Raw genomic sequence first — 144,179 nt, 5'->3', positions numbered from 1 at the left:
GCTTCCTCAGCACCCTCCATGCTAAGAGCATGAGGAGTGTTATCCACCCATGGTTTGCAGGGCAGAAAGGGCACATATTTCACTAAGAAGTTTATTCACGTCCAAGGAAACAACTACTAAAAGTAAAACACCATTTTCCCACTGACACCAGGAGAGTGCGTCATTCCCACACCCAGGTTGCCCACGTACTTACTCATACACATACACATTCATGTCTGTCCTGTGATGTTATTAGATAATAGAAGGATGAAAAAAACAGAGAGCCAGACAAATCCCAGTCTAGCAAAGCAGCAAGTGTTTAACACTCAAGTGATTAAGCCATCAAAATAAAACAGGTGATATGAACAGCCTCCTGCAAGGCACAAGGAAAAGGTTTTGGTGAAAACTATTAATTTCAATCAAAACCCATGTAATTCTTGGGATAAAAACAAACATGAGAGAGTGATCCTACAGCTGAGATATGGGAAATTAAAAAATGAAAAGATATCCTGTAAGTAATCTTCCCTTTTGCCATGTGGCAGCTCGGGAGAGAGCACAGCACGTTGCTTTCCCACACTAGCGAGTAGTGCCTCACACATTTGCTGAACTGGAAGGTCACACAGCACTGCCAGAGAGGCAGCAATCTGTGCTGAGGTGTGCAAGCTTTCAGGGATGGACAGTTTCCATACATCCCATCAGTGACTTTGGGGAGCTGAGGCTGATGCATTCTCATTTTGATAGGATGCATGGCAGCATTCCTTCTCTAGCTGATAAGCTGCACATACCAACATGCTTGGAAGCTCTCCTGAGCTGTCAGTTTGAAGAAAAATGGAAAGTTCATCAATGGTCCAAAAATGCTTTTTGTGGGCCATTGTTGTTTATTTGGGCTGCTCACTCCAGGAGTTATTTTGGAATGTGCTTGCAAAGGGGTTTGAGGTTTTTCAGATGAAAAATGCTGTTTTATATTTATGTTTAAAGTACACTTCTGAGGAAGAAAGAGTAGGATCCTTTGTTTCATACATTTATCCAAGATGCACTTTACTGTTAAATTTTTAGTTTCTTATCCTGCTCTCCTATATCTTTTTGTTTAAGTTTTTGACCTAAAACATATGGAATGGGCCACTGAAGGAGTCTATTTGTCCTTTTCCTACATTTTTCCTACCTTTTCCTACCTCACCTTCTGCTGCTCTTGTGCCCCCTGCCAAATAAATAAAAATGGAAGTTATTTTGTCTTGAGTAAGGGTCCTGGTGACAGGATAATATGATAAAGCCCCAGCCACATACAGAATTGGTTTGGATCAAAAGACTGGAAAACGGCAAAATCAAGATTCCTAATAATTTTTTTAGGTAAAGTAAGTTATTTTAAATACCATGAAAATGTTTGTAACATTTAAAATTATAATGCCATTTACCCAAGAGGTTATACATCCCACTTCTCCAGCAGTAAGGGACCTGTTTAACCCGTGGGCTGCAGTGTTAATTGCAGTTCTCTTAGTAAGTAGTAAGGGAGTCAGTAGACTGTGATTCAATACAAATGTGTGATATTGTGTATCTACAATAAATAAAAGCCTTCTTAACCACTCTACAGCTTCTGATTCCCTGTGAAATAATTTTATCCATAAATAAATTTCATTTACCAGTGGAAACAAGAATTCAAATCTAAAACTCATGAGTTAATATATCTAAGTACTGTAAGTAAAAACATCATAACAGATTTTAGGCTACCAGAACAATGAAAATAGTCTTAAGAATCACTGTTAAGTAATTACAGGAGATTTATGATGAAATCATATCTCTACCGAATGCTTCACATTTCTACTTAAAAGATTAAAACTGAGAAAATGTGAGGGTTAAATCTGCTATACTACAGCTTCTGTAGCATTTCTGGTGCTGTGAAGAAGCAAAATCCCAGACAAAGAAGAAGGAGCACAATACCTCTGTTTTGTCCACTTGACAGACCCAGTATAGAAGGCCTGCACTAATGATGCTTACAGTAGATCCAATGTGTGGGGAGATTCCTCTGCTTCAATGTCTTCTGGAGAAAACACAGAGAAGCAAAATTTAGCAGAGCCCTGAATAAGGTTGTACTTACCTATACGATGGGCAAAAAAAGGTAGACTAAGAAGTAGACAAGAATATTCTTTCCTTCTAAATCCTCCTCCACTTTTAGGCAGAAAATGGTTTGGCCAGAGCAGAGTGTCAGGGTCAGTGTACGCTTTTATTTTGACACAAAACATCATGGCCCATTTAAACTTAGGGGAAAGATACTGCATTCAGATGGATTTTAGCACAGACCACAGAGAGGCTATTCTGTACTTTAAATTAACAAGGACATGCATTCCAAATCATGCTCTGAACGGGATCTGGCTTTGGTGGGGAGGAGAGGTTTGTTGCTCCCACAACGAGGACTTATGAAACATTTTAATAAACAATAAAGCTTTGTCTGAAGAGAAAGCTTTGACATCCAGTGTGCAGAACTCAGATATATGCACAATAGATTCAAACTGAACCACTGTTGTATTCAGAGAAACCATGGCAGACTAGTGGATGAAATCCTTACTTGCACAATTGTGCACTTATTGAAGTGGCCTTTCCCAAAGTACTTTCACAGGGGATTTAACTCCATGCCAGTCATGTTTTTGCCTGTCTTCTATCCTGACGTGAGCATTTTTCACTCTCTGAGTAACAAGGGATCTTGTGTGGGAAAATGTTTTCCCTTTATTCCTTACAAAGAAAAGTCCTTTCACTCTGAAAAATTGTGTTGTTAATTGCATTAATCCCATGTTCTATGTGTGTGCTTATTCCAAGGAATACTCTCAAAATTTTGTGGACCATAGCTTTTCTTTGTTCAGGTTACTGCAAAGCTACCTAGGAAAACATTTAAGATCATAAAACCTATGACTTTTGTTTCTAGTTCTTTTAACACAGGAGAAATCAATTTACGCAACCATAGTTTTACCAGACCGCTGCACAGTTCTAGGCTTTGAATAGCCACATCTGTGGCCATGTATGAGACACATCAGGCTCAAAAAGGCTGCAATGCAGAATCAGAGATTTGGGTACAACAGCATGGGCCTTTGCTTAATGATTCCCATGTGTGAATGTACTACACACTGCTGTCTTAGCACTCCTAGAAAAGAAAGAATTTAGAAGTTCTGTTTTGTATACTTACATGGAGATTGAAGAACATGGAGACTCTCTAACAGTTTGATTCCAGATTGCATTACTCACTAATGGCAACATTTTCATCTTGTTTTCCAAACTATCTCATTGTTTACTTCAAATGAAGTTGCAGGCAAAATTTCCATTGACTTCAGAGGAAGTCGGATGGCGCCAGTGAGGTTCTCATAGCTTTAGAAAGCTATCCAAATTTGTCACTAACTTCAAGAATTTGGTCTGAAAAGTCCTTTTATATGTGGGCTAATTACTGTGGGAATAAATACAGCCACTGTATGTACTGAGATATTTTAGCTTCTCTTCATACTGTAATTATATGAATTATCTTACATCACTAATTAAGTTCAAATGTTCTTTTCTCAACCCCGTCATTAATAAACTGTAAAAAAACTCTCCAGAACAAAACTAAATTAAAAATCCACTGTACAGAACACTTACTAGAATGTAATCTGGTTGGGTTTTTTAACTGCTGGCTTTCAGATGCAGCCTCAGGGACTCCATTTGGGTGGTCAAGTAATTCTGTCTGATGAGTAATAAACAAATAATTCTACACCCAATTCTGTTTTATTCTCACTGAGTGGTAGCTCCTTATGCAAGTAGTTCCACTTCAGTATTTAGGCATGCAGTTAATCCCAGCTATTTATACGGCTAAACACCACTCCCTGAAACAAGGGATACAGTATTATGTGTAAAAAAGCAGATAATTGCCCAATAAAATGCAAAAAATCATATGTTGAAAATATAGACATTATATTCAGGACTCAGACATCAAACTAATTATAATTTTCAGTTAAAGCTTCTCAACACCATATATTTTTTTTCCCAAATTTGAGATGAGCGTTCATGAGATTCACATACCTGTTTTTGAGTAACAGTGATTTTTTTAATAGGTGGAATGTCCCTGCTGTCTTGATCTTTCACACAGACAGTACTAATGTTAACAAGAGCTATTTTGGTGCTAAGAATATTTCCCTGAATGTGAAGCGTTGTTTCATATTATCTTTGAATAGCAGCTGTCAGGTTTTGCAGTTTCAAGGGAAGAAGATTGTTTATTTGAAAAAAAAAAAAGGAAAAAAAAAATACATCACTGTACCTTCTGGGCACCCACACCAAAACTCTTGCATGGAAGACCTAGAACTATTTTCTTTATTAGCAGTTTAACTAAAAACAGGCTTTGGCAGCTAATCTTCTAAACATCTAAACTTCATCAATTACTTTGCTGTTGGAACAAAAATATGCCATTCTTTGGAGAACAATATTCAGGAAGTGACATATGTATGCATACATTTTCATGTATACATACTTTGGCAAAGATTTTTTTAGAAAAGTATCACTACAGCTCAAGTTCCATAAAAAACAGAGCAGTCCAGTCTACGAGTTTTATCTTTTAGTCTTTAGGGGTGAGATTTTGACCCCTGTACTCAAGCTAACAGTCAGAATTCTCAGTGAGGTTTAGTCAGTGTTGGTGAAAGCTGCAGCAGCCAACAGAGGCCCATGTGTCAAAGCACCATGGAAAATAAATTGCTATCATGTTTTTTACCCTGTAACCTGGCTGTGTTATAACTGCAGGTGGAAAACACTGCCAGCCACACTTTGCATTAATATTTGAGCATCATAAAAGGTGCTACACCTGAGGATTGTTTCCAAATTCTTCTGTATTTCATGGCACAGGCAGGCATATGTTTGCACACAGCTGCATGCCTGTGTGCAGTGATACACAGACTCAAAGGCTCCTTCTGCAAATCTCCTTCTATTTGGAACACCTTTATTATTTTTTTTCAGATTTCAGTTCAGTCAAATCAAAGACAGTTTACTTAAGGAAAAAAGATCCTCACTGACACTTCTGGTAAATTAGAGAACAGCATCTTAACCTCAGATTTCACAAACAGCATAAAGAATCTTGATTCAGGCAACTGCCTGTCTTGCTGAACTTCAGAGACTCCATTCTCTGCCTATTCTAAAGCCCTTTAAAAATGAAATTCAGAAAGGCTCATGCAGCTGTGCCTGGAAGAGTTTTGGCTCTGCACTGTAAGGCTGAGTGCTACAATCTTGTCTTGGTTGCTTCAAATCAAGAAATTCCCAGAATAAATCTCAAAAAACTGCCAGCAAGTACAATTTAAAAACAAAATATAAAAAAGCAATGATATAAAAGGGCATGAAGTGTGTTTTACTGTGCCTTAAGGTAACTTTCCATCCGGAAATTTTTTAATGCTCCTCTATGCCTTAGGATGGCAGCAGCTTATGAAAAATATATTATTCATAATTCATAACTATAATCATAAAAAGGTCAAAAATGAAGATTAGAAATGACAATTTTACGTCAAATAGGTGAAAGATAATTCGCGGGACATATATGCATTTGAGTAACTGACACCTCTGCAGCAGCTCTAGAGATGCCATACTTGCCACAGAAAATACACATTAAAGAAATAATGAAGAACCTGTAAAAAGAGAAGATAAAGTAAACCAGTGACTCTCCATTGATTCTGGAAAGGCACTGTCTTTCCATAGCATAATTCTACAGAAAAACACCTTCTTTGTCATCTGACAAACTACCTCAATGGAACATGGGAGAGCACAAGTACCAACTTCTGATACCTGCAAAATAAATTCCCTGGTTTGGCATCTAGCCAACAGCACCTTAAACTCTTGTTCTGAGCCTTTGGTAGTTTAGCTTATCCAGTGTGAGTTTTTTTGTATATTTAGTTGAAGCACAGACTGTAAATTATCTTGGGGAGATTTTTGCTCTGAAGTGTGAACTGGGGATAGGTGTGGGGAAAACCTTTCCTTCTTTAGTGCTCCGTTTTCTTGCTGAATTTACTGGGACCAGCAGAAGTTCAGACACAGTGAGAAAAAGCCTCTGTTATTTATTCCACTTAGAGTGTTGCAACTCTGAATCTTGTTGTCAAAGTGCATTAATTCAAATTAACATGATAAATTGTATGTTTCGTGGTTTGGCTCAAAAAAGCCTTGAAAGTCTATTTTGCCTGTGGATTTCTCAGACACTATTACAGTTTGTTTTCTGCAAAGTAGTCTATAAATAGAACAAGAAGAGGATTGTTGGAGATTAAACAGAAGTATATAATACAAAGGACTAAAATGCTCACATTCTCTCTCACCTCCACTAAGGATTTCTTCTTTGTTTTTTCCCCCCCCAAGAAAGCAGCACTCTGGAGCCAGCACCTACAGCCTGTCTGTAAGTGTAGCTGTTGTTTCTTTGAGGACAGAGAACAGAAAGACTTTTTACCCAGATATAAATATAAATCTCAGTAGAAGGCATGGGTTCCAGCTCACTGTGCCACAAGGCTGGTTTTTGCATTTCATTCATTTCTTTGAAATCATCTGAGCAGATGAGACAAGCAATTTGGACATAGCTGTGGCCTGTGATGAATCCCATTTTTTCAGAGCTCTGAAGGTTTCCTCACAGAGCGTGAGAACCAGGCACACCACTCTTCCGTTCATTTCAGATGGTGCTATTTCTTTTAAAGATGCTACTAACACCTTGGCCATCTATTATTCTTCCTAAAGAAAAAGGTATGAGGTGTGAAATTACCTGAATTTTGATGTCCACACCTTATTATACAGTGCTGCTGTCATCTCTGATGGGAGTGGAGCTATCTTAACCACACAGTTCTATAAAAGACAGGCAACTCTGCTTTAATATCAAGATACAGGAACACAAAGGCACAGCTGTACTAAAGAAAAAATGACATACAGTCAAACCAAATCAGCATAGTTAAACAACTGGTACCATACAGCATTTCCATCTTCTGGAAATTCACTTGAAAATTCCTGTGGAAAATAAAACATCTCATGATATGGGTACTAATGGAACAGAATAAATGAGACAGGGAGAGATGCACAGACCCTTGAACAAGCAGCCTAAAAGCCATAATTAGGCACCTAGCAAGCCAGGTGGTATGTCACAAACAGCAAAGGAACAAGATGCAGCATATTACTAAGGACAGTCCTGCTATGTTGCCTGTCCTGGGAAGTGGAAGTGTACAATGTTAAAAGATCCACGTAACTATAAACAAAGCTTCTTAACACAAGGTGTTATCCTTACCTAGAGATGTCCAAAATCAAAGATGAAGAAAGCATTTGTTCAGCCACTCAGATTATCTGTATACTTGAAAAGGAAGAAAGGTCTGCCATTCTTCAAATAAATAAATAAACATAATGATCCACCACCTAAAATTCTGTCAAAATTTTCAGTATTTTATCCAAAAATGTTTCAAAACAGGTGGTGTTACACCTAAAGATACAAAACACGTGTGATTTTATTTCAATGAGACACAGAAATATAATTAAAGACATTAAAATGAAAATAATTTTGGGAATCCGCTTCCAGAAAAACATCAAAGAGCTTATTACTGTATCTTGAGTTAAGTAAGCATGTTGTCACTCTAACAGACTGGTTTTAATTTGTTCAAACCACTCTGTTGGGATGATTTATTTCTGGCAAACACATTTAAGGGAGTCAATTATCTTTTCTGAAAGGCACAACAGGTTTTCGTTGACTCAACCAGGGTGCAGAATATCAACATATATATTCAATAACTTTGAACAGGCTGTTTAAATTGAGTATTCTAATTAAGCACTTCCAATCCAAATCAGAATCTACCATTTCCAGTTTAAAAAATGCCTTTTAACTTTCTTTTTTTAAGATCTTCTTAGTTCTGAGGGTAATTTATGGGATGAAATTGATGGGATGAAATGAGAGCCTCAGTAACCCCAAAGGACTTCTGCAGTATTCACTGCCCCTTCAGCCACACCAATACAGCCCTTTATGAGAAGGGGGATTTTGCTTTGGTTTTTTTGTGAGGGGGGGTTGTTTTGCTTTGTTCATTTCAGTAATTCAGCTCATTGAGTAGCCCCATATGCTGCTATTCTTGTGCAATGAGGATGAGGTTTCTCAACAGCTTAAACCAACTTTGCCACCAACATCCCTGTCTTTCCCTTGTGATTTCCACCCTGCTGCTGCTGGCACTGACAGTTCCCAGTGGCTCAGAGCTGGTTCAAAGGGCTTAACAGAAGGCTACTAACGATTTCTGTAGCCTGGCACTCTCATGCCAGGAGTAGTACAAGAGAGGTGGGGAGAGACACAGAGAAAAGTGTGCAGAAGGGACCATGGCTGCGCTGACTCAGCTTTTTTTAATTTGTCACAGAAGTTCAACCTGAGGGCATAGTAAATGCCAACATGGAGGATGCAAGGCACCAGGACAGAGGGGGTGACTGGAAACTTCTAAAACCAACCTTTCCAGCAGTGCCAGTGTCTTGAGTAACTTCACAGTAATTGGCATAGATGGAGCCTGCGCTCACAGCATGTCCTGGCACAGCTGGGCCCCCCTCAGTCCCTGTGCTGCTGACTACTGTAGGGGAGGGAGAGGTGGGAAGCAGAGAATCAGCAGATTTAACATAGCTTTCCCTGAAGGAAACATCTACAGGCCATGTTCAGACAGTTTTTAAATTCTTACCCTCTTCCAAGTAAAATGGTTATTAAATACACTGCCTGTTATATCACTTTGCAAGGTGGGTTGCTGCTTGTCTTTTTGCTCTTCCACTCTTTGCATCTTCAGTATTAACAAGATTAATAACTAATAGGTTTTGACAAGCATTAATGGCTAATCCTATTGCTTGGATTCTTTTCTTGGGTGATTTCTCACCGGGATTATTTTTGTGTCTTCTGTGAACAGAACTGCAGACTAGAGTGAATACTTGTAACCCACGTTCCCCAGTAAAGGGTATTCATGTTGAAGGAGAGAAAACACAATCAAGTCTGCAAGGATAATGTCATGTCTGGTTGGTTGAGGAGACCCATGCACTCCCCTTACAGTCATAGCCCTGTTAGAAGTGATGCACAATGAGGTTTCTAAATCCTCTTTTAAGCACTGCATGTAAAAACAGAGATTGCCCCACACACCGGATTTATGCCTTCAAGGGATAGTGATTTGAGCATTTTAGGATTGGAAGGTATTCTCGGAAATTTCCCAGCCATGTCATCAGGGAGAAAATTAACGGTATCACAGAGGGATTCAATTGTGTTCCATATAAATTAAGCTAAAAATATAAGGAAGAGAAAGAAAAAAAAGAAAAAAAGAAAAAAAGAAAAAAAATGGCACTTTTAAATAGTTTGTTTTGGCAAGCATCCTGCTCCGTGCAATTCCATAGAAGCTGACAGAGAGTTTATGGAAGGTTCAACATTTTTATTTCAGTCCTTTTGGCCCATTTCAGAGGACAGTGACCTGTGGGAAACATTATGCATGCTTACTCAGAAAAATATCTGAAATACCGTTGTAGACTCCAGCTGTTCAAATGAGAAGGAAGAATGATTTAACTGCTGGCCATAACCAAGCTTGGATGACAATAGTTAATGTAGGATTCCCATCTCAGTAGACATTTACTTCAGCATCTGCGACATTCAACAATAGAAGGAAATAGTGGAAACCAATAGCAGGATTTCCTTTGAAAATTCACTTTTATTCCTTCTTCCCTTAAATCCCTTTATTCTTGCCTAGTAAAAATTGTATACATAGTAGCAGCTGGAGGGAATGCAAGGTCAGGCCTGAAAATCCATCAGCAGAGAGGTGTGGCACCTGGTCAGTCTGCTGTCTTGCAGGAAGGAAGCCGTAGCCTTCACTCTGAGTCACGAGAAGCAGCCAAGGAGGGGAAACATCCATGCTTAGATGGTGGATGTGGCAGGGTCAAGATCTGGAGGAAAGTTGTGCATAGAAAATGCTATCAAGCAAAGCTGCTCAGTCATCAGTTTACAGCAAACACCAATGTGTATCTGTGTTCAGGACAAGAAATGGAGATCCTGTCTGTGTCTGCCTTGGCAAGTGGTGGAATGTAATAGGAGCAAAGAGAGTCAAAGTTGCACCTGAGGAGCCAGTACTTCACTTTGCTCAGTAGAGAGGATTTTACAGCAGATTAGTTCTAATCTGGCCCAATTGGTCAGAAGGGGTGTAAGCACATGAGGAGCCAGCTGGATCTCTTCTCGTTGAAAGCTCTCCAGTTTGGTCAACAGCGTTATGTTGTCTTGGAGTGAACAAACTGCAAGAAGTGGGCATAACAGGAGACTTGTTTCAGAAGCAGTCTTATAGCAGCTGGTTTTCCTCTGCTTCACTAGTGAATGACTTGTGAGATCAACATCCTGATAACAATCAGAAAGGAGATGGAAAGGAGTTACCAGCAATGATCCTTGGAAGGACAGATCCTATCACTCCCCCTGGAGTCACATCAGGAGGATGACTTCTGGTCAGGAGTTCTGAGATCACAGCAGATCTACTGCTGAGAATACTCACGCAGCTGCAGCATAACACAAGCTCTCCATTACAACCAAAACCACCTGTGTGAGAGACTATATAGTTTAACCACAGGATAAATCTCCCTTGAAAGGCTCTCCTATCCATCACCTTTAAAAGCTTTCTGAAGTTTCTTAACAAAAAATGCTGAAAAAATTTTAGCCAGACAAGAATATCATGTTCAGAGCTGGTGAGCACTCTTTTTGTTCTTTTTCAGAGCAATGTAGTAGCACAAGCATAGTGAACAACTCTTGGTTGCAAAAGGTAGCTGAATGATACTGAATCAGCTCTTGGTTGGCTGCCTGGCTTCCTCTGGGTTAGCAGCAGGCTCACAAGGAAATGCTTTGAAGAGTTCAGAAAGACTACCGAGAAGAAAATGCTTATATGCAATAGCGTCTTCTAAGTACTGTTACACAGTAATAAGCACAAACCTTTGGAATTGCAAGTGATTTATCTTCAGAAGACTACAGGAGAAGCAGTGCTTTTTGGAAGAAATATGAGAAAACAACTTGGCAACACGCACATAGTGCCCATTCTGCTGACACATGCCATACATAAAACAAAAAGGAGAGAGGCTGATCTTCTTATATTCTGACCTGGCTGTTCGACTACATGCTGTACAAAACACAGTCAAAGACACAGAAATGTTACAAAATCCAATGTCAATGTTCTTTCTTGTATATATACAGGAAGAAGAAACCAAGAATTATGGCTGAAACTCCAGCATCAACTCATACAGTCATACTCAAAGACTTCTGTGAAAAGACAGGGATGTTTATATATTTAGGAATATGTGGACCAGTTAAAGATAACAAATCCATCTAAACCTGCATTTCCCTATTGAACAAACTCCTACAGTTAACACGTATTTTTAATTTAATTTTTGACTAATTTTTTCTTCCAGTCAGACTAACAAAGATCAGGGGATTTGCTACTGTCATAATTTCTTCACTGAAATGAACGCATGAAAAGACAAGTTTAACTCTTCATGCATCACACACTGGGGGTAAAAAAATAGGGAAAGAAATAAAACAAGGATCAACTGAATTAATATGAATTTATAGGAAACCACATTGATTTTACTGGAGCTGAGATTACCCACTGGTCCAACAGCAGAGCAGGGAATGAGACTGGGCCTTTCTTTTAGTATTTTCTTTCTATTTTGTTGTGCCAATATCTTGCTATTTGACTCTGTTGCTAGTGTCTAATATGCTTTAACTAGCACGAGATTCATTATCATAAAATTCTTAATTTTAAGAGGACCTATTTATTATTATTGTAATTATTATTTTTGCAAAAATCCATTTTGCATTGTCTATGAAGTTGTATCATGGTTCCCTGGCCCTTCAGAGCTGAATGTGACTAAGGCAATCCATGAATGACCATTCTCATTCATTTTAAACAAGAAATCTTTCTCTGTAATGTCACAGCTCTTGCTTTTGATCATTTCCATAACTGATACTTCTGAAAATTTCCAAAGTATGATTAAAAAACAAACACAGTGAACTTTTGGGTTCAATGGCCACTGAAACACATGTCTTATTGTCTTATCGACTTCAATCTTTAGAACAGAACGTGATGTTCTTGGGTTGAGAGGAAAAGCATGGGGAAACAGCACACTGCATACTGGGGCTGAAGCAGGGGTATGAGCATTAAGCACACACTTCACTGTTAAGTCATCCTCTGCATTCGAAATTTGAGTAATGAAAACTATTTTCTTCTATCAGAGATCAAAGCTTCCATTAAAACTAAGTCGTTTATGTAAAATTAGATAAAATCACAACTCGTAGCCTCAAAGGAAACCTCCAAAGGCACACGTGCATGCACACACACATGTATCAGCACCTTTCAGAATGTTTCTAGCTTGCTGATGTCACAGTATATCTGTGGATATCTCAAATCTGATATGATTGTACTGAAACTGGACACCTCATAAAAGGGCTTAGAATGAGCAAATGGAAACATGTGGCCTAACTCTCCTCTCACACTGATATCCGAGCAAATTAAGACTAACTCTGGATTAGTTTTTGTGACAAGCTGCAGAAGCTGTATGAAAGCTTCTGAGAAACCCAAGGCCTTTGCAAATTTGTGTTTAGCCTGATCAAACATTTCCAATAGGAAAGTAATTTTGGCATTTTTATGAGAAATTATTTTCATTTTGAAACTAAATTTTCTTAACATAAAGAAGAGTTAAATAAATCAAAAGGAAATTTAAAATTTATGGATTATTTTTTGTCCTTTCTGCAAATGGGAAAATCTTACATGAAGTTGTCAGTTCCATTTCTGTGGTGAAAAAAAAAAAAGGCAAATCGTTTTATATATTTAGTTTATGAATTATCGGTTTAATATAGCACACAAGTGAATTCAACATGCGGCAATACAAAAAGTAATAATGCACTGTCCTTCCACGGGTCAATTTTGCTAGAACCCTAAAATCAATGAAAATTTTCAGACTGCTTCATTACAGATCAGTAATGGTCTCCAGAAAAGTTGATCAATTCCTTAAGGATTTCTCACATTTAACAGAGGAAATGACAAGGAGCTTTATAGAAAATTCACACCCCCGAGTCCTGCCTGAAGACAACCAATTCCCATTTGCAGTGAGTACTCTTTTCACTGCTTGAAAAAAAGTAGCAATTCCAATTTAGTTCGTTCCAATTTAGTTCATTCCAATTTGTCTTCACTTTAATTTTCTGTGTCCCTCCTGGAAAGGTTCTAAAGGGTTTTAACATAAACTGTAAATCTAAGTTATACTGACATAAAATTTCTTTCAATAATATGGTAGTGATTGTTTTGTAGCAAATAGAGTTCAGAGAACTCAGCCAGACCACATTGGCCCCAGCTTTGACACTACCTAATATTTCACATCTGGCCAAAAGGGAGTGAAAATGGCAATCCTTGAGCTAGCTCCTTGTGAGTTGGAATGACAATGCCTCTTCTCTACTCCAGAACAGAAGCAGATGCCTCTACTGAAAACTGTGTTAGCTATCAGGGCAGGTTTTGTGATGGGTCCCTCTCTGTGACTGCTTTACTACTTCAAACTCAACTTTTTTATTCAGTGTTGACAACTTTCAGAGCTTTTCAGTCTAAGCCTGATTTGAATTGCTTACAAAAATTAGACCATTGGATATTTAATTTTTTTCCAACCAAGATTTTTAAAAATTTCAAAAGACATGTATGCATTTATGCCCAGTTTGCCTTGTGTAATCCTCAACACTATTATGAATATTTATAAGTATCACTTGACAGTCTAGACTGCATGATGTGGCCAGAGAGCTGATCTAGTCTCCTCTACAGTCAAGAGAAATCTTCCCACTCTTTGAACACTTACTTCTTGATTTCTTTTTTTCTTTGTGAAGTATTTGGAACTTCATTTTCTGTGCTTAGTCTTCATTTTAGACAGAATTTTAAAGGGTTAAATAGCCTCACGAACTGTAACATGGACTTCTGTCTGGGATGTTTTAAAAGCTGCTAGAATAACTCCTTCATTTTCTTAGTTATCTGTCAATCTATCTATCTATCTAGGTGTTGAGGGGAAAGGGTTGAAAGCAGATGATTTGGCAATGGGGTAGAGTTGTCTTCACTCAAGATGACCTTTCAGCTGGGGGGTGCTAAGAATATCCAGTGTGGAAATTTTCATGTATTGTGCTTGCTTTGGGTTGTTTTCTGCATGTCTTGAGAAGTGGAGTTTTGTAGAGGATAACAGAAAGCCGTCAAAGACTTAAAAGGCCTTCTCCCTGGACAGGCTTGGAGGAAGAGAAATAAGGAGCTGGGAGTTATAGAAAGCACAGCACTGTGAAGTCCTGTGCATGCCCCAGGCCCTTGGAGATGCTGAGGGCAGGAACATGCTCCCAGCTTTTTGCCCCTGCTAACATGGACTGAGCTTACCAGTGCATGTGTCCCCTCTTGTTTTTGGAGTCCTCCAGCCAGCAAGGGGATGGAATAAATCTACTCTTTGCACTTCAGCAGTGGGCTTGGTTACTTGCACCTATCAAAGCACACACTAGGTTAGACTGATAGATAACTACCCAGATTAGACAAGTACGTACCTAGGACAGAGGGAGGGAGAGAGTAAAACTACCAGCTCTGCATGGATAGAGTGCATTGATGGCATCATTATTGGATAACTGTTTATCTGGGGCACAGGAAAAACACTTCAAAACCCTCTCTGTCTTTGATGGAAAAGTTGAAGAATGTGCACAGCTTCAAGATGCTACTTGACTCTTACCAGATGAAATGCCTTTTGAATGTTGCTGTCACATAGATAAGCTGCTGGGAAAAAGCAGGAGTGAAGTCATAAGGATGAGTTATGTCGTGCCAGCTCTCATAAGGAGAGAAACATATTGCCAGTTCACCACCATTAACAAGTTCTCAGACCTTTCCTGCATGCTGTGAAGGACTAAGTCATTATGTTGGGGCTGCAGTGCGTTTCCTTCCCAAACCTGAGGCAGGAAAGGGGAGTGCAGGAAACAAAAGAAGAAAGAGAAGTCCAGAGATAGTTCCATTATAACCACATGTGACGCTGCAAAATACTTCCTTTCCTTTCCTCCATAAAAAAACAGCTAAATTAAACTAAGCTATGAAACTGGACAAGAAGTGGTCTTCAGTCCTCCTTGAAGGTGCTCTCTTTTACTCCATGTTCAATTTTTGTCACATGGTTGGCATTACTTATTCTTTCCTTTCCTGCCCAGCAAAACGTTTAAAGTGCCTGACTAGTCAGCCAGGAAAAAAGACACAGAGAAACTGCTAAGTTACCAGAAAACCCTCTTGATTTACTCCCTCTCAGTTTAAAGGGGATTCAATAGATTTATTGCTTAAAAATATAATCTTTTTTTTAAATTGCTTTTCTTTTCCTCCTTTTCCCTGAGCAAAATATTACTGTTCATTTTTTCCTGGAAAGATATCCGCTCTAGTCTAGCAACTGAAGATTAATAAGTCACTGTTATTGCTAAATCAGAGCCACTGGAGGAATGCTTGCACTCCAAGCCTTCATTGACTCCAGGAGGCTTTGTACTGGGACCTCTAGGGAAAATATAATATGAGACTAAACAGGTTTTTCAATAATGACATTTATTCATTCTTCCTAGTGTAATAAGGTACATCCAGAGTTACTCCATATTAACCAAGAATATTTTTAGATTTCCCAATGTATTCTGTGCTGTTAAATGCATAGATAAACAGCTTGAGGATAGAGTTTAATAGTTTTCCCCTCAGTATTAATCATCAAAACACACACACACACACACACACAAAGATATTATTCACGCTTCCACTGAAATAGTTAAATGCTGAAATTTAAAATGGATCTTTTGATAACAGGATTGGGAATATTACCTCTGGGCTAATGCGTACAGTGAAGGAAATTAAAAGAGGCTGCAAAGCAAAAGTAAATTTAGAGCTGGCCCTCACTGAATCAGTGACAAAATTCCTTTAAACTGCAGTAACACAAGAACAAACCCCAGCAGCCTGGACTGACTACAAAGCCAAGGGTGATTTTAAAACTTGAGTAATAAGAAGAAGGAACAGTACAACAATTATTAATACTAAGAAATTATAAATCATGCCTTTTAATATTTAAAAAACTTCTCCAAATACACATTTTAATTTAGGATTTATTGTCTTTAGGATTAGTAGAATTAGGATTAGCAAGGATCTATCTTCTTAGTCTAATTGTGTTGGTTTTCCCTTCACAGTATACATGCAGTGTAAATGCACTCATATTTCTGTATATCTTTACCATGTGTGCCTGCAGAGAGGGAAGGACCATAGTTACATGGGCAGGAAACAGAAAATGTTCCATTTTCCAAGCTTATCCTTGCCTTCAAATCATTACAATGCCAGATTTTATCAGGAACGCTGCTTTAAAAAAATTAAAGAGAATTTCAGTTCCAGATGGAGTCTACAGTGATGTTACAAAGATAATATAAGAAACAGAAAGTGGAAACAGATGTGTCATTTTTAAGGAGATGGATTACATTAGCGTAAAACTCCCCAAATGTTCTGTGAGTTGTGACATCTGCAGCAATATTTTCAAACCTGGGTAGTTCTCTCCCCTTCCCGCTGTGGGTTTCCTGGTTTGGATGGTCTTTTCTTCCTTTGCAACTTCATAGATTGTAAGGGACCATCTAGCCTGACCCTCTCACAGGCTACAGGACTTCTCACAGTTAAGTCCTAAAAAAACTTGCCTTGAATTGCAGCAATAGACAAACTATGACAATACTTGCTAGCCATATGAATGAATTTTTTGTAGATAGAAAAGCAGAAACCAAAGGTCTCAGGAGAGGCATCCTCTGATCCTTCTCACAGGATTGTCACCACTTTCCCTCAGTCATTATCTCCTTTGTTGCATTGCTGCAATGTTTTATACTTTGATGAATAACCTCCCCACACAAAAATAAATTATTCTCTTTCTTTCTGCATCAATCCATCAGACAGGAACCACCTGTCCTCTGACAGCTGCCAGAAATGATTAAAATGTGAACTATCACGATGAGGTTTTAGTCTATGCTATATTACCAATTGCCCTTTTCATATCTTAACCAGAATGCCAAATGAAAAAACACTTCAATGCCGTTGTCTTTATCAACCAAACTCATCTCAATCTATTAAAAACAAGATATTAAAAGCTGTTTGCTGCAAACCTATGTCAATTGATGCTGACACTAGGACCTTCCCTTCATTCTTCATGTAGAAGTTCTTCAGCAGCTTCCCACAAATCCTCCAGCTACTGTGGTCACCCTCTTGTTTCTTTAAAACATTAATACATTATTAATTTTCCCCAGCTCTAGATTAGAATAAATATTTACAGGGAGGCTTATCAAACTAACTTATTTTAAAATATCTACTTTGAACAGTATGCATTTGACATCCTTCTTAAATACTGGATGACATGATTACTCTCAGAGCAGTTCTGCCTCTCTGGGTCATTCAGACAATAATAGCACTTTCTTTTAGCAGTGGAACAATATAGTTGAAACTTTTCTTAATATGTTTTAAAACTTCCCTCTTACACTCTACATGTTCTATCTCTGGGGTGTTTTTTCCCCTTAACAACTGTTGAATAATTCCTACCTTCTTCAAGGTCCTTTCCAACCCAAACCATTGTATGACTACGATTCTGACTTGTACCACTATCAAATTCACCTTTCTTCCATTTTTATATAAATTTTCATTTTTCCTGGGGTTTTTTTTGCATGTTTGTTTCATATCTGTTTCCACTTTCCCTTTGAGCCAGGGTTTCATTTTGTTTTGTTTTGTTTGGGTGGTATTTTTTTTTAAACTAATATGGCCTTCTCTCTCATTTGTGGTTTTTGAAGGGTTTGGTAACATATTCCTAAGCAGCTCCCAATTATCATTCACATTTTTCTGTTTAAAAGCTTTTTCCCAAAAGATTTAGCTCTTAATTGTTTTCAGCTTTATGAAACTACACTTTCAAAGCATTAAGAGAGGGGGAATGTGAAGTTGTTTTTTACATTTTTTGCTAGTTTGAACACTCTTTTGCTTTCATATGCCTAATACAGTTTTGCTGAAGAAGTATGGCTAAACATTAACAATAGCATTAACACTGAGTTTGAAATTCGTTTTTACCTAACAAGGTAGGGTCAGTAGCAGGCTCAGTGTTCCAGAAACATTTTCATATTTAAGAAACAGGTAAAAAGAAATTCCTTTAACTTTTATAATGTTGAAAGTAGTTGTTTAAAGAACCAGTTGTCATGGTCTGTTCTGTTACTTGGTGCTGCAATATTCTTAGAAGAGCAAAGTTAAAAGCAATGTTTGATTCATCATTTGGTACCAGATAAGTAGATAAATATTCTTCCTGCAAGACTGGTCAGATCTTCTCAAGAGATACGCTCACCACTGCACTTCAGATTTTCATCATTCCTCTGAAATGTTCCTCAAGTGTCTTGACTTTTGCTGGATGATTGGTGAAGAGGGATACACGCTTTTCAGTAGAACAACCAACCTCTTTATGGAATTGGGGGGAAGGGGGTTTCAGAGAGCAACAATACAGCAGTTTCCATATTAAAAACCAATAAATTTTATATATTTGAAAGAAAAATACAATTAAAGTCGAGTTTTTGAATGCACTAAGAATTGAACTACATCTATGAGCAGGTGAATAATAGCGTTGTCATCCAGCTGAGTTGGCAGATGCTTCTGTTTGCTCAGAAGAATTACAACTGGGTGAGAATATTTTTTTTAGAACCCATCCAATCCTAAATTTTTAAATTAATTAAATAGTGAAAAGGGTAAAAATAAGAAACACTGACAGAGAATAACATCCTTCTTCGTACTTGTATTCAAAGTTAAATACATTTGAAACTGATATTCATTGCTGACCCACTGAAATAATCTCAGAAGTTTTTCCGCAGTGTTACAAAATTCAATTATGGGATTGTTTAATGATTCAGAGCACAATTTAGATCATTTTTACAATGAGCTCCTTAACTAAATAATCACTATTCTCTTCTTAACAGGATTAAAAGATATGTAGTAATTCACATGAATTACAAGAGCATTAGTGGCAGTAGTCATTTGAAGAGATCCAGTGTGGAATAAGCAGAAGTAATTTGGATGCCAAGATCAATTTCCTCATTATTGTAAGAGAGCTTATCCTTCCGAAACTAATGAATTGAAAGACTGTCAAGATTATACTGCCAAATATTTGTAACAAATGAGTTGGAAGGGATGAGGGGTGGTCATGTATGGGAGATATTCAAAGATATTCAAAGTCTTTAGGTTTAGTGACATATCAAAACTCTTTCCAGACAACTTTTAGGTACGTGGTTTGGATTCTCCCTTTGACATAATCAGCTCCATCTCTCAGTGCTGACATGCTTTTTCTGTGTCTGGTCAGTAGGGAAGTTCCAGAGGGGACCTGGGTATTTGGGGGAGGAAGAGTGTTTTATTTACAGTGTAGGCATGGAGATGTTTATTCTTCAGTGGCAAACACATTGACACATCAGCCATGCTGCTGAATATTCCCAGTTGAGAACTATTTCAAGAATAAGAGCAGACTCTGTCTGGTCAACCACTTCTATTTTGTGTACCAGAAGAAAGGAACAGATTTTTTCAAAGCAGTCAGTCTTTGTTTCACTTATTATGTCCACAAAGTGAATTATTTAAGCAAGTAGTCAGAAAAGTTTTATAACTGATTTGAATGAGGCAAAACAGAATGGAATGATTAGAAATAAAAATACTGTTTTGGCTTAAAGAAAAAAAAATATTTTCAAAGAAGGTGTCATAGACTGAAAAAAAATTTTGATTTAGAGAGTACACTCTCCAAAGTGTATAGCAAGAGTCTGAGAAACAAAAAAACTACATTTAAAAATTACTAAGGCTTTCTCCTAATAGCCAAAAAAATAACGTAAAATAATGTTTACAACTATAGGGACTTTGATTCCATTTATTAAGGAGTTTAAAATCAAAGCAATCTAGTTCCTGAATAAATGTCTGAACACCCGGGTCATAGACTAGTTTTGGGGGTACCCTCAAACTCCTATTACTTTTCCTCATTTCATATTAAAACTCAAGACAATAATTGGAAATAATTACAGGGATGAAATTTGCTTTCCAATCCACAAAGGCAGTGGACCTTATTCACCTTAAAGGTGAATTATGAGGCCGGAAAGTGATTTTTTTTCTGTGCTCCAAAAAATATTCAGATAACTTACATAAAGCAAAACCCCACTGATAAAATGGGTCAGACTTTATCAGGATACTTAGACAAGATCACTAGAGCACTCTTAAAGTTGAAATCTAAGTCTCCCACTCTCTGAAAAAGCACTCTGATCTCTGGCTATTATTTAAAAGACTGCTCAACACACACACCCCAATGTGTTAAGATGAATCCTGTGTGAACATTATGTATTAGGAGCCCCAGAAATCGCACAACTAGAAACAAAACTTTCAAGCTAAGGCAAGAGGAAGTCTAATTTCTTGACCCCAAACCTCATTAAGCAGAAGGCAGGCTACTGACAGGAATTTATTCAAACCAGATGAGCTTCTGGTGCACACTCCAGTCACCATCTCAAGAGACTGAGATTGTCTTTTGCCAGTCCTTTCTGGGAGCTGTTGCACCAGGTATGCTCTCAGGAGCTGCATCCTATTTCTAGCTCTCCATCCTCTACATATGCACCAAAATTGCAACTTTCCTACTACTGCAAATCTTGCTTGCCATGTATTTATCCACAGCTTTGAAGTTATCAAAGCAAATTACGAGTTTCTGCATGCACAGATGTGCTCAGAAAGACCCAGTAAAACCATTCAATACCCTCCCAGGCTTCTGCTGGATTTCCATGCCCCAGGTGCCCATTGGAGTTCCGCCTTATGCTGAGTCTCTCCACAACTGAGGCCAAGAACAATGATTGGTGGTCTTCTCTTCTCTGACACTCACATTATTAACACCAGCTCAGGAATTGTGCTTTACACTGTCCATTTCCTTTTTATAGATATTACTGTTGGTCCCCAGCTGTCTGGTGAATTACCTTTCTTCCTTAGCAGCTGCCTGATAGATGGAGGTGGTAAGAAACTCAGTTTTTCAAATGAGAGGAGTAAAATTATGATCTTAAAAGTATTTTGAGGTTCCAGTCGCTTCCTCAGTATGAAGGAGCAGAAGCATAGACAAGAAAGATGATAGGGGAGGGAAGGGAATGTAGACTTCCAATAATGGAGAGATACAAAGAACAAAAGAATTCATTATTAAACTTCATTGCACTTAAAAAGCAATAAGTTTTTCTTTTACCTTTATCAATGGGTGTTACAGTATTTCTGTTAATGCAAAAAAATTCTTAGCTTCACTGAACAGAAAAACTGTATATGACCATTTAAGTACAGAAATGTCATCCATGATTTTACAAAAGATACAAGCAGAGAATTTCCAGCCTGATCAGGCCACTAAACTTGAAAAGTCACAATAAAAAGGAAAAAAAATACAACCTATTTAAAGAGTTTAATTAGGAGATCCTGCTGGATTGTGTCAGCTTTCCTTCTATTCAGAATTTAATCTGGTGTAAATCTGAAGCTGACATAGATAGAGTAATAATAATTAGGGAAAAATATAGAGCAAAAGCTTCTCATTTAATTCTCATTTATGTATTGTTATGTTACTCAACTGGCTCTCAAACTGGGCAGAGGGAGAGGTTTAAGAGAAGTAGCAACTCATCTGAATGCCAGCAGTTTTCCAGAAGAAAGAGGAAAATTCATTTTCTTTACAAAAACTCAGCTGCTTCAACGTGGCAGAATATGTCTGCGAGAAAAAACATCTATGGTGATTATAGTTAAGAGACTGAAGTTTTGCAATTGAAAAAGGCTCCCTTCTAAATGAATAAGACATATAGGAGATCTCTTTCCTCTACTGGTAATGGGCACAGACAGCGACGCAGTGTCACAGCTGCCCCTCTCCCCATGCCAGTGACAGCAGTGATGCTGCTGATGAAAATGAGATTTCCCTGGGTGCACATAGTGTCCAAAAACCAAATAGAAAGGGACAGTGTCAGTGGGTTTTTTATTAATCACAGGAATGCTGAGGAGATTGTCAGGTAAACGAGGAGGAGACAGACTGTACTGAAGACTGACGGTGATGTCTTGAAATTCTGGAGTCAAAGGCAAAACTTTTCCTGGCTTCTGCAGCGCCAGGAGTACATCCTCTGCGTGTAAAACAGTGAATGCAAAACTTATTAAAAGGAATAAATAATTTTCACCTCAGAAAGAATTCTGTTAGGGAATCATGCCTCCTGATAAACATACCATGGTGATTTAAAAGCAAATCTTTACATTGCCTACTAATGGTGATGTAAATTAAGATTAAAATGACCATGAGAAAGAAGCTTCTGAAATTATTGAATTCTTGATACGGCAGCATGTTGTGACAAGATTCACAAGACTTCTCCCAAGGCTGAATAATTTTGAATAGACTTCAGAGTACAACAGAGGTATATCGGTTCTGGTGTGTCAAGGGAGTTACTTTGAAAACCTCTGTACACACCCAGGCACCAATATGGTCTTCCTAAAATCCAGCACAATTGAATAATGTATCTGTAGCCAGCCTTAGTCATAATACACATAATACTCATCTTATTTTACCTAGTAACAGGAGATATGTTGCTACTGAAATAAAACATTAGGAGCAGCAATAACCCAGAAGAGAATTAGCCTGGATGAGAAGCTTACATCCCAGTTTCCAAAAGCTAAAATCTACGCCAGCTTCTTCCCTCTCTGCTCATTTTCCTCTGCTGAAAAGTGACAGTGATTGATATCTTCTCCCACCCAAAGTATGCTGTGGTTATTTCTCCTTATGGTTAGAATTAAGCTAACAGCCCAGCTCAAACACTCACCCATTTAGATGAAGTATTTATTAGCCATGAATCCTTCTGTTCTTACACCACCTCAAAGTTCTTGTGTACGTCACTGAGGAACACAAAGGGAAGGACTCTGGCATTCAGTTGGAGGCTCCAGCACCAAACCCTCTAACAAGGCGAGCAGGCATGGAACAGCTCTGAAAGCCCAGATGTTTAAACCATATGAAACTGCAGAAGAAAATAAAGAGCAGCTGAATTACAAAGGAGGGGAGGATACAATGTTTGTGTATGGTTAAACTACTGTAAACTTTGAAATCTGTATTATGGAATCCATTAAGAAACCCATAATTTTGATTTAAAAGTAATAGTCATAAGATTCTTACTTCACCATTATTTATGGTATAATGAGAAGGTATGTTACTAGAATCCCGCAAACTAAATAGATGGATTTCATTAAAACTGTCCTGATGAAGACCAAAATTGAAGAAAAAAGGAAATAACAACTTTTATTTGTTGCCAATTTATTTTCATAGGCTGCTTTGCACAGCAGAAACCTAGGAAGATGAAAAGACAGGGAAAACTTTTCCCTCTCTTCCATAACAGGGAGAAACTTTTAAATGGTATTTGAAGGGCGGAAATGACCTACTTCCAGTTGCTTCTATATTAAGAATCTGGCTATGTATCCAAAAGTTGCCTGAAGAATCAAAGCAATGTACAAATTCAAATCAGGATTTATTTGTCAACACACTGGTTAAATAGAAAATTTGTTGCTAAAGAATGTGCTGTAACAATGAGTGCTTGAAAGTCTGCCCCAGTAGGGTCCTTCAGGGACATAACTCCAATGTTCGCCTTGTTTCTCCCCGCACCCTCCTTTCTGTCTCTGCTCTGATGGCTGTCCTGGGGAAGCAGAAATCACAGGAGCATTATGGCTTCATGTCCACCTTTCAGGTCAGCTTTTTACTCCAAAGGACCCACAAACCAAGTCTGCACACAGTGCAACCAGGACTGTTGTGGTATCCATTAGAGGTTCTTTGCAGGGATCCCCTTCCCACTCAATGAAGACACAGGAGTTCACCCATCCACCCCTGCCCCAAAACTGCTCCTGCCACAGGATTTTTTCACAAGACAGAGCTCCTCCAGGAAAACAACCATGACCAGAACAAAGTGGCTGTCCTATCTTAATGGATTAAAATGGATTCCATTTTAAATAAGCAACCAGTGAAGGAGACTGGCAGAAGTCTGGAGGGCTCATCTTCTTGCTGATAAACTATCACAGCACCAATATCAGCGCAGGGCATGCGCAGAAAGGCTGCTCTCCTCTTCCTCCTCCCCAAGAACAGTCCTTAGAAGTTTGTTCTTGGGATAGCACAACACAGATGATAGGTCATATAGCACCACTTCTGGAACTGCACCCACCCCCTGCAGGGAGGAAGAGGAATGAATGATCCAGCATTTGCATGTTATTATCTCATGAGGAAACAGGAAGGACACAGGCCACCCAGAACTGTTAACTTTAGTCTTGAGTAATAATAATATAGATATCATATAGTCTATAATTAGTTTTACAGTAATCAAAGGGTGCTGTCCACAAAATCTATTTTTTTCTCTACTTTATAGCTCAAATGGCCACTATCCCCCTACTAGTCTGTGCTGCCACTTTGCTGCACCCTCAGTTGTGTTTCTGGCATGCTACAGTTGGCTCCCCAGGCATGTCACTGCTTTCCCATTTCAGCCCACACTCACTACCTCCCAAGGCAAAGGACTGGAGCTGGATGCAACATTCTAGGTGAGTGCTCAGCCAGCCTCAGGTCAGAGGTGCTAAAGCTCCTCTGGCTTCCCTGGAAATTCTTCTCCTTGATTCTACGCCGTACTTACTTTTCATGACAGATTATATCAGGAGCCCATTAGATACCACTGTGACTTGAGCCTTCTTCTCATCTATTCACTTGTTGCCTATAAACTTTTGGCTTATGCTTCCTAAGTCTGAGCCTTTGCATTGTTATAATATGTGTATCCCCTTCAGATGGCTGGAACGCTCATGGTCATCCACCCTTGCAGTGCTACCCTCCAATCCTTCTACCCACAACAGCATCATTTCCAAGTCTGTGTCACCCACTCATTCTATGAGGGCCCCAGGGTGTTGTGCTGAGCCCCCAAGCCCAGCACAAGCTGAAATCTGCAAACAAATCATATCTCACTGAATACCTGGAAAAATACCTTTTTTTGTCTTCAGCTTTTCCTTATGAAGTTGCATCCCCTGGCATGCACATGTGCTTCTCAGAAGTGTGTACCTCTGAGTGTGCACACACATAATATGAGCATTAAAAGAGCAGGCTTTAAAACTGCTCAGTCATTTTGGTAGTTTTGCACTCTCAGCTATTGAACTAATGGCCTGAGCAGCTGAATTTTGTTTGGGATCACATGTTTTCAGACAGGCTGTAAATTCAAACTATGAAGAAACTTTGTTACTCCCAATTCTTGTTCTTATTCTAATGTTTTGAAATGTTCTTGTTGATTTATTAGGAGTTAAATCATCATTGAAAGAAAATTAGAGCTATTAATTGCTTTTCACTCATTTAATTTTAAATCTACAGACTTTTGGCCATCACTGCCTTACAGTGACACCTTCTGGAAAATCTAGGAGGAGAGGGAAAGCTGCTCATAAAGGAAGAGAGTGTCTAGGGGACAGATGTGAATCAACAGAGATCAGCTTTGGAGCACTCATTCCTGGCAAACTTTCAATGTTCAAATACATATACAGTGCTGTTACAGACACCCTACTGTTCAGCTCTCTCTAAGAAAACAAATCTATTGCTGTGTCATTAATCTGGTCGTGTTTGTTTTCTTCCATAAAATGGTGTAGGGTAGTCATAGTATCACTCTTCTTAGCATCTCATAGAGATAAAAAAAAATAAAACCAGAAGTGGTTATTTTTGCTGGATTAACATTTATTCTGTTTGAAATACTGTCTAAAAATATTGCTATATGCTGAGAGAGACATTTGTGTTAATACTAAGTTGTTAAAGGACAATAGTAGATGCAGTACATGGGTTCAGCTGATTAGGCAACTTGCTTGATCAGGCAAGCAAAAAAGGGGAAAAAACCCTCAAAATTCATTAGAGAAGAACAGCAGAAGATGTGAAAACACAGTTTCCATTTCTAGAGAGCAGTTCAGCTGCTGACAACCTACTGTCATGGCAGAGCTCCCGGTTTCTGGGAGGCTCCCTCAATGTTTAACACACAAAGGAGTTACACCAGCATCAACAGCAGTTCCTGAGACCCCTCGCAATACACTGTCACAAGAGTGGCTCTGTCACGTCTCACCAGACTTACAAAAAAGGAAGGCTTTGAGGCTGACTGCCATTTAAGCAAATGAAAGTTTTACAAGGAAGGTCTGGGATCTGAGGATGGCCATGTTCAGTTCATTAGCAGAGTTACGTTGATGAACAGCTTGTGCAGGAATGGTGTAGGAGTAGAGACTGTTTATTACAAAAAGCTGAAATCTAACTGAAAACAGAGCTGTTAGGCCCCCACAAAGAGTATGGCAGGGTGATTTTCCAAATTCGCAACTATTGACGTCACAAGAACCAACTCCAAAATGTCTCAACATCCTTACTCATGTTGTCACTGATGACCCTTGTGCCATGAGTCTTCATCCATTTGTATAACAGTGCTAGCTGTAAATTTCCAGCTCATTAGTTAGTATATGCAAGCATGAAATCAGCACAGCCATGATGATTTAAAACAGATGAGGGTTGACCTTTAATTTGGACACAGGATCATGTGGGAGAGGAAATTGTATTACATGGGAAGGAGTCATTACCACTGTCAAAATAAAGCATTAGTCAGGTGAGCTCAGCTGTACTCACAGGGGATTGACCCTTGTGCCCAAAGCTACCAGGCTTGGCTGGCACTGACTCAGCCCAGAGCAAAACACACTCTGGGTGCTGCTGTGGCCAAGCTCTCAGCCCTGGGAGATGGGGCAGGCTGGCAGTGTGGTGGGACCTGCCATCCACGCAAGCAGGCTGTACCTGATGGACCTGATAGGGGGACATGCAACATTTTCCACCTCCAAAGAAAGTCAGGCTGCACAATTCATTTGTCTGCTCCCAATGTGGTACCAGCATGTGGCCAAAGCCAGCATTCAAGAAAAAGAATATCGTCCCAGTGCTGCCAACAAGAGAGGACTTCAGTCTTCAGGAGTCTGAGGACTTTACAACAGATATTTTTCCATGGTAGATTAGCCCAATTTTTCATTTCTTTCCAAAGATTTCTGTTATCCTTTGTGCACTGGTAATTCCTTTATCTGATTACATCAGAAAGAGCACTTTACCATTCCCAAAAATAAATTGTATCTAACATCACAAAAAGGAGACTTTGCTACGCAGACACAGTTTCAGAGGAAAAGAGGAGAAAAATCCACTGAGCAATAAAAAAAAGATGTCATATATTCAGGATTGATCACAGATTTGGTTTAAAACCCGTGAAGTTCCCAAACTTGTGATTACCAGCCCTTAGAATTGATTTAGTTAAGTCCTCCAGCTTCCCCCAGATGAGGTCTTTAGGTAGACAAACCCACAGCAGCTGGGGGTTTAGAAAATACCATGTACTACTGTAGGATTTTCAAAAAAGCAAAGAATTAGTCAACTCCGATTATATTTCTATATAAATCTAATCTCTTTTTGTCTGTCTTGTTATTCCAAAGCCTGTGCTCTTTTGTAGCAATCCACTACAAAGGAGGTCACAAAGTTGTGCACAATAGGTGTAGTCTGGAGAGAGCAAGATGGAAGCAAACAAAACATGGACTCACTGGAACTCATGGGAGCAAAAGGGAAAGAAGGAGTAGCAGCAGGTGTGATCTGTGTCTAGTGAAGAGAGTTCACCACAGTGGTGTAAGTGGAAGTGACCTAATGCTGGAATGCAAACTGGTGGCTATCTCAAAGTTTGATTTCTTTTTTTTAAAAGGGGGAGTAAAATTTGTCACAATAAGTTCAGACCACTTTTTGAAGGCTTGCAATAGCTGTCCCTACTGAGGCTCTAGACACACCACTGCAATAGAAGCATGAGAAACTGCAAGAAGAAAAAGCTTTTGAAGGAACAGCTTAAGACAGTGACTATGAGGTTTTCTTTTTCCTCAAGATCTGCTGAATTATAAGTAAAAACTATTCAAGATACAAGGGATGCATGCATTTTTCATTGATAACTATGAGAGTAACATAGCTATAAACAAGAAGTTTATTTCAGCCTGGATGCAAACCACTGGTCTTGAAACCATGAAATGAAAGAGAGAAAGAGAGAAGGAGACTGAGACACAGAAAGAGAGAGCTTGTGTATTTGCAAAAGGACACAATGTGCTGCCTGCTATTGCTGGGTGAAGGACAGGGAGCCTTCTGTACTGTCAATGTAGCTACTATAAACTGCCCCTGAGAAAATATTTAAATGTAAGTTTCTTTTCAATTCAGGAAACAACCTTCAAAAAGAACCCTTTTACTTTAATAGTAATCCATATTAATTTACTACAACAATAACCAGAAATCAGTTTGCCAGTAGATGTTTTGCTTTTACTATAAAGCTTGAAATGGAAACTGTGGCCTTGAAGAAAACTGTAAAATTCCAGTAAATGGGATTAGTCATCCTTTTGTGTGCCCCAGTTCCACGTATCAAATAACAAGCAGTGACACCCTCAGCTACCAACTGGAAGTAAATATACTTCAAAAAGGAAAAAAAAAAAAGCCACAGAGAGGATGAGTAACATTTGACATTTTCATGTACGGAATTTCTGTAAATGTCTTTCTCCCAGAGGAGAAATATCTTCCAAAATATTTAGTTCATTGTGGTATTTCTCTTTGATAGAGTACTGTGAAATCCAGAGCATTGAAATCCTTAATTAAAACATCTTAATATTTAACTCATTGCAACCTGGGATCATTTAAGTCTTTTCAATCAAGATTGGTATAACAAACAGCAAAGGTGAATGGATTTCATTCTTTAAGATTCCTGCAGCTTGTGGAAAACTTCACTGCCTGATCTCTCCCCATCCAATGCCATGAGCCTTTTAATTTCATCTTCAAAAGACTTCCACTGAACAAGCAACTACTTCATTGAGCAAGGAGATCTTTCTCACATTAATACTGTATGTCTAATCACTTTGACTTTGATGGAATATGGTTAATATTTCCCTCCCAGAGGTCCCTTTCCCCAGCAGAAACCTCATATATTCACTTTCTGCTGATCAATGTGTTTTGTCAAAGCCTGATGCATGCTGCTGCTTGCACAAGCAAAGAAACTCCATTGAAAAAGTTGCATATATTAAATTTCTGGCTTAATTGAATATTGTTATTGAGCAAAGCACCCTACTGTTATAAGATTTTAGCATACTGAATGTATCTTAAACAGATTTCCAGTGCAAACATGCTGTCAAGCACATGGTGTAATAGGTATAATTCTTTTGATCCATGGTCAAATTACAGGACAGTAAAAATCCATTTAAAAATTGTAGTTACAAATTTCAGTAATTGACACAAAATGAAAACAACTCTAGCAAACCCAAATCCTTGCAAGACCATACTTTTGTTATTCTAACTTCATGTCATGGATCAGAAATAAAAAGCCCTACATAATGCCTCACTAGCATCAGTTAAATCCTCACAATTAGTGGTATCTCCTCAGCATTGGAAACACCCTAAGTCACTTCTCTCCATCTTGCAAGAAAGCCATGCTCCACAGCAATCCCAGACTTCAGCCTAATAAAGAAGGGTCTTCCGCCAGAAGCTCACCCCTGGATGTCTTCCCTTGTCAACGTTAGCATGAAAGTCAGAATGGGAGAGCTCCATCATCCAGGATACCCATGGTCCATCTCTAAATAGACAGGTGAAGTTCAGACAGTGGAATCTCTTCAGCAGTGGCAGGTTGTCACAACATAGGGTCACATCCCAGTCTTGCCACCCTAGCCAGAGCAGTGTACAGGGTAAGCCAACACAAAACCCACCTGTTTGGTTTCTCTTGGACACCCACAGCAGTAGATATACACCTCAAAATGCTTTGTTTTAAATAATAGTCCCAAAAGGGAAAAGATCTTTTGCTTGCTGCTGTTATAAACATTAGTTTTGCCACATTCCTATTAGAAAGAATGGAAATTTACCCTGCCTTTTGAGAAGAAGGGTATAATTCATACTGCACAACTGGAAAGTTCTTTGCACATTGCATAGAAGCATTTTGTGGGCTTCAGTTTGGGATCTACAGTATTTCAGCGTTTAGTTTTCACAAGTTAATGTCTTACACTTGATAGCAGCTTTTTACAAAAGTTGAATGAAGAAAAGTATAGCACATTTCACTGCATTCACTGGCAGGCCATGGCAAGCAATGCCTGGGGATGAAAGGACAGCTGACACAGGCTGGCCAAGGTAGTTTAGATAGGAGTAGGAAAAGGTTGTGTTCCCCAGGCTCACAGTAATTACAGCAATTAGGGCACAGGGAGCGCACATATGCTGCACAAAGCCCAGCAAGTGGGGCTGCAGGCAGAGCTGGCCTCGATGCCAGCAGAAAATCACAAACGCCCTCAAAATTCTCCTTTTAAGCTACAGCTGGCTGACAACTGTTCAGCAGCTGCAGAGGAAAGGAGGAAAAACAGGGATATTTCACAATTTAACAGTATATAGCTTTGTTACAAATAATTTCAAGGAAAAATGGAAGAAGAAAGCAAACACATTAAACATACTTTCTCCCCCTTGCCCCCACCATTTTAAAAGGAAGTAAGAGAATTGCAGGGAAATGACATGCACATTCAGACACCAAATTTCTGTACCAGCTGAAAGACCAATGATAACAGAACAGCACAGATTACACCCTTAGCTAGATAGGAGAAAGTCTGGAGTTTAACTGCTCTACAAATATCTAACAGAGACCCTTTAAAGTCTACAAAATACACATACAAAAAACCCATAAATTTTTATGTTTAAAGAAAGCAAATGGAAATGAAGAGATGACTCAGGACACCTGAATCAGAGCATGATTACCATGTGAGACACAAGAGCCACCAGTGCATTGCTCTAGGCTCATAGCATCCACTGATGAGATGTATCACCCATTACGCTAAAAAAAGATGCACAAAGGAAGAATGGGCTCTGGGAAAGAATTTCCAGTAAAGCCACACCGGCATGAGTAGCACAGACCACATAGTCTGACACAGCAGACCCACCACAGAATAAAAATTAGTATCAGAGCTACATGGTTCTCCAGGCTGCCTGTTAAAGGGGAGCAATAGGAGACCCCAGAGAGAAAATACATGGAAAACCAGTATAGGAGACCAATAGGAGACCACAGAGGAGAAAATTTGGAGAAGGATGTTGCTGGTTTTCTAAACATATTGATATGGGAGATTTAAACTCGTATGCTAATTATTTTCTCATTAGAAGAGTGCTGTTGCACTATTTGCAGACTAAGTTACTACTCAGCATGTGCACTTTGTCCCCAATCTGTCCCTTAGTAGGAACATATTGACACACACTCCCTCATATGGAATACATTAAATATAAAAGCTGTTTTTGTTTTTATATAACTTCACACACACAGAAAATAATATCCCACAGACTATATATTAATCATGTTTACTGATCTCTGCAGAGTATTAGTACACTTTGAAGTTAGCCTATTGTGCCAAGCCTCTGTCAGCTGAAGCCATAAATTTTCTGCTTTGCTCCTTGTGTAACTTTTCCTTTCTCTCCCCACCCCGGCCCTCAATGAGGCAAGGTTAGATTTGAGCTAGATGCATTTCTATATTAGCCTGCCAAAGCATATGAGATGTGTGAATGGATGACTTCAATTTGAAGGTACTTGTTCTGGTACCCAAGTCATCTTTTCCACCCAGTAAACTTCTCTAACAGGCATCCTTTTTGAATTGTTCTGCAACAGAATGAAAACTTTCCAAAAGTACAACTCTGCCCATCAGCACATTGTTACATAGCCAAGTTGCAAGCCTAAGGCTGTGAGTTACTTTTGGAAAGTAGTGATTATAAATAAAGCATCTGAGATATGGTTTCCCCCATATTGTGAACCATAGTAATAAGACATCTTTAACTGAATAGGTATTTTAAGTCAGAATACAAAAACATGTTCCAGTTTGGGAAAAAAACAAATCTACAACAACGACAAAAAACCAGCAGCTAAAACAAAGTGAAAAGATATTCTGGTGTTGCCATGATGACATTTTGCCTTTTCTTTTTATATACCTTTTATGTATTCTCAGCATCCTTAGCATGCATATTTGTAACTCATTAAGTCTGATATCTTAGCATCATCCTGGTATTCTGCTAAGTCAGAAGAACAAACATCCTAAAGGCCTCACAGCTGGGGGCCGGAAAGCCTTATGCTATCTTGAGAAACCAAGGCCCCTCTAGAACATATCCTGTAAACTAAGGTTAGGGCCATATGGGGGGGAATACTTTAGGATGGGGAGATGTTACACTATTTATTCAAGCCTCTCATTAGGGCATCTCTGTTAGATACGTTAATTTGCAAGGTCTACAAAATTATATCTGTGATCAACCATGCTGGTGCATTACGGCATATTCCACCTTGATGAACTGCTGCACCACAAGGATCCTTATTAAATACTGAAGTAAAAACCCTGTATCTCGTAACCATGTCTGGCTCTTAATTTTAGGACCAAGGAAAAGGCATCACTGGTAAAACTGAGCATAGAGTTGTGCAGAATTTTCTGCCCTAAGACACAATGTCATCTAGCAGTGGAAAAGAAGTTATCTAGAAGTTATCTAGCCATCAGCTAGCATAGGCATGCACAGACAAGGAACCCATGGGATAATGGCATCAGCCCAACATCTCTCTGCAAATCCTTGTCCAGTAGTAATACCTCTTGAGAGTCTCTCAGCAAGAGTCACTGATAATTATTATGAAAGCCATGTATGAAGGCACTTACCAGATGCCAAAGCATAAGCAGTGCTTGATAAGAGCAGCTCAGGAAAGTCAATCTAAATTTTACATGCTTCCACCACTAGCAGCTCCAGCTTCAGCAGAGCAAACAAATGCAGGACTACAAAACATAATCCTGTTCCTTCACTCAGAATAGAAACACAGAGTGCATATAAACAAGAAAGACACACAGAAATCTCAGCTCTAGCTGGCATGAAAGTCAAAGTGAAGGAATCAAGAAAAATTTTCCCTGGAGTCGCATCAGCGCTAGTGATTCTTTGTGACTATGCATAGTTAATATCTATATCCATTGGCATTGCATTTAAATTTCTAGGCTTCAAATTGTGACCCTCTGAAGATACTGAAGCAAGCTGCCTACAGTAGCCTGAAACCAGTGGTGAATATACATTACCCTCAGTATATTTTTCACAGGAAAAATTATTTCAGTCCCTAGTTGCCATCTGACTACAGTTTTTTAGGACCAAAGGTAGCTATCTCAGATGGAAAGGACAAAATATTAAATGGCCTTGAAATCTTACTGACTGTCTCTTTCCTTTGTCTTCCAAGAAGACATCCCCCACACAGCTAACCAACAGAAGTTGACAGAGTGCACAGAAAGCTAAAGTGCCTCTGAAGCTACTGCTAGCACCAAAAGTAGCAAAACTAGCCAAACACAGCAGAGCACTTCAAACCTACTAACTTAACTTTATTTGTTAATTGATTGATTTAGTTATGTGGGTGTGAAGTGGACTTATTGCAGAGCTGATGTTAAAGGCCAAGCTGCTGTTCTGGTGAACCTGTTCCTTCAGGATGGACCCAGACCAGCAAGCAGGGAAAGAAATAAGTGCCACCATTTTGGGTGGGGGAATCATGAAGGGGCTTGTATTTGCCAAGTGAGGTCTCTATGCAGCCATGATGAGAAGCTGCTCAAACCCCACTTTTCTTGATGGTTGGCAGGTTAGGAATGGGAGCATACAAGGGGCGTTTAAGAACAGGGATATAACACAAGGTTGTCTTCCCAGCTCTGGGAACCTGTCATTAACTCAACAACATCTGGAAAGCCATTGGTTTGACTCACCAGTGGACAAGCAAATGTCTTTTTTCTGACTATGCAGCCAAGCAAACACGGCCTCTCTGAGTGTCTGAGCTGTGTGATCCCACGCCAAGGCCTGTGCTGGTTCTCAGTAAGAACAGGCTCGAAAGCTCCATCCCATTGGAGCTGCCTCTTCCATGCTGTGTGTATACACACTGAGTGCCAGAACCTTTCCCCAGCCTGGGTTCTTCACCATTTTCTACTTTGCTTTTTTCTGGCATCGTCTGGGGAAGAGAACCTTAGATTTTAGTAATGCATTGCTAAAATATTAAAGAAAAATGCTACATTAATTTTGAAACTCTCAAAAAATCTTAAGAATTTGAACCCACTGTCTTCCCATTACACCCTAAAAATACACACACAGAAGAAGAAAGATTATATGATGATCAGTATCATCAAATATATTTTGATATATAAGTAGGTGAGGCTAGTCAGTATTACATGATTATGTCACGAAAGATTCTGACATTAAAACAAATGCACATTATTCACAAGGGAGTTATTAAAGTAACAATAAGCCACCTGAACTCTAAATTCCACTTTTTAGTTTTATATCTGAAATTTAACCTTATAGGAGTAAGATTCAGTGCATTGAATAGAATGGCTTCCTTGAAAAAAGTACCTGGCAGCAGGCTTGTTTCATCCCTATTCATAGTGTGCCCAGAGTGCACACACTCTTTTCACCACAGTATGGATAAAGATAAAAGATCAGAGATGCTTTTGAATGCTTCAGAATTTGTTTCTGCCTTGAAAGAGTTAGTTATCAGAGCTGTGATACAATTCAGAGGCAGTTTTCTGACGAAGCTGAAACAGCCACTCTCCTGGGCTGGGAAAGGATGTTGCTGCAAGGGTTCCATTAGTCACCAAAGCATTTTTCTCTTAAATGTGCTAGTTTTTGACCTTGGAGGTCAGCAATAGACTGTGCATCTGTTGTTGGTTGGTTTTCCTGTAGACTCATATCTAAGAGCTTGGGCTGATGTTTCCCTAATTGCATTTCCTTTCTACAACAATTTGCCATGGCCCCATTCAAAAAGGGGTTAATCCAACCTGGAAGTGCTTTTTGAGGCACCTGGGGACAGGGTACACTCCATTATTTCTGGCTGAGGAAGAACTGCCAAGCAGAGCAATCACAAACCTTCACGTCCCAGTAAAACCACCCAAAGGGATCTATTTGGAGCAGGGGAGGGGGAAAAAACCAAAAATAATATACAACTAAATCAGAGATATCCCTCAAGAGAGAGACACAAGGGAGCCACAAGGGAATTTTATTTGCAGTCAGCTACAGGCAGAGAGCTCCTAGCGTACAGACAACCGTATAAGAAGGGAAATGACAGTAATTATTACCAAAATAAACAAAAACTGCAAGAACGAAATACAGACTCTTTTTCCCCGGATAATTCAAACAAGTGGATGAAAACTACCAAAAAAATTTTCTTCTTAAAGAATCTCTCTTCTTGCAAAAGACAAATACTTCAAAGCAGGGAGAAAACTGTGACGCATCAAGGTTATTGATGGTAAGTGTTCTTGTTTCCAGTAAAAATTCAGTGTGTTTCAGATGGCTTAAATGGAAGTAAAAAAATATAAAAATACTTCTGCCAAATACAAAGAGGCAATTTTTTTTCGTGCTTTTCCTTCCATGTTACTTGACTTGCTCCTTTTTTTGTTTGTATATTTTAAAGCAAATACCTTTAAAAACCTTGTGCTTTCACCCAAGTTGTGATATACAAGAAAAGCAAAACACTATGTATCATGTATGTCTTCTCTGTGTGTAAGACCAAATATTTACAGCACATATCTCTGTGCAAAACTACAAAAAGCAGAAAGAAATCACCATGGAGATGACAGACACAAAATATGGATTAGCGTCACAAATCAAAATCTGACATCTGAGAGTTCCTTTTTCAAAAAAAACCCCAAAGAAACAACCAAACCTATACCACAAAAAAAAAAAAAGAAAACAAAACCAAAACAAACCCAAAAACAAAAACAACAAACAAACAAAAAACCCCAGCCAAATAAACAGAAAAATATCCCATCTGTTCTTGATTTCCTGATGTCATATTCTTAAATCCCACCAGTGAAAATGTCACTTAGGAACAATATTAAATGTACAAGCTACCCCTGTGATCAGGATTGAGCATAAAACAAGTTTACAAAGACACAGAATGGAAAAATTTTCAAGAGGCCACAAAAACATAACTTGCACAGGCTTTCTGGGAAATTGCGTATCTGGGAAAAAAGTTCATGACATGATATATATCACCCTGTGGCAATACTTTATCACGTAGACAAGCCTTTTCACAAGGCTAAGTACAACCTGTTATTTAATGTCCAAGCATTTCAAGCTTGAAATCCAATGAAAGTACTCAAAGGTACTCTTTCAAACTCTATGACATAATTGTATAAAATAAATTCTTTTAGTAGGGGGTTGTATAAGGTGACTAATTCTTCCTTACTCACTAGGTGGCACCATGAGTCCACAAGTGAATTTAAAGCTCATCAGTATTTTCTACCGCTGTTGTTGCAGACGGCTGTCTGAAAAAGCAATGTTATCTTTTCACGCCTTCTTTAAGAGCTCTTCTGGGGTTTAACTTGACATGTTTTGTCACGTTAAGCAGAAAAGCAATTTTTCCAAATGAAATTAAATCCACAAAATGTAGCATGTAGATATATCGCTTTATATATATATACATTGCTCTGAATGGTGATAAAACTTCATAAACTGAAAAATCCAGCACGGGAGGAGGAAGAAACAACAAATTTATGCCTTAAACTTGACATTTCTTAATGTTTAGATAGAGAATCTCAGCTGCAATAATAGTAATAATAAATGGTACTTATTCTGTTTGTATCTATTTACTCACTGATTACTAAAAGTAACAGCTCATGTAGTAGGTTGGTTGATCTTTATTGAGGAAAAAATGTCAAAATTAGGGGAACTGAAGGAAGAGCCTGACTTTTCTTAACCTGTGGAGCTAATAACTTGGCACACAATATCCAGTGCTTTCCACTGAAGATGACACATTTTCAGTGAGGGCCAAGGGTTTCTCACAAAAGCTTGCGGCAAGATTGATGGTACAGCAAAATACACTGAAACCTGGTCTGATCTCTAACCCTGGTTTGGCCAGCAAGCCAATGATTCACAATCCTGATTACAAAGAGGAAGGTGGAAAGAAAAGCTGATTTTGTTTCGATAGCAGAGGAAAGCAGCAGGCCCTGCTGTATGCCTGTGCTGGTTCTCCAGCACTCTCAGTGGGTAACTTTTCGCAAAGACCCCTCCAACTTGTCTGTCCATGGGTTGTGGACACAGTGGGTGCAGCCAGGAGCTGGCATGGTCTGTATCCAGTACCAGCCCATGGAGAGAAAAAGCAAAGTAAAGCCAAAACTGCTTGGTCAAAGTGAAGACCCAATGGTTGCCCATGAAAGGCCGGAGCCCACTCACCTTGGGGTCTTTTTCCTGATGTAAAAGTCATGTACATCATGAGCAACAGTTTTTAAGTGGTCTGTGGTCTAGCTACAAAATAGAGCTAATGGCAGACACTGCTGTATGTGAGGCATGAAAAGGAGAGGCCAAGATGCCAGGGCAGGTCTGACAGGTACCCAACACCCAGGGGAGAGGTGCACAGCCTCTTCCAAGGCCTTATTTATTCATATTTAATTTGTGTGTCACAGAAAAGAAAGGCCCATTCACATGTGTGTCCCAGCCTTCCCACAGGACAAACTCCAGCCTTGCTCCGAAAGTAAATCATGCACTGGATTTCCAAATGGCCAAGAGCCCTTTAGAATTATGTTTTCAAGTACACTTACCAGTTTGACTACTTCTGAAAATCTGGATCTCAGGTGATGAAATAGGAGATGGCACAAATCTGACTCTAAGGTGTCAGAATCATAAATATGAGTGATGAAAATCCCTCCTAAATCAACCCTTTGCTATTAAGCATACTTTCACTGTTTCCATGCAGGACATTTTTTAAAAATCATATATTACTATTCACAGGAATGTGTGCTTATGAGTAATTCCTGAGGTCCTTTAAAAGTATTTATTTGAATGTTTTTCTTCTTCCAGTTTGTCACTTGCTCACATATCAAAAGTTCAGAAAAAGGCACAGAGCACCACTGTGCTCCCAACCAGCTCCTTGAATAGTCCCTTGGCAGCTGTAACTCAGCAGGAAAGCTAAGCTGCTTGGATGTGTTAATTAGTTGGCAGCTCTCCTCAAATTTTCGGCAATAATGCTTAGTGCTATAGTTCTGTCTCCAGACATACACTTTCATTTTGCTGTTTCACCAAGCAAACCTTGAAAAAGGAAGAACAAGTGCTGAATTTAATAGGAGTTAATGCATTACTTAGCAAGTGCTTCATGGCTGAGAGTCTAAAGTCTTCCTCTCAGCAATGTGACTGAGACAGCTGCAAAGCTCCAAGTCATGACCTTTGCTAAGTGAGTCAGTTGGTTCAGTCCAACTCCCAGCAGACAAATAACACCACCTATCTCCCCTTCAGCTATTTACCCAGGCTTCGGAAGGAAACGGGGCATGTGAGCCTTGTCCTGCTGTAGCTGCACACAACCAGCTGTACCCCAGTGAGCGAGTGTGAGGTTAACCCTGCAACTGAGACCTTGCAGCCACACTGTGACTCAATATTCCTGTCACACAAACTACCTGAGAGCATTAACAGTCTCCAACATCCATCAGTTTAAACACATTTTAGAGTGTTATGCTCAGTCTCCTCAATACCAAGGGTTCTTTCAGACAGCACATTACCTGGCACCTCACACATTGTGAGTTTCCAGAAAAAATGCTGGACAAAGAGAGAGTCACATCTGAGCACTGGAAGGGTCCAGTTTTCAAAAGCTTGGGAATTTTCTTATTCTTTGTTTCAGCAATAAGCAACAATAAGTAAATAGCACCCTCAGTGTTATTTCTGTGTTCATTTTCTGGACTCCATTAACAAAGTGCACACTGAAAAAGTTTCTTTCATGCGTAGGTTTTCTTCTGCAGCTTTTCCTTGTGGCCAGGTAACAGTGTAAGAGGATTTCAGTAGGCTGTAGGTAGTAGAGACAAGCTCAGTCCATCTGAAAAGAGGTGTTTTAACCTACAGCCATATATCATTATTTGTACTAGTTCAAATTAAATGCATGAGGTAAAATACAGCACGCTAACATATTTAGAAGGTGGTTACGGTAAATGGAGTTTAACTATTTTTGTTTGGATGATAAAGCATTTAACCACTGCTCATACATTTTGGATAAGTGGATTCATCCTTAGTTTGGATGTATGTCTTCCATACAGTCTGTCTGTTCTTCTCTTACAGTTGAGAAAACGTCAAGGAAGTAACTTCAGCCTCCATAAATAATTTTTAATTAAGATGTTCTAGCAAAAGTGCCATTTCAGATGCCATTTTTGTGGCAGAAAACAGCTGACAGTAAGTGTGGCCCTTTGAGATGACAGCACAAGAAGACAAGTTATGTTTTAATGAAAATGGTGCAAAGAACCAAATGTGTTGCTTGTCCCTGTTATCAGTGTCCAGAGAGAGACACCAGTCACAGGGAGAACCAGTAGCCAAGAAAGAATACATGCATAACTGGGCAGCTGGGGAGAGGACTGGCCACTGCCACCCCTGCATGTGGACAAGGCAAAGGCACCTGCCAAGACAGGGGACCCACAGCAAGGCTGACCACCCACAGTGGTCCCAGCCAGACAGTTTTGTAAAATACTCCCTTTAAAATCATTAGGGATATAGTTTGTTTATAAAATACTGTGGTTTAAGGTCTGTAGCTTCTCTTCCATTATACTGAGTTATGCTAACAGTTAAGTATATGTCCTTAGAAAATAGTATCTGCAGTAGGAAGGTAAATATAAGATTGCTTGTTCTACTAGAAAAATACCAGATCAATTAAGTGATTCAGTTCTGATATTGCACTTCCTACTTGTTAAGGAAGTCACCCTTGGTTTGGAGCTGAATAGGACTGCAAAATCTTACCCATACCACCATACATTGAATATGGAGATATTGTCACAGTGCTTAAACCAATATTTGTTAGCTTCGTTTCCAGACATTAAATTGGGGAATTAGTACTAAATTCTGAAAGCAAAGTGCTACTGGTAAACATCTACATTGCCCACCACTGGTTTCTCCAAGGGATAGTTTAAAGGCATCTAATATTTAAATATTTACCTTGTCTTAACACCACAGGAATATTTTAGGCACTACAATTATTTTTCCATTTTTAATGCAGAAAACACAGCTCTAACTGGTTGAATTTCCCACAGCTACAATTACTTAATATCTTTAAATTTCTCATTATGTATGCCCCCTGGATTCTGGGGCTTAAAAGGGACCACAGAGCTGACTAAAGGCAATAAACATGATTGTGGTGGCTTCCCTGCCTGACACCCTCTCCCAGGGATCCCGACTCATCACAGTCAGTCTTTGACCAGGCATGCAGTTAGCTAGCACAGAGCCAGAAAAGCAGGCGTCCATATTGTCATCTAAAATCTGTTTAAATATGTTGCAATACATCCAATTCAGCCCAGTTTCCAACCAGGAGGTGGCAATCTTGTTTCATGTTTGTGCTGTTTTCAGCCAGACTCCAGCAGCAGGACTTTGACCTGGGCATGCCTGCAGAACAAATAATGAAAACCAACTCAATTTTAAATAGACACAACATCAAAATAGAAAAAAAACCCTCATCTCTAGAAATAAAGATAAGCTTAAAATTAAGCATTCCAACTGAAAATAATATAGTTTTTAGAAGTTATTTCTTGGTAAGTAGAATTATTTTGCAACAGGACCTTTATTTATAATTACATTTATGTCTGAGAAACTGATCATGAGAACTTTTAAAGTAGAAGTAGGTTCAATGGAAACCTCTGCTTCCTTTACAGGAGGTGGGATTTGCCTTTCACACAGAATGAGCCCAGAGAAGCTCTGTATGGGAAAGATGCTGTAAATTTTGCTTTCTGGAAGAACCTGGAGTAAAATAAAAAATTAATAGGTGTCTGAACACACAAAAAGGCTATTTGAATAGGTATGCAGGAAAAAAACCCACATACAGTACAAAGTAATTCAGCCCTGGTTTACAGAAGAAATGAAAATCATTTCCTACAAATAAAGGGGAAGGAGCTACTTCTTACACAGGACCTGCTCCCACTCACGACACCTTACCCAGTGAAGGAAATGGGAGATTTACCACAACAAACTCTGTGACCCCTATTGAATAGGAGGAAACACAAGTTTGGGATGATTTTTCACTCACCAAACTCTACTCTTCTGCCACAGGATTTCTGTGCATTTTGGGAAAGTTCGGCCATTCTGCCTTTCAGGGTCCTGTGCGTAGACAGAGACACACCAAGAGACAGAAGGGTATCACAGAGAAGAGTTTTATTGGGAACTTTCACAGCCATCACAGCTGTGCTTCTGCTCTCCGGAGGGATTACTGTAACACAGGCAACATTTGACAGAACTTGATATTTTGTACCCCAGAAATGTTTCAAGAAGTTCTATGTTTGGAGAAAAGAACTCTCTCTTGCAGGCTGTGTGTAAAACCAAGAGATCAGTCTCTACAGAGGTCTACCATTAGTAACAAACCATTTCATTTCAGATGTTGCAGATTCCAAAACATTTAACACTAAAGGAGGAGCTTGTCCACAAACAGAACCAGCAGCAGAGGCTTCTCAGCAGTGCCATGACATGCTCAGTGTCAGCATTCCCCACCACTGCCAAATCAAGTGTTTGGCACACCAATGCACCTCCCAAAACAGCACAAACCCCAAAATGGGCTGTTTTCTCTGGGACTCAGCTGTGCCTTGCAGCAGATGCTTTTGCATCATCATGTAAATTTTTTCAAAGAATCATCCTGATAACTCTAAACAGCCCTATATTAAAGGAAATAAGTGCACATGAGAGTAGAATCAAAGTATTTCTGGTCCTTTGAGGCACCATCTATTCAAGCCATGCTGTGGCTGCTGAGGCCCAGGGTTCTTCATCCCTGGCTCCGATAGTTAATGGATGGGTTTGGGCCAGTTACAGCATCAATCCCTCCATCCTCTGCAAGAGGCTCTTGTTCTGGGCATCAGTACAGAAAAGTGACTGTAAAGGACAGAAATCAAGAATTAGGTCAATAAATTATGTGTTTCAAAGCACAACAATCATTATGTTGTGCAGAGACGTTTGCATTTCATTTAACAAAATGAGAGTAAAGGCCCCAAGACCAGAGGGTGTGGAAACCTTCAAATCACAGACATACACTAGCTGCATACCAACACAACATAAGGCCAAAATAAATCACTAAGATAAGAGAAGATTCCTCCTGGAGACTGAAAAACACTGTAACATCTGGAAAGAAAAAAAAATTTAGTTGAATATGTGTTTTGGATGCTTTGTAGGAAAAATATCTACAAAAGACTGTCATGTCTTTAAACACTGAACATTGAGGCGCAGGATGTTTCCTGGGGATTAATGACTACCTAGGAGAGTTAATGAACCAGAGGAAAGCTGAGGGTCATTAAAACCAGTCAGTCATCAGGTCATTGGGAAGTCCTCTCTGCTCAAGTTTGTTACGGTTGCTGATAGCACCCCTCCTTCTCGGCAAATACAGGAAAAGAAAAAAGCAGCAGCATACTTCTTTCTGCATTGCCAGAGAGCCTTGCAGCCCTCCCTCTGTGAGGGGAAATGTTGGGGGGGGCACCACCATTGTGCTAAACTTTGCAAAAAACCCAATACAAATTTTCCCCTTGAACTTAGATAATGATGTTATATTTCAGTGTGCTTAGATTAGGCATAGTTGCACATGAAAAGTCTAGGTCACCCTTCAATAAATGCTTGATATCCTTCACTTTAAGTATTACTTTAGAAGTTTTTTACATAAAAGATTAACTTTTAAAATAAATGCAGTAACAGTTATTAATTGCACTTTTAGTTGAACAGAGACAGAAAATATTTCTGTCTAAAGGCACCCAAATATTACCAGTTATGAAACCCTGATTTGGCAATGAACATTGGGAGAAACATACTGCTCTGAACATTTCATTTGTCTGAGAGCTTGCCAGTAACAAGGGCAAGTACAAGACAGGCAACAACTACAGTCATGTACTTCCTGCCTTAGTTATACACCATGATACTTGGTACAGGAGTCAGCAGCCAAAAGCAAAGTCGTAATTGCCCTGGAAAAGATGTTCTTTCAGGGAAACCTGCATCTATGTTTAAGCTAGGGTAATCAGCCATAAAAACCTGAGGCAGCAAAGTTTCCTTTAACGAGTAGATTTGGTCGTGAAGCATGTCTAACCTAAAAATGCGTGTTCACAAAACCTGAACAGAAAGAGGCAGGGGGACACAATTAACAAAGGTAGCTTGAACAAACAGCAGCTCTCAGTTATTAGGTATTGCCATCAAAGACCTTAAACACCATTTTTAATTCTCAGCCATGCAAAAAGATCCAGGTGAACACAGATGGCTGAAGCAGTGAATAATGAAGGACTGGAGTCCTTCAGGCAGAGACCAGCGAGGGAGTGCTCAGGCCACGTCCTTCCAGCAGCAGAGGCTTCAGACAAATTTCAGAGAATCATGGAATCATTTAGGTTGAAAATGATCTTTAACATAAACCATTATGTTCAACCATTAACCAAATTCACCACTAAACCGTGCCCCTGAGTGCTACATCTACACATCTCTTAAATACCTGTAGGGGTGGCCATTCCACCACTTCCCTGGGCAGCCTGTGCCAGTACTTGGCAACATGTTCAGATAATGATTTTTTCCTAATATCCAATCTAAACCTCCTCTGGTGCAACTTGAGGCCATTTCCTCTTGTCCTGTCACTTGTTACCTGGAAGAAAAGACTGGGTCCCACCTCGCTACAGCCTCCTTTCAGGCACTTGTGGAGAGCCATAAGGTCTTCCCTGAGTCTCCTTTTCTCCAGGGTAAACAATCCCAGCTCCCTCCTCATAAGATTTGTGCTGCAGGCCTTTCCCCAGCTCTGCAGATCTTCTCTTGCCACACAGTAACAGGTTTACTGCCTTCTTCCCCCACCATGCTGGGCAGGGAGTAGAGTTCAGCGTGAGTAATTTAAGACACACAGGACAAGAGGTGTTCAGGTCTGACAGAAAAGTCATACAGACACTACAGTATCCATATAATAGGGACCTTCTAAAACGGGTAATTATTTTGGAGGTCTCATTTCATAGATTTGAATCAATTATTCAGAGCTGATAAAATAAATCTCTGTATTTTCTTCTGTAGAGAATCTTGCTGCACTTTCAACCAGGAAACCTCGCTTCTCTTAACTGAATACATGGCTCCTTTCAAGAGAAGCCTCTTCCTCCTTGCAGGAAAAGGATGCACCACTTCTCCTCACAGACTTTGTTTTGTGTAACTCCTCATAACTTTTCAAAATGTGCTGGGCCTGAAATACTCAGAATAGCAACTTTTACTGCAGGAAAAGAGGAACACTTATTTTTAAGTGGTCCTACTTTAAAGCCAGTGGTTTTTTGTTAGGGAATTTCTCTGCACTTAGAAAAATAAAAGTTCATCAGGACACATAAGGATCTTTGGAAGTTGAATCCAGCCTGCTCCCACAAGGGATAATTAGGCAAATAAATTTTCCTAGTGTTTCCTTCTCGTCCAAGCTTCACTTTTCTCTATCTCAGTGCGACAATCTTGGGCAGCAGCATCCCTCATTAGAGAGAATGCAAGAGAAATTCAGCAGCCTCTACAGATTAACCTGCACACACTGAAGTTTTACCTGAAATTTCTGTCATCAGCAATGGGCACACAAGTAAAATTATTTGCCGTATCAGACCCATAATACCTTTTTGAAAGGGCAGTGTTCAATGTAAGGGTTAAAATAAAGATGGAAAAGTGAGGCAAGAGGGAGGGAAGACTGCCAGCAAGCCATAAATCTCTTTCAGCATTTTATACAAACCTTCTGCTTTCTAAGTTTAGCTGGAAATCTGTGAAAATCAGGTGCTACCATCTGCACATTTTTGATTCAAAGTAGTGTCAATCAGTACAAAATATAAGTAAATATAGGCAAACAAAAAACAAAAAACAGCCCAATAATTCTATTATGGCAAACCTGCAAGACTAGGAGAGATGAAAAAGAAATTCAAAACAGGGAATCTTCCAATTTTTATGGCATAATTTTGCCAAATATCAGGCACTATAAGGAGAGCAGAAAATATCATAAAAATGAAGAAAAATTAATCTTTGTCACTCGGTGGATGTATCTATCTCATGCATTGCACCAGGGTGATTAGGAAGTTGATGCTATGAGCAGACCCAGGTCTCCCACCAGCTGCAGAAGCAGCTACCACACTGCACCTGGGCACCAGACTCTTCACATTTGCTCAAAGTGCATTTGCTGCACACAGGAAGCAGGTCTAAGAGAACTATAAAGTAGTACAGCTGGGACGGTTTCTTGGGGAAAAAAAAAGGACTATTGCAAATCAAAATGAGTATGTGGTGGTTTTTATAAATATCATTTGCCAAAAACTGCCAAAGTGTACTTTTCTGACTTTGTTATGGGATCTCTCTGCAGCTTAATTTTTCCTGTTACTGCTTCTACAGGTTCTGGGCGACTAAAAAGATATGAAAACAACTACAGCAAGAAAAGCAGAAAATTATGCAGTTAAAAATACAGTCTTTGTGGCAGTACTCTGCAGAGATAAGACTGCCCTTGCCAAGGCTGGGGGACACAGCAAACTGCAATAACCTATATGATGATAGCTTCAACATGTGTTAAGTTTCAGGCTTCAAGCAGTCACCAGCTGTGACAAGAGTGACTTTTCTAAAAATTCCTCTTTAGTCATCATGTGCAAGCAGAGACTTACTAAAAATCAAAACCTGAAGACTGAAAGGTTGTTTCTTCTCAAATATCCATCCCACATCCATGAAATACATGCAGAATGGGAGTAACATTTCAATAGATGTCAGATCCTTTGCCCACCAGGAGCTTTTACATAAAGCCAAGAAAATGATAGAGAAGGGCAACAGAGGATGACCTGCCGAAATGAAATACAATATTGGGTCATCCTTAATACAAACAATGCAATTGTTTAGGGTTTGGGAAAATGAGAGACTTTCTAGAGCTTCCTTAAACAGCCTCTGTGAGCTGGCAGGGCTGACAGTCACTCCCACCTAGGTCTTTGCCCTTTCCACCTCCAAGACCATGTGTCTGATGCCTGCCCTGCCAATACCATCCATAACCACAGCCTGTGCTGACCAAAATTGCTTCTAAATGAAATGTTTTTCAATTTTTTTTCCATCCAAAGCCACCAAGCCCTCCCAAAAAAACAACAACAAACAAACTAAACAAACAAACAAAAACTGTCAACAAAAAACCCTTCATACAGTTCTTCAGTATAGAACCCATTTTCAGGAACACATTTTCAATCTGACTACTTATTGAAAGACAACTGCTAACATATTCACTCTCTGGAACCACTTATGGAGAGGAAAAGAAGCAGCATCATTTAATATAGGGACCATACCACTATAAAGGACTTTTCCACAATTAAAATGGGAGAAATTGCTAACAGCAGTCAGAGAAATTGTGATAGTGATTTTTGTAAAAAAATGAGCTGATCAGGATGGAAGTATCCTTAGCTAGCAAGTTTCACTGGTAGTCACAGCTGGTAACAGATTAGCTTCTGTACAGCAAATTAACAGCCTATTTAATAATATGCACTACAACATACACACACTGTAATTTTTAGAAATTCAGAGAGTTGAGAGAAGACAAGAAACATTTGCTTAGGGAGAACAGGGCTGGGCAATTTCCTTCTCTCTTGACCTGGAATGCCAAGATCTACACAAAGAGAAGCTCTGGCGATAACACTGGCTTCTCTATCTTAAAATTCATCATCTCTCAGTCTGTCTATTAATTTTGCCAGACAGTATTGCATCTTATTTTTGAAGATAGATGTTCTGGAGAGGAAGGATTAAGCTATCATATCTTGAGGTCCAAGAAATTAAATTTGCTACTTCTCTGAACGTCACTCTGGGACTGCCTTAAACTTTTCTGGGGCACGGGGCTGGGATGTTGGATTTCTCCCACCCTGCTGTTTTTCATGTGCTTTCACACGGGAGAGAAGGAGAATGCAGCCCTTACACGTGACACGCTCAGAGCACAACTGCCAGACAGCCTACCCTTCTGCAAATGCCATTAGGAACCTTTCTCTTCAAAAAAACAAACTTAAATCAACATTAGCACCATAATTATTGCAAAGCTGATGAATGGGCCACTCTGTTACCTAAAGTCCATTTTAATCCCAAAACAACATAGTTAGGATGGGAAAGACTTTTTAAAGGTATTTGAAATATGCATATTCCATTTCAGGTCCAGGGAATCAAGTTACCAGCCTGTAAGTGAGATAAGGCAGCAAGAGAGTACCCAGATCCTGGGCGGCTGCAGGACTTGGGTGATTTGCTCAGCTCAGTCCTCAGGCTGAGCAAAGCCCCCGATAACACCAGCTGGAACGTGTGCCCTGCAGCCCTGGACAGCTGGAAGGAGAAAAGGCTAGTCACAAATTAAATTAAGAGGTGTAATATGGTGTGAGAAGAAAAACAAATTGAGATTGTGAAAACAGGTGCCAACTGACATTTACTCAATACTCAGTCACACTTTCCTTTCTCTCTCTGTGATTAGCAGCTAAGCTGAATTAGGATAGATTTCATGCTTCTGTGACCTTCTAGAACCCCCTTATAGAAAAAGAAAAACACCTGTAGCGAGGCTTTTTTTCCAAGAGGGTAAAAGTGCCAACTACTGTGAAGCTGGGCTGGCCAGACCGATACACCAAAGCAAAAATATGGTGACACAAACAGTTAAATTCTATTCTTTTAAAAAAGAGCACTAAAGACAGGGCTTCAAAGTAGCACCAGCCTGGAAAAGTAATGGATTTATTAATCTCTATCATTCAAGGCTATCTTACTAGTTATTGTTCAGAGAATAAGCTGCAACCCGTGAGCACCATCCTGAAGTTCCTGGTGAGGACTAAAATGAAAAGTGACGGACCAAATTGCTCCCTGAAGAGCCTTGTGCTCTTTCTGTGCCCCTGAAAGCAGAGCCATGATTTCCTACAGCCTCCATTTGGGGCTCCACGGAAGAAAGGTGCAGGAGATCACCCAGATACCGCTAGACCTGAACGTCATTCCTCCACATGCTGGGATACAAAACTCTTCTTCCACTGCCTGGGCAGTCTCTCTGTTCAGACATGGAGGCTCCCATGGGCTCAGCATTGAGCCTGGCCCACTCTCAGCTGGGGGACTCACCAGAGGTTCCTCAAGGCTTCAGTGCAGGCTCCACACAATCTATTCCTACTTGAAGCTTCTTTCCTAGGAGGGAAACTAGGGCAGATTTCCAGCAAATCGATCTGCAAACACACCAGTCATCTCTCTTGATCTGACTCAGATGCCAAGGAGATCCCTGACTTTCGGTAGGTAATTTTGAAAAGAACATATACCGGATCCAACTGCTAAATCCAGGGCAACCTCCTTGTACACCCACAGCCTTCGTAATTTCAGAAAAGTCTCTTCTGACACAAAAGGATCAGCAGGTCTGTGGGAACAGAGAACTTCAGAAGTGTAGCTTTCAAAACAGACCTTTCTCTCTTCCCAAAAGCACCAGAATTATCAGAGCAAACGCCTTTGGTGGAGCTTACCTCTCTCTGTGCAAGGTTGTGCCCATCTTGCATCACACCTGGCTGTAGCAAATATTCAGCCCTGTCCTGTGGGGCTCAGAAACACAAACTCCTGCACCCCTGAAACCAAACTGCAAAGCATCCCATCCTCAAACAACCCCAAATGTGCTACAGTGCACAAAGACCAAGTGCTTTGGGAGAAAATATTTCAAACTACACCTTCCACTAATTTTTATGCTTACAGACTTTTGTGCATAACATGAAGTTTTGGGACTTTGTCAAGGACAGCAGCATTGAATTAACTTTTTTTTCTCAAAACCCTCCACAGCTGAACAGATGATGGCAAGCATGTACCATAAGACCACTTTATGAAAATGTCAGGGGTCTTAGAAATAGTTGACATTCTCTGGCCTTCAGTTTCATGATCTTTATCATAGTAAAATGTTTTTGCTTATTCCTTGCACACCTGCTGTGTGTCAGTTTTCCCCCAGTGGAGCTCCTTTACTGCATGCACTGATCATACTGACACACAATCACTGCCTTTATACCAAGCAGATCTCAGGCACTACTGGACCATCACACACTGATAAAAAACACAGAACATAAAACACTGTGCAAAGAGAGAGGAATGTAGACCAGGAACATGGCTCAGGGTTAGAATAAATGAGAACAGAGGCCTGGAACTAGCTGCCATGAAGCTTTGGATGAAAATCCATAAATATTTCTGAAGTATTTATTTTCATCTCATACAACCAATTATTCTTATGAAATGTCAGCAGCAAATCACGCCAGGAGACAAGCTTCTTGAATTTTGAAGCCATAAAGCATAACCAAAACACTCTGCAGGGAGTGGGAAGGACGGACAAGAGGAAGGGGTATAGATTCAAGAACTCCAGTGCCTGACCTCTTTTTAACCTCTACAGTTCAAGAGGGTTTCAGCTCCTCTACTCCACTTCTTCCTAACAGCGCTCAGTAACATCACTGCCTGTCCACGAGTACCTTGTCACGAGCATCATTCGACTCCACATGTGCACTATGCAATCTCCTTCAAAATACATCTGCTTTTAGAAACATGCTATCCCCTGCTTGTACCTACAACAAAGCAACTTGAGGAACAACAACAACAACAAATGTTAGATTTTGACTACAGAGTTGAAAAAGAGCAAATTTTTTATCAGGTTTAATTGTATTTGGAAATACTTTACATTTTTTTGTAAGTTTAAGTTAGTTTTACTAAAAACAGTCTTTCAAACTTATTCCTACACTGAGTAAATAGTTGTTGCTGTAAAACCTACTGAGCACAAACAATACTAGAATTGTCTGGTTTACTTCAAACATAATTAAATAAAAAAGCAAGAGTAGAATTTTTTTAACTTGATGTGTTACGGTAATACACTATGCAAGCATGCAAAATCCCAGGCAATTATCCTTAGAATATTTTTTCCTTAGGACTTGTGAAATGAAATTACCTAAAAGATGCAGCAGGCTGTTAGAATGGAATTTAGCTTATATGTGGAATTGTTAATAGGAAAGATAAGATTCATTTAAATGAAATTATTCCAGGCCCATAAAAAACAGGCACATAAACAGAAGTCTTTACTGTGGTTTCCTTCTCATTTAACTTAAAGGGATGGCCACCACATAGAAGGCAAAAGCATAGATGGTCAAAAGAGGCTCAGACAGCAATTCATGAATCATACAACAGAGTATCCTGAGCTGGAAGGGACTCAAAAGGATCAGTGAGTCCAAGTCCTGGAGCCCAGGACACCACCAAAAATCACACCATGTGCCTGAGTGCTGTCCAGACACTCCTTGATCTCAGACAGACTCGGTGCTGTGACCATTCCCTGGGGAGCCCATTCCTGTGCTCGACCAGTATGTGCATTACTGTTTTGTAATCAGCCTCTGCTAGCCAAGAGTTCACTGTGTCCCCCTCTGCTTTGAAAGAATTCTTTAACAACTCTGGTGCTCCCATGCTCTGAACATCCGTAATGCCCACAAAACACAGTTGTTCGCCCACATTGCCTCTATAGAGACAACCCCTCTGCCTTTAAGCTAGTACCACTGCTGTTTAAGCAATGCATGGATGCATGGCATCACTTACCATAAACATGTTTACATTTGTCCATATTTTAAGAGCAAGTTCATGAAAAACATTCCAAGTAGCTGAAAACACTCCGAGTAGCCAAAGGGACATGCAAATGTATGCCAGTCCTCTCTTTTTTTTTTTGGGGGGGGGGGAGTATTTTTGACATTAGGGATTATTACAAGTATAAAAGTAGTGATTAGATTAAAAAAAAGAAAATAATCAACCAAAAAGGATTCTTAAAAAAAGGTGTTAAGATTGGCATATTTTATGTTTTTTTAAAAATCAAGAGCATAATTCTTCATTTCCCCATATTTGATTTTAAAACTGCACATTTCCCCCAGAAATGGTCAGGAGGATTGTACTTAATTCTATACTTTGCAACACACAACATACACTTATGTACATATATATAACTTAATGTTATGTGTTAGACTTCCTTGGTTTCGATTTCCTTGGAAGAAAGAACATGAGATTTGCTGATTGTTAAATAATCAGAAGCAGCAAACATTACCTCTGGCAATTCCTAGTGCTGGCACTTAGTCTTTTATGTCTTTTAACAAAAAGAGAAGTATTTTCTAGCTGAGCAAATTTAACTTATTTTGATGTGATCAACCAAAGCAGTTTGCAAAGACTAGGCAGTTTATTTGGAGAGTGCTTCTCGTCATTTGTGATAAAACCTACAAATAGCTAATAGGAAAGAAAAGTATTGCATGTGAAATAGTATTTCTCTGAGGTGAAATGCTCAATACAAAATGTGTAAGTCTCAGAAGTACACATGCACAAAGAATCAATTATGCTGCAAAATTCAACTATTTACTGTCTAATTTGTATAAATAGTGTAAAAGCTTAAAGTATTGGAATGGGATGTTGATAGAGGTTTTATTTAAGTTTTCAAAATGAATATGAAATTGAGAGGAATTTCTAACCCACCTCAATTTTTCTTCTGCAGTGTTTTCTTTTCAGTGTATCCAATTCTCTCTCAAGTCAATGAACTGAGAATATTGTACTTCACATGCTGTTGCTAAGTGAGTACAAAATTTTACTGTTGGTTTTCTAAGAAATGGGTTAATAGACCCACTATGAGAGCCACATCTCTCTCAGTTTAGTAAGGGATCACTTGACTTGGTATCAAATAAATAAATCATCAGTACAAAAGTTTCTAGTTAAAATAACTTTTAAAGTTATTATTCTTAATAATTAATCTTAATTATTATTTAAAATTCCTCTTATTCTTGTTATTGCTTCCTACGGATTCTTTTCAGTTGTAGTCCACTATACTAGAAGAAAAATATTATGACTGTCAAGCCAAGAGTCCTCCTACACAGCCATCTATCCAGTATTACTACACTCCTCAGGCTCAGGACGACACACCCTCTAGAGACCACGATATCCTTGGCAATAGCAATACCACTGACAGAAAGTAAAAAAGGATGGATTCTACAGCAAGTGGAACAGCACAGGTGTTTCTATGTGAAATCACTCGGCATCACTCAGGTGCTTCAGGAGGTTCTTTCAGCGGTGACACCCCATGTGTTGGGTCTACAGAACCCTTGTCAGTAACACTCACATTTCTAGGGGCTACACTTCCCTCCTTAGAGGGAACGGCGAGGCTCCAACCCATTCAGAGGCATTTACCACAACTACTCGCCGCTAGCCTCAGCAACACTTAGAATCCACATGTAATAAAAACTAACATATTTTCCATGAGGTCCACAGAACCATGAGCCCATGCTTCCATGACATGGCACTGCACAAAGGCAGCAAAATTGGTGAATTTCCAAATGCATGACATCCCACTTTCACTTTTGCAGTGATCCAATTCTCCAAGACGGAAGAACATTGCGTGGAGCTCCTATCCTTTTCCCGCTCAGATACCCGCGTTTTTACCTTAGATATAAACAGGTCTTGTCTGTGATGCCATGAAGATTTTTGCCTTTTCTTTTATACCCCTGTTATACCCCTGTTATACCTTTTTACAGCTTCTGTATTCCTAGTGCTTTTTGCCTATATTCTTGGACTTGTTTGTTAAGCTAAGAGACTAAACATTTTAGAAGCTTCGTAGCTAGGGATCAGTGTGCCCCAGACCCCAAGGTCCTCTCCAGAACACATTCTGTAAACCAAGATAGAACCATCCAGGGGAAGGTTCCTTGGGGAGGGGGGGGCTCACTTGAACCTCTCATTGGGGAATCTTTGATAGATATGCTAATTAGTAAAGCCTATAATGTTATACCCAATGTTGGGGGAGGAAGACACGAGAGGAGAGACACAGAGACACAGGGAAAGACTCGGTGGGGTACATCTCGATGCATATGACCTGGACGTGTACACCTAAGGATCCTTAAGAATAAATACCAAGGAAAAATCCCTTTTCCCCTTCTAACTGTGTATGCCTCTTGATTTTAAGACCAGGAAAAGGCATCAGTTGCTGGCGACAACGAAGGGACCCTAAAGACCTTGAAACTCGCAGTCTTGGGTTGGAACACATCTTGCTTTGCCCCTCTCTTTGCCGGCAAATTACAGGGGGGCCGGAGCAACAATCTAAGACTGTGATCAGGACTTTAGGACCCAGCACGGAAAGGCATCATCTGTTTGCAGAAATGATGTTCAGGATTAATGGGGAAGCCAGTGTTTTAAATCAACATAGATAACATACAATTGAGTAAGATGTTAAAACAATTTTTTAAACAGACTATAAAGGAATGTTTTGTATGAAGTTCTTGGTAACAAAAACATTGCCTTTGATAATCAAATTCCAGCTTTACCATCACACTGAAAAATAACAAACCTGTAGCTTGCTAAGGGGAGCTGACATCTGCAGAGTTTTGTATTTACCCTAATACAGGCTGGCTATTTTAAGAACAAGAACAAAAAGAAGTGAAAGTTCTGGCTGTTCTGTACGTGGAATTACCAGGTAACTCACAGAACCATCTTTCACGTGTTCTACATGAAGAAGAAGATTCCCATTTCTCAATAATTTTTAGAATCTCTTACCTCAAACTCCCAAAAGTTGGTAACAGAAAAATTTCATCATTATCTCTCAATTTAATTCAGAATTAACATGTTTCCAGAGCTCAAGTTGAGAAAATGCAGCACAAAACCTCAACAGACTACTTTGGACTCGTGTTTAAAAGTGTTATGGTCAGAAAGAACAATACAGTTTTTGAAATCTACATTCCTTATTTCCATTTAGTAGGTCTTGATTGCCAACAAATTCAATATAATCTTGTTCACTACTTAAGCCCAACCTCAGAATTAATTTATGTACTAGTCCAATTCTAAAATGCCAAATGAGAATTCCAGGTAGCCCTTGCTGAACCAGGATAAAATTATTTAACAGACCCGTGCAGATTATCCCAAGCCCAACATGCCATAGTAATTCAGAGACATGGCAAATATCTCAAGTAACTGGGAAACAGTTGTTTGAGATATCTGAATACAAAAGTAGTCAAACGTATTTTGGGGAAGGACACTGTAGTGGCATACATGTTTGAAGTGTTTATTAAAGCTTAATTTCTTCTGAAACACATAACAAAAGTGAACTAATTCTTTTCATGATACAATTTCCTTTCTTTCAAGAGATAAATTATGGAATTTGTAGCTAAGTCAAGGAAGACTGATGCTGACTACTGAACTCCATGAAAACTTTAGCAATCACACTGCACTAGACATCAAAACCAAAATTAAGTAATCTGATAGACTGAAGATTTAAATAAACCACAGACACATATAACCCTCAGTGAGCAAAGGGCAGACATTATAGAAACTTTTTGAAAAATAAGCTTATTATGGAGTGTATTTTTGCCATGAAATTACCCTAGGATAACAGGTTCAACAAATAAGAACTTCCAATCAGCTAGTAAAATTCCTGGTATGTCTCTATATCCTGTAGCAAGACAAAGCGGTAAACACTTTACTCAAGGGTCAAAGAACTAACATCTCTGTAGCTCAGGACATTTTTTTGATGAATGTGAAACAGCTGGAATAAATATATCAAGGGTAACAATTGTGATCCCATGGTAGATCCAGCTGCTGCAAAAATAAACCCTGGGGAAAAAGCCAAAGAGTAAAAAAATCCACACCAATATAACCCGCCCCCCCCCATCATACAATCCCATTATTTCTGCTTCTTTTTAAAATACAGGACTCTCTGCAAACACTGGTCAAAAATGAATGTAGAGATTAATTTGTTAGAAGCAAACCCAGTTTATATGTCAAAAAAATAATCAAAAAATGGTTGCTTTATTTAAATAGCAGTAGTTTTATCTTTAGTGACCTTTTGTACCTGCTAGTGAGACAGTTATTTGAAAAATAAATGGAGACTCATAGTAATCCTGTTAATACTTTATTAGTGTAATTTTTTAGCTTTCTATTGGACAGAACATAAATGCAAACTCCAAAAAAAAATTCAGAGTCCTCTGCCATTCAGTAGAAGTGACCATGGCAGCCCGTTTCATGTTCATTCTTTGTTACAGAAACGAGAGAAGGGGGAAGGGAGGGGAAAAGCATCAACAGAACAATTAGGCACACAGCTGACACTTACTGTACAATGATATGCACAAGTAATTTAGAACAGCTCTATGAGTTTATGAGATGTGTTCTTCAGATTCTTCCCTTGTAATATATGAACTTTGCTCAGGAGAGCAAGGATCATTGAGAACAAAGGAATTAACAAAGGAGTAACAAGTAAGACTTTTAAAACAAGTCCTTAAATAAACTAACATAACAACAGAATGCAGAATTGTTCAGCTGAGAAGACATTTTTAACCTAGACTTCAGAACATTAAAAATTCATTTATTTTACAGCTATTCAAATACACATGCATTAAATGAAAATATTGCACAAAATTAAAATTTAGATTGTGGAATTTATATAGTTTCATTTTGGTACACATTCTGGTAGCACTTAAAATTTACTGTTTAGTTCTAGCAAACACCAGCAGCACAAGCTTGAGGATGGACCAAATGAAAAATTCAATTGCTCATTTTCTCTTAAAAATAATTAAGGCTAAAACAAGTGCATTTATTGACAATGGCACAATTTTCAGCGGCCAGTCACAGCACCTAAAGGCCAGAAGAAACACCCAGACTGCTGTGTATTAACATTCAGTTTTGGAAACTTCCTAGGATACTAGGCTGCATGGGTTTACAGGGTGGGTACTTTAAATCGTTGACAGGAAAACCTTTTAAATCAAGAGACATACAAATTCACTTTAACAAAAAGTACTCATTTCTGATGGTTCTTGCCAGCCAACAGGGACCACTGAATTAGGAAGCCACATTCTGTAATTAAATACAGAAGACAAAATTTCAATACATATATACATATGCACACATGCGTATATAAATGTGTGTATAGGTATATGTAATAAATTCATTAAGTAAAACGACTAATAAACACGGTGTATTATGTTCAGTTCACATTCCTAGAGATATTATTTTATTTTTGTACAGAAATGTACCAGATAACTTAAAAAAAAAAAAAAAAAAAGCCAAATTTGTATATTATCACTATCCTCTTGAAATTTTTCATGGTACCTACAGATAGTTAAAAGGTTCCACAGATTTGACGAAACAGTATGTGAACTTCCAACTTTCATACTGCTTAACAAATTCAGTGACTTAAAAGACATAAATTAGATTTGGTAGGATTAATGAGATATTTACTGTATCACCAAGAACAACTGCTGAATGATCTTTCATCAGTCAGATATCAGTTATGGTTGAGCACCCTGACATCAGAGGAAGATACAGGCATGTAAACAATAGGAGCTGGCTATGTTGATTACTTCACACAGAACTCAGGAATTTTGTTAAATTCAAAAGCATTTAACCATCACACTTCTAGAGAACCTGCAGAGAGGAAGGGAGAGGGCTTCTTCTACATTTACCAAGTTGTCTTCATAGGGATTACAAAAGAAAGGGATTTAATTTACAGCATTTAGTTCTGCAATAAAGAAAAAAACAAGTGCACTTGAGCCCATGCATACTGTATGAGAACGTTAACAGTACAATATGATCATCATTAAGCAGTATGATAAAAGGCTACATTTCATTAATAGAGTCCATGAGAAAAATTATCTATATAGAGGTGTCAGTCAATTTAACGAGGTCCTTTGAGAGCCTTCTATCTTGTCTCAGAATGCTTTCATCAAAGGTCTCTGTCTCACTTGCATAAAAGGACCATTTGTTCCCATTACGACACAAATTACTACAAGGATCCTTGGGATCCTTGATCCATAGCTGTATCTTACCCTGTGTTTAGCATTCAGAAAAAAAGGGACTCTAAAAGATTACCCTCTATTCACTCAAGATAGTAGTGCTCAAACAGTTGGGGACTATGGAAAAGAAAACACAAACTGAGATATGCTGCGGCCAAACAGGATTATTCAGATGTTACTGTATTTTTAATTGGACAGAACTTCTTCAATGAAACTAAACAGATGGATGTGGGGCCTTGATGTCAAATTTTTATTAAAATTTTACACTATGCAAAAAATAAAAAAATTATTTAAAAAAATATCGTAGTTTTATTTCCTTTTTATTTTCATATATACACTGAGATGCATTCAGAAATTTCCAAGTGTTTGCATATGACTAATGAAATCTTTTACCTGCGAGGAACCAAGTAATTCTAACATTTTTCCACATGAGGCTTACACACTAAAAGGTAAGGAATCTTTCAATTAAATAGGACATAGTCTTTTACATCCCAAAAAAGTTCCAGATTTTAGTGGGGAGTAGTGTGTAAACTGTGTCTTAGTGCAATTTCCTCATCTTCTAACACAATACCTATCCTCTTTGAAACATATATCCCTTTCCTTCTACAACTATCAACTTGACTTATGTTCCAGTAGACCAATTGAACACAAATATGATGCTCCTTCTCCACTGAAGTTACATGCAAAATGTATGCCAGGCGCTGTAAGAGCAGCATATGGCCCTTAAAGCTACACAATAATCAGAATAAAGGGTTTGTTTCTACTGCACCTCTGCTTTTACTAAAACCCCCATTAGATATAAGGTTAGTTTAATTTTCAAAATATGAAAGATGATGCAAATGTGGCATAAAAGCCACCTTACCTCAACTTTTATTCAATGAATGTACTTTTATGATGGGGCTATAGCTATTTCTCCTCTCTCCTATGAACCTGCTATTCCAGAGACTGCTTTTCTGGTTAACTCAGCCTTTACAGGAATGTTAAAATAGCCCTACAGAGCCTCAACAGTTGTAGCATAGAACAATTCCACCTGACTGTCACACATTGCACTATCTCCCAGTGCCAAAACAGCCTTTTCTTCAATTGTATCACCATAGTTGTGCTTTACTTGAACAGTCTGGCACTTTTCGTTGCTGGCAAAACATCAACTCAGAACGGAAGGGAACAGCATTCTGATATACTGGGCCAGTTTTCTTCTCAATGTTGCATGAAGATGCACCAAATCATTTAAGACACACAAACCATTCTGGTAGTGGTTGAATTACAAGTGAAGATGAGAAGATCCACAGGTCTTACAGATGCATTAATAATCTAATATGTGACACTAGAAGACTGGTGCAGAAATGACAGCATGTGAGTTTGAAGCCCCAGAGAATCTGCCCAAGTAATTAATCCTGGACAAACAAACACCAGCTTAATAGATTTGAAGTGTCACCTTTTCTGTAAGGAAGGCGCTTGAGTAGAGTGTAGTCTCTGCTTATACCTCTGCATTTGCTTTGACCTTGAATGCAGTTTGTTGAAGAGCTCAGGAAACTTATTTTGTGGAAATAAGGTTTCGAGGAATCTCTCCAGAAACACATACACCATTCTCTTATTCAGCTGACTATGCTGGAACATTTCAAAGACCCGAAGGATGCCTTTCCGTGTAGTCTCAGCGCCTATGATGTGCTTCAGTTCATCTACAAAAACAGAAGTTACAAAGAAGTTTAAGCTAAATTCTACTTCCATGTTAACAACAAACTTAAACTGAATGTAAGTCTTTCAAACTATGTAGCCTGAAACTTGAAGTAACAGTGCCTCTACACAACATGACTAAACAAAAAGTTCTCTTACAGAAGAGAGTATTTCTGAAAATTACTTCACTCTTAACCTATATATGTGGAAACCACGTTTGCAAGAAATCATACTGTTTGGGATTATACCTACTTCGGGCACAACTTAAATCATCTAGAAGCTAAATACTGGCTTGGGTCTAAAAGAATTACTGACAGTACACGTGAAAATGTCCAATGCTTTAATAATCAGAAACCTTTTTATTTAAATACAGTTCATACATCAGCATTTCATTTCAGTACTTAGTACAATCAACAAGAATACTGACATTAATTTCAATAACAACATATGGTAAGGATTATTATGGTTTAATCCCAGACTCACTCACCTGGCATCACCTCCAGTAATTTGGTCTTCCCTGCCACTCTTGTTCTCATTCTAATAGCTTTGTCCCTTCGTGGAACAGTCTCTGCTAAAATGCCATTGGGCCAAAAAGCATCTCTGTAACAAAAGCAAATCTGTCAAAATACATTAACATTTTATCAAGTGAAAAGCTCCTTTAAATCTTTTAAGGTTATCTCATAAAATAAATACAAGAAAGTAAATTGCACAAAACCTAACACACACTTCAAATATTAGAAGAGGAAAAAAAAAAGTGAAGAAATCAAAAGCAAGTAGTGCAATACACTCAATCTATCAGTAGCTATAATTTTTTAGTACAGGAATCAGATTAAATAAAATTTTAATAAAACAATGCAAATCAAAACCATTCAAATACCACACAGTTTTTACATAAAAAAAACCTAAGCCTTGCTTTTCCCAATCAGATTATTGCTACTGAGACTCTAGGCTTAGGTCTATTAATTGTTTTATCAGAATTTTGACACTAGCAGTTAGCCTTTCAACAAGCTAAAGCTGAGAAGAAATAGTTTCAGTGTAGTAGAAAGCCCAGTGCAAAAGACAAGCCTCTGTCTAGTAACTATTTTTCCTCCAGTGAAAGACAATCTTTTTTTTGAATAAAACATACACATTCCCACAGTTTAATCAAAGAATAACAGAATACTTGTAAATTATGACCCCTTGGAGAATACATTACCCTACTTTGACTTTCACCCCAACAAAAAAAACCCCGAACTATAGGGAAAAAAAACCAAGGTGGGTAACAGTTTCTCAACAACAATGTAGAAGCCATTAAAACTTCATGGAAATTGAAAGACAGAGTTTTTGATAGTTTCAAATTCAGACTTCATTTCCATTGTATCCATTCAAAGTGAAACAGTATCTCAGAGCTCAGGCTCTTGCAGCACTAATTTGTTTGCCTTTAAAAGCAAGGCACGTACCTGCCTTCATCAAGGCAACCAAGATACTACATCACTACAGTGATAAGACATTTCTAAGTATATCTGTACTCTAGCTCTTCTAGACTGGTTAACAGAGAAGTTCTGTAAGGTAGAGGAGAAAACTCCAAAATAGTCTTCTCTGTGTGACAATTGCTTTCTGTCACTTAATGTATGTAAAAAGCAGTGTATGATCCAACTGGTATTCTGGAGAGTGATAATAATTTCCTCACATAAGAAGAATAGGAAGACATATAGATAGATATTAGACATCAACTGGTGAGTACTTCATATTTAATAATTATGATAGAAGACATACCTGAAGCGTTTCACTGCATCTGCTACTTGCTCGGGAGATGTCATCCAATCAACATGATCAACTATTTTTCTAAAATCAAAGCAAAAAGTCTCTCATTTAATTTTTAAAGTAGAGAGCCCATAAGTGAAGAATCATTTTAAAGAGCATTCTAGGGCAAACAAAGCATAATTTCAACTTTTTCCAACTCCGTAAGTAGGTTCTATAATACTGCACAATAGGAAGGCAAGTACTGATTCTCAAGATAGAAATCTAAGTTCACTGATCACTCCCTAAAGCTAAAGATTTCTTTTTTTTGGGTGAATATATGATAATGAAGTTGGCTGCAAAACTGCTGTTGCATCTCCCATCAGCATTAAAAAACTGGTTTGCTTGCAGAGCACGCCTCTTCATGGAGCACTCTAAGTTCTGCTTCTGTAAGCAAAGGACCTACTCAGAATCTCAAAATACTTGCTGCAGTGTGTACAGTTACTTCACAATCCTTAACAGGAGACACAGACTGATCATTCATCAGGCCTTCATTCACCAACCATATACACAGCTCTATATCCAAATCTAGAATGCTTACAGAAATGATATATGCATCCCTGTATACCATAATCCCAGGACTGTTTCCCTAACCACAATTTGAATTTAGTTTTCTAAGAAACAGAAGAAGACAATTTTTCTGCTGAATGCCATTAAACTCCAAGAACTTGCCAGGACAAGGTATGACTGGTGACCACAGGAAGCCATGAGTATCTGGAATGGCTCTAAATGCAGAAGCAAACTAGTACTACACAGCCATCTCTGCAAGAAGGAAGCAACAGCCTGCACACCAACTCTGCTGCTTATACAACAATCTGGAAACAGCAAAAAGTATTCAGAGCTGTTTAACAGTACAGCATGTTCTTGGAAGCACAGTTCTCAAGACAGTTTTCAACTGGCCACAAGGAATCACTTGAGAAAGACCCAGTGCTATTTTATTATATGGTTACTTCACTACTGCTACCACAAGTCTGTATGTTTAACAGTGATGATGAAAACATCACAGATATTCTTTTGAAGGGTAAAAAGAAATGATACAGTGAGGAATGTCCTGAAAAAAAAGTAATAGGGAGCTACTTCTCACCTGCTAGATATTAGGGTTTTGATTCATGGCACTAAATCGAAAGTAATCATGCAGTTCTAAACCTGTATCTAGAATTTGTTGTTGTTGTTGTTGTTGTTGATTTTTGTTTACATTTCAGAAACAAATTACTAGAAGGAAAACCTGGAAACTGTGTATTTCTAAGCTGAGGGCAAGAAACACTACTTCATTAGCACGATTAACTGGCTTCGCATTTGCATGAATAAAGGTACATGTGAATTACAAAGAATATGGAGAGGGCAAAACAGACCCCGTAAGAGTCCTTTTCCTTTCCCATTTCCATCTTTCAAAGTATGAGAGCATAAACTTAACATTAACACTGCAACTTAGTAAAGTTCACATAATTTGATAGTTCCAGTGGATCATTTGTGGCATGAAAGAGATGTAAGCAGAAATAGTGCAGAAAGTAATAAATAATACTAATAAAAAAAGGTATCGTGTAAAACAGGGCAAAAAGCATCAATATGAAGTTACATTCACAGAAATGTGAACTCTTGTACATGAAAGCTCTTTTGTAAGTTCTCTGACATCTAAGAGTTACTGGTATTTTTCAGTAATGTGCTGCATTTATCTCCACTTTACACCACATTTGTACTCAGTTTATTGATTTTCTTCAAAGAGGAATGCATGCAGATTTAAACCACAATAATTCAGTAATACCAAGAAGGATGCATAGGTAGAGTACAGTGTCGCTGACATGACTGCTCTATATAACAAAAACAGTACCTATTAATTGTGTCGCCATATGTTGCTCTAATAAGTTGCTGAAGCAGATTTTTTATATTTCTTCTTAACCACTGATTTCTCTCCTTTAAATCGAAGACTTCATCCATAAGTAGGAGCATTACTCTCAGGGGAATATTGTCATCCGCCTGACCACAAAGTAAAAGAATAAACAGCAAACTTTTAGTTCAGTTCAAGAAAGCTACAGATTCAGTAGCTACTTTATGCATCAAATGCTTCAGTATAAGCACAACAATGACAAACACTTTGCTCTGTATTTTACTATAATATGAAATCTTCCCTAAATCTTCTACAGCACTATTAGTAGCAAAGAAAAACTGAAAATTAAATATAAAACCAGATACATTGAATTTTTAAAATAGGACAAGAAGAAACAGCTATTTCAAAAGTCAACAGTTACTACTGAAGTTGAATAATACACGTAAATATGTCCTTAAGATAGGCCTGATCCCTGACCTCTTCCTTGGTTGCTGCGCTTCCAACTGCCTTACACAAAAACTTCTGGAAGGAGCTTTTTCCATTTTCTTATGGATGCTAAAAACAGTGACATTTCATTGCAATGAAGTGCCTTTCATTTAGACATCTTTGTAACCTGCACGACTATGTGTTGCAAAATGATTAGAGGATCAGGGACATGGATTATTGATAAAGGGAACAAATCAATAAAAGAACTGTACAAGCAAAAGGCCTGCAAGCAAAGGTTTGTGTGAGAAACTGCCTGCATGAGAAAGCACCTGTGTGAGAAACAGGCCTTAGAACAAAAAGGGAGTTTTGAGGATGTGCAGCTGTGCAGATAAGATGTACTGGCCATGAGAAGGGAGGGTGAGCTCTGAATTCTTTTTAATCATAACATAACTAGTAGAAGCTTGCCAATGTAGTCTGATTATGTAGAAGCAGAAATGCACTGTGATAGGTTTAAGCCAATTAAGAGTTAACAAACTGATATACTATCTAAGTGCCTCTGGATTGCTAATAAACGGAGCTTGCTTTTATCAATCATATTGGTTGTTCTGCAATGTCTTCCCCCCTTGAAGTCATCGAACTTTTTCAAAAACTATGCAGTGCTTTTATGCTTGAAGATTAAGAAAAGGATCATAATTTTATTTTTTAACAGATAATATTACACAGATTGGCCCACAAAAAACACGTTAGTATTATTCTTTTGGTGGACTTTAGATTCAACTGGAACACAGACAGTGGGTTCATAATCCAGTTGGAGATTGTACAGATCCATGGCTCACTTTTACAGTACTGCTTCTCCAAGTATAGCTCCATTCAAACTGCCTTCTCTTTGTCTTAGTGATTTTAAGTTGTGAGCAATTAATCTTATATAAGCAGTTGAGAGCTGAAAGGTTTTCAAATATCTGAAATCTGCCTTTAACACTTGATATGTTAACTTAAAAGTTATCAAGAACTGCAACATCTAATCATTTTAGAGAAGATCAATGAAATACCTACAGAGAAGCTGTTCATGTACTTGAATTATATTATTCTGTTTTCCCTGCGCAAAACAGAAGCTTCAGGAGTACCAAATATATTTGTAATTACAATTGTAATTACAAACTTGGGGATACAGTCTTATATAGTGAAAAGTAATGGGGAAAAAGAAAATCCAGAAGAATTCAAGGAGAAATTAGCTGAGTAAAAATACATCTAACAAAGTGACCACAGCAGTTGTGTACAGGGAAACAAACTGAAATACTTTTATGTGACCAAAAAAGCCTGAAACATGAAGGGCAGAACAGGTGCATAGCAAAATGCATATACTGATGGGTAATCTTAGGCTTTTCTGTCCTACCTAGAGATAAATGGGTTTTTTCCAATTGTTTGCACATATATGATCAATGTTTCAATCAAAACAATGGTAAAATACCACAGCTTATGATACCATCAGGAGCTTAAACTTCACTTTCAAGTTTTTAATATTACTACTTTACACATTTTAGGTGTCCACATAATAGAAATTTTTTATTTAGGAACACTTTCTGAAGGGTTCTTCCACAACAAAATAGCAAACACTTGTTTTGATCCATTAAACAAATGGTCCTTAAAAGGTCACATCAGAAATCAAATCCATAAAATGCCAATTGAAATGATGCTGGCAGTTTGGTACCACACTATCTTTGAACAGACAGAAATTGGAGGGAGAAGAGGAAAAAAACCAAAAAAATGAAACCCCCAGCCATAAAACACAGAAGCAGTAGTACATGCACTCTCCCCGTTATATCAGTGTTGTGCAAACCGTTTCAGTGCTAGCAAAAACGCTAACTTTAAAAGGAAGTATGCAGGTTTCTTTTTAAAAAGCTTAGAACTGTTTTGAAGTGCCTGGTATAGTGTCAGAAAACAATAAAAGTGTAGCTCAATGCACAATAAGTAACTCATTTGTTTGGTTTTAGAGGTGTCAACTTTGAAAGGACAATGTCAGACTCACGTTGTCATCAATTGGTGCTGCAACACGGCAATGGTCTGGATCTGAATAGGTTTTCTGCATCAGAGGCGGCACCTACAATAAAAAAAGGTTATGTTTATGACGGAAAAAGTATGTTAGAGTATGAATAAATCAGAAAAAATTTCATAAGCAATTTGGTTATGAAAATATAAAACAACATTTGGTCAAAAGTCAATTGCAAACTAATGCAAAGACACAGTGGTCCTTTCACCTTCCAAAACCAAAAATCAAGTCTGCATATATTCTTGTGTAGCTACCAAAATAATCAACACAATTATCATTACGACAAACCTTACCATTAAGACAAACCATATAATTCATCAAGTGCCTAATGCTTCAAATGAAAATCACCTAAAAACTCTTATGAGACTGGTATTTCCTCAGATATTTCCTCTTGATCTTAAGTCCTACCTAGTCCCAGTGAGTACAACTGTAAATATATTATTAGTCACACACAGGGAAAGGGAAGTTACTAGCAATGAGAAAGCCCAGAGACAGTCATTTTACTCTGCAAGTAATTAAAAAACCCACCAATCCCCCCCGGACCCAATTTATTATTCCCTTTCATGGTTTAAGGGTTAATTCACTCATCTCAGGTGCTGTTCTACATCTGCCATATATAACTGCTTTGGTAGCACAAAATGGAACAATCCCTTATCACAGACCTTACAGCTACACACAGGAAGAGGAGGACCAGAGAAACAGTGAAGATTAACATATTCTGAAGATTACTATTTTCACAGGACTTCCTTATTGCACGTCATACTACCATTCCCACCTCTAAAGTACTATATTTTATGAATGTAAGAGATGATGAAAGATGGCAGGAGAGACAAAGAAAATTTAATTTAAACCAGAATTCAGCAAGGAATAAGCAGAAAAGAGGCTATCTCCTTATTCTGAGTTTCAAAATATATAGGGTTTTTTCCTGAATGAAAACAGCAGATGCAGGAAATTAGCTGTATGAGAATGCCTGGTTAAAAAATAAGAACATCAGTGAATCTCATGTTCTTCTCAAGTTCCTGCATTGAGTTAAGTGAAGGATAGCTGTAACAGTCTGTAGATGCCATCTTAAAAACGTTACTTAACAGCAAAGATCTCCATTTTTGTCCTGTAATGACTGCTGAACCTTATTAAAAGGGTGCAGGTACAAAACAGATTGGTCTTCTGTTTAACGACTTGACTATTCTAGATAACATGAGCTTGAGTCAATAGTGACTCCTCTATTAATCTACTAGTATGTATTAACCACCAGTATTTTCTTACCTTGAAAAATGATTGCTTTATGTCTTGTCCCAATCTCTCTGACATTTTACCCATGTTGTCTGACATTTTAGTCATTCCCTCTGCCAGGCTGTCAGGGATAGACTTGACTGCATTTGATACATTTCTCATAGAGTTACGCAGTGGATTTACAAATGTGTCCATCTGAGGGGGAAGATGTTTAACCAAAATTGTATAATCTATGAGGACACCAGCATATTAATACACTATGAGAAGTATGGCACTGTTCCAGAGAACAATAATATAAAATAACAACTCAAATTACTTAACTTCATTACAGAATGCAGAATACAGTTTTAATTTTACTTCCATTTATATTTCTCATTCATTACAGCCCTACTGCAGCTATTTACAGCTTTCAACAGATGTTTTCCTGAGTCATTTCCATTTCCCATCCCTTGGTTTTTCTTAGCTTGAACTTATTTTCCTTTTCTTCTCCATTCAATACCATTTCTCCCTTCCAAGCTTTCTACTTCCAGATGTTTCACTTCTGCTTTCAACTCTTCATCTTTGAAACATGCCTCTTTTAAACAGCACTGGAATAGTATGTATCATGGTAGGTATAATTAAAAACATAGAATAGTTATAAAGAAACTGTTACGATTTTTCTTTCAGTATATACTCTAAATTCAGTCCAAACAGAGGCACAAATACTAGCGTGATGCCCTTTAAAAAGTTATGCTTATAAAGCATCTCGTAAGCTGGAAAATACATCTTAGTCATTATATAAACCTTGATAAATATTTAACTATTTCACTGTTAAATATTTAAGGAATATAGGCAGGACAGTAACTTGAAGTGACAATAGAGTTGCAGATGGTTTTTGTATCAAAATCACTAAAACTTTTGAAATGGCTGCACTGGCAAAGCAGATGCTCACACAAACTGGTCAACTGAACAAAGAACCACTTGTCTGAACACAGTGCTGGAGGCTTAACAAAAAGGATGCAGAGCACAGAGCTCTGAATTTGACCAATGACTCCGGAGGGTTACACCTAAATACTTAACAGGTGCTTTTGAAGGGAAACGCATATCATGTTTTGAGCTGAAAAGTGGAAAGCATGGTAACAGCAGCAAATACAGAGGAAAGAACTGAAAAAAGAAATCAGAAGGAATAAGACCACCAAAAAAAAAAAATCACAGATGTCTCACAGAAAGCAACTTGCAACAAACACACTTTTAGAACAGTGCAATTCACTGTGCCCTATTTCAAAACTTTACTTTTTGGCATACAAACAAATTGACCTATTATAAAAATGGTAATTTTTTTGTTTCGTATGCCCTCAGATACTTTGCCACTCAAAATATTAAAGCAACTCATTTACAAGCTGTTTTTAAAGTGCTACACAGCTCCTTAATATCTGTTCAACATGTCTGTTTAATGCAATCATTGCATGACTGAATGCTCTGAAGTTCCCTTGACAGTACAAAACATTCTTACCTTCCGTGCAAAATCCCCCTTCCCTTTGCTGTAGGCTTTATTCTCCAGGAAGTCATACACATAATGGGCTAAAGCTGGAGAAGCTTTCATCACTTCAGGATTTAACAAGAGCTGAGTAAAATAATTTTTAAAAGTAATTTTAATAAATAACGAACAAGACACAACCAAAGACATCACATCTAGCAATGTATCTTTTCATTCCTGAATTTTATTCCAACATTCCACTTGTCTCGAGATGGAAACAAGGGGCCTCTTAGTAATTCCCATAATTTTAACCACTATGCTAATTACAGCAACTCATAGAAAAAGATACACCTTTATGACCACTCAAACTGTCAGTTCACAGTGTTTTACTCATCTTCATTATTCATTGTTAACATGTTCATTGACTTGATCAACATATTTTAGTGCTAAATGACCAGAAAGTCCTTAGGAAAGAAGACAACAGAATTCTTTTGTGTGGGCTGATACAGGCCTTATCTGAACAGAGGAACTGTGCGGTTTGCTACACTGCTGGAGTGGGTGCCACGGAAATCCTTATGCAACAGCACAAGAGAAAGTGACCACAAACGTGTCAACATGAGAAGGTCAATGGCATAAAGCTCAAAACCAACATAGCTGGAACCTCATCAGCTCAGAAAAGCTGTGACAGAACTGGCTGAGAATAAACCAAACACCAAAGAAAATGCAAACTTAAGAGATAGTTCTTATGATATATTATTTAGTTTTGTGTACCACTAACAACACAGCTTTTTTTTTCCAAAAGAAAAAAACCACAAAGGCATGCTACCTCTGAAAAAATAATACCAAGCACAGAGCTAAAAAAACCTGTAACAGCTTACCTGCAAATAAGCATTTAAATCTTTTTTCCTCTTTTCCAAAAACTCTCTGTCCATATTGTTAAATGTTTTTTTGCCAGGAAGTTTTAGTATATTTGCAAGGTTTTCAAACTGGAAAAAAAAGAGAAGATTTTTTTGTTCTGTTTTAAAGAGTTTCAAGTCTTCATATAAGGACATCATATTCACCTATTCTTATATACCATCTAACACCTGACAAAAAAATTCTGCATCATGCCTGGGACTCAGAATCCTTGGAGAAGCCAAAGGGAAAGGTACACTGTCAAGAACAAATGCGTGAAAATTCCCAAGAGACTATCAAAGGTAAAATTTAATTTCTGAACTTGCACACAATACTCACTTTTGAAATATAGACCAATAGAGTGTGCAAAAATATAGACCAATAGAGTGTGCAAAAGGCTTATTACTTGGGATAAAGTTACTAGGATTATGAGACTATATAAAGATTTTCAAGAGAACTTGTGTATCATTCTAAAATTTTTTTCCTTTCCTACCGTGATCAAGCCTATCAAGGAAATTAAGCTTTTATCCCTAGAGAGATGGCAGCACTCAGTGTACACACAGGTTATCAAAATATGCTCGCTCTATATGTCATCACCTGTGCCTTTTCTCCAAGTAACGACAGTATTGGCACTGGTTGACATGTATTCCACTGTTCTAGTATTGCAAGAAGAATGGCAGTCCCAGGGAACCAGAAGGGAAAGAGGCCCTAACACTCAACAAGGCTGAATATATTTGGTAAAATGCACAAAAATGAAAAAGTGACAAGAACAAAACTTGAAAAATCAGGACTATCCCCATACAGAATCTAGACTACCTGTAAAAAATAACCTTAAGGTGATAAAGAGAGAAACATACAGTATTCTAGGCTTTAAGAAACAACCTGGAAACAGGCTGCATCCTTTTCTCTCTAGAAAAGACCACAACACTACAGATTTAAAGATATGGATTCCGTTCAGCCCCTGCAAGATCTCTTCTTGCATCATTAAACTTTGGAAGGCCACGAAGATCATATAAAATTTATGGTCTGTAGGAAGAACCAAAAAATAGCTCTTTACAACTTTATAAATCCCATTCCCTTGCAAGTAGGCCACATGGGAAAATAACTGAACAGAAGATGGTCTAGTTTTCATTTGGGCTCTTATATCTAAGCAGAAGCAATGTAAGCAACTAACAGCCTCTATTTCAAATATAGGAATTTACTTTAAATGACATTTATTATATGACTGACTAAAGGAACTGGTGTGAATCTATTCAGTACTCTAAGGAAAAAAAACTCATGTAAATACTTCAAACTGCTAACTTCAATTCCATTTCGGATCAACTACCTATTTTCTCTGAAAAACAAACAGTCCCTGCCTTTCCTATTCATTTTAAATCAATTACTCTAACTTTTTACCCTTAACATGTCAATAAAAATGTCTCAGACAAGCACACAAGACAGTAAGAATGTCTATTTTATTGCCAAGACAAAGCAAAAGTTGGGAGCATCTGAGATGCCACAGTGAATCACAGAAATCTGTTTACTTTTTGCAATCTTAGTGTTCTCGAATAACATTTCTATTCTCTGTAAATTTACTCAGATTTAGCCATCAGAAATGTTGAGCTTTCGTATTGTGAACATCTTTGCTTTTGCTATACATTTCTACTCATGTAGAGCTATGTTGGTTTTAAATGACTGCCCCATATCAGCAGAACCCTAATTCACGGTAAGATCCAGGATTCTTCAGAACACTGAATTAATTTAAAAAAAATCAATTTAAAGGAGTACAAAAATTGGTATTTCAAATTTATTGACAACACACTAAGATCATCAGAAATTCAAAGGGAAGTCAGACTTCATTTACAATTAATCCAAATATTCAACACATTTGCTTTTTTAATAAAGCCTTTTCAATTTTTATTGCTGCTGTAACTTTAAAATGCTAACTTACCTGCACAGAATTTGTTCTCTATGACTCTAAATTAATAACAGATCAAAGGGATATAAACCGACACTTCTGACTAGTTCGAAGGTTATGCAGTCAAATCTGACTTCTCCAAAGGCTTGGTTTAAAAGCACTTCAGCCTCCTTTTAAAAGCACTGCGTTTTCATCATTTTTTCATGTCAGCAGGTTCTACTTTGTACCAGCTGCTGAATTACAACTCTCTATTTCTTCCTTCTTTCATTTTAGGAGGGTTAAGAGTCTGAGAATACAAGTACAGCAGTAAAAGGCAGATTGCTAGTAGTATAGTGAAGTGCTACCAGCTCTCCCTTTTGGGACCCCACCAATTCTTAACATTCACTTAAAACCCAAATACCTATTTCCCAACCTCAGCTTTTATTTCTTAATCTCTGTGACAAATGTAACTAAAACACCACTGTTTGAGACCAACAGCACTTCCATACAAAGATTTAAGTAAAATTAAGCAGTGTGGGAAGAGGGGGAAGACTTTCCATCTCTTTTTCACAGAGCAATCATATAGTCATCAGTTATTAAAGTATAGAAACGGGCACCTATAAAGATTTTCATGAGCTTGGTTACCTGCTCAGTGATCCTCATGTGGAAGTCATGGAAGTCACTGTAGCGCCGATATGTCTTCCACATCTCCTCACCGTTTGCATTTCGTCGGTGGACAGTGATGGCATACAGGGCGTATGTCTTGCCGTGGTCATTACACACTCCTGCCACGGCATATGGGTCAGAGTCAGCATAGACTAGTAGTTTTAAAAACAAAAACAAAAAAGGAACAAACAGAAAGAAGGAAGACGAAAGGACACAAATGTGAAGTGAAGAAATGTCTGGAATGACAGACTTGAAAGACAAAAATGGACATGCAAGCAAGAAGACTAAGCTATCCCTTTATCCTGAACACTGTATGATACCCTCCAAAACTTACTACGTAAACTTAAATAGAGATTAAGCAGCTTTAAAGTTAGGCAAGTTTCAATGACATGCAAAACATAAACAGAAAAATTTTCAACTTTTAAATAGTAAATAGATCTTTAAAAAAAAAAAAATTTTAACCTGAAGAACTCAAGATGGGGGTGAAAGACAACTGTGAAACCAGAAGAAATTCTGGTCTGCAAAGTAGTCTAATCATATTGCAAAAGTCTGCCCATCAAAAAAGTCTATAAATACAAGACAATGATAGCAAGCTGCAAGCATTCAGTTTTGTTACTGGCATCAGTAGTTTGTTATTAAATCATCAGATTTTTATTAACTGTAAGATAAACTCCCCATGCTATTTTAGTCAACAGAAACTATATATACAGACGTGTGTGTTACATATATATAATGCATTCTCTGTGTGTGCATATACACTTTGTATGGAGAAGTCAATTCATAAATGAAATGAACACATACAGGCTATCCAAAATAGAAGCAAACATCTTTTTGATCTCCATTAAATATTTAAGTCTTCTTGGACATTCCTCCCTCACAGAATTTCCCCAGTATAGCTTGTTTCAAATCCTTCCATTTTATTTAGAGAATAACCTAGATCCAATACTGTCTACACTGCACACCATTTAAATTGGCAACATGTTGCATCTCTAAGTAGTAAGCCAATACCCAGTTGGGAAACCTACAGTTTTCCAGTGGCTAGATGAAAGTATTTCTAACCCAGGTCTCTGAATTTTTCTATGCACTCACACACCATAAAATACAATTCTCTTGGAAAATCAATTTCATTCTCTGTAGTACTTTCAGTCTTGATTTCTCTGAATTATAATGCTTTTGTCTAAGCAGCCAGGGAGCACCTGTAGGGTAGTGGCAGCTGCTGCCAATGCAAGAATTACACACTAGAAAGGTGAAGAGTGGGCACAGAGCATCTTGTCTTTGTGATCTACCCTCTAAAAAACAATGCTGAGTGCTGAACCCCCAAGGGAAAGAGCAGGCAGTCAGGATGGCGCCAGAAGACTGCCCAGAGAGTGGAACCAGAAACGCCCAGCCCCACAGATGCTGCACAAGCCCTGTCCTCTACGTTCACATTGACCACTTGGCCCTGCAGCCACCAGACTACATCTCAGGGGCACTGCTAAGTGGCACCTTTAGGAGAACGACTTCAGGCAGAAAAAGAAAGAAGTTCTGCTGCCCCTTATGTCTTAGCCTCTTAATTAGTATTTATTTTGCAACCCAAGACAATGTGAATTCTGCAACACACAGAGATAATCCTGCTTGTATACAACCTTCAAGCACAGTAAAGGATATTAACTGGCAGAGAAAAAGAACCTGCTCACAGATGCAGTTTAATACTATCTTGCAATACAAACCTGTACATATCTCCTGTTACACCTGGAGCATTATGTATTCACAGAGTCAGGCTGATAGTTATCCATACAGACTGCCATCTATAAATTTTACAGTTCGTGTCGTTCTAAGTTTACCTTTTTTTCTTAAGTCAAAAAGATGAAACTTCTACATTTAATTCAGAAAAGAAGTATCACGTCATTTTAACAAAAAAGCAGAATTTGATTCTTATTTTCCCCTTTCCCCGAGGACTGACTACCATGACACTTGGATTGCACACTGCTCTCACACTGAGTTGGAATAAGTTTAATTAAAATGTAAAGTAGCTGAATGCTTGCTGACAGCATGTGTCCACCATATAAATGCATAGATTTAAAAGTGTGTTGCATAGTAAAATCTACTAAAAAAAGTATCTGAAGATCACTATTTAATTACCCAATGCAATCTCATTTAACTAGAGTATTTGCAAATAATAGCTGAGATTTTTTTATTTACTCTCATGTAATAAAGTAATTTCTTTCTAGACAAAGTTTTTTAAAAGATAACCAAAAATGCCATCACCATAAGGACAGAAGTCACTTCCTTAAACTAAGTCAGGAAGCACAAAGAATAAGGGAAAATATTATACTAAGAAAATCAAACAGTCAAACATTATAACTTTGTGACTAGAAAGAGAGATGCCTTTCAGAATTTTTTTAAATAATTGCTAAAATAAATCCTACTCAATATTAAGTTTAATGAATGATTCTCCAGCAATAAAAGCAGTAAAAATAATAATAATACCATAAACCATAAAAATTAAATGACACTTTAACTACAGATACATAGTCTGTGACCTACAGAAGAAATAGTGTAAAGATTTCCACAAGGACTTAATGGAAAATATGAATTCAAATGTTTTATGAGGTCAGAAAAAGAGAAAATCAGGATTTCAAGGACCTGTAATATTACAAAACTCAAAGTAAATGGTGGGAAAAAAGTAAGCAGACATAACAGATTCACTTACCAGTATCTGAGATGTATGCATGGAGCTGAACTGTCTCATCAGAAGGGACATTTGAAAGGTCATCTAAGGACTGCAGAGTGGGGGACATAATGGAGGAGGAAAAAATGGGAAAAAATATGATCAGAAATACATTGTATTTGAGAAGAGTTTTGATTAATCTAATTTTCAAACTTCCAGTTCACTACACTAAAAGCTTAGTGCACTGTAACAATGCAGGTGTTTGTACTACCTGGTTACCAAAGCTGTTCTTTTGCACAATATAGGGCCTTTCATTTCCCCCATCATTTTCACACATAGTTTTGTGACCACTCATATTTGATCAAACATATTTGCCACTTTGGTTTGATATCTCAACTCTAATGGAAGTACAGCTACAAATGGTCTTTTACTGAGCATTAGGAAAGAAAAAAAAAAAATAGACCTAAAGCAGAAAATCTTCCCAGCAACTGAGGAGATACAGATGTTGTTTAACAGGTCTTTTAGTTTTTACCGTCACATCATTCTGTTTTCTTTCAAATGTCTTTACACACTGCATAGATGTTACACAGCAGTAGAAACCAGAAGTTTTTCTGCTTTATGTAAAAAAAAACAGCCAATATTTTTCTCAGGAATACTTTCCATCGTAAAAAATGAACAGGTACATCCTCAGCTAGTTAATGCTCTGTCTCGATATCTAATAATTACTGGGATCAAAAGAAGCCTAATGGGTCTTTTAGAGAAGCTTTGCTTTTAGTTAAAATTAATACATCTGATTACTAAGATTTAACATAATCAAGACTGTTGAAAGACTTGCAGACTCAACTGAAAAAACAGAGGATGGGCCATTACGCATCCTAATCTTAAATTACCAGGTTAAAAAAAAAAGAGTTGGAGCTACCTAAGTAGAATTCACAGGCACTGGGATCCCAGTTACTTTATGTATTTTTCTCCAGAATTCTAAAATTCTTCAAAGAAACACATTCAGAATAAATATAGCTATCTGCCATCTTGTATAATTTAACCAAGCCGGTTCAATAGTGACTTACCACAAAAAGTTACCTAGAATGGGACTTACTGATTAGCAGTGCCATACCCGTATCAAACTAAAACTCTACCTACATCAATTCAGTTTCTAAATCTACTCTGTATTCTTAAACATAGAACAATATATGAGATTATAACCAAAAGATACGCTGGACTTGAAAACATGACTTATTTAAAGACTCTGCTCTTGCTCCTTCTTCATCAACTCCACAATATCCCAACATAATACTCCACTCCTTCCTCCTCTAGTTCTCTACAAGGAATGGCTCTTCTCTACCTCAACCACCTCAGCCAGTCTCTGCCTAAATGTCTACTACAGAAGGCAAGGGAAATAACATTTCTGTGATAAAGTCTAGGTACCGAATAGAAGGCAGCTTTAAAGTGTCTGAATACATGTTACAGTAGGGAGTCTCCTGAATATCTTTATCACACAGCTTGTAGACTTAAAGTACTAAGGTCCCAGACTGAGAGAAGGTAGAAGAAAGAAAAGCCCTTTTGGGAAATCTGTTTTGCCACTACATTCTATAGTGCTAAAAGTTTATGTCTGTCGAATGGCAGAACAGATGAATTTATGCAGAAATATTTTGACAGTAGACATCATCTTTACCTCAAGAACTTCCCAATCTTTAAGTTACTGGATGCTAGAGAGTATTCTGGTAAAGTAGCACCATAAGTAGGCTGTTCCTTTAATCTTTACACTTGCTTTCAGTCAATTGTTGGACACAGGACTCTGACTTAGGCCATTCTTGAGCAAGTCCCTTGGACAGCAATGACCCTGCAAATTGTGCTGCTCTATATTGCAGTGTCCAGTTTAGAAGCAGAATATCACCTGAGACTGGCTAACAGCAGGCATTTGTGGAAGCTTGAATAAAGTAAGTACTTCGTATTCTGAAAGCTCTAAGATTTGATTATCAATAAGATAGAAGGGATGTGATGTTATAAAAGAAGACAAGTAACTGTCAACTGCTCAAGCGTTTTGTTTGCTACAAAATACGGACATTAAGGTACGGTTGTATTTTTTTAAAGGCATAATTACTTCTTGTTTTCCTGCTTCCCTTCACTGTCACTCAAGTTCAGATTTCTTTGTGATTACTGACTGGGGTTCAAGCTAATGACTGCCAAAAGTTCAACCCGGCCACTTCTGCTGCCCTTTAAGGTCTTGGATAGGTAACACTGGTGTAACTTCTTCTATTTACTCAGTGCAAAGCTCCCATTATGGATCCTTTAGAGAAAATCTGCAAGTCTATAAATATTAACAGTGGTTTTATACTCCCAAAATGTGACCTACTGATTTAATATAGTAATGTATCAAATCAAAAGGCAGAAATTAAGATATTTTGGTACAACAACTTTTCCTCAAAACAGTTTTGAGCCTGTCTTCCAAATTCTTCCAGTGGAAGTATGAACTGCAGGCAATTTATTTTACAATACAAACTTTAGGAAACACTCAACTGCTGTGGCAAGGCACTATACAGCAACAATTAATACAAGTAAATTAAAATGTTGAAACCTGAACAGATAACAAAACAGACAGACATTTAATATGAGCTAGTATCTCTGCCATTAAATACATTCACAGGAGCACAAGTTAATTAAAAACCTAAAAATATCACATCATATCACAACTCAATCTTATTTAATACATTGTCATTAGCTACAAGTACAGAAATTCCCTGACCTTTGAAGTAACCTCTCCAAGGTCTATTTTTCTTATGTAACGGACTAACACAAGGGAGTCAAACTATGTGTACAGAAATTTACACTTGACATGGAATTCAGCCAGCAAAAACTAATCTACCAGTATTCAAACACCTGTAAAAGCACTGAACACCTGGACTACTTTTGTGTGGTCCATATTGTTCTTTTCTGAACAATATGGACTACAGAAAAGCAAAAGTAGTTCTGCATAAAGAGAAATTTACTTATGTATTTCTGCTAGAACGTTCCTAACTCTTTTGAAAAAATGTAGTATTCTATAAATACCCTTGTCACAACAAAAACAAAAGTCAAGACTTTGAAGAGTCCCATGAAAATACCTATTTGTATTGTAACAGTGCTTGATGAAGACTTTAGGACTTTCTAACTTAGCTTGGAAAGTCACATGAAATGAAGCAGCAGATAACCACCAGCCAGATGAGCCACCACAATGACAAATCCATAAAATTAACTCTGATATGTCACAACATTATTAGAAAGAGTACTTAGAAAGATATTTGAAAGATCTTTTAAAGAGATTAGTCAGTTAAAAGACTCTTGTGAAAAGTTACCAGAATTGTATGTAAATTCATAAAAAACATGGCTAAATTAAGTTTTTCTTCTGCATCTACCAGGAGTTTGCATAAATTGTATCAGCTAAACACCTCCCTTTTTCTTTGCATTTCAAAATGTAAACAACAGGAAAATAGTAGGAAAGAAAATCCCAATTTAAATGAAAAAACACCCAAAACCCACAAAAAACCAAACCCCATAAACAACCAACCCCCACACCGAAATACATTTACATTAATGTTACGTGTATTCCTTCAGAATCCTTCATTCCTTTTGCATGCAAGCAGGATCTTATCAAATGCAGTAAAACTCCTAAGGAGCTATAGCACCTTCCAAGAACAAACTAGAAGGGCCCAGGCATCATGCAAGTCAGGAAATTGCATGTAGATTGTAAATCTCTATGTAAACCTTCACAAAACTAAAACGTTTGGAAACATACTCTGATATGCTCAACTGAACCTTCTGCACCTTGTGGCTCAGCTACACACTGTCTACAGAAACATGGGGAGGATAGATATCAAACTTTTTATGATTTTTCCTTTTTAAGTAACTGTATTTGCATTTTTGGTTTAGGTACGCTCATTTAACGAAGGAAAGGTTTTGACAAACTGACACAGGTCAAGAACCACTTACAAAATTGAACTTGAAATTGGTCAGATTAAAAAACAAAGACTGATGCCTGGAATGAACTCCAGATACTTTAATGTTTCCAAATCAAGCCTTAATGAGAAAAAAAAAAAAATCAACCAACAAAAATGTAATAAATTGCACATTTTACAGTCTATTTGAATTTAATCCTTCAAGGATTTGTTTTCACCTATTACTATGTAACCCCAAATTTATATCTATTTAATAAAACCAAACAGGGATATAAACTGACGCTTTCCATAAATTAACTGTTTCTGTGAGAAACAATGTAAAATTTCATCAAACGTGGGAAAAGACAAAAGGAGAAGTTTTATCTTACAGAGTAATTAATAACCTGTGTGTTTCAATTTGATTCAAGAACTTTTTCAGAAATTCAACTGCAGTGAAGTAAAACTGTAATGTACATAAGTTAATCTGTTTTATCACTCTTTCTCTACTGTTGAGGAGAAAAAAATAATTAAAAAAAAAATCCAAGCACTTACCAGATTTATGCTGCCAGTAGGAGACCCATTAAAAGATTCTGGGAGCAGTGAGGAAAAGAAAAGGAAAAAACAGGTTAGAAGATTTTCCCCCATTGTAGGGCCACACATAAATAAAATGCATCCACAAAACATTATGGAAAAAGGAAGGACAACTTTGGCACTGGACAAATGCTGCACGCAACATGCAAGCGTTTCAAATTTCCAATAAAGATACCTAAAGAAATATAAGTTTATAAAGATACAGATCCTAAATAAATACTTCAGATAACATTTTTTTAAGTTTATATCTCCACTGATACTGCTTCATTAAGGAGCTAGTTTAATAGTGAAAAATTTCCACTGGATTTGTACTTCAGTTAACAAGAACAATGATTTTACTTGCTTTAGAAAGATGCATCTCCTATGTATACTTTCCATTTCTATTTCCAGAGAGGAGTAGAGTTATGTATTAAAAGACCACAATATATTGAAGAGCTTTAAATACTTTAAAAGAAGAAAGTAGAATGGAAGAATTGCCTATTTGTTTAAATGACAAACTTGTTACCAAGACCTGACAAGAATTTCTATGAGATTAATAAACTTACTACAAGGAAAACCCTGTGTGAGTCCTAAAACAATTTACACACAAAAGCACAAGCAAGAAATATTAATTTAAATATCAGAGACACCATAGGAAGTATTTAATTTTCTAAAAACAGTGTGGATAATTATTTTATTTTCGTTTTAAAGCAGAGAAAAGAATGGTCCCAGGAAATACCCTTTAGAGATACAGAGCTCACCTCCTTCACCATCATCTGATCCTCTGAAACTGGGATCCTTCAGCATATCCAGCTCGGCTAACATACGCACATACAACACATTCTGCTTGAACGAAGGGTAGAACCTCTCATCTCGCAGCATCAACTCATACACCTTATTGAAACAAAAACGCTAACTTCAGAAACACTTTTTCCATTTTTCAATTGACCAGACTAGTTTTCATAAATTTTACTTGAACAAGAAGTATCTGTGCATACGTGTCTCTGACTTAATGAAAAGGTTCTGAGAACTCATTGTGCCAGAAGTATAACACAGTCTCAGAAAATATCTAACTACTCAGTCGTGCACATCTAGGAAGGGAAATAGCACAACAGCTGCAAATGCTTCTGTCCTCTGCTCTTAACCCTTCCAATTGCACTATAAACCTATCTGGTCTTTATCCATTTAATAAAAGGTTATCTCAGTCCTTCCTTGTGGATAAACCATAAACATAGACCTGCAAATACTTAGGGCAGGAGGTGAGAAGAGGGAAAGAAAGGGAAGGAAGATACCATATGTGACCTTTGCGACAATTTCCAGTTTAGCCAATACAATATAGCCCTAACACTCAAAGAATTAACCACTCCAGCTCAAACAATTTACCTTCACAGCCTATACAACGTATATACATAAACATACACGTATCTATACACAGCAGGAATTAATTCATGATGTTTGGATACTCCTGTCAACTCTAAAATATTTTAATGATTTTTTTTTCATGCATCACTGTTCAAGTACTATCATCTGGTACAAATAGAAAAGAAACCCAATTCAGCCATGTTTGAGGAAGGTCATTTCTTTTGTAACACATGGGAAATTTATACTCTTCAGCAGAATTCACAAGCAAGGCCCTTAACTTACTTTGAGCAACACAGATTTCACAAGGTGTTCATTAGTCTTAAATGTGAGCCTCAAATACAACAGCGTGATTCTAAGTTCTACAGCTCATATCACTAATTTTTAGCATGAATGAGAACATTAAAGTAATGATCTAAAAAAAAAAAAAATATTTCAGACTGGGTATGTAAGTTACTGCCAGAATATCAATCATTTACTTTTCCTTTTAAAATACATATATTAGACTTGAGTGATAAAGTCTACATATGCAGGTAGTAAAAATACTGGTTTTTTCATCCGTACTTGCTGCTTCACTGGGCAAGTTTGCAGAAACAGATCAGCCAGAATAATTTCTGGGAACAACTATAGAATTTAATATGGGACCATTACATTCACCTTTGGAAAAGAGAAGTAAAACTGGACGAAAATGGTACGTCTTATTTAGTCTACTCATAATGTTTTTCTTAAATTGGTGCATTAACACAAATAAAAATATGATAGCTCTAAACTGTGCTTCATATTTAGGTTCATACAGGACACCTACTCCTGTCTACTGCTTTGAAAACTATGGGCTAACAAACAGCAAAGCAAAAGCTGACAATTTAGAGTGTGTTTTCCATAGAATAGAAAAATGGTAACACAGGTTTTAGGTGTTTTACTTCCTTCTTTTTTAGTATCTGTAATTATGTTTTATACTCTATAGCATTAACAGTTCTTATGAAATAAAGGACAATAGAGTATACCTTTCTCTGAATGTCATCAAAGATTTCAGGTGTTGGATCCTCATGGTTCAGTGTTTCTGCAAGTTTTGCTACTAAGTTGTCATCAATATTAACTCTTGGAGATGCCTGTCATAGAGATCTAAATCAACTTTTGCAGCATAAAATTAAGAAAGTTCTACTTTCACAAATAAAATCCAATGCAATGCTGCAACTCTCTAAGTAAATTAAATTTCTTCTTCACAAATATCTCTATAACTGTCTAGAACATACAACAGGAGTCAGATCCCCTCCAGCCCCAAATTAAGTTCAGAGTTTGTATTAAAACTTCGAAGTTTCACAATTAAACACTAGGAATTGCCTCAAAAAAAATTGTGTAAACATTTTGAAGCAGTACCTAAATGAGATTTACTCAGACTTAAAAACAGTTTTTATTTTTGAAAAAAGATTTAGATTCAGAAATTAAGAACAAGCCAATAAAAAAGTAACAGGATAAAGTCCTGAAACATCTGAGGAAAGGCTAACAGTTTGTTAACTCTGCCCATTTCTGAGTGAGAGGTGAATTTTCTGCACACACAAATTAAGAAGAAAGATGTTTTGTGAATACAAGTTGACGAGTGGTTTCTTTCACAGAGAATCCATTACTGCCTGTTGCAAGACATCCAATGGTGATATTTGAGCAATTTACACAAACAGTTGTAGAGAGGCACGGGAAGCGATTTCATTTGATAACTCAATCTTAATCCAAGTTTGGACAAATATTCGGTTCCATTTTTGTATAAACACTTCTTAAGGGGGCAAGGCAAGGGTGGAGGGCAGAATAAAAGGAAGGAAAAGGACAGCATATGCAGAAAGACACTTTTATTCTGTCTTTGCATTGTCTCTAGTTTGTCTATTCTAAAAAGTCAACTTCTCAGGAACACGTTCAGTGCTTTTGACAGGACAGTCAGTGGCAATATGAGCCTTTAAAATGGGGGGAACACAAAAGAGGAAGACTTTCTTACTGCTTGACATAAGGAGAGAGAGAAGATACACAAGTAATAGTGTAAATGTCAACATGTAAGCAACTTGTGCTATATAACAACCATTTTATATTAACTTAGTCATAACTACAAAGAAGTATCTGAACAAAGAATAAACACCAAATATTTCAGAATTAAGTTATTCCTACCTTTTCTGATAAATATTGCTCATAAACTCCAAATGCAGCTGCTCTTAATAGACCCTTGGTCTGATTAGTCTGATGTTTTCCATCTTTCTGCCGGCTTTGAAGTACCTCCAGCTGTTGCTGTGCTGTAACCCTGTATCCTTCCACTGTCATCCAGAAAAACAGATGTGCTTGGCCACCAATCTGCTGCATGTAATCTACAGAAAACAGACACCACACGACCCTGGTTACTGTGGTACATCCTGGAATAGGAATTCTCTGTGATGTTGACTACAAATGAACACCAGGAGCTGGTTATACATCTGGAATACTTACCATATACAGTCAATTAAAAACATACTATATACACATTGGCAATAATCACTAAAAAAACGTGAGAGCAAAGTCTAGGAACGAAGCACTGAATCCTCACATGCACATGTAAGAAGAGAATCCACTGTTACCACGTGAATATAACAGGTTTGTACAGCATGATACAAATGAAGTTCAAACCGAATTTTTAAAAAGCAGGTTCTTAGAATCATAGGATCATTTAGGTTGGAAAAGATGTTCAAGACTGCCAATCTACCACTTCCAAGTCCACCACTAAACCACGCTCCTAAGCACTACATCTACATGTCTTTTAAATACCTCCAGGCATGGTGACTTAACTACTTCCCTGGGCAGCCTGTCAAGTTAATGCTTCACCTTTTTGGTGAAGAAATGTTTTCTAATACTCAATCTAAACCTCATCTGGCACATCTTGAAGCAGTTTCCTCTTGCCCAGTTGCTAGCTGCCTAGGAGAAGAGACCAGTCTCCACCTCACTACGGCCTCGTTTCAGGTAGTTGTAGAAAGTAATAAGGTCCCTCCTGAGCATCCGTTTCTCCAGCCTAAAGAACCCCAGCTCCTTCAACCACTCTGCCTAAGACCTGTGCTTCAGCACCTCAATGTCTTTCTTGTAGTGAAGGTCCCAAAAATTCAACACAGGATTTGAGGTGTGGCCTCACCACTGCCCTGGTCCTGCTGGCCACACTATTGCTGATCCAAGCCAGTATGCCATTGGCCTTCTTGGCCACCTGGGCTCACTTCTGGCTCATATTTAGCTGCTGTCAACCAGCACCCCCAGGTGCTTTTCTGCCAGGCAGTTTTCCAGACACCCTGCCCCTAGCCTGTAGTGTTGCCTGGGGTTGACAGAAGTGCAGGACCTGGCACTTGGCCTTGAATCCCATACAATTGATCTTGGACCATCACTCCAGCCTTCTTCCCTCTAGAGAGCCTTTCTGCCCTCCAGCAGACTCCTGCCCAGCTGAAGTATGATCGGCAAACTGACCGAGGGTGTTCATTTCATGCCCAAGACAGCCTCCAACTATCACATCACCCTGTCTGCAAACAACAGGTTCAGACAGGTGCCTTTCTAGGTTGGCTGACTCACCAATTGTGTCAGGAAGTATCTTCCATGAGCTCCAGGAACTTCCTGGACCGTTTCCATCTACTGCATTAAAAGGACTATAACCACCGACAAAACTGATGGATATTCTCACTACTGACATTTAGCAATTCCAAGTACACAGTCCTGTGAGTTAGCATATTCTTTATAAATAAAATACATCAGACAAATTAACACTTACCCATAAAAAACTGTAGTGCAACATTGTCTACCAGAATATGGTCCAGAGGGACTGTGCAAAGTTTTCCAAAGTTTGCTGCCAGTTTCACAGTATCTATTTCCTGTAAGACACAGTTCAGTGTGTTCATAGGCTTCTTTTACATTAAATTTTAAAACCTAAACTTACCACAAAACAGATAGGATAAGAAAAATTACATATAATAAAGTAGCATCTCAATGATTAGCTATTTTCACAATCACTAATAAATGAAGGTCTAGATTAGAAGGTCATGTTCCCATAATTATTTGTCTTCAAAACGGGCTGCAGCTATTTGGCTACATGATAAGGTGGATTTTAAAACTGCTGTTCATGTAATGCTCTACAGGTCAAATTAACCCCAAATCCCTCATCAACAGAGACAGTGGCAGAGAATTAATTAACAAGAACTAATTTCAGCTTTTGATGGGCTGCAGCTCACCACAACTTAAATTCATCTCTGTCACACTTTTTTCTGCCAATATGACATTTCTTGCTGTTACAATAATGCCTTCAGGTCCACCTATAGAATGCTTAATCATTTTAATAGTCAATATATGCAGAATATCACATTATCTTGGAACCACACCCAGGCCAAATTAAGAGAGTCAAAAAGTAAAGCCAAACATACCAACTCTATCAAACAGATAGAGTTATCAAACATGGAAACCAAACAACTAGTCAGTCATTTGCAACCTCACTCTTTCGAAACTAAGAAAAATTTAAAACACTTACTTTTCCTGACTGCAACCTCTGAATTCTTGAATCACATACTTTAATAACATATAATAAACTGTTTATTTGATTTTTTATAGTGTTGATATCTGAAAGCAAAAAAAAGACAATTAAGCAATGCAGATAACTAAATGAAGGCTTGGGGATTTTTTTCAGTTTAAATACCTCACTGATGGAAGTGAACAAGAAGAAATATTTTTCTCTTCCCTTTTTCAGATTAATGGTTAACTGACTACCAGGTTTGATTAATACCTTAAATATTACTGAAATTCAGAACCGTCAGGCAGTTCTGATTTAACTAAAATGCATTTAGCTAACCAAATACTCTATACTTACAAAAAGTAATCAAACACACGCCAACCAACAAAACACTTACGAAAATGAAAATTTGTGTTTTAACACTTCTTATGCAATTTATTTTTTTTTAAATAAAATACTTTATACTATGCTGCATCAGAGCTTTTATTTTCTAATTGTTGCAATATTCTACAGAGATCATGCTGGTAAATGCGTTTAATATTTTGCAAAACCATGCAGCACTAACCATCTCCCGCTGTATCTAGAGATCGAAGATACTGCAGCTCTTCACTTGCTTTATCTTTCACTGCTTCCAACTCTCCTATATTATCACTTAATTTAATAATATTCATAAAGGCCTCATAGTTACAGTTGGAATCACGAATCTGAAACACAAAGTTTTACAGTGTAAGTAATGCAAAACAGCTAAAAGCACAAGACATGATTTTTCTTCATGTGAACTAGTTTGATACAGCACTGCAAAGTGGAATTTTGAAAATGATTTTGATGTTTCTAAATCTTCCTTTTGGTACTGAAATTTTACATGAACTAAGAAAGAAAAAGTATGCACAGTCAAAACCTATTTCACACCATCACTTTCTGTTCTCAAGAAGTACAACCCAGACACATGGACAATCCATCAATGTTCTTAATTAAGATCTTCTCCAAAATCTAATCCATCTTCTTCTTATATTATCTCCTAAGCTAAGTGGGCAGAAAACGGTGAGACCACTGAAAGGGTTCAGCTTTACCAAGATCCCATGCAAGTATACACACTCCCAGAGTAATGGCTTCTTAAGATACAAAATTACAAAAAGAGTTAAAACATTCTACAATGTAATCATAACCTACTGAGGGGAAAAAAAAGTAAATGACTCTGCTCTGGAACCCTAATTCAGATACCCTGGCAAATACTACTAAGCTAATTAAATACATACTATTTTACCAGTATTGGCAGAGAGTGAACCTGCTCTAGGGACTCAAAGGAATTTGTGCAAGTGAAGGAAGCCTGCTGCGCTGCCAAGATCACTGGAAACTGTGCTGTGAATGCAGCATGGAGATCAGGGGAAGGCTGGCAGCTTTACAACACGTGCACGCAGGTGCTTAGGGTTGAGTTCTAATGTTGTCTTTACCATCTGAAGCCAAAAAAGTCACTTCACCTACATCTCTTAAAAATGCTTACTTTGATACGGAAATGTAATACTTGGTCTGTACCACAGAAGTGCATTTCCATGAGTTGCACGAAGCAGAAAGAATGAAGACTGGATACCATTGATCAAAGTTAATGGAAAAATCTCCCTAGAAATCTCCTTTTATAAGTAAGAGTACAAGGAATACTTGAACTTCAAACATTTTGTAAAAATGTTAATTTCACAGTGAAGAGAGAAGTTTGAATTAACTTCTAATTTTATACGGAAGCTTTATATTTTATTGCAACAGAATTAGTATTGAACTGTGGTATGCCTAGAAACCTGGAATTAAACTTCTCTTTTTCAGAAACTGATTTTTTCATTCAAGTCTGACTTTATGTCAAAGGTTCCAAAAGGAGCCAGGATTTATTTCAGTCATCTCTGCTTCTGACCTTAATTTCTGCAACAATCTCCATTTCATAAGACTTGTATTAAATTTTTTCCTTATCTTTTGCCCAGAACATTTGCTTCTTCATCTCAGAAAGCAATTTTGAAAATTACTTATTTGGGACATCACCATCACAACAGAAAGCTTTATAAAAAACTCAGAATCCTATCTCTGGACGCAGCCAGGGGCAGTGCTCGGTAAATAAATAAAGAACATGCGTAGAAGGAAAAGGGAATCAAAAATTGAGAATTCTGGTCCAGATGAGCAATATTTTTTCTTATTAAAGCTAGGTTCCTGTAGAATAGCAGCATGCAAACTTTTACATGAAATAGAGGAGGCTGGAGTGAAGGAAACATTGTACACGTGCACTTGAATCCATTCCATATTCCATACATAACAAGAACTTTGAAATGGAACGGTATTTTCAGTATAGCATTTGAATGTACACTGTAAGATTAAAATCTACGAATAAAAAGAGAGAAGTTAGGGGGGAAAATTAAAATTGATTCATGAACTATAAAGGATAATAAAGTATAAGAGTAAATATTAACTTGCTCTGCAAAGAATCAGTAATGTTAGTTAAAGCACAATTATTCTATTTATGTTAGCTTTACTATACAATATGACTTTTAAAAGTTATGGGGCTTTTCTTGCGGGTGCATTAGAGAGTTATCAAAGTAAAAAATTTGTTTCTTCCCATTCAGTTGAATTATTTAGGGTTAATACAAACAGTCCTAAAACAATTGCTCTGCAATTCCTTAGCAGAAAGTAAATCTTACTAGTTTTCATTCTTGAGGCCTCTTAAGCTTGAAAGGACAAACTGTAAACACAGTCAGGGGAAAACACTTCCACTGTTACCATACTTCCCGAACAGCCAAGCAGAACAGTCAGAGGAGTGAACTTTACATTCTGTCATACATTTGTCCTCAGTCAGGCAGCTTCTACTGAACAGTCAAAATGAGGAGTGTGGATAATATAGATTCTGTGTCTTTATGTGTGTATAAAATGTAATATAAAGTTCACTGTCTCTGCCAACATAACCAGTGGTAATGCTAATACCAAACATCTGTCCATCATGATTATAGGGAACACAAGTAAAGCTTTATAAGAAAATGTTCTGGAAATATAATTAATTTTAAACATTTTAAATCTTACCATCCATATGACATACTGATTAATATAATCAGGATCACTGAGCTGGTTTATTAATGGAAGAAGAATTCCTCGGGAGAGGATTTCCTAAAAAACAAAAGATAATAGATTATTTTATACACTTACTCATAAAGCTAGTATAACTGCAACAATTTAAACATCACTGCGTAGAGCTTAAAACACAAAAGTGTAATTACAGAAAAAATTTAATAGGCACTACCACATTCTCTTCCAATTAACATTACAAATGCAATTTGTAATTACAACAAATTACAAGAAAAACCTCCCCAAGAAAAAACAACCTCATGAAAAACAACATCCATTTTCTAATGCTTTTCTCATGTTGGTAGAGCTGAAAGAACCTCCAAAAACATTTCGCACAAACTGTTCACTGCTATTAAATACTTATCAAGACTCTACAGCTTTTAAAATACCCTAATATTAAATTAGATCAATTTTAGAAAATAAGAGCAGCAGTTTAGATCTAAAAAAATTTTTTTGACATTAAACCAAAGAATTGGGATGGCTTTTAGAGTCTGTACTTACCCTGACAAAGTATCGCATGATCTTGTTCTGGAAGTCTCCAGGAGGTAGCAATATATACAGTAAAACCTCACACAGATCCCTTAGGAATCCTAGAGAAGGAAAACAAAAACCCCTCAGCACAATTTCATATTCTTTTACTTCATATCTTACCTAATATTATCAAATCCCATAGATAAATCCTTAATTTTGAATTCAAGTATATAATCATTTATCTCTTACAGTCCAAGCATCACAGTAGCAACTTTCAGATGGAATATAAGCATCACTGATGAGAAAGATCTACCTCAAACCCAAGACAACAAAAGCCAAATTCCAAGATAAAAAAAACTCCCAACAACCTAACTCTAATGCATTTTCCTTACATTACACATACGCTTTTTTCCCCCCCCTCCTTCAACACTTTGCCAAAAGAGATAGTGTTTTTTGAAGGAAGACTACAGAATAGTGGTAAGGAAGGCATATCTAACAAAGAGCAGTAAGAATCTGCAAAACCATCCCCTCCCTCCCAGGAAAAAATATTTCTATCTTAAAATTCATCCAATGAAAGGAGGAAGACTTACATATGTACGTGCTTTGTTTTAATTATAGCATTACTATGTACAAACCAGAGGAAATATATATGTATGGTAAATAACCACACTCTGAAAGTCACATGCTAAGATTTAATGCATTTCATATTATGAACACAACTGTTAGTATTTTAGTTTAGTCTCCCATACTAAAATATTTACTCAGAAGATAATATTGAGAGACCTTCTTCATCTTTGGGAGAAGTGCAGACTAGATCACGACAGACTTCTTTTTCCATTTCAACTTCAACCTCAAAGAATGTATCTACAAGTTCCTCAGCTTGATCTATGCAAAAGAAGATTAAAAAAACCATGTTTTTGTCAAGACTGAAAACTTGAGAGCAAACTTGAATTATAAAATAAGGCTAACTGTATTTCACACACAGAAGATACCAGCCTACTCAGACTCAAATAAAAAATATTTCACTTTACCTTTCATCTGATCACCTTTCTCTGCTATCCTTTGCTGAGCTTTTCTGAAAACTCGAAGATGAGTGCCAAAGTCATCAACAAGTCGTGTAGTGAAATAAGGCTGCCAGTCTGTTTCCTTTGACCTATTAGTAAAGGACATCCACGGAAATGAATTATTTTATTCTGAACACAAAGAACAATAATAAATTTCTGCTTCTCCTTCCTTCCTGCCAAGAGCCACACTGATAGTAAACATGCAAAAGCAAAGAAATAAATCAGTCTCCTAATTGCCTATCCACTGAAAAAACAGATATTGTAAAATATCACTCCTGCACCATATTAATATTAATGTTTGATTTAGCTGAAAGTCAACACTTGCATCTGGAATAGTGTTCTGATTCATGACATTGTCAAATATCTGTGAGAAGTCCTGACATAAACAGTTTACAATGTAAAACTAAAATACTCTCCAGGTCTTTTTCAGCCATACTTCCTACCATTTTGGAAGGCATCTAATCAAAATAATTTTCCTCTGAATTTGAAGAAAATGTACCACTGAGAAAACACACATTTTACATGAAACTAAATGCACTCTAATATTATCAACATTTGACTCCACAGCTTAGATGAGGTACTTAGCATACTCTTCCAACAACACATATAGGTTTAGGTTAGAAAATAGTCACTGTTAGATTTACATAAAATGACTTCCTTAGTGGTGTGAAAAGGATAGAGAAATTTTTATGATATCTGGCCTAACTAGGCAAACTAAAAATGTGATTTTTGCGTTATAGGTTCAATGAATATTGATGCTAGTAATAGCTCTCATCCTGCATTAAGTGTTTTATCGCCTGACCTCTCTCAAGATGCCCACTTTTTTATAGCAGGAATCCTTCTACAACATTTCCTTTTGTTGTGTTTGTTCCCTTACCTACTCTTCTTTCATCGAGAAGAGGGAAAGAGATAAGGAACTCTGGAAGAAAGGGAAGGCTACTGCAAAATCTAGACGTGTAAATAAGAAGCAGAGCTATCCCAAAGGGCAGTCGATCAAACCATTCCTATGGTTTGATCCAGATCCCCCATCCGCACAAGACAGAACAGCACAAAACCACTGGGTGGCAGCCTTACACCAGGCTCCCAAAGCTGCAGCCCTCAGGGAACAAAAAATTCTCACTGTACTCATTCTCCCCAGAAGCTGACAGGCTGAATGAAACTATAGGCGATGGTTCTAATCTCAACTGCCTCAGCTATATCCAACTACAGGCATTATAAATACACTACATCATTTTTTCTGCAGACAAAGAGTTGCTGCAGGCCTGTGAAATTGATTTGCTTTGTACAGCAGAACACAACTGCACAGGAGCAGTGACTATTTTTGAAGAGCTATAGTACTGCCGGAAAGAAAAATAAACTTGCTAGAACCTGACCTACTTTGATACAAACTCAGTGTTTGACACTGTCCAATGAAGTAACTTTGCTAAACAAAGAAACACTGAAGCTGGGTAGCCAGGTCCATTTCATGCAATCGTAAGTTTGGCTGCTGTAACACAGTTTATTTAGCATAGCTTTCACTATTTCAATACTGTTTCCTATGATTGTCATTATTTTACTACTAGTAAGATTATATTATAATTAACTTTTCGTTATTAAACCCAGCTCTCTATCTTTGACTCTCACTGTCAGAAAAGCACACTAACCTCCATTTTCAAGAGGGAGGGGATAACAACACCTTAAAATTGCTAAAAAGTGACGAACAACCTCTTGTGCAGAGAAAGCAGGTAACAATAAGCACAGTGGGATGAGTACCAGAAATAAAAACTTTAATAAATGCGTATATGGACATAAAGACACGTGGTACCTGGGCTGAGAAATCAGCCATGCTAAATAAGTGAATTTCCCAGACAAGCTGCTTAATCAAGTAGCAGGAAGTCGGGGAACAGCAGTAGAAATAAGGGGTAAATAAGAAACTACCCACTTGTTCTGAATCAATCCTGTGTTAAAAAAAGTATTTGCATGTGTGGCATTCCATTTCATTCCACAGACTACTATTCTTCTTAAATCACCCATTGTTCTTACATATTGAAGAGCCACACCACTTCTAAAAATCATTTGAGGTGATACACGTGTTGAATTCAGACTTTCAGATTGACTTACCTTGGGAGTAGCACTACTCTGTACATGAAACAGACCTCAATACAAAGAGGCCATGATTCACAAACTTAATGCTTAAGTTGCAAAAAAGAAAAAAAAAAGAAGGCAGTTCAGTGATTTAGACATTAATCTAAATTTTGAAATGGCCATTTTGCAAAAGATCGTGACTACAAGTACCATCATCTCCACTATTTCCCTAAGTGATCAGCAAAAGACTGTACTTCTCACAATCTAATCCTAAATTTTTACATGTTCTTACTGTAAAGGGCACTGAACTATGCTAGTAGATAAACTTAATCCCTTATCTACTACCATACAATTCACAGTATATTGATTTAAATAAAAATAAACCTTACCTGGCAGAAAACTGAACAAGTGCATACTGAAGAGCCTGCCTAATTTCCAGAAGAAAGGATTCATCATCACTTAGCGTGTAATACCAATACTGCACATAGTCTCTCAGGGAAAACTGGATTACCTGAAATTGGAAAGGAAAAAAAAAAAAAGAACTAATGACAAAGGACAAAAAAATATACAACAGTTTTTTGTGCCTGATAACGCAATAGCAGTTATCTTAAAAGGTTACCAGAGTGAACAATACTCCCTTACCATTAGGAAACTGGGAGTGAAACAATAAAATTCACACACTGAAACTTCTTATTCATACTGGTTTGCACACCCTGTTTTTATCACTTCTTTTTCAGACTGGTTTGCACATTATGTTTTTATCACCACTACACTGAGAAAATATAATATACTGAAAATATACTCAAATATTGCCCAATATGCTGGCCCATCTCCCATGGTTTTTTCATTTATCACTCTCAAATATGATAAAAGCTTGAAATTCTATTTGTCACTCAACTACTTCTGTATTACATAGTCAATACCTGCAAAGAAAATAAAAGTAGGTTAAATAGTCCTGGTTAGAACTTACCTGTTGCAAAGGCTCATCAATTATGTTCGCACCTGTCAGTCTTCTGTCAATTTTAATAGGTCTGGCTTCACGTTTCATTTCTTCTATGCACTTGAAAGAGATTGGGAAATGTAACTTTGTAGGATTTAGCTCTAATTAAAAAACAGCTCTACTGTTTATGACATATATATACACACTTCCAGTAATGACCTTATATATTTTCCCTATTATTATAATTTATAGAGAAGATATAATCATAGAATCACAGGATTATATAGGTTGGAAGGTGTAGTTCAACACCCCTGCAATGAGCAGGGACATCTTCAACTACATCACCTTGCTGAGAGTCCTGTTCAACCTGACCTGGAATGTTTCCAGGGATGGGGCATCCATCCACCACAATATTTTCTGTGTTTTTCACTATATAGTACATAATGATGAGGACCTCCTGAAAACCTACTTCTTGCTTATTATAAAGGAATAAGTGTTTGCTAAATTACTGGATCAGAAGGAAATAAAACTCAAATAGTTAGAAAAGGAGGGAAGGGGGAGACACAACAACAGCACAAGATAGCTTTTGTGCAAGACTCCAGTTCCTCACTTGTTTGTGAACTCGATCATGCAATCTCAGGCAGAAAATTTTCAGTTGGGCTTTTGGTTTCTTTATCCACCTCAGTTTATTCTATATGCCAGAAGAGAAATTACTTTTTTGTACCATTGCTACTCAACAAATGAGCCTTTGAAAAGTAATTACGGAGGGAAAGAAATTACTTATAGAAGGATTTGCAACTCAGAGCAGTTAACCCCAAGAATGACCTCATCAGAGGTGACTTTTGGCAAGTGACATACTGAAAAAAAGAACTCGCTTTATCAGTGCCTCTCTCAAGTGGACTAATGCAGTGTCTTTCTACAAAATTTCAATGAAATAGGCAATAAATTCCTCTATTTTCACAGAAGTAACAACCCAACAACTTACACTATTGTTCAAATAAACCAGTAATTTCTTTGATCTAGAGAGAAAGCTATGACTATATTGGAAACAAAGAAGAACTGTCAAAACCATAAATGAAGGAATTATAAACCATATATCCAGGGAATCTATTCTATGTGACTCGCCCCGAGTATCTCTCATTCAAAGCAGTTAACAGTGATAAGGCAGTGAAATACCTGAGGCCAGAAAAAAAATCATCCTCCTACTTAACCAACTCTCTATCACAACACAGAAATATTTTGTAGCAAAATTCTGTATATTCTTTAACTTTCAAGACAGGGAAACTGTCTAATACAAGTAAGACTGGGTCAAATCCAAACAGTTAGTATATTCCACCCATATACTAAGGAATTTGCGAAGTATTTTTGTGCTGATCATATCAAAATCACCAAAATGATACAGAACTAAATAATGAAATATTTTTACTAAGCACAGCATAGTACAAATCACCAGACAAAACTGTCAAAAGACTTTTGAAGGACTGCATGAATAAAACCACATTTGGAAAACACAGAGGAATATACAGCAGCAAAAAAAGCAGCAGCCACAAGAAAGAGAGGGACACAGAGACTATGCAAGATTACTTGGTAAAAATTTGAATGTTCATATGCTCATAGAATCCAGGTTTTCACCTGGATTTCAGGAATTCATCTTGTCCAACCTTCTGCTCAAAGCAGAGCCAACTACAAGGTTAGACCATTTTTTCATATTCTTTTTCTCCAATGAAATCTTTATGTGCCTGCAGTATAATTTAACTTGCTTTTGATATGTCTGAAGACATCTAAAATTTAGAGTATGTGCTTCTATTTCACTATAGGTACAACAGCTGACTGTAGTCTCACTTGGAGAGCATTGCTGGTTTTACATCTGCCTTCCAGACACCGACACAGAAGACAGACTTCAAGGAAGGATCCAACTCACATGACAACTGTCCAACTTGACGGCACTTCACTCACAATTAGTCTGATGCACTCTACCAGTAAGAAATTATTAGTCAGGAAAAACGGGTATCACTTGTTTTTGTTACATTTGACTCCTCCTTGCTTCATTTTAAGCAGGTAGGAAGCACTTGGGAGGAATGCGAGACACAAACGCCACAAAGTGACATGCAGCACAAACAAATGCAGGCTCCACAAGCATCTAACTGCATTGACTGAGTAACTTCAGACTTTTGCTTCACTGCACTAATGGGTATTTTTGAAGTCCTCTTTTGAAACTGTTAGGTAGCTGTCAAATATGAGATATGCCTCGTTTGGACTGTGCTACTATTTCCCTTATTGCAGTCACAGGGTTTCATGAATGGACAAGACACAGGATATTTACACATCTGCATCAAATCTGTGACATAGGCTATGACCCAGTGACTTCAAGAGACTCAGAGACTATTCAAGGACCCAACATGCAACTACAGCCTGTAAGTTGTTATCACTGTTATCTTACTGTTCTTTGGCAATATTGTACCCAGCCTACAGAAACTCCTTGTCTTTTGGGTAAAGCTTAGACACATCAACTACAAGAACGAAACATTTCACACTTCTGTTTAAGCTGGAGTGAAATCTGCAAGTTAAATTGAAAGTAGCATTCAAGTTAACAGTTCAGAAGGCTCTAAATTTACCTTTCATTCAACATTGTTTTAACACAAGCCTGCAGACACCTGTGTATCTTGCAGAGCCAGTACATTATTGCATCATCCAGTAGGTTTCTGACACAAAAGTTATATAATGACTTGCAAAAAGAAAAACAAGTCTAAGTGTAATTTTTAAGCCTCCCTATGTGTATGTAAACAAAGAAAAAAATAGCAGAAAGGTATACAATCTTCCATCAAATGTACATTAAGTATTCTCCTTAATGTGAGGTATTCATTATATATTTGCTAATAGGTATAATTTGCAGCAATCATGGAATCAGCACCAAATCTGGTGTTCTAACATATGGTACGTTCTACACATTACATCCAGCCACAACTTTGATGGTCTATATTACAACTGATTTCTGTAAAATCAAGCATTTGAGCATTTATCTTAGCCTAAAGAAAATCTGTAAGTACCAAAAATAACCCAAAACTATCAACAGAACTCTGATGAAAAGACCATCTTATAAAGAACCAATATCACCAGATTACTCCTCAGACTACTGGAAAATAATTTAATGTTAAGGTGAATTCAGTTTGTACTTGGTTCATGGAAGAAGTATAATCTATACACACCAGCCATAGAAAAAATATTCATTGTTCAAGACCACTTAGGGCCACAATGGTTTTAAACATGAAAAAACTTCAAGTTAAAAATATTACTTTCCATACAAGTCAGCAGAAATTTAATACAGATATAGCAAATAGGAATCACAAGCAAACATCACATTTGGTTTTGGTTGGGACTCATCTCTACTGGCACTGCTACTGAAAAGCTCAGCTGCACTTGTTAACGCTACTTTAATGCGGCGGCAAAAGAGAAATGCAAAACACTATTGTAGAAGAAAAACAGATTTTATTTGGTGAACAGCTCCAAACAGAAATTAATACGTCAGCTAAAAATAAATACCTTTGTATTACAGGACTTAAACCCAGAGATTAGTCAAGACAGGTCAGTTGAGGAAAAGTGCTGTGTCAATAGTCCATACTCAAATCAGAAGTCAAACTACTGAATTTGCAAAGATTACACAAAAAACTCCACAAGAATTTAGTCCTTTATAAAGCAACCAGAGCATACATATCTACTGAACCCCAAAAAAGTAACATTAACATTAAAAAAAGTTTCAGCATGCAGAGGAAATTTAAAAGACAGAAAAACTTCTCTAAATCCGCTCTCAAAACACAGGACATAAGTAACACTCCACAACCTATATAACAGAAGCACTAAAGTCTATATAGCACCAAGAATCTTAGCCATCTACAAGGAGGTTTCATTAACAGAACAGAAACATTAGCTGACTGCTGACTTCTCCTTTTTCAGCCTTAACCTCAGTATTTTTCATCTGGAGCAGTGACCTTTCTTTACAGTTTAGGATATACTTTCAGATTTATTTTAAAAGATTCAAAGACCTAAGTTAAAAGGCCACTTACCAAACCAGCTATGAACCAGACACAGAAAAAGTTCTGTGATTAGAAAACATACTGCTGAATCACAAGGTAAATTTCTGTGTTACTAATAATGCAGAACACTCACCCCCTTTGATAGACAGTATGAAGTGTAGTGACTAATAGCTAAGAAAGAACAAACAGGATGTTTCAGTCAGAATAGCTGTGAGATTAAACTTAAAATAATTAGCAATCTTTGGGTTTTCTGAATTCTGATGCGCGCAAATGGATCGGACCAAGAGATATATATGAACTTCTCAGCTGACAAGATGCATTGGTTCATACACCAGGAATTCCTAGAAATTCTACCTCTTGGCTATTAACAACATTTTCTTGTACTAAACAGATGCAGATTTATCCAGTTAGGAACCCTGAACTTTAAATCCATCAACCAAAATGACGTGTCTGTTAGGAACTCAGAAAAGAAAAGAGCTGAAAAGTGGATTCCACTGCTGCTCTTTATTCATCTGTGCCTTTCCAGAATTTTGGTAGGTCTTGAAGAGAGCCAAAGATAACCTCTACATCCTTGAAGTACTGCAAATGTAGACTTTGTAACAGTTTGACTTTCATAGGCAAGCAACTTTCTGACCACAACCAAAAGTGGAGAGACTACAGATGCAGTGATGGAAGACACCTAAATAGTGATGACAATCTTGCACAAAAAAGTAAGGAAGAGCTACCCCCCAGAACAAACCAACACACACGAGTAGTCTAGAAAAGAATGGTTTAGTCATTTCCTCACAGATGATATTAGCCAGTCATATCATACTCATTTCTCATAATGAAGAAAAAATACTTTAAACAAACTTTCCATAACCTATTAAAAACCTTGTATTTCATAAAGGAAAAATATTGCATTTCACTTGCACATTGCAGCTGACTCAAAAGATAAAAGCAGGCTATTTTACCTTAAGAAATGGGAATAATTCTTAGATTAAAACTGATTATTTCTAACCAAGTTATAAAATCTGATCTAGACGTTAAGACCAGAAAACTTTCCTTACCTTAGGGATCCCAACTGATGTACAAGGGAGAAACGAATGTTCGCACTGCTCAAGGTATTTTTCTGAATTGCTTTTTCCAAATAAAAGAGTAACCACAAAACCCCTAAAATGGAAAAAGAAAGACCAGGTGCAACAACAGCCACATTTTCTGACCTCTAGAAAATATTCAACAGCAAGTTATAAAATGACAATATATGACAGTTCTCACTGTTTACTCTTGTGCTTTTTCACACTGTAACATGCTGCTCAAAATAACTGACAGAACTCTTAAGTATGAAGTTTCCCAGTCTTGTATTATCTGTCTTGATATATTCTTACCACACAGCAGATCTACATAGCATTGTCTATGCTACAGTGTGCCTGCTCTGATGGCACATTGCCTGTGTTCATAAATATTAGCACGTGGGAAGAGGGGTACATACAGAAGTTGCTCTGGTTGTATTTACATGAAGATTCTCCTACTTCAACACTATGAAGAAATAAACTCTGTAGGCTACTTCACTGTAGCATAAGCCACAAAATCACAGTCCAGGAATAAACTGATGCAGCAAGCATAACTAACCGTTGCATATGTTTAGACATTGCGCTCACCCTTGCTACAACAGTAAGAATTTATTTACAGCTTATGACACCAGGGGACAAAAACACATGAACATCAAGCTGGTTTTACTGAGAAATAGATGAAAACCTAGTGTCTCTCCCAATTATAGCATAAGCAGAGCATGTAGCCTTTGAAATATCAAGCAAAGAGGAAAAGAAAATAGATTAGCCTTGGGATGGCTAAGCACAGACAGCTTTTTACACAAATTTCAAAGCATTCAATTAAAAGGCCAGCTGACCAGCATTTGTGACCACAGGAACTCACAAAGCTATTCCAGGCTTGAAATGTGCTGAAGTAATACATTCTTTTAATATACATAGCTGTTGATATATGATACTCTCTCTCACTTGTAAGATTAAAAATCTTATCCAAGCTAAAATATGCCATTTAAAGGTTTTGATTCCCACAATTAAAATTTTTCTTTTTAAGTCCCCCAGAGGCCCAGTAATTCAGAAGCTGGGAGGTTAACTCCATGAAAGAGGGAAAAAAAAAAAAAAAAAAAATGCTTGACAATGCATAAGAGGAGTTTACTGGATACTCTAATTCCCTTGCAGCAATCTTTACCTGACATATGACAGCGAGGAACAAAAGCAGGTTTAATTGCTCTTCTGCTCCTTATCACTTTAAAATCATAACACCATTCAGAGTTCACAGACAAGAACTTCATGTTTCACTAAAGTTTTGGGGTTTTTTTAATTATTAAAGTTTGGATTTGCTTTTGATCCTCTATGACTTTTCTATTAGAAACCTCAGTTGTCTTTTAAAGAAACAGTATACTCAAATTTGGTCTAAAATCAACTTTAACTTCAAACATCCATCAGCAAGCTGCTTCTCCTCCTTTATTCAAAAGGACTGAAGCCTTGGAAATAACTACCTATACATTATATCTCTGTTTTCTCTCAAATATTTTCATGCTTTTAAAGTTAATGACTCATTCTAAAATACTAATACTACCGATACAGTTTAAAAATATGCTCATCTTCTTAGATGCCTTTAAGTATTTTCAGTTTTATCCTAGAAATGCTAAGAGCTTCTTCTGTGGCAGAATCTAATACATTTTATTCTCTAATGTAAAATCTTGTGAGTATTAGAGAAGGATACATAGTCTGACCATTCAGGGCATCTGCTAGCTAACCTGAATCGTCTGGTGTAAATGCTTATTTAATTCATTAAGATGATTCTCAATACATGAATGACAAATCATATTAGTCTTCCCTAAATGAATAGAGCACAAAAACGAAAAGATTGTATTTTGCTTAATTTTTTTGTAAATTCTTCCAACGATTACTGGATGACCAGCTTTTTTTCAAGGGCAGATTAACAACAGAACAAAGGTAAAAGAGAGAGAAAAATGAAGACTACAGATTTATCATCTTCCCCTCAAATCTGGAAAGTAAGTCTCAGCTGAATGCTTTGTGAAAGTCAAAAAGCAGCTACAGAACCATTCCTGATTTGGTCAGCAGTTACAATCATTAACGGAGCCAGTCAGTCATATACATATGGATGTGATTGAGTATCAATAATTATGGGGTTTGATGACAGAGCAAATTCTTTTAAATGGCAAAGCAATTGATGATCCAAGAAATTTCAATTTTTTTATTTGGCAAAACCACAATTCACATCATTTTTATTTTACTTCCTTAGGACTGAAAGAGGGAAGGAAAGAGAGTAAGATAAGAAACAGTCTTAGCAGAAGAGACAGATGGCAACAGACAGTCTCAGCACTCAGATAAAGGGGTTTACACCACTACTTGAAGGAGAGGGAAAAAGAAGAATAACACCCTGTAATATTCTACACAGGTTAATTAAAAAATATCTTTCTTTAGTGTCCTGCTTTTGAGCTCAGTTCCCTAAGTGAATGAGTTACCAGATCCTGAACGGAAAAAGGCTAACATTTTATAAATGAGTCTTGACATGAAATAAAGAGAAACTGTGATTTTGAACTTTTATTCATATATACAAATGGTTTCAGTATTCTTCCATGTCCACCAAAAACAATAGTACATTTACTACAAGACATCTGTGCAAACACACAGTTGAGAGCAAATCAAAAAGAAGTCATTAGCACATAATAGGAGTTAAACAGTATAAACAGATTGATTACATTGACACAGATATAGCATCACCATTGTCTTCCTGCACAGCTCACTGGCGTATAATGTAGATGCTTAGGTCGATACTAAGAATATGACCAGCTGTGATTCATCATTTTCTCTTGCTAAAACTACAAAATGGGACAGAAGCTGGACTTCCACCTAGTGGAAGTCAGAAGTTTTTCATACAGGCCACTTCTTTTCTGAATGAAATATAAAAACCTTGAAAACTGTGTGACAAATTGGACAAGAACTCCAAGTTTCAACAAAAAATTCAACCATAAAAATCCATGTCCAAAATTGTTATTTTGCTCCAGAGAAGGGTACAGTAAATATTACGGACACTACTACAATCATGAACTAAAACTAAATTTCTACTATGATCATGAACCAAAACTAAAGTTTTGTTTTCTAAATTTATATATATGATGTTATGACATATAATTGCTAATCATAAGTGCAAAAGTTACTTCATAACAACTTCTGTTTGTTTCTAACAGAAGCATGACCAAGCACTTTGTGAAACTTCAAGGGAATTAATTAAAAAAAAAAAAAGAAGCAGGCAAGAATAATTTAGATACAAACCCATTTGGCCTAGTTAGCACTCGCAGTTCTGTGTGCTGAATGTTACAGTAAGTGAGTCACTCTGAAAAAGATTAACAGTGTAAAAAAGGGCCAGATCACAGCTTTAGCCAAGATGTATATGTCAAAGTAACGAAGTGATGACTTTCTACTGCAAGGGCTGAGACCTCACATCTACATACATAAGCAAACACTCTGCTTTAGCAGATACACTACCACTAGATGAATTTTTCCTTAATAAGATCAATGTTTACTGACTTGCTACAAAAATGAACCAAAGCAGCAGAATAACCACGGCAAAGAGATACGAGAGCTGACTTGAGAATGAATGAGCTCAGGCACCACATGCAGTTTAATGGTGCCAAATTGTAGCTGACTTCAGACACGCTCTACGAGACTGCGTTAACCGTTAGCTTTGAAAAGCCAAACAACTGAAACTTTGCAAGAATGAAGGAAGGATAACCTCCTAAGAAATTATTATATCCCATGTTATTTTCCATACTGCAAGTACTAAGGAAGTGGTAAGACAAAACAAAGAGCAGATTCACTCTTGCCCTTTGGATGAACTCTGACTTTTGCCCTGGACAAACAGATAGCAAAATATGCCAACAACACCTGTATCAAGACTTAACAAGACAAAAGCATTTATTTCAAGTTAGTTTTACTTTAACTAAATCCCTTTTCTAGCAGACTGACTATTCTGATTCCTGAGATGAAATACCAAGCCTAATACAGTTGAAACCCAAGTGTAGCAGCTCTAATTCTGGCTACTAAACCCTACTACATTTTTGATGAAATATACAGGAACATACATACATTCTGTATGGTATCAAGTAACAAGGGAAAAAGAATATCCCATTGAGACATTCTAACATGCCATTAAAAATGTTTTAATGGTTACAATGCAGACACCATAATATACAATGTAGTAATGGTGCTAAACTTCACCTGTTTGCTCCCTTCCTGCCTATAAGATAACACATGAAAAGTCTACGGCTGCTGAACTGATCTACTTGTTCAAAGTGTAGCATTATTTCCATACACCAAGGACAACATCCAGTCACATGAATCAAGCGCCTTAGGTAGGAAAATGAGATTGTGATAGAAAAGGAAACATAAGTACTTAGAAATACCTGGGAAAAGAACTGACACAGTAATAAAAAGTATGAACTGAAATTACCACTATTTTTATGTGAGCATTTGTCCTCTTAACACCCACTAAAAATAGCTAAGTTGAGATTTCAATTACAAAAATCTTGCTCATAAAGAGGTGCTCAAATGTGGAATATTAATTACATAAAGCCACTTCAGATTTTCTGAGCAAGCTCTCTGCTAATACACACATTAAATTTTTTCTTTCACAGCAAATTAAACAAAACACTACACAGTGTACTTACCCACCCACAAAGCAGAGGATATAAAATGCAAAGTAAAATATAGCGAAGGGTCCAAAAGTTACTAGAAAAAGCACAAGGCCAAGACTTCCCCATCCCCAAATGGAAAGACTGGTCTGTAAATAAGAACACATAGAAAAGGAATAATTAATATTATATTCATACAACTTTTAAGTCTCCAGAGCAATACTTGTAGTTTCTACGATGTTTGATACATTTTAACCAGATATAAATTCTCCCTGATGAAATAAAAATTACCTTTGTTTTTAAGAGCATATTGCTATCAAATATGTCCCCCATTATATTGTGGGTCAGTAATCCAGTTTAGCCAACATTAGAGCATTTTTCTTTCAAATACTATTCCTCATCTCTCACTTCAGATGCAACTATCGTCCTTCAAGGCACCACTTTTTTCTTCTCTATCCTCTTTCTGTACACTTTGTTTCTTGAGATCCCTTCCCCCACACCTCTCCCCCCATCCCTGCCGTGTGAAAAGTTCTCCACCACCTCCTCAGAAAAAGCAGGCTTTGAGACAGAACAGGAAGAGACAGAATAGAACCTTGTTTTACACATCTAAGCATGTTATTTTCTACAACCAAGCAATGCTGTTTCTTCCCTAGATCAAAGCAGGTGCAAGACTAAAAAGGTGTCCCTTTCTCCAGTCAAGCCACAGGCGGGTCAACAGGTGCACCAAATAATTGGCACAAGTATACTTTTACTCTTCCCCATAAATAAAAGGGAGGGAAACTTCAGAAACTGATACTTGGGCAGTGGTAGGGAGTCGAGGGTTGTTTGAAAAGCCCATGATGAGGTTAAAGTCAGCCACAAGAGCACATGTGGGCCTGGCACGATTTTGGGGTTGATGTCTGACATAAATGCAGCAGGCAAAACTCCACCTGCACTGGTAACCACCAGTAGTACAAAAAAGGCAGCAAGATTCCAGTTATTGTGCCAATATAGGTTATAGTATAAGTGCATTTATATACATACATGTATACACATACTTGATCTATCTAGACACACGTGTCTGTACATACCTATACGTACATGCATGGTAATCTAAAAAAGCAAGGCAGGGAAACCTGACTGACAATAGTTTTTACACCATCACAATGCTGCAGTGCAGTCAACAAAGCTTATATAAATTTAATTCAATCTAGTCTCTAGTTCAATATGGAAAGCATGTTTCAGCCAAGTCCCAAGAGTGTGAAACACAACGATGACAAGTATTTATAGGCCACCAAAACTGTTCCAGCTCTAAGGTTCTCAATTTTTTTTTTGGTTGTTGTTGTTGTTGTTGTTGAATTTACGCCTTTCCTAACAGTGATCAAATGACACCCTGATGCGAACTCAGACAACTGTGTCAACAAGTAACACTAAGAAAGTATTTAAATAAACTCGTCTCGCAGTTTGACATTTAGAAAACAAACAGAGATTGAACACCAGATTTGCAGAGAGCCCTTTTTTAGCTTTTAATATGAAGGAGCTACAGATCATTTCTCTCAAAGGACTATTTAGATTTCATCTTTTCATCTTAGGTACAGGTTTTTAAAAAATCAACTTTTTCAAAAAACATTTTAAAAATCCTATAGACAATAAAAAATAATACAAACTAAGACTCCTATATAAAGCACCTTTGATTATTTTCTGAGAGCAAGACCAAAAAGCAAAATCACAGCTCTGAAGAGAGACTGTTTCGCCGATCTAAACTGCAGTCATCAGAATTACTTCATTCTTCTTAGTTAAAAGTTTAATGGAACATTGAGATGAAATTCTATTTTCTCCTAGTTGAACTTTCTTAGCAAGAGATAAAAGCTGTACTGGCCTTGTTCTTAGTGTTTCAGTCTAGGAAAAATGAAAACATACTAGTATGTAGATGAGTGTAATTGAAGTACCGCAATTAAAAAAACCACATTGCAAGTTATTCAATTCTCTTTAAGCTGAAGAAATGCTTTAATAGATAATATAAACCATAAAAGCCACAACACTAAAATGCTGAATTGGCACTACAAAAAAACAAAAAACTCAATCACAACTGAGTAGAAGATTTTGTTGTTTTGTTGACTCATAGTAAGTAAATGTGTGTAAGTAAACTGTGGCCTTCCAGTACATGAAGAGAGCCTACCAGAAAGATTGAGAGAAACTATTTACAAGGGCATGTAGTGACAAAACAAGGGGGAATGGCTTCAAACTGAGACTAAGTTTAGATTAGATACTAGGCAAGAGGGTGGCAAGGCACTGGAACAGGTCGTCCAGAAAATCTGTGGATGCCCCAATCCTGGCACTGTCCAAGGCCAGGTTAGTTGGGGCTTTAAGCAACCTGGTCTAGCAGAAGGTGTTCCTGCCCACAGCAGGGGGGTTGGAACTAGATGATCTTTAAGGTCCTTTCCAACCCAAACCATTCTAGGATTCTATGATAAATTCTTTGGAAGATAGAAAGGAGAGACACACCAGTCAAAAAAAAGAAACCAAAAAAACCTGGCAAATGCAACAGAACTAAAACATGAGATCCCATTCCACATCTACATTTCAATACAAAAAGAAGATTCTGCATATTCATGCCCTCAGAAATACATTTTAAAACTTCTGCAGAGCACTACAAGCATGATAAGGAAGATATGCACACAGAAGATAGCATTTAATGATGGTCTTTTTATGTCAAAAACCCATTATGCTTAATCACATCATTCAAAAAAGTTTAAGTTCTAAATATGGGATAAGCACTCTAAATGACTTAATTAAACTAGATGGATGTATATTCAGAGCTGGATGAATGCATAATTAACAAAGAAAGCTCTATAACTCTAATAAAGAAAACAGTGACCTTTTGTCCTATGCTCTAGTTTTGCAGTTTAGCATATGGGTACAGAGATTCAAATCTCATTTGGTATTTTAATACGATTTCTTAAAATTTGTACAACTTGATACACTGCAGGAAGTACAACAGATACTGACCCAATTCTTGTATATCCTAAATGAGCAGTTTATAGTATTATGGATTTTGAGACATTCAAAGGGATTAAATCATCAGGATGGTACCCTTTCTGCTGACTGTAAACAGAACTTCCCCTAACTCCACACTTCTTGACAGGACTTCAGCAATATAAGTCCTAGGAAAAAAAATGAAAACTTACTTTAAAAGTTCTATATACATCAAAACCAACTATTTTTGAATAGAATGTCCAAACATACACAAATATGATGCAGCTGGTCAGTATGAAAATAGTTCAGGTATTTAAATTCAAACCCCACTTACAGCTTATTTCCAAATTTTATTCATAATGGTAATTTTTTAGAAGATTCACAGATTTACTAAAGCTCTGTCTAGTCTTACTAAAGTTAGCTGCAGGGCAAATGCTTATCACTCTTGACAGAAAGAACAAACCAGTCTTCTAAAGAAATGGTCTAATTGCTAGTGTTTAAGTCACAGCTATCCAGACCCTTCAAAAGAAGCTGACATGCCCTATATTGGCACAGCAAACTTCCAAGCTGAGCTGGCATAGTGCTGTTCACTGACTTTCAAGGAATTAGGGACAGTTACCTAAAGGCTAAAGAGAAACACAAGCCTCAGTTCTGCGGTAGGCATGGTCGGGTATACACTGTGTGCATACACATGGATAAAGGAGGTTTATTCCATGTCAGCAGCTGTTCCACATTTCACCAGTTTTAACCACTTTTGCTTATCACCACTACAGATACTCCATGTTTGTCTCACCATCATCACTCCGTAGCTCTCAAGTCTAAGATTTTACAAGGACTTCTGCAGTATATTACTAAGGTCATATATATAATATATGATGGGTTAATGTAGCACTGTGGTCACACACAGTAATTTTCTTCCCAGAGTTGGGAGTTGCTTCAGCAAAATAAACTGCAGCTGAAGTACAGCGGTGTCTGTAAGCTCCAACAGCACACTGCAGAGGCTCATCAAGTGAGAGAAGGCACACAAAGGTGAATATTCGTATGTGCTTGATTCAGCTTTAACAGATAAAAAAACTATCACCTCGATGACCTGTTTGTTTGGTTTTCTGACTAGGTTTTGTCCATTTTTCACATGGAATGATTTTTCCACAGTATACAGTCAAGTACTAATAGTACCTAAAGAATTTGGTTTCTTATGCATATTTGCTTTTTCTTTGGTTTCTGCTTCCGAATCAAGGCAACATTCTGATGGTCGAAGCTGCACACCGTTATGGCTAATAGTGCTGAGCTAACACTGACTATGTAACTTAACATGACCATTCACACAGAAGTTTCTAGAAATCCACAATCCACAGCAATTACTTATTCCAGAAACAAACACAATTACGTCTTACTAAAAAGTAGCTTCAATAGGTTTCTTATTTGCTTAATCCATCTGACAATCTTTCAGACCTTTGCCCCACACCCATTTTTAAGCAAGATCTTCAGTCTTGACACATCTTTCTCTAAAAATGATTCACCAATGTAGGTTTGTTGTTTGGATTTAAACTAGTGCTGTCAATTTTAGCTTGGAACTGGCAGTAAGGTAACACGTGTGTCTGGTTCAGGGCAAAACAAGTGTTACTCCACAAGTCCAGATGACAGGTTCCTGCTAGTCCCCCTCTGCCAGTGAACAACGGACAAGTGTTTCCACTCATGAGGCTCTGGGTGCCACCATCCTCCTACTCGAGAAAGAAGCTCCTGTTCCAGGCACTTGTCTCTCTTCACAATTCCCACACACATTCACAGTAATTGTGGTTTCAGGTTTGAAGACACAGATCAAGAGGAAATAAAGAACACCCATATAGGAAGGCCTGGCTCTGGAATCATCTGCTTGTCAATCTTAAAGCTGCAGCAGAAGATGTAAGTCTTATCGCAGCATCCAAAAGACCAATACTACTTTGGAAGATTATAATTTGTGATTATTTTCAGATTTAACGGTTGCAACAGAATCATCTGAACTTCGAAAGAAAAGCAACATTTAAAAACAAAAACATGTTTCTCTGCTCAACTTTTACTCTGTTTATCAAATTACATTTGTCCATTAAAAAGTTACAGTAGCTGATCTGTTCCCAACACACACTGATAATCAAACTACCTTTTGCCATTTGGGTAATTTAAATTATTAGGTTGGTGGGTTTTTTTAATGCCTCCTCTGGGCTCACATTAAAAAAATTGTCAGAGATTGCATTTACAGTAGATGTCAAGTTTAATTTTGTTAATTCCACACATCTGCCTTTTAATTTGACTTCCATTTTGAGTGCAAATGGAACATGTTCACATATAAACCTTTCTATAATTAAGGTGAGTGTCACTTTTGTCAAGTGATTAAAAACATTATTTTAGGTTTCAAATTACTGTCTCTTCACTAGCATGACAAGTAAAATTGGAAAGCTGTACCAACCGGAGTGCCAATTTCAGCACAGTGAAATTCTTATGTTACACTACTCAGGGAAATATTTAACAATTGTGAAATAAACCATTAGCAGCTTTCTAGTTACGTTCTCCTATCTGCCAAAGTTAAAGCAGTCATCTGAAAGACATGTCAACAGAGTTTTGAGTTCTGCATATCATGATATCCTAACAACACTAAAGGTCCTTTTTTAAGCTCTTTCTTCTTATCCTATTGCCCTTTTCTTTCCTTAGCCCATAAAGGCAAACAACACCCTAACCTCCACTCCTACTTCACACTATGGAAAAATAATTGTGGTGAATTTATACAATAATTTACTGCAGTACTTCCAAGGAAACTCTCGAAATTTTAAAAAAATTTTTAAAGAACTTTACATAGTCTATTTTGCTTTTGTCATTCTACATTTAGATTGGGTTTTTTTTCTAAAGAAAGCTTAAAATACTAAAGCATATAAATATACACTAATAATCTTTTACATAAATAAAAAAGATAATGTTAATTAATGTTAAGAGTTAAGAAGTTTGGCCAATGAAGTTTCTTCTAGGTAAGTGCAGTACTCCTGCTGATCCCTCCTGGTTACAGAGGCTGGAAACTCTCTGTTGCAAGCAAGAGTCCATCTGTCTCCTCTCTACCTCACCTCCCCTTCTTCCATTCAACGCACACTTTGTATGTCAAATGGCTTAATTATTTAACAGTTGGATTAATTCAAACACAATCATGTCTAACTGCACTGAGTTTGGGTTTTCCTGCTGTTCCTCACATTGCATGAAACAGTAAAGCTTTTGGGATCGTTTCCCCCTACTCTCCCCTACAGCTATACAAGGCGGAGTAATGGATTAAGCTCTAATGTATAGGCAATAATTTTTTGTCTGTATTCACTATTACTGCGGTTTTGGCTATTCCTGAAACTCTTTTTTAGAAGTGCAAACATTTAAATGAAAATACATTCTAACTGTTTCTTAAAATATGTAACATTATAGTGTGTAACTAGAAAGACTAAAAGTTATTGTGCACATTACTTCAATTTTAGTATTTATCCAGAGAGCAACAAATTCCATTACTAAAACTTGACTGTTTGCAATAAACAGAATATTACTATACAATCTGCAATATAATTAAAAATTAAGAAGTTCCATATTTTGATACAACTGGGGTTTTTGCAAGAAAAAGACCGTTTTTGTGATTATCACTTACAGTTCTATAAGAAATGGTAAATATTTCCAATGTCAAACTTTCTTCTCAAGTAAACAGAGTAAAATTCAGCCTGGAGTCAAGAGTCAAGATTATTTTTTCTTCCTCTCTCACACTTGCTTTGCCACCATTGCTGATCATTACATGAGATTAGGAAGCGAAATGTTTAATTTTAAACTGACCTTCATTTTACTAACCTTTATTTCCAGTGCTAACAGCTACTTTATTATATAGCAAAACTACCATCAACGGACAGAAAGCTTCATTTCATGTAACCTTTTCTTGAATCGCCCAAGTACTTATCTTGCTATGAAAAACAAAGAGGCCACCTTCACAGATGCACACTCTTTCTGATAACATGCTTGCATTAAAATCCAGTCTGAACCATGTTCTACTTAAAGGATATGAAATTTCGGTCAAATTTAAAAGAGGCACTTGAGCATCTTGGATAGCAATGAGAAATAAAAGAGGCAAGTCCCACTTTCTGCTACTTTCTTGAATATGAAAGTGACATAATCAAACTCATCTTTAATACAAAATCCAAGAAAGTGATCTTTTTCCTTTGTAACAATACATATTGACTTGTATCCAAGCTAATTTATTTATTTGGACAGAAAGCAAGACAAAAAGATAAAAGCATCTTGGATCACCTTAGGTGATTGAAACAGGGCCAGGCTTCACAGGATTGCCTAAGGTGATCTACAGTGAGAGAATAAAATAATCCCTCTATCTTGAATTCAAGCCAATGAGATAATCTAGACTGCTCTACATTCAGCCTCTGGATAAACAGATTACATCTATTTCAAGTTCTTCTGGTGCAAAATAGTGGCAAAGTGGACAGAGGGGGAAGCCCCCAGAATCCTTAGCAGGTGAAAAAAAAGGTCTGTTCTCCTATATAGCTAAAATAATGAGGTCACATGCTCTAGGTCAAGAAACTGTTATTTCATTTTTGACTACTGCTCAAGTAGCATCTTAAGCTTTTTATTTTCCGGCAGCAAGGAGTTATCTAAACGTTCTTTTCACCATTTTTTTCTTTTTTCACTGCTAAAGAAACCTGATTCCACTGAATGAACTTGAAGAATCATGAGCTTTGCTTTGAGAACAATTTCTCCACTCCAGCTCCTAGTATTTATCTGTATGCATTAAATGAGTCTCTCCCCACAAGAATCAGATCTAGTGGTCATCTCTCTGTGTTTCTAATAAAAACGTGTAGGCAGAGCTCACGGATACTACAGAAACAGTTGCTTGGGACACGTTTTTAGAAAGGTTTCTTCATACCTAAAGAGCTGTGCTTTTGGGAAGTAGAGAAGAAATCTCTTTAGTTCTATGCTGTTCTTCTGTCATAGTGGTAACTTCAACTAAGCATCCCTTTTGCCAAGCAATAAGCATCTGCCTATTCCTGGAACTTAAATCTCCGTTACACTTCCTCAATTTATACCATTACAAAAAAAATTTATACAGAGATTATTTATATAAACATTATTTTGGACAGAGTCTTCTGTTCAAAGGCAAATCATTATTGTCTATGATCTTTACAGGGAGGATAACACGGTAAAAGATGGATTATAAGCGGTCTGATGAACAATGACTACTTTTCTTAAAATAAATCCATTTTTTTTCCTATGGAGATACCACACAATTTCACAGCAGTGGTTGTGTGCAAAACAGTTTGTGCAATCTTGAATTGATAGAATCAGCTTAAAAAAAAGAATAAATATAAAAAAGATGCACAAAGATACAGTATCTGCTTTGGAAAATCTCGCTAACTTCAAACAACAACCCCACTACAACAAAAAGTGAAACTAAGTGAAAGTGCAAAGTTTTTGCAAATACAGATGTGTCAGAGACATGAGGTATAAAATAAGATAAATTATATAAAATTTTGAACATTTTGGAACTGCACACTGCAACAGCAGTTATTGAGCTTTATTTTTTTGCTTTTTCCTAAACAACTCATCACATGTAAACAGCAGACAACACCTTCAAATTTTATACTGACAAAAATACTAAGATTTTTGTTCTACCACTTGAGGACTTGCTTGAAAGCAGCCATAAGCAAATAATTGTTTTCAAGCAAATTCCTTAAAACCAGTAGTTTCTTCTAAACAGACTGATAAACCATATGTTTCAATATATATCTGCAGGAGTGTGATTTTTTTTTTACTGAGAGTTAAATTTATTATATGTGTTCATACATATTTCACATATACATAAATATTATATATATACACACAAAATCCAGTACTTAAATTTACTGCAGAAAGATTTAGTCATTAACTTCTGATCAACCTTTTAGTACTCTGGCTTCTTCAGCCTATAAAATTAGTCATCCAAGAGTTTTGTTTAGTTCTTTAATCCACTGCTAATATTATGTTGCTATTTGCTACTTGCATCACAATTTTCAGCATTATCCCACTAAATGTAAGATGCAACTGCTTTGGATGCAATATAGTGGTTTACTGTGGGGTTTTTATTCTTTGAATAGTACGTTCAATCTAATAGATTCCAAATAAGCAACATTCCTCATCTAGATAAAAAAGTTACTTTAAAAATACTAAGCTAAAAACATAACTTCAGAATATTTTTATCAAGGACTGTACTAAATATAAAGATTGACTCTACTTGCCTTATTAAGTTGGGTTACAAATGTGAAAGAATACAAGTGGAAGAAGCTATTTCATATTATATATCATAATTGCCAGAAGGAGTTCTCCAGTAACAGACTGAACAAGACTAAAAATTAATTTTCATATTGTCCCAAGTGATCAAGGCTGTTGTCTCTAAATACAGTAATGCCATCTATGTTTGTAGTATTATTTTGGTAAATGAAATAATGTGGTTAAAACATCCCTACCCTTTTTACAACCCCTGAATAAAGTTTTTCCTCTTTTTCCTAATTTATTAAAAAGGAGGAGAAAAGCTGTAGGCAATAACTGTAATGTCAAAGGCCACCTTGACTAAAGGCAGTACTGTAATTGCTATCATGGAATCCAAAACCACAAAGCTTAACAGAAGCCAATATAAACGATTATTCAGACTGTATTGGCAGCAGAAGAGCATCAACAGGAGAGAAGGTCCAGGCCAGGGAGGAAGGAAAAATACATGCCAGTCAGAATCACCTCAGTCTCTAAGAAGGTTGTGAGCAACCAAGAGATTTACCAAGTGCAAATCGTGTCTGAGCAACCCAGCTGCTTTCTACAGTGAGGTGAGTGATACTGAGGACAAGGGCAGGGCCTTAGATGATGTGCACTTTGCCTTTAGCACAACATCCCACAGCTTCCTTATCACTAAATTGGTGAGGTATGGGCTGGATGAGTAGATTAAAAGATAAGTGAAAAAAATGCTGGATGCAAAGATGTGACTAGTTGTTGCTGCCTGTTCCGAGCTTCCCCTCCCCCCTCCCAAAGACATGTGCTCTGAGCTCTTTTGTTCCAAGCGCGGGCAAAGCCAAATGTAACTCAGACTCTTCAGCAGTGTCTGATTGGCCGCTCGCCCCGGGTCCGCCCCCAGTCCTCCCCCTTTCCCCTTCTCCTAATAAAAGATGGTCGAGGGAAGGCAAACGCTCTCTCTCAGCTCAGCTACTTTCCTGTAAACATCTCTGGTCGTCTGTCTCATTTGAAGGCTTCTAACTGCAGGGAATTGAGCGGGCAGGGAGCTATATTTCTCCCTCTTTGCTTCTGCTGATGGTATTTGCTCTGCAGCTGATTCAGGTACCGATTTTAGAGCTACTAAAGTGCTAGATCGCCTGTGCTACCTCTCAAGGCTGCTCGAGGCTTTCTAAGGCATTGAAATACAAGCGCTAGCCGGTATAAAGCTGAAAAGATACCTTCCGCAACTAGTGGTACAGAGTTCAGTGTGCAGCCAGTAACTAGGTGGAAACCTTCAAGGATCAATATGGGACCAATGATGCCTTAGCAATGTGGGTGATGTGATACAGTGAACTCTCAGTGTGCACAGAATCCTCAAGTGGGGTGAGCGCTCATTACACTGGAGGGTTCTGAGGTGTATCAACAGGCTGGAAAAATGGGTTTACAGGAACCTCATCAAGTTCAACAAAAACAAGCAGAAGTTTGCATCTGGGGTGGACTAACCCTGGGCCACAATACTGTCTGGGGCCCACTCTCTGGGAAGCAGCTCTGCAGAAAGGGACCCCGAGGTGGGCTGTAAGGTGAATCCAAGCCAGTAGTGTGCCTTTGCAGCAAAGGTGGCCAACAGTATTCTACTCTCTATCAACAGAAGTGTCACCAGCAGAGACAGCAAAGTGAATCTTTCTCTCCACTTGGACACCCCTGGAGTCCTGTGTCCAGTTTTGGCCTTCCCATTAAAATCCAAATCAATCTGGAAACCAATGTACAATATCCAATTCCACCACAAAGGATTTTGTGCTGAAACAAAATATATCCATATTATGAAGCCACAGGCGACACTTGCCACCAAGAGAAGGGTAGATTTAGAAAGCTTGTTGGTGCTCCCAATTAACATTCTGACCCTCTTTTATGTGACAGAGAAGTAACACAATTTTTAAAAGTATTACTCCCTTCCTCCTCTCTCTGGTGCTCACCTTTGTCTTCAAAAATAAACAAGAGTTGTAGTCTCTACACACCTACCACCAAAGTAATAAAGGGCATCTGCTGCCAAAACACCAGATTCTGAAGAAACAGCTACCAACACTGTATTCACTGATTTTAATATTTTGGCAGATTTTTTTTGTTCTTTTAGTTCCAAGACCTCAATCAGTGCCAGCAGCATGAACCAGTTTCAGTTTGGACTCCTGCTTGCAATGGTCAATCCTTCGCTATATCTAATTTCTTGTCTAAAATGCACTGATAGTTCCACAATAGTTTTTAAAACTATGTAGTGCTTTTTAATCAGTATTATAATTAACAAACTGGAAAATGAAATGGATATAAAAACTCCAAAGATCAGAGTATGCACCACAAAGAAGTTGCTGTCAGTACACAAATAATAAGTAGGATCCCAAACTGCAAATATAGTACGTTTTAAAGAAACTTAAAACCACTGACAAAATACTAGCACCTTCCTCTGGAGACTGTAATGTTACTCCACTGTTTTCTTCCAAAGTTTAAATTTTATGCAGTTCTTTGAGTACCACAGGTTTTCTCCAGTTACTAAATACAGAAACTCTGATAAAACCACTATTTCACTACAAATTCCCAGTGGTCTCTGAGAGTACATCTGAACTCCAACAAGGCCAAATTTCATATGAAGCATGCTTACTGGATTAAGAGAAAATAACCATGGAAACAGCTGTTATACAAAATGACACAAACCTTTACAAAGCTAGAGTAAGCCTAAAAACTTCCTGTTCCTTGCAACTGTTTTTCTGGACAGAATAACATCATCCAGTTGCGCAAAATAAAGCAAGAGAAAGAGATTAGTTCAGTGTCACCAAGTTTTTCAATACTGCACAATATACAAAAAAATCTGCAACTTCTTTAATAAGGAGCTGATGCCTACCTTCACAGAATGGACAGTGCCAACACAAAAAATCAGCACTCTGATTTTGCTTCTAATCAGCAAAAAAAGCCCTTACTTAACAGGGGGGGAAATTATTTAAATATTATTGTCTTTTTCCAATGGAACAAATGTAACAGGAATGCAACAGAAACAAATCAAATCTTTCCCCTTCATGTATTTAATATCCCCTTTTCCCAAAACCTCCTACAGTCCTTATTGCCTGTGTGCTTTACCCACTTGCTTTCCAGAGATGTTTGGGGAAGGCATTTGGGAAGGCTTGCTCACTCTGTGCATCTCTTTCACAGTTCTCTGCACTTTTGCCTTTTCCCTAATACTGTTACTGAGAAAACTGCTGTCTGCTGCCCACACAACCCTGAGAAACTCCACAAGTTTTATCAAGTGGTTTGCTACAGAACACTGCTGACAGCGCTGCAGGTAAGTGTAACTAGCGTGGAGCCTCCTACAGCTTCTTCCAAGACTCTGCTCCATAACCTCTGTCCATCTGGCCTCTCTATGAAAGCAAAGAGCCTGTTGAGTATCCCAAATTAATCTTTTAGCCTCAAGTAGTCATCTTCTTCCTCATACTAAATCTGGGCCCAGAATCAGCACGTCAACTATTTTCTGGATATCTCCAGGTTCACATACTACCTCTCCCATTAAGAAACAGAAGAGGGAAAGCAATGTGAATATCTACAAATAGCATTTACATAAAGGGACAGTTCCATGAACTTGCTGAAACACTTCATTCTCAAACATCAGGGCATGGAATATTTCCAACAAATTTCAATGAATTCGGAGAGGAAGGAAACCATAGAAATGGTGCATCAACTCTTCCCACTTCAAGATTATAGACTGAAACTTATTATAGATTAAACTAATTGAGTCATTTGAGTATCCAGCTCCCAGGGCAAGTTTAGAGAAGATATCTGAAAACTTCAATTATTGCCACATGGCCAAGAACAAAAAAAAGAAACCTAACTGGAGCTAACAAACCTTACTCATAACTTCTTCTGGAAGCAGTGATGCATTCAGAAGTCACTGAGGGAATAGTGACATTCCCTGCCTTCCAAAGTACAGGAATTATTTTGGATATTGACTTGGTTTAGATCTACGCGGAAGGAAACGCAGAATAGCACTATGCGCTTCCCTAGCACCAAACCATGCAGCTGTTGATCTGGCAACTTATCCTGTGTTCCCACCCTCATATCCCTCCACAAGACTCATTCACCAAGGCAAAAGAATTCTTCATGCGGTTGCTACTTAGCTGCTAGACGTGAAACAAGAAGCAGTCAGACCAGCTTGTGTCTGGTGGAGGGGAGAAAAACCTCTTTAGTAGCACCCAAGCTACACCCCGTGAAGCCAAACATGAAATGGCACTCCTAGCATCCTAAAGCCTTTGTGCATGAAGGACATCTAAAGGAAAATACATGGCCATCCCAGTGACTGCAGCAGGAAAACAAAGGTAACTACATAAAGAAAATAACAATAAAGGAGAGGGCAACACATGAGAGAAACAAAGAACGAAGAAAATAAGAACTACACAGACAGCAAGGTGGAAGTATTCATAGACCAACCCAGGTACATAACTCCACACAGCACAATGCAGCTACTTTGATCACTGGAAAACAAAAAAACATTTGGCATAATGCATCAAAAAATAGAGAATAAGGGAAATAGGAGTTATGGGCAATTATCTAGAAATCTAGAGAGAAAAATTAAGAAGACAGCAAGCATCATGTTATATTGAGATTGTTAAAATAGAAAAAATATTTCAAACAAAAAAGGTGCCAGTAAAATAAAGCACAATTAAAAGAAACAGTGATAGGCAACAGCCAACCATCATTAATTGGAGAATTCAATAAAGGAAAATATCCAATAAAGTAATGGAAGATCTTAGAAACATTCATAGAAATATTGTTCCTTGTTGGTCTCTCTACTGCTAATTCATAATCTTCATAAGAATTTTTAAGAAGCTGCAGTAGGACAACTGCCAACTGAAAGACAGAAGACCAGTACCATTTAAAGTCCAGACCTTAAAAAACAACATAAAGAAATAAATATAAAACTTATTTCAAAGTTTTAAGCACACATTCAAGTCAAGCATAAAGCACAAAAGAAACAATGAACTACACAGTTGTAAGACCATAAAGCAAAGTACCAGTACTAAAGTGCTTGTATACACAAAGTAAGAACAAATTATTTTTAACACACCTACCTACTGCACACTATTCAATTTAGCAAAACTGCTGACTGTGAAAAGAAAAACTTTGTTCAGCATGAAAATTTTAAATAAAACCTTACTGTCCTAGCCCAATGTTGTAAATAAATAACTTCTTATCAAAATGACAACAATTATATTCACATAAAACAATTTGTTCTCGACAAGAATTTTTAAATTTTACAAAATAAATAAACAAGCATAAAAAGTAATTACCACTTCATTATATGTACCATCAAATTAAATTTGTAATTCAGGCATTAAATCACAAGACTTAAGACTTCCATAGTATATGATTTTACTTTACAAAGTTAATGAAATTTACATTTGCTAGCATTGTGATCAGAAATATTAATTTGAGTATATAAACAATAAAAAATGGTATTTTTCTTCCAAGTATGTTAAAAGAGGTTGGATACCTAAATCCCCAATAGGCTTCATGAAAAATTAAGATGTCTATCAGTAACAAATACACCAAGATACATTGGTGGGGGGTGGGTGGGAAGAGAATGGAACCACAACCACTTGCATGGATTTTTAGAAAAAAAATAAAAATCATACAGTAAAATACAGATGCGATTTCAAGCACAAATAGTTCCTTCAGTGAATAAGGAATACTTATCATTTTTACTGATCCTACTATTTTCAAGCTATCACAAAAAATCACTACATATGCTTCAGAGAAGTAAGCTGATACAATGGTATGAAACACCACAACCTTTGGGGAAAACCAACCTAAACAAAGTTTTGATTTATTATAATGGACATGGAGTGTAAAGGTTTAAGTGGGCCTCACACAGGAGAAAACACTCAAGCCTCAGAGATATCTCAGCCTGCAGCAGCTGTTGTTACAACAGCAGCATGGCAACAAGCAAGGCTCCCTCATCTCTCTCCAAGTCAGACAATTCCAAGACCATTCTGACAATCAGCAAGACTTTAAACCAATCACTCTTTCTGCAGTAACACAGGTTGGACACTTGTTTCCCACGGTATGTACATCACCAGATCTTCAACTCATCCATGCAGTCTGGAATGCCAAATCCCGTATAAGGGGTGACTGGGAACACCATACACTTTCATTCCCCACTGCTTTCAGTACCAATTAAGAGGTAGGTGAGAAACCATCCCAAGTCTGAGGCACTGTTTCAAAATCAGCTGGACAGCTGCTGCAAGAATGTTGCAATTCTAGATTATTTTCTACTTGGCCTTGTCTAACAGCGCTGGAAGAGTAGAAATGCAGGGTGTCCTACAGGATATGTAGCAACTCAAACTTCCGGCTCAAGTTCACTCCCTTACATCACAACAGATAGGCTAACCTGCACTGCCTTAGAGGCACAACCAGAAGGGCTGAGTACTCATTCCTTAGAATTGCAAAAATATACTGAAGAACAAGAATACATGGTCTTACAATAGTGACATTTCTGAAATAAAAATATTCTGACACAAACAGATTTGATTAAAATAGAACTGGGATCACCCCGTTCCTCCAAGAAGCATGAGATTAAGGGAAGAAAGGCAAAGGAACAGACATTAAAAAAAAACCCAACACTGTAACAAAAGCACAAGTGCATTTAAGCAGTTAATATCCTTCAAAGTACATTTCCAAACTTATGAGCATTCTTGGAAAGAAAATGTGTGCAAAACTCATCCTCCTACTCAAAACTCCAACCACAATGGGATCCTGAATTAAGCATTTCAGACAACAATGGTACCTGTGAACTTTTAATTAGGCCATATTAGCCCTCACATGAATAAACACAGTGCTATTTCCACCTGTGAAATAAAGAAAAAGTTCTTGAAATTTAGTATTTCTGATTATCACAAAATCCTTCCAAGTGAAGTTGCAGAAAGGACATCATACAGGCCATTTGATGCATGAAAAGATTTAATGGAATGCAAGCCAACAGAGATGATTTTATCTCCTTCTGCTGGCAACTGGTGGACTGACAAACTGGTGAGGTTCAAATCAAATTAGTCTTGTGCTCACTGTCCGAGAAAATAGGCAAAACAGCAGGACTGAAAAAATTTCAGTGTCGCTGGTAAAACAGCTTCAAAATAAACTCCTGCATTAACCACCATGGTCAAATTCTGTATTCCATCCTGGGAAATCCCAGATTTTTCATGGCATCCCACTTGAAAAAAACCAGTTAAAAATTTGTGGGGCTTTTTAAATGTCTGTAAAATGTCAATGTTAGAATACAGCAATAAATTTGGCTCACACTATTTTAACTGCAACACTGAGATCACATCCCATTCCACACAGAACACAAAGTCAATCAACATTGCAACTTCTTCAGAAATCCATCTCCACCCTCTGAGGATTTTACAGCTACTCCCATTTCAGAGCAATAATAATCTTTAACAGGTCCTCCCAAACTTGTGACAGCGTAGGAATTGACCTGTCCAAAACAAAAGGCATTTATAAAAGGAGTTCCCCTAGTTGAACATACCTATAATCTATGCTTACTCACAATAAAAAGAAACACCCATTTCACCCCATACTTGTAAATCACAATCATGCCATCATCATTTTAAGGTGTGATTCCACAGAAATTATGTACACAAGGTTAGAGTGCTCTTATTAAAACTTGTCAATATGTTTACATCATGAAATAATGCCTCATTTTATTAGTTCAGAAATCAGACATCACATGGTGGAGGCATAAGAGCAAGCATTTGGGCCCAAGATTACAATGCCTTGTACTTCTTGAAGCTTCTTGCTCACATAACTGCAAGTGACAACTGCAACTGATTTTGCTATCATTTGAGCCCTGGTATTCTCAACCAAGCAATGGGGAAAACTGCTAGTGGGACTTCTAAATATTAATTCCTCCAGTGTTGCAAATAACTTAAGATATAATACCAATGACTTCTCTTTTCTAATAATAGAAATTCTCTCAATGCTAGTTCAAAGAAAACATGCTTTGTCATCTTTGTAAGGGTGGGGAGAAGACAACAAACATATTTAAAAAAGAGATAATTCCTTAGAGTGCAACCAGACTGAGGAAACCATCATGTGGAGCTCCTTTAGCTATCTAACCAGACAAGCTATTACTATTTTTGTTGAAGTAAGGAACTTCATGCTTTTCTTTTTACACACTGTTTTGGGGAATGGTCCAGACTGATATTTTAGAGTTGATGCAGAACTCTGCATTCAGTCTCAGCAGTTTAGGCCCAACTGTACACTCTAAGAATAGTCCTGAGTGTTTAGACACTACGTGTTTAGACACTAGTGTTTAGACACTAGTAGCCAACAAAATATTTAAAAACAAGTACTTAGGAATACATGATAACTGTTCTTTGTAAAAGGTTAGTTTTCTTAATTTTAGCATTTCTCACATACTTTTAACTGACACTTCATAAAATATGGAGTTATTAAAAGAGCTGTAATAGGAACAATTAGGGACACAACACAAACCAGAAGTACGGGAAACCTCATTGACAGAAAATACTAAAGGAGAAAGAGGCTTTTTTCCTCCCAAGGGCTTCTAACTAATGCTCCAGCTAGATCTCATCTAGCAAAACACTGGCACTAAAGAAAGTCCCAGCACACAAGTTTCACAAAAGGACAGAAACTAATTTATTTCAGCACCCTGGTAAATGTCTACACATTTGAAAATGGTGCTTCCAGCAGAACATAGTTCAGATACATAAAGCACCAGTGCAATCTGCCACTGCCATGTATCAAGGAACAGAAGAAGTTAATGCTACAGTACATCAAGCAGTTAACTGTGTTCTGCATCTTTCAGAGCTGTACTAATATACTTTACAATGTGCTACTGTTGCAGGAAGGCTAATTCACTATTATTCTAGAGCAAGTTAAAACAAGCTGCTGAGCCAACCTTTATTCTTAAAAAAACAGGCTAATTTGCTTAGTTTTGCTCAGAAACCGTTCTCAACGGCTAGTAGTTACCAAAATTTAACCAAAAACAAGAAAAAAGGTTGTTAAACCTCTCTTATAAACAAAATGTGGATTGTTTAATGGAAATATTGCATGTAGTTAGTAAATTATCTTGACTTGTTGCAGTAAGAAATACCAACACATCAGAGCTCATTTAGTATGGCTCATTTTCAGTTGTGGGTAAGAAAGAAGTTTTCCTACTTTGTCAAATTTCAAAAATCTTCTCAACTGTCACTAGTACTGCAACAAGTTACTCTTGCTGAGAATTAAGTTGTCAAAAATTTAGCTGCTGATAAATTCTGAAGGAAGTCCTCCCTAAGCATCTCAAAGCAGTTTAATGAGTGGCTGGAGAAAAGTAAAAGGAATCTACTTCTCAGTTGAGATAAAATGCCTTCTCCAGAGCTAACACAGGCTGCAAATGTAGGCAGCACAGGCCATCAGTTTTAAAGACATCTAAAACTTCTTGTAAACTAAGTCAAAATCCTACTGAATGTTTGTTCCATCAGAATTTAAGACACTACTGACCACCAAGAGCCAGAGCTGTAAAACACCAACTGCTTCCCCGCAGCCAGTGCAGTGCGGTTGCCACCGCACAAGAGGCGAGCATGATGAAGCCAGCTTTCCAAAAAGACAAGAGAAAGACCACTGCAACTCGTGTCCATCATGGCCTCGCCAGATGAGAAAGTGATCAGACAGTAAGTCACACGGGAACAGGCCACACCGGCCTGAAAAGCAGACGAGACATCCGATGAACAAGAAAAGGGGAACAAGTGAAAAGGCACAGAATGGCCAACACGACAGACTAGGGAAATGATCATGACAGCAGGACTCTGAATACATGCCAACAGAATCTATTTGACACTACTGCAGAAATAAGTTTTATGGTGAAAAATTTGGAAATGGCATTTGCTAGCTAGGTAAATAAATGTATGTGCTTGGCATCCAACAGCATGGGTTTTGAATGCAACTAAAATAAGACAGGCAGAAAGGGTCAAATAAAAAACACACAGAGTATTTTTTCCTGACAGGAAGTGTGATCTTCCCCTGAAATTACTGATTACAAAGTCCTAATCTTAACTGCATTCACACAAAACTGAAATGAATCTGCTGGGGTCTGCAATATGGATACAGTCAAAGGATGTAGGAAACTGACCTTGAGAAACTCAACGTTATGTTTTAACTGCATGATTACAATACATGTAAAACCTGATCTGCTTTTCTTTCATGCTTAAACATATTTAAGAAAAAATATTTTCTACATTCTTAAGTTATAAAACTACCAGTTATAGTGGGGGAAATTGATCTAAATTTTTAATGGCTAAAAAAAAATTACAGTGATCTTGGCCATTCTAGACAGTAGCAAACTTGAAAAGTCCACAAATATCAAGCACCAAAAACTAGTGCAGTTTTTGCTTCTAATGCCAGTTCACCATACAGTCAATCTCAATTTTCATATATAAAGAAAGCATCTATCAGTAGACTTGAAACAGTCTGCATATTCCTCCAAAGTGTGGTAAGGGTTCATGGGTGCGACTGTGTGCGGTTTCCCCAGGGTGTTGTCACCATCGGAATACCCAGAAAAGTGCACCGGGAAAGGACTCCTCCAGCTCACCTTAGGTGGGTACTACTGACAGCCTAGAGCTGTCTGACTGCCTGAAGAACTCCCCACAACTGCTTTTGAGGCAGGCAAAGCCTGCATTTTTGCTAGACTCCCTTAAAATTTAAATTCCTCTCCTTGGCAGAGACCAAGGCTGGAATACTTTACCTTGAAGCATCTTGTCTATAACTTATGTACAGGAACTAGAAGTAGGGAACATCAGAACCCTCTCCTCTTGACACCAAGGGTAAGTGTCATAACTGGTCTTAACAGATAAAATCACTAAGCTTTACCTCAAAAAGCCAATGGATTAAGTGTCATTCACACTGCTATTCACACAATTTCAGCACTGTTAGGAAAAAAAAAAACTCAGTTCCAATATAAAGTGTCTTGGATAGGCACACACAGCCACCATCAAAAGGAACAAACAGTCCAGTAGGAGGCACCGACCCAGAATGTTCTATGCTACCCTTAAAATAATCTAAATTACTATGGCTAATGCTTACGCATCACACTCACCAACTCTCTTCAATGCAGCTTATTAATCCTGACCACCCACCAAATACCCTCAATGCAAAACTAGGTCATATATTTTTACAGGTTTAACTCATTCTGCAAATTTTACCCTCCTGGGGAAATCTGAGAGCTCATGGCTCTACAGAACTGCTTTCTTAATGCCCTAAAACTTTGAACTGATGCAAATTGAAACGTGGAAGATACTGTTTAATATCATTCAGGAAAGCAGAGCTGAAATGTTCAGGTGTTGGAAAGCAAGCTTTAACACAACTCACTTCTGGATGAATAACCTCCACTGTAGAATAAAATGTCAAATTATAAAACATGGGTAACACAGTCATTGTGATGGAGAAATATCTGCACTCAGGATACCTTGCTGACATATTAAAAATAGAAAATCAATTGCTCTTTGTAGACAAAACAGAATACAGGGTAAAGTCTAATTTCCAGCAACGGGAAAGCACTGCCAGATAGCACTGCCAGATTCCCCCTTTTAGAATGCCTTTGGACACAGCAGACATTTATAGCCCACGCTGATCCTCAAATACCTGCCTCACAGACGAGCTGCCGGGCTGCTTCGGGACGGAAACCCTCCATCAGGCAGAGGTGAACCGGGGCAGCCAACTTCTAAGGATTACCTACTGACACAAACTCCTGCAAGCACAGCCGAATCGCTCGGCTTAAGCCCTCCAAGAAGAAAGCAAGCACGGAGCTTTTACGAAGCCACCGCGGCGGAGGAGGCCAGAGGGGCTGAAGCCCGAGCGGGCGTGCGGGGCCCAGGCGGGGGCATCTCCCCGGCGCGGCCAGGGCCGAGGCGGGCTTCCCGTCACCAGGTGCGCTCCGCTCCTCCAGACACGGGCCCGCGGCGGGGGCGCGGCCCCACGGCCCCTCGCCGGGCAGCACAGCCCGGCCGCCTGCGGACCGCGGCGAAACAGGGACCGGGCCCAGCGGCCGCACGGAGCGGGCACGGCGGAACGCCCCGCTCCCGTCCCGCCCGGCCGGGAGAGGAGAGAGGCTGATAACAGGGGCCCGGCGGTGCCCGGGGCGAGCCGGCCGGCGCCTCCGCCCTCCGCGGCCAAGGGGGAGACTGCCAGCCGCCGAGACAACTCGGGCCCCCGGCGGAGGTCTGAGCCGCGGCACTGAGTGCTGCCCGCTCGGGCGGACAGCGAGCCGCTCCCGGCGCTCCGGCACGCCGCGGGCAGCGCTCTTACCTCTGTTAACATTATTACCCCGCTGCGCTGCGGCGGCGCCTCGGCGGCTCTAGCCCCGCAGCATGGTGAAGCCTGGCGGCCGCGCGGAAAACTACCCCGCACCCCGCGGGGAGGCGAGGCGAGCACCGCCAGCCCCCGCCGCCGCCGCCCCGCTCAGCGCCCGCCCGCCGGCCCCGGCCCCGCCGCCGCCCTCGCAGCCCGGTCCGGAGCGGCCGCCATCTTGGGACGGCTACGTGCGCCGCCGCCGCGCCCCGCCCGCCCAGCGGGGCCGCGGGGCCGCCCCTGCCGGGGCCGGCGCTCCGCTCCGCTCCCCGCCCAGCCCCGGCCCGCGCTGCGCCTGCCCGGCGGCACCGGCACCGGTATCGGTATCGGCGGCCTTTGGCGGGGTCCGGCCGCAGGGCATCGAGCTCGAAACTGCGGGTTGGGGTTTTTGCCCTGTCTCCCTTGCTGTGACCTGTCTCAGAGCTCTTCGGTGTCAGGCAACTGTGCTGCGGACGCTAATCGAGATATTTTGTTACATTTCTGACCAAGCAGCAGGTCTCTCATCCACCAGTGACGTATGCAACGCTGCGCGTTTTTCCCTGTTCTGGATGCTAAGGAAGAGCGCATGTCCTATCTGGAGCTCAAGCCCTGTGTAGAGTGGCTGAGAGATCTGGGGTTGTTTAGCCTGGAGAAAATGAGGCTCAGGGGTGACCTTACTGCTCACTACAACTCCCTGAGAGGAGGGTGTAGCCAGGTGAAGTCAGTCTCTTCTCCCGGGCAACCAGCGACAGGGCTGGAGGACAGTCTTAAGCTGCGCCAGGGGAGGTTTGGGTTGGATATTAGGAAGAATTTCTTCACTGAAAGTATGTTTAGACATTGGAATGGGCCGCCTAGGGAGGTGGTGGAGTCACTGTCCCTGAAGGTGTTTAAGGAAACACTGGATGTGGCACTCAGTGCCATGGTCTAGTGGACATGGTGATGTTCGGTCATTGGTTGGACTCGACGATCTCAGAGGTCTTTTCCAAACTCATTGATTCTGTGAAAGAAACGTCTGTAAGCCTGTTACCTTATTACAGCATTGTTAAGTAATGGCATAAAGCATGGAACAGAAACACATCTCCTCAGAAACAGAGCCATGTCTGCCCCAGTCCAGAGAGCCCTGGGGTGATGTACCCCCACAGCTCAGTATTTGAATACACGGAAAGATTCCTGTCTGAAACTTGCTCTTCCTTTAAGAAGTGTTCTGCGGGCTTTTGTTTGTGTGCTTGCTTTTTCACAAGCCTTTAAAGTTACAAAGTTAACCTTAGGTGCATAAGGAGAGTAGAAACAAGATGGGGTCTTTTTCTGCATTGCCAGTAACACAACAAAAGAAATTCTAATGGTTTGCAGGAAAGATGGAGGAAAAACAACACTCCTATTTTAATGTGAAGAAAACCAACCCTCTTATTACAGTGTTTTTTCTCCCTGAGTAAAAGCAAAATCTGTTTTCTTGCAGAAATGTGAAGTGCATTAAGCAGTTCTTAAGGCTGATGGGTTTTGTTGAAGTTCTGTAATTTTCTCAGGGATTGTTAAATACTTACCATTTCAAGGTTGACCACTTCTTAGTTTTATTTGTGAGTATTATGGAGTTTCAGTTTTACTCATGCAACTGTTTTGCCCTTGTCAGAGACCCAGCTGTTAGTCATGTGAAGCAAAAAGAGCAGACCCTTGATACTCATAATCGTTTATTTGCCTTTTCTAAATAATAAAAAATACTATTTTTTCTAAGTTTCTGATACACTTTTTACTTATGAGTCTATAATTTTGATTGTTTCATGTTAGCAGTACTCTTTCCCCCAAGCTGATCCCTCAGGAAAAATCCAAATCTCACAGTGCACACAACTCTACTTTAAACAATAGGCTTGGCAATAACAGAGCCATGCAGTGGCTTTGCATGTGGTGTATCACCACTCTGATAAATTAAAAATTGTTCAAAACCATTGAGCAGTGGATGTTGTGAAATACGAATTTAATTGTATTGCTTTGGTCCCCTAAAATTTTGTAGGTGCTTATTTGGCAGATGTATATGTACACAGCTGGGATCCATATTTGTGGCTTTCATTGTGCTTCAAGTCAAGCAAATAATGTCCTGTGCTCAGATCTGTGGTACAGGAAATCCTGAAGGCACCCTGCTATAAAATAGCAGAGTGATCAGTAAATGATCAGTAGTTTGTAGTTATGAAAAAACTTCAACACATACTTAGGTAGATAGGAAATAGAATCAAAATACTTAACCACTTACTGCTTGACATGTCATTGAGTCAATAAATATGGCCTCTGGGCAAGGCACAGTATCGTGAACTGGTAAGATAAATTACCTAGTTCATAAAATATAAGGGGTAAGAGGTAAAAATCTTATTACATTTATGAATATATATAAATAGTAGTAGCTGAACCAAGGTAATAGTCTAGAAAAACAAACTTTCTAGGCACTGTATCTCTTGTTTGTTTGGATATAGCAGTTACGGTTTTCAGAAGAAACAATCCCCTTTGAAAACTTACTGCAAAGGTGTATATATCCTAAGTGTGCTAGATGTAAAAGAAGTGCAAATCTTATGCAAATCTCCCACCAAGATGAAGTCACAATTAATACTTTGTACTTGAATTTGCCCCTACTTCTGCTTGGGCTTTGGCAGCCCAACAGCATAATGGTCTGGGAAGCACCTTCTGTTCTTGTACTGCTGGAATAAACCTACCAGTACTTCTGCTGAAAACTGTTCTCTGATTTTACAGCAATCGGCGCAGCCTGAATAGTTCAAAATTTTTACTGATGCTAGAATCTGTTGTTCTAATTTTTGGTCACTATCACCTCAACTTCAAAAGGGAAAGGCAGTGTAATTGCAACAGCAAGGAGTGAGGCTGTGAGGAGGACTGAACCACAGACAGACTCAAGACAGAAGAGTCAGCATCATAAAGGAGAGGTGAGAAGGAGCAGCAGCTCCTGGGAAGAGGATGATATCAGGGAATTCTTGAAAAACTGCTGGGAGAAAGAGAAATCTGCAGTTATGTTGCCAGTTCCCTTTCTTAGAATAAATTGAAAAAATATACAATTTTTTTTTTTCTACCTGGGAGGGAGGGTGTTTCTAATTTAGTATAAACAGGTCTGGAAATGAGGCTTCAACAGAGACTGAAAGAATTATCAACAGTAGGCCAGAAGCACTAGAACACTTGTTTCCCTGAGCCCATCTTCAAGTAACTCCATTAGCCTTGATGGGTCATCTGTAAGAGAGTTTTATCCATTTTATCCTTTTGCATTTATTACATACAGCTCGGGACAGGTGCTGCAACAAGCCATATTAACAGCATCAGGGCAGCCACATTAGCACCACACTCATCCAGGCAGAGCAGCACACGCCTTACTTTTCATGTCACTTGCACAAGCCCACAAGCACGGTGTGAACTACTGTGATAGGACAAGTATTTATATCTGTAGTCAAATGCAAACCTGGCAGAAAGTGTTTGCACCCAGTCCTTAAAATATTTACAGAATTTTCTTCTCTTAGGCCTAAACAAATGCTTAGTTCATCTAGAAGGAGTACCTGAAAGCTGATGGCTGCAAATACCTTCATAGTTAAAAAACAACTCCTACCTGTTGCCAAACATCTTAGTGTTCTTTGCACTCTTTACAGTTTTCACTATAAGCTAAAGGAGTTGTTTGATGGTCTAGATCCACATTTTGAAATCCCACTGGGAACACTGGAAGCCATGGGGCTGTGTACTTAAATGAGGGTTGAATGCAGCATTAAAATCTGATATACAGCAGGAGGAGATAGGGATAGCACCATCAGGCTCTACATCCAGAAGTTTATAAAGATTTTGCGAAGTAAAGCATAGGAAGTCCACTAAGTTAAGAGACAAAAATATAGTCATGAGGGGGAGGACACAGCACAGACAGAAGCAGGGGCATAAGCAAGATTTAGCAATAAAAGAGCAACTGTGCCAACTTGCAGCGAAGCACAAAGGAGTGCAAATTTTTTTCCAGCCCTGAAAGGAGGGCAGTTCCACAACCTAAATAACTGTTAGCTCACCAGCTTATGAAAATTGAAATTGGTGACCTAATTGCCATCACGATCACCTCTGAAAGAGCAGTAACCTGCATTTGGAGAGCAAAAGGATACATTCTCATGGCCTATACAAGAAAACAAGTGAAAGCTAAGGAAAGGGGAAACTACAGGCAGGGTTGGGGGAGGGACGGACTGAAAGAACAACAGACCAATTTTGCTTTACAAAGCAGTATCATGGAAGTGGCTGCAAGACTGTTTCTAACATCAGCAAGCCTGAACTTCTGTACCTTTTTCTACAGTCTAGAAAGATCTTTTACAGAATTAGTTCTGAGTACTGTAAATTAGTTCTGATTGTCCATAACAACTGATACAAACCAAAGTTTGGCTTCTGTTCTCTTGTTTAACTTGCTTGTCGTGCAAGCTGACAGTATGGTTAGAGTTTGCATAGGGTTGTTTAATTTGGGATTCACTCTTTTTGTTGGGGGAGAAGGTGAGGTGGAGGAGATCTGAAGAATTTGTAGTCATTAAATATTTCAAGTGTTAAGTCTTAACTGTTTAAAAGCAATTCTCTGTGATTGCATTCTATTCCATTTAAAATAAGGTCACATGACCCCCAAAAGTCTACATAGCAATGCGATTGAAAGGGGAACTCAGAGTATCTTTTATGTGTGAAATTTGAATATTCCGTTATTTCAGGATGTTGCTCTTTGGTCTGCGTGGCCTGATCAGAAGTTTTGTTTCTGGTCAGGATCACAGCTGTATAATTTCCAATTAAAGATCTCATTCACTTTATGCTTTTTCATCATTCACTGAGATGCAGCACAGACAGAAGATGCAAGAGTGTATGTGAAAGGGCCACTCAAGGCAATATGATGTGGATGTGGGGCATTAGATAAATAATTACTGAAGAAGCATCAGCTTTAATTCGTGCTTCATCCTTTGCAATAAGGATGCAATATCTCCCCAATGTTCATGTTCTCAAAACTGTTTACTGGAGGCTGAAATGTCTTTTAAAGCTTTTGCCAGCTTACATGTCTTCACTGTAGTGAACATTTTGCTATTCAAACAGCTGTCTGCAGCTAGACAGACACTGTTTGCCTTAGCAGCTTGATCCTACTTGTCTAAGTATTATAATAAAGATAAGCTATATTTTTAATACAAAGAGAACGTTCAAAATTATGGTGTCCTTTTCAAAAATCTATCATGGCACAACTAGAGTAATATCAGAATTGTAACATAGATGTTAGTCATCACCTACTTAGCTTGTGGCTGGGGACTTTCTGTGAAAATACTGCACACAAACAGAAGGCTTCCTATGCTATTTGTACATTGCTGATACAAAGGCAAGCAAGGTCGAACACAACAAAGTGTTTAGAAAAGTCACCTTAATTCTTAAAATTTCTTTGAGAGCAACCTGCGCAATTCTTTATCTGAATGATACAGTAATTTGTAGATAAAACTGTTGAATGGAATTTTTATTCTATGTTACGGTAAATGATCCCACTCCTTTCACGTGGGTCAAGAGTCATGAAAGCATATCTGTGATTTAAAGATATTTCTGTTTCTCGTCAGACTATTTGCTGTTACCCAAGCTTGACCTGGTATCAGTAACTACCCATTGTAAAAGGGTTTGGATAGTTTCTCTTCTGAGATCTGAACCCCTGAGTGTATCTGACAGTCTACATGACGGGCCTATCGGTCTAAAAAATACCTACTTTTGGTATCCTCTCGAGCATAAATACGGGCTTTTTGAGAACATATTGCAAACAATTTCTTTACATGGGTTTTAGTTTTGTTTGGTGATGGTGTCGCAATGGACTCAGTTTACTTTTCTGGTAAGAGGAATTTGTTTGAATCATTATGTCATAATTATCCTTCCAGACATTATGTGCAGGTCCCAAGCAGGAGTTTGGGCCTGAATTTCAGGTTACAAACTGCTACAGTAGTGATTACAGTGACACTGACACTGTGAGTGTTACAACAATACAGAATTTTGCCAGTGACTTAAGAGCAAAATTAAGATACTCAGTGGCACATAGAACACAAAATAAGTTATATCTAAAACATTTTGGGAGGAAATACCCACTTAATAAGACTAACAGCTAGTAAAAAAAAAAAAAAAGACAAATAGGAAGCAAAGTTATTCACTATGCCTTAAAAAATTTAGCATTATTTACCATATTTGTATTCTGCAAAATTGGTGTCTGTTGTGTCCTCTTTACATAAATCCAGATGAAGATATCATCCTTAGAAGTCTGACTGCAGTTAACATATGGTACAAAAGGTTCTTGGTTAGGAAGTGTATTTAAAAAAACAAAATCTGAGCAGAGGGGTATTAGAAGTGACTCTAAAACTTTTTTTTTTTTTCTTTAAGCAAAGTTTTCCACTGAGTCCTAAAGGCCTAATCCATAATCAACAAAATTTCTAAGACAGTTAATCTGCTTATAGGGGATGTATGCAGGGGAGAAAATGAGACGAATTGAATAGCTATGAATAAAATAATTATTCTGTCTGCAGTATCAGCAGCCTCAGGTGTTCAGAGCCATTAGCCAGGCTCTAAGAATCATGACATTGGAACTGAAAGTTGTTTACATTTTCTGTGTCTCCTGAACCTCTAAGAAATTGTCAAGTCATATTTTCAGGCTTTGCTTTGCAATCATAAACACTACAAAATCTTTTAAAAGCTTGTCTTCTCTAGCAATAAATGACTTGGCTCCAAAATCTATAAGAAAGAAGCTAAATATTGTAAATTTTTTCCCTCCGGAGAGTTGAACTTTGTTTTTTCCTGGAATTTTGGATTTTTCCCTTTCTCTGCTGGATTGTTTTCAACATCAGAACACACGTCGGGACTGTTCTCCACCGAGGGCTCTGGCTCTTTTTAGGACTTGGCAAAAACTGTGAGAATACTGGAGAGCTTATTATACTTTTCTTCCATTGTACATCACTGCTGTTTGCATCTTCTCTATGTGTGAAGGACTTTATTAGTACTGTATATGCTCTCAGAGTTGAAGCTTTAGACCTTAGAGGCCACCTTGGGAATTGGCTGCATTCTTCTGCTTGTTTGTTTTGCTGCCCACTTACAGCAGTTTGTTCATAACAAACACTGATGCAACTACAAAATGTAGATATTTAATTTTATCACTGGAAACAGCCACAGTAAGTTCAAGCACCTGAAACAAAGTGCTGCTTGTAATGCATTAGGAAGAGGCAACATGGAGGAGTACAACAATCTTTGCTTATTTGAATGACATTTCCTCTGGTTGTCTGGGAGTCTCACAATACTCTCTCCCATGTGTACTTTACAACAGAATTCAGTGTCTGCTCCTCTGAAGGAGAGTAAAAGCTGGTCCTATGTCAATGCCAAATTGTTTTTCATGTATTGCAAGGACTACCAAGTCCCTCCTTCACCAGAAAAACCTGTTCCTCGGGCACTCCTCTTCCTCATAGTTGGACGCACAGTCAGAGAGGCCATTATGAAGAATTTCATTTGGGTGGATTTTATATACAAGATGTGTCCCTGACTAAAGATTTGATACCTCAAACTGTTTCCATGGTTTGTTGGCTTTATTTTTGACATTCTGTTTTTCGCCTTAAGTTTTTCACAAGTTTGGTTTTCTGGTTTTGGGTTTTTTTCCCCTAATGTTACAGTTTGAAAAAAAAAAAAACAACCCTCTGATTTTGTGTGTTCTTCCTTTACCAGGAGGACTAAATGCCACTTGTTCTTTTCTCATAATTTACATCCAGCTCCCAGAAAGACAGACACGTTTCTCCACAGCTCATTGTGAAAGAATTGGAACCACGTATGCCACTACTGCTGACATGAGGACATCAGCAATACATCTAAGGTCATGAAGGATCCGTAAAGGCATAATCTTAGATAGGATTTTGCAGAGTGACTCACATACCTGAGTATTAATCCTTGCAGCAAAGACATATCCTAAAGTAGGACGGTGAAATTTTCCATAATAAATCCCATAATATCCTGATAATTCCCGTTCTTTCTTAAAATAGTTCCTCTGGAAGTGCCAACTTGAAAAGAATGTGTAAGCCTAAAATGCATGTTTAGTCTTTCCCTTTCTCCTTGATATCAGTGGGTTTAACAAAGATGTCACTTTTTCTTCAGGCTGAGAATACAGTACTTCAGGCTTATTTATGGCCCATATTACAAGCAGTACAGATGCTGCAGTCAAAATACAGTCTCAAACCAAAAGTACAATCACAGGGATTTTATTTGAAAACACTGAATATAAACATTACTTGACCCAGACTACTCTGGAGCCAAAGTTGAGATTGCAACTTTAAAAACTAAGCTAAAATCTCTTTAACAACTATGCACAGGAGTCTGCAATGCAGTTTTGAGTTGAAATTTAGATCTGCTTAGTCATCATATTCTTAAGAGATTTTGGATTTACACAGATAACTGCCAGAAAAAGCCTGATTTACTCCAAACTCACCAGTGCTTTGGAGGTGAAAAAAGAAAAGAGAAAAGATGTGTTCCATCCAAGTCTAATATATGACTGATTTTACCATTGTTATTTTGAATTTTTATCCACCTATTAAATTAAAAACTTGCCAGTTAGGAACAATATTAGGTACATCAAGTTCTTCCTCAATACATGGTGCAATGAAAAACTTAGGTAATGCCTTCAGGTGTTGCCAGAGTTAAAAAACAAACAGAACCTAGTTCTCTAATTTAAGCCACAAATTATCTGACAGAAGTGACAAAGAACAAGGCTGGAACAAATATTTTTCAGTTACAAAACATAAATCAGCTGCACTAGATCTTTTCTTGCTCCTTTCTGGAGCAGTCATATGAACATACAGTTGGAAAATGTATCAGGGGAAAGAAACAAAATTAAGTTAAATTTGCTTTTTAAGCAAATTTAAGATTTAAGGAAAATAAAAATAGACTTATAATCCCATTTACATCCAGCTTTGCAAAATAAACATCTGCCTTGCAAAGTCTAGTGTTCATCCATTTGTTCTTTGTCTGCTCACTCAGTGCCATTTTTATTTTTTCTTTTGTTCTTCACCCTGCACTGTCTGAATGTAATACTTTTTTACTTCTATTCCTCCATTTTCATAGGGGGAATATGCTTCCTTTCAGTTTCAGGCCCCTGGTGTGGCAACAACTCCATATTCCTTTCAGAAATACCTATCCTTCTCACAGCTCAGCATGAATATGTCTTTTGCTTGGCACCTGAGGAAAGTACCATCCCAGGGGAGTGAACAAGCTGCCAGGATTCATCCGTCTTCTGCCCCTGCCTCAAACCAAAGAGCTTCTATCTCTGAGAGGAGATGTGCTCTGGGATAAGGCTGACGGTAGCTATCGAAAGCATTTCTGGATATGATAGTCTCACTAATGGGGAAAGGATATGTTTGCTCTGTAACTTTAAACTGTATAGCTTTTCAGTAAATATGAGACAGCTTTAAGTGGACAAATCAAATCGAGTTCATCACTATTACAGGTTCTGGGGTTGGTTTTGTTGCGTGACCTAAAGCTACAGTCTGTAAAGGCATGTGCCTGAGCCATGTGATGATGAAGGATTCCGCTGTAGGCAAGCAAGTTTTTGACCTTCCTCTTGGATCAGAAATGCTTACTTATGTGAATCCTAAAGTCTTAGAAAACCGGGGAAGTAGAGAAAATGCATTTCTGGTTTGTGATGTAGGTACCCCTTGATTCAAACCCCTCCATCTTGGTTACTCCTAATGCTTTAAGCCCTCAAAAACTTTAGCATCTGTTAACTTTACTACTGGAATAACTTTTATAATCATTCAATGCACAGGACTAACACAAATATGTTAAAATGTCTGTCAGATTGTGACCAAAGCACATTTAGACATCTTCTGCCACCTGCATACTGACTGGGTAGCTCTATTCCAAACAGTGCTCCACAAGCAGATTACTATTTTAAAAGATGTGATCAGTCTTCTTCTCCAAAATCTGGAGATTTCCAGGACGCAGAAGACCTCTTTAGCAGTCTTTATCCAAAAATAACTATAAAGAGACAGAGCTCTTTTCCACAAGGACATTTATTTCTGGGATGATAAGGAAAAATACCTTCCTTACCTTAGGTGAAAGATGTGAATAGAATTGCATTTGTTCGTTGGGGTGCACATAGCTGGGACTAGGCTAGTTACACAGAAGTTGGCAAAGCCTTTGTAAACTCCTTCTTCAACTTTTACATTATATCTAGAGAAAGTTCAATTGTGTAATGAATTACAATGAATTGGAATTAATCTAGAATGAACTGGAGTCCTGCATTCAAGCTATAGAAAGCAAAATTACATTTATTTCCATGGAACATTTTCTTTTTTTTTCTTTGGAGTTAACACACTCATCATGTATGTAAAGTAAACAGCTGCTGATTAAAAGATTGCAAAAGGGATGCAGAAAAAATCTTTTTAAACATACAGAATGAAATGGTTTGAGTGGCATTTTGTGATTTGTTTTCCAATTAGGAATGACATATAATTTTAAGACTTGAGCTGTTTTTTTAAGATAACATTTTGTTGGTTCAGGTGCATATGCCTACTAGTGTGATTACTGATTGTAACTCTCAGGGTTTTAGGCACAGAGACATGGTCCCTTATATCTTTTCCCAATAGTCTCAGTTTTAATGTGTAGGACTATAGTTACTGTTGTGAGTGACACAAACCCAAATTTAATTTTGCTTCCAGTTTTTAATGTATTATGTATATTTCTAGATTATTAAGGAAGCTTTTGGTTTTAGATCTTCACTGACTTCACCAGTACTGGTGGTAGACCTTTCTCTTCAAGAAGAACAAGGTAAAACACAGCTTGTTATGCAGACCACAAATTGTCATAAGGTCAATTTTGAGATGTGTAGGCATTAGCATTGATTAGACAGTTTTCACATTAAAATTCTATGGTCAAACTAATAAAATGTACTTCTTCATAATAAATATTTTTAAGTTGTTTATCTAAAAATGGCAACATTTACAAGGAAAATTCACTTTTTTAAAGTACCCCAACAGTATGAGATGCTTTATAGAAATAAGCGAAACTACATCTATACTGATAACTTGCAAATAAGAGGCTGCAGAGATGGCTCACACTCATGTTAACCTGACAGAAATTGACTCTGTCTCTTCATGTGCCCAGTTGCTTACTCCCATCATCTTCCTTAATGCTGGTACAAGAAGGAAGGCTTTTGAGGGGGCACAGTCAGGCAAGTTAAAGAGCAATGCACCCATTTTTGCATGTAATCAGCAGGATTTAATCACATTAAACAGACTGTATAATCATGACCTGATTCTGCAAAACTGTGAGTTTGAGTTTTGCATCTTAAACGACTGCACATTTTAATCATGTTATAGCTTATATGATACTAAGCACAAAGCAGGAGACCTATGCTAAAGAAATCTATTTCCACTTCAATAGAATGCAGTTGACAGCAGTACTGAAGGAAAACTGTGATGAGGGAATTAGTAGGTTGGATATGTGCTTTTATATAATATCAAAAATAGGTGTGCCACAAAATAAAAAGAGGAAGGACAGGGAACCAGATTATTTCCTGTTTTGCTTTTAAAAACTTGTTTTCTTTGAAATGCTTGCCTGTCTTTAAAAAAATGCTTTAAGCAAGCTGCCTGGGTTAAATCAAAACAGTAATTATGATTTCATGAGTTATTCTGTATCTTTTAGGACTGAGGCTTTGATCTCTGACATGCTATATTATATTAGTGTTTATTACAGACCACCATGCTATTACTTGACAAATAGGGAATCATTCGTTATGCTGGGACTTGCATATAGTTACAATATCTTTCTGGGACTATAAAAATAATCTTTTTTCCTATATAAGCTTAATTCTGTAGTTCAGTTTTGGTTTTTATGAGCAATAGGGAAATTTTCCAAACCAAATAAAGCGTCAGCCATTCTTTATGTATTTGCTGTTGTATAACATGCAGGTTACTGCCGAAGGGTGTGTTTTAAATTGTATTTTCAAATTGGTTTTTATAAGATAGCAAAAATGCCTGTGTGGGCTCAAATGTGTGTGTGTTACATGCATGCACACATGCATGTTTATCTCTCTGTTTTCCATTAATGCCTTTGAGCCCTTTGGCTAATTCCAACCAAATTAACTTAGGACATAGTTCTAAAAATAAGTATCTTCCTACAAGGCTTGGAAGATTGCCAAGCAAAATAAGGAAATGTCAGTGTTCTGATTGAAGGAAAAGTTGTCGTGTAAGTGCATACATTATTAGACACTAGAGAGGCTACCTTGAGGACACCCTGTTTAATTATCTCAGATGTAGAAAAGAGGGACTTCTTGGCTAATGCCTAAACTGGATGGTGCATGTTAAGATATATTCAAGATGCACAGCTGTCTGGTTTTATGTCCTCTTTCTTTACCAGCCTTGGGAGTATTTCCAAGTCCTCCATTCATGTGCAGCCTTTGATGTTACAGCTGTTAAATCCCTGGAATATCCAGCTCCATTAAATGACTTGAAGAGTTTTAAAGGGTACCTGTTGCCTTCATCCAGCCTGTGTAGATGTTTGTTGCCTGCAGATAGCAGCACCAAATAGGCAGTGTCCTTTAGCAACATGCATCCATACTGTTACCCTGTCTTCCACCCTCTGGGATGCTCTATAGTTCGTGGCAGTCAGATAATTAACTGAAACCTCTAAAGATAGATTTGCAGAAGCTTCTCAGCTCATTTTCACCTGTGAAGTCATAGGCCAATCTCCAGGGACCAGCAGATGCTTGGTGCTGCCAGCCACCTTCAAAGGTCTCCAGGGCACTAGATCTCATAGCTTAAAGGAATTGAAAGTCCAAGAAACTCTACAGGGTGTGCCCCCTTTGACACTACAGCTGTTTTGTTGTTGGTTTTTTTCCCCATTTGCCTGATACTTCCAATCCAGATACTGTATGGCAGAATAAAAGTTTCTCATTAGTCTTACATGTGTCTATGGTACTTTTGTCAGACTTCTGGGACTTACATTATCTTGATTTTCTTGAAACCCCCACACACATACAAAAAGTTTCTTAGTTTTATGGTTGAAGAGAAAGACGAAAGAAATGATGTAGTAACAAAAAAGCAAACCAAAAAAGAAAAAAAAGCCCACAATGTCACACTTACAAAAATAATTTTAAATTTTTTTGTGATTTTGATTAATGAATTCATATGCTCTTATATTGTCCTTGTACATTAATAGCATGTCTTAACTAGACAAAGATGTTAAGGAGGACATTCAGAACACCCATAGCAACAGCAGTACTACAATCACATACAACTTTTAGATTTTTTTTTTGTTTGTGTAGAAAAGGCGCTCTCCATTTGGCATAGGATAGAACTACTATAAAAATGTGTTCTAAGTTGTAATTTGGTCTTTTCTAGTTATTCTGTATGCAAATATATTCAAAATGCTTGATGAAGTACTAAAGCTTTCTTCTATGTGCAACTGCGTTTAATATAGAAATTAGGAGAAGAAGAGATCAATTTATTGCTGTACTTATTTGAATTGATGGCCATTTCATTTTGCAATAGATTTTCCAAGTTCTAAAATGCTAAGAAATATAGGAACAACTATTTACCTCTTTTAAAGTAATTATGGAGGACATTTGGGGAGGTAATCATCGTCCATGCACGAAACTATTGCTTTAAAGGCAAATATCAGTAGCTTTTTCATGTAGTGGTGCATATATGTAGTAAGTACTTGGAAGCTTTTATGGGGTTTGTGATCTTTTATGGAGCTTTTGGGGAATGTTGGTATTTCTAAAATATTTTGCTATATAAACTAGCATGGACACCATCGATACAAAAACCAGAGTCTAATTAAAACTTCAGATATCTGTGGATGTATTCCATAGTTCAATCATAAGAACTTATTTATAGCCAAACTGTTTTGCAATTAAATATATATTTACTTAAATACTAAGACCAAAATACACAATGGAGAAAAGTTATCTTATTAAAGATACAGTTTCTCACTATTTCAGTTAATGTATGAGATTTCAAAATAAAATGGTGGAAGTTCCTGTAATGTCTTCCTACAAGACCTAGAATTACAAAACTTAATATTCACAGTAATTTTTAGTTAAAAAATTACTTTCCATGGCTAGTTATATATCCTAAGGAGCAGAATAAGCTGTCTTAAAAACTGGAAATTAATATTAAAGTTTGGTTGTCTGTGGATTTATGACGTAGTCATGTACTCTTGCAATAATCCCACATTGCCACAGGTACATATAGTACACATATTGCAGAACTCTGGTTCTCTCCAAGACCTTGGTTGGCCTCATCCCTAGCAGTATCTCCAATGTCCACCACAATTGGCAAATATAGCCCAAATAGCCCAGCACTCAGCATATCCTAAATCTACCTTAATTTTACCTGCTGTCTTTATGGTATGACTAGCAGCTGCACTGGCTGGCTGGCCAGTGTGAGTAGACCAGCCAAGCACTTCTGTTAAATAGGGTATGAAATGTTTCCATTCTATATGTCTTTCTTCTAATTAACATTAGTAGCAGCTCTTTTCTGTCTAGAGGTGTCTTTTTTTTTTTCACTGAATGTGAGGACATATATCAACTGTGAAACCTTAGTGCTTTTTGTGGCCACTGATGCTACCAGGTTCCAAGTTACCAGGAGAGGAGCTTGCACACGTAGAACCATTTCATAACTTCTGAGGGGAGTGCACAAAAAAAGAGCCAAATTGAAGTTTTGACTCTCTTTTGCATTTTTTTTCTTAGTGGCTTTAACATAAAACCCATGAGCAATTATATAGAAGTAATTCTGCTCATGATCTTTTTGAATCCCATGCATTCAATCTAATGCATTGGGTCCTAAAGTGATATTGGGTTAAGTATATGATTTTGAGCTGCTAAAAAGGGAGAAACAAACTAAAGCTGAAGAAGAATGAGCCTCTGAATCAATATGTCTCATGTGAAGAAGTCACATCATATTCCCTGTATACGTATTCAGGGATGACCCTTTACAGCCCAAGTGTATAATAGACTAGGCCTGCCACTTCCACAGTAGTTTTGCCATCCCTGGATTGAGAGTACAGGGTGTCACTGATGAGCATTTCAGTTGTGAATCTCGTTCTACATTGTCTGTCAATCCAATTATAATTATGTTTATTCATGAAAATCTGTAGTAGTTTCTGATGTTCTCTCAAGCTTCTAACATTAGTTCAGGAATACCGTAAGAGTCTTTATTTTGCCAGCTTCATAACAATCTGTCTGAATTTCCTTTTAATCACGTTTTCTTCTTTCTTTTTTCCCATATACACCCCAGGAGACCTAATTTAGTGCATTAAATCTTCCACAGTGATGGCTCTACCTTTATGCTTAGCTGAAGAACTGACTCAAAATTAAAAATGAAAACCTCTGCAGTCAAAGGATGAAGCTACTGATAGGTGTATAAATTCACAAAATTGTTTAAAAGTCAGAAAAATGTATCTACTGCAGTTGCTATCTGTCAGACACACAGCCATGTGAAAAACCACATTTCTTATAAAATTTGGGACAAACTGTTTTCAAGAATTACTGTATTTTATTCATCACAACAATTGCTTAGTACAAAGTCTCTTGAAGATTAAAAATCACCTTCTCTGATGCAAAGCAGATTGTTACTAATGGGAAAAAAGTATTTTCCCCAGTCTTCATCGCAGCTGGTGTTAAACATGTTTCACTATGTTCAGTGACCTTTTTAGGATTATTCTCTTTCTGAGAAGATTTCAGAGGCTATCTGGTTGTTCGATGGTATCAGTTGAGCCACTCAAAGCAAAATTTTGGAGTTATTTTTTTCATCAGGGTGACTGTAATTCTGTAACCAGAGGGATTCTCATGGTGAATGAAGAGATACAGTTCATGTCAGGGCCCCAAGTGCACAGAGAAGCTGCAATTGCTGTGAGAGTCCTGACCTGGGACCTGGACCCACACAGCTGCTGCCCCTGGCCCAAGACCTCCATTTAAGCTCTGTCTTGTCCTTTATTTGAAGCTTAAGTCCCTTACCATTGATTGTAAATGGGTGGAGAACTATTCCAAAACTCTCATTTTTCCATGGGTACTACAAATCTATTCCTTCTCAAGCCCCCTTGCTCAACACCTAGGAGTAAATAAAACAAGTTCCCTGTCTAAAATCTGCAACTAATTTATTGCCTGATCTAAGTTTCCACAGTAGCATCTGAGAAGATAGAGGAAGGAGTGGTGGGGAAAACAGTAGGAGTGAAATAAGCAAGAGTATGCTTACCTAGGAGAAGCAAAAGTCCTGGGTGCTTCCCTGTGTTTTAAAAGGTCTCGTGTGGTTTTTCCCAACATGTGCCAGGTGATGTTGGTTCTGTACTGGGGTTATGACTTTTATACTGGGGCTGTGAATTCTCACACTGATCTGTTTGCCGTGCGTAATTCTGCAAGAAGTGTTGGAGAACTGTAGAATGGTTTGGGCTGGAAGGGACCTTAGAGACGCCCTCCTGCAGCTCCCGTCAGTGCTGCGGTCTCTGCCAGCACCCTGTGGTGGTGCTCGGTAGGGCCAGCGGCGCCGGGTGTGGCTGCAGGGTGGGAAATGGGCTGTGACTCAGCCTGCTCCCTCCAGTCCTCCTACCCCAACTCAGTGCCAGACTGTTCATTAGTTTTACTTTCTTTTTGTCAGAAGACAATTATTTTCACTGAATAAACCCTTCAGCATTAACTGGTATCACTTTATGATGGATGCTTGAAGAAACAGGACTTAGCTTGAGAAATGTAGACTTAAGAACTTCTTTTCTCAAGCAAGGGCTTTTTCCAGACTAATCTTGCCTCTCTATTAGTACTTGGTGTATACATTTGTAGTGTTAGAATTTCTGAAGAAGGTCTGTAAGGAAAACTTGGCATGTGTTTGGTTTCTCTGGGTTCTTCGTTGTGAACTTTATCTCTTAGCCTGTTCAGTGACAACAGATGTCAGAGCAGGTTATTAACTGCTGCTTTTAGCTAAGCTCTGCAATTTGACTTCCAAATTACAAAACAGAGGGTTCTGCAGCCAGAGGCATATTTAGACTGTAGCAGCATGTCTCTTCAGTGCAGCACTATCTCCAGTGTCACTGACATGGTTTCAGTGGTCCTAGATGAAGTTGGTAAAGCATGTGACTAGTGAATCAATTCAACTGCAGCAAAGCAAATGTGTTAGGCAGGTAGAGTCAGGGATATTTGACCCCTTCTCTTGTCTTCCAGATGGGACTGAGATTCAAAATTCCAGGCTGTGGAGGTCATAGGTTGTGTTTGTTCACATTAGAACTGGGTCATTGCAGTTTATTTTTATACCTCCTTTTTCTTATCTTGCCTGTACTCAGGCTGCTTACTGAACAACGGCAGCCTGAGCTACTAGTAGAGTTAGAATCCAGCCTCTGCATAAATCTAATTTTCTTTTTTAAAAAAGTGATCAGCTAGAAACCTATCTTTTAAAGGAGTTAAGTTGTCTGAAAGAAAAAAGACATGCTTTTTCAATTTTTTTCCATTGCTTTGGTAGCTATCAATGAACTTAAGTACAGAGATGCACAAGTCCTTGAAGAAACCTGTCTGTGAATACTGCAGGTGAAAGCAGTTCTACATTAAAAAAAAATTGTCCTGCTTCTAGGGAGTAGTCATGCATTTATGGATAGTCCAGGTATTCACCTGGTATTGTCCTAGGTATCTGAGGCCTTCAAGACTGACTATCTACGAAGATAAATGTACTTTTAATAAAAAGTATGTATTTCTAATTTTTCATAAATATCACGTCATGTCAATTTCAAACAATACTAAATGATGCTATGATTCTGAATATCTCAAGAATGCTCAAAACAAAGAACAGGATCCTTTAATTACTGCAGACAAGATATACCCGCTTATAATATTCCCTCTTTTTCCTCTGTTTTTAAAGGATTTTAATGATAATAAACTAAACAAACATTTCCAAATGTGTGAAATGGGTTATCTGCCATTACTACGTGTCAAAACCTTCGTTTCAAGGTCACTGGACTTAAACAAAATTAAGTGGATGAGAAAGAAAGGAATTGCTGTGCATGAGGGAGGCGGGAAAAACTTATAAGCAGAGCAGACTTACAAAGTAGGGAAACAGTAATTTATTACTTTATAATTATAGCTTGATAGGCAACTACTTGACATGGACTGAACTGCACAGTTTCCCTGTATTTTGAGGACTAAGTACTTCAATTGCGAGAATAGATGCAACTTCTTAAACATTTAATGGCCTTGTGCAAACTTTTTCACTATTTCACTATCTGTGATGTGAGGAGTCTTCACAAACCAAGATGATGATATAGCAACAGTAACAGCATGGCTTTTACAAATGCTTCTAAAGTGCTAGCAACAGACTTAATGCTGCACGACAGCTCTGTAGCAGGGGATAACATGGTTATATCATGTCAGCTACTGTCTGAGATAAAATTTACTGGTGGATTTGAGGCTTGTTGTGAGTTATTACAGAGGAGCAAGGCATCATGCTTCCAGTATAGAGTGACAATACAGTGGATATGTACAAACCACCTACTTTTTTTGTTTGTTTGTTTTTATTACTTGTTTTACATGTGAATTTTGTTGGGAGCTCACTATTCATCCATTCAGACCTTTGCTTGACCTCCTGGCTCTCAGCTGGAAGAATCTTTGAAAAGCAACTAGATCTTTTAGACCCCTCTTTCCTCTAGGACTATCTTATGGGATGCTTCCAAGTAACCCCCTGAAGAGACCTGAAGTTCAGGGCTGTGATTCTGTTTATTGGATTTGCTTATTTTTTTCAGGATCCTGAACTCCACAATGTCATGTGGAGCCACTGCAGACAAAGCTACCCTCAAATCTAGCTGCCTCTGTTCATTCCTTATTTGCCCATCTTAGGAAGTGGCCACCAATGCCCTCCAAAAACCTCCTGGATTGCTTGTGCTCTGCTCTGTTGTCTGTTTATCAGATGACTGGTGGTTCAGGTCATTCCTGATAATAATTGCAAATGTAAAGCTGCTTCAGTTGTCTGAAGAGGCCTCATCTATTCTTAATCAGACAGTCTGTAGGAGACACCCACCAAACTCTGGCCATCCTGATCTCTTCTCTCATCCCAGTCCATAAGCTTTCAACTGTGTTGTTGTCCATCCCAGGGCAGAGCTCTGGAGATCCCTATTGTTCTCACGCATGTAGGGCTGTTCCCTCTCCTTGCCACCCTGGGTCTGTCTTTCCTAAAAAGCCTGTGTCAACCCATGATAGCTCTCCAGTCTTGTGAACTATCATACCATTCTCCTTCCCCTGTCCATTCCCTGTGCTGTGGGTGTTAGTTCAGGCACTCAAGAGGCACCCAGCTCTGCTGATTTAAAAGAAAAGGTGTAAGATCATTCCCTGTCATATTTTCCCTCTTGTTCTTTCCCCTTTCTGCCTTGTTTTGGAGGTCTGCCTTATCCCTCTCTTCAAGCAATCTTTGCTTACCAAACCTGATCCAGCACTTCCTCACTCACAAGATGATCAGTTGTTTGCAAAAGGAGAAGGGAGGGGAAGATAAAATAGCTTAATCTTTTTGGCCATTCCTTTACAGGTGGCTACCAATTTAGGTTTATCCTCTCTATTCAATCATGGATTTCTTCACAGCTTGTAGAATTTGAAATCTTATTTCCAGTTTGATTTGTAAGGAGCAAGGCATTAAAATCTTACTGGGAACAGGCTTCCAGACTTGTGAACATACGGCATGATTTGGTTAACCACATTGTATCAAAAAACTAGCAAAAGGTGTATGTAATAAGCTTGTTCTGCATTAAAGGACTGACAGGTGTTAGTGTAAGGGGAAGTATCGAAGGGGTCTGACTTCCATCTCCCTTTGTGCCGTAGATGGAATGATATGCATCTTTTATATACTTCTTGTTGTATCTCTAATATGGAGATATTTTTTAAAATATAATATTTGGGTAAAATGTTCTGGGAAACCAGATCACACAAATCATCAGTGTCTGGAGAAGCAGGTGTTCAAAGGACTGGTCAATGACCACCTGCAGTATTCACTGCTGTCCTCAGCTGTCACAGCTGCCTTAATGCAGAGATTACTTTTCTACAGGGCAACAGAGGATTTATCAGCACTTTCAAGTTACTTGTTGGGGGGGGATGAACTTTCCTCATAGCAGCGCTGTAGTGCTGAGATTTGTGTAGCCCAAGCAGTGTTGATAACACACCAGTTTTGGCTATTGCAGAGCAATGCTTGCACACCATCAAGGCTGTCTCTTCATTCCCATCCTGCCAAAGGCCAGCAGGCTGGGGGTGGGCAAGGGGTTGGGAGGCTGGGAAAGCTGTCCTAAACTCCCCACACGGATATGCCATACTATGTGATATCATGCCCAGCAATAAAAGCTAAGAGGTGGGGATGTGGGAAAGGTGGAAATGGGCCACTTGGTTTTAAGATATTTGTCTTCTGAAGTGACTGTTATGCGTAGTGAGGCTCTGCTTCCTCGAAAGTGGCTGGACAATGCCTGCTGATAAGAAGTAGTGAATAAATCTTCCTCTTTTCTTTGTTTTGTTTTTGTTTTGCTTCTGTGTACAGCCTTTGCTTCTTTCATTAAAGTGCCTTTATCTTGTCCCATGAGCTTTTAATCTTTTTTTATCCCTGTTTCGATGAGGAGGGGAGCTGAAAGAGCAGCTTGGTGGGCACCTGGCAGCTGGCCAAGGTCAACTCACCACACTTACTTAACATAGTTAATAATATTTTAGTTTAAGTAAAAATAAAAAAATAAAATTCAGAATTCTTGCAGCAGGTATAGGGGCCAGTAGATATTTATTTGCTTTAAAATACGTCTAGGATGAAAAGAACCAGCTAATGAATTTGTAGAGACTTGCTAATACATATTCACTCCTAATGGACCGAAAGTGACTGCTAGATGAAAAATTGGCACCCTGGTTTCAATAATACTTGCTTGGACTATTGATCACCATTAACAGGGTGAGAATAACATATGCTAGTAATGATCTCTAGGTCCTTTCTGATTTTTAAATTGATTTATATCTGTCAAGAAATTAGGCACATCATCAGATTCCATTTGTAATCTATAACAAATGTGTACTTCCTTTGCAAGTGTTCAAAGACTGTGCTGACTTCTGGTACCTGGGGCCTGAATAATGCAATAGTTAAGCTGTCTATCTCGAATATAAATATAACCAATATTAACATCAAGGATTTAACTCTAGGTGGCAGTTTATTCCATATTTTTTTTAAATGCAGGCTTAGCAGAAGCATAGTGATCAGCGTCCTTTTGTAAATGCAACATTATAAATGCTGAAAGAGAAAGCAAATAAAACTGTGATAACAGTTATTCTGATTTTTAAAATATATTTCTTCCTATAACCATGTCACTGACCAAATGGATTTTAGAGGGTATGACTAGAATTTTACTTTCCTGAAGATTAGTCCTTTCTATAAGTCTGAGATGGCTGGGAAGAGCCTGATCCTGGCTCTAAAACACCTCTGCAATTCTTCTTTTACCATATTTTGGGCCAAATCAGTCAGTAACTACTAAATAAATAGTCTCTAGTATTCTTGCTACTGCTGCTTCAAGTATTTGATGCTGGTTGCTGCTCCTGAGCAGTCTGTACCATCTCTTCAGCCCCTGGCTGCATTATTACTGTTGAAGATTCTGATGTTCAGGATATGCAGGACTATAAAATAATTCAGGTTGCTAAGGAAGAGCCCTGGAGGGTTCTAGTCCTACCTTCTGCTCAAGGCATGGTCAGCTGGGAGTCAGGCCAGGTTACTGT

At 38.0% G+C, this 144,179-nt stretch overlaps 1 protein-coding gene and 1 long non-coding RNA gene across 9 annotated transcripts in view; both read right to left on the bottom strand.

Moving 5' to 3' along the window:
* Positions 1 to 2,176, bottom strand: part of LOC109144465 — a 22,981-nt gene extending 20,805 nt beyond the window's left edge. The window contains exon 1 of the long non-coding RNA XR_002045263.2: positions 2,072 to 2,176. This is a non-coding gene — a long non-coding RNA (uncharacterized LOC109144465). The remainder of the gene's footprint in view (positions 1 to 2,071) is intronic.
* A 52,649-nt stretch (positions 2,177 to 54,825) lies between these two features.
* On the bottom strand, positions 54,826 to 122,712 carry SNX13 (sorting nexin 13). Of its 8 annotated transcripts, none has more exons than XM_039548718.1 (26): positions 122,438 to 122,712; positions 100,955 to 101,067; positions 96,282 to 96,384; positions 91,232 to 91,321; positions 90,651 to 90,772; positions 88,165 to 88,286; positions 87,917 to 88,018; positions 87,164 to 87,252; positions 86,621 to 86,704; positions 84,135 to 84,273; positions 83,591 to 83,679; positions 82,841 to 82,940; positions 81,235 to 81,428; positions 80,088 to 80,192; positions 78,486 to 78,618; positions 77,707 to 77,744; positions 73,286 to 73,355; positions 70,573 to 70,712; positions 68,033 to 68,140; positions 67,191 to 67,301; positions 65,732 to 65,893; positions 64,448 to 64,519; positions 61,999 to 62,144; positions 60,147 to 60,215; positions 58,879 to 58,991; positions 54,826 to 58,396 (listed from the first exon to the last, which is right to left on the bottom strand). In XM_039548718.1, exons 1-26 carry the CDS (start codon positions 122,447 to 122,449, stop codon positions 58,149 to 58,151), a joined length of 2,874 nt encoding a protein of 957 aa, XP_039404652.1. In that variant the 5' UTR covers positions 122,450 to 122,712; the 3' UTR covers positions 54,826 to 58,148. The 8 variants fall into 8 exon arrangements, with proteins under 8 accessions (XP_039404652.1, XP_039404650.1, XP_019141276.3 ...); XM_039548716.1 differs by having other exon boundaries at positions 70,573 to 70,745; positions 122,438 to 122,663; XM_019285731.3 differs by lacking the exon at positions 122,438 to 122,712 and adding an exon at positions 121,779 to 121,850 and having other exon boundaries at positions 70,573 to 70,745.
* Positions 122,713 to 144,179: the final 21,467 nt, after the last annotated feature.

This window comes from Corvus cornix, chromosome 2, assembly GCF_000738735.6.
Source record: "Corvus cornix cornix isolate S_Up_H32 chromosome 2, ASM73873v5, whole genome shotgun sequence".
Taxonomy (NCBI): domain Eukaryota; kingdom Metazoa; phylum Chordata; class Aves; order Passeriformes; family Corvidae; genus Corvus; species Corvus cornix.
Note: the sequence above shows the minus strand (reverse complement) of the source record. Positions and strands in the feature narration are given on the sequence as shown.

What these genes read in the sequence shown, in the direction of transcription:
- SNX13 (XM_019285731.3), bottom strand. Translation starts at nt 121,823, where the DNA reads ATGGAGGGTTTCCGTCCCGAAGCAGCCCGGCAGCTCGTCTGTGAG. An exon ending in TTGATGAGCCTTTGCAACAG is followed by an intron (nt 90,773 to 91,231) that starts GTAAGTTCTAAC and finishes TTCCAATTTCAG; the next exon opens with GTAATCCAGTTTTCCCTGAG. An exon ending in ACATGAGGATCACTGAGCAG is followed by an intron (nt 68,141 to 70,572) that starts GTAACCAAGCTC and finishes TTTTTTTTCCAG; the next exon opens with TTTGAAAACCTTGCAAATAT.